Source organism: Pygocentrus nattereri, chromosome 14 (assembly GCF_015220715.1).
Source record: "Pygocentrus nattereri isolate fPygNat1 chromosome 14, fPygNat1.pri, whole genome shotgun sequence".
Lineage (NCBI taxonomy): Eukaryota > Metazoa > Chordata > Actinopteri > Characiformes > Serrasalmidae > Pygocentrus > Pygocentrus nattereri.
The window spans coordinates 10,596,713-10,718,608 of record NC_051224.1 but is presented as its reverse complement, the minus strand read 5'-3'; the positions used below and the strand labels follow the sequence as shown (position 1 = coordinate 10,718,608).

General features: G+C 39.2%; 2 protein-coding genes across 3 annotated transcripts; both read right to left on the bottom strand.

Annotated features, from left to right (window-relative positions):
- Positions 1–316: 316 nt before the first annotated feature.
- Positions 317–69,711, bottom strand: ppp1r9ba (protein phosphatase 1, regulatory subunit 9Ba). The gene is made up of 11 exons (XM_017685204.2): positions 69,555–69,711; positions 66,840–68,282; positions 25,445–25,577; positions 24,971–25,091; positions 20,748–20,852; positions 15,364–15,499; positions 10,260–10,403; positions 9,455–9,508; positions 9,093–9,322; positions 8,869–8,965; positions 317–5,899 (listed from the first exon to the last, which is right to left on the bottom strand). The coding sequence occupies exons 2-11, from the start codon at positions 68,223–68,225 to the stop codon at positions 5,846–5,848; spliced, it is 2,460 nt and encodes an 819-aa protein (XP_017540693.1). The 5' UTR covers positions 68,226–68,282; positions 69,555–69,711; the 3' UTR covers positions 317–5,845.
- A 13,094-nt stretch (positions 69,712–82,805) lies between these two features.
- On the bottom strand, positions 82,806–104,401 carry col1a1a (collagen, type I, alpha 1a). Of its 2 annotated transcripts, XM_017685185.2 has the most exons (51): positions 104,185–104,401; positions 102,305–102,496; positions 101,825–101,847; positions 101,501–101,536; positions 100,819–100,911; positions 100,268–100,336; positions 99,710–99,754; positions 99,466–99,519; positions 98,958–99,011; positions 98,511–98,564; positions 98,206–98,259; positions 98,052–98,105; positions 97,890–97,934; positions 97,705–97,758; positions 97,064–97,108; positions 96,925–96,978; positions 96,369–96,467; positions 96,211–96,255; positions 95,963–96,061; positions 95,748–95,801; positions 95,191–95,298; positions 94,734–94,787; positions 94,505–94,603; positions 94,033–94,086; positions 93,580–93,678; positions 93,204–93,257; positions 93,042–93,095; positions 91,957–92,010; positions 91,811–91,864; positions 91,657–91,701; positions 91,443–91,541; positions 90,972–91,079; positions 89,715–89,822; positions 89,568–89,621; positions 89,129–89,182; positions 88,748–88,855; positions 88,427–88,480; positions 88,237–88,290; positions 87,933–88,094; positions 87,733–87,840; positions 87,410–87,517; positions 87,185–87,238; positions 86,920–87,027; positions 86,725–86,778; positions 86,252–86,359; positions 85,924–85,977; positions 85,654–85,761; positions 85,279–85,558; positions 84,946–85,136; positions 84,599–84,841; positions 82,806–84,321 (listed from the first exon to the last, which is right to left on the bottom strand). In XM_017685185.2, the coding sequence occupies exons 1-51, from the start codon at positions 104,264–104,266 to the stop codon at positions 84,175–84,177; spliced, it is 4,344 nt and encodes a 1,447-aa protein (XP_017540674.2). In that variant the 5' UTR covers positions 104,267–104,401; the 3' UTR covers positions 82,806–84,174. The 2 variants fall into 2 exon arrangements, with proteins under 2 accessions (XP_017540674.2, XP_017540680.2); XM_017685191.2 differs by lacking the exon at positions 102,305–102,496.
- Between the last annotated feature and the right edge of the window lie 17,495 nt (positions 104,402–121,896).

Sequence of the window (121,896 nt, the reverse complement as noted above, 5' to 3'; positions counted from 1 at the left end):
GAAAAATAAAATATAAAATTATAACATATTTATAATATATTAAAAGTAACACTGCCTGTTCAAAAGTCACAGCACATTTTATATTTTATATTTATTTAAAATATATATCTTGACCTCAGCAAATAAACACACTGCAATAAAATTGCATAAAAATGTTATATTTCAGTTTGGTGAGAAACTTATTTTACACTAAAATCAACAAAGCATCTACTTTGACTAGGAGTGTTCAAACTTTTGCATACAACTGTGGTTTTTATGCAGTTATCATAACATGCTTAATATAAAGCTTGATACACAAAAAACAGCACATTTGCCCCACTGCTCAACACATTTCTGTATTTATTGTTAATGACAGTAACTTATGCAAGATAAACATGAGGCTCCTTTCAAATGAAACATTTTTCTTCCATTCATATGATTGCAACTCAAGATGGGTAAAAAAAAATGAATAGAGAAGGAATGGAGTCAAGTTTTAGTTCACGTAAAATGAGTGTAAAACTCTTATACCAGCATGAGCAAAACTGAGTTCCTCTCTGTACACAGAAACAAGCAAATCTCATCAAAGGCTACAGCGTCTGCGAAGCAAGGTGAATGGAATGTAAGATTAAAAAGTTTGATCAGTCAGTGTTTCACCGTTCTGATTATCACTCAACATGTTCCTCGTCCTGCCGTCCAGCTTGGAAACAAAACATCTTTCAGTCTGCCAGTGTTCCTCCTGCTCAGATTCAGGTCCTAACTAGTCCATCCACCGAAAGTTCTCAAATAGGATTGGACCCTATATGGATAATCATATTCATCGAAAGCCAAAAGCTGACCCAAATGAAGCACTCTTACTCTACGACACATATGACCGCAAGATACTGATGCACAATGAATGTTGCCCCTGTGCCAGAACCCAGAGCTGACAATCCTATCACTGCAAACCCACATAAAATGGAATATATTAGGATTTGCTATTAATGCATTACTGAATGTGAATTATATATGTTGTAAAATTATTTTTAAATATGGTACATTTTCATGGGAAGGGTATTAATGCAAGTCCAGTTTACAGTTCCTGATATTTATCCAGCTGATCCAGTCTCCTCTGCTGTGTTGTTTCCCTTGAGATGCGGTCAATTGCATGCACACTGAAGCAACCACAAAAAAGAGCTGTATATGTTCAATGTATTTGGTCCATTTTTTAATACTGCCGCCTTAAGGTCATTAAACCTGAGTGGAGTGATCAAAGGTCCAGACTCTGCCTATACTGGTACAGCCAGCTTAGAGACAGCAGAGTACAAACAGTCAACAAAATAGGAAATACAGCTGGAACAGGAACAAGATGACACTTGCTGAAAGTAATATTCTGAAAATATAACATCGCTGTCATATCAAAACCTCCATATATGTAAATATAAACACCATTTGAAAATACCAACTTCGCCTTGTGTGAACATTTCGTAATGAATGGACCAATAGAAATGGTCAAAAATTATGTAGAATAAGAAGTTAACCATTTTTTCCTCCTCTCTGACAGTTGTCCACTAAGCAATAGGAAGTTTTGTTATGACAGCGCTGATATATTCCATGTACATTTTGGAATATATTTGCAAGATATAATAATATATATCATTTTAATAGGGGTCCATCAAGCTCACTCTGTCTGTAAAACAAAACACACTGCCTTAATTGCTTAATTGAGTCCACCAATGCATTTATGTTTTCCAGTTATTGACGATGCTCTGCCTCCTGTCTATGTGCAAAAATATTCAGATGAGTAGGGAGAAAAAAACCTGAGGTAGTTCAGGGGTTGTTCGCACGTATCACATTCCTCAAGAGTAAGAGCGCTGTTTTAGGATGAGTTTTGCTGGCCATGCTGTGATGAATAAGATTACATAAGCATAGGTCAGCTGGGATGTTTCATACAGATGGACCCTGTGGACTATCACAGTGTTAGGAGTGACCAGAGTATCTGAGATGTGCTTAGGAATGTGCTGTATTATGGTTTTTGCTGCACACCATGTGAAACGGCACATATTGCAAACCAAAGTTGATCCCAGAAATAAACCAAAGTGAACGAGTTCTAGTTCCACACATAAAAAAAACTCTTTATATTCTACTGACATTAACAAAGCTCATCATATATTGTTGCCAGTGATATATTGTTGGATCACTAAAATATTTGTTAAAAGATTGGATAAAACCCCAGACTTCATCTTTAATACTGCACTGTAAGAGACATTTTTGCCATCACAAAACATACCAAGTGGAAGCAACGGATTGAATTATATCACATATCTTAGAAAGCCATCAAAACTATAGCCACGTATTAGATCTGCCCAAACTAATACTGTCCTTCCAGAATGGAAAGTTAATACTTAAACAAATTTAAACAGATTTCCAGAACAAAGATTTACAGACAGTAGACTCTCTTTCTTAGTGCATCCCGAGATGGTGCTCATCTCCATCAGACTCTGAATGGCCAATACGGGGTTTTGTGGGATGCTGTCCTTAGAGGATAATGCTGGTATTTTGAACTAAATGTATCCTTTTTGCTGTAATGGCTTGATGCTAGTTATTCCTCTGCTGGGTTTCGAAAATGAAATACAGCTACAGCAGTTTTGCCATTATACCATTTTCTATTACAGTAAAAAGCATGCATTTAGTTTTAAAAATAGTGGAAAGATCCTTCCACTTGAGACCAGTTTAACATTTTGCTTTTAATATGAGGAGCTGGTTCTAGATCATATATCTGCCTAAAAGGTGTATTTAATTCTTTACCCAAACTCCAGTTTTCCCAATTGTAAAACTTCAGAGAAGATAACTGTAAGGCCTTCCAGATCCACAGAAACAGTCATCAACAACACATAACTAAAGGCAAAAAGACAGCAGTGTGCATTTAGGACCCTCCCAACCCCAGAGTCTCCCCTTCTCTGTGTTTAAAGTTAGGATTTAAAAAGAAACTGCTCCTGGATCAATTTCATCCCAGAGAACTACAGCCACTGCCATTGTCAAATGGCATATTGAATGCAGTGGTGAAATGACATTACAGTGTCTGTAATTCTCTCAATAATGAGAGATGCTTGCTGTGCTTAAATGCACAGTATACAACCAGTATCTCATTTGCCTGTGGGAAAAGGACTGTGCAAGACTGAGTGAGAAGGAAAAAGGATAAAATCGAATAACAATAAGGCCTGTTATACACAGCCTGTGCTGAAGTGACTAAAGCACTATCCAAGCTGGATTTGTTTCACCAGAGGAGGCTCTGTAATGTAATTTGTAAGGGATTTTACTGGCTGATTTGCCAAATTACCACAGACAGAATGGACTGAAACATTGTAGCACAGATATAGCCATCAATGTTACATGCCTGGCGCCATGTCTGTTTTGTTTTTACTTTAGAGATGAACAATACCACTTGTCTTTTTTGATCCAATACAAGACAAACATTAACACCCTGATACCAATAAAATACTCTTAAGAATCATTAGTTGTTAGTAGAGATGGCTCACATTATGTTGATAGCTGTGCACTTCTTGCTGTGGGGTAGTAGAGTGTTTTAGTAATTTGGGAACGAAGGCCTGCTTTTAGATACTCAACCTAAGTGAAAAAAATTAATTAAAAATAACTCAGAAGTTAAAAAAACAGATTGGTAAATCAGGTTTCTAACAGTATTTGTATCAGAAAACAGAAAGTAACATAATGCCATTTCTAGTTTTAAGTCTTCTTGTGCTCACAGGAAGGGGAATTAATTTTGTGATTTATACAGTGAAAACCAATAAAACTTAAAAAATGCCTTTGCTTTTGAGTTAAATAAACTGCCACATAAACTGTGTTTAGTGCAGTGAAATAAATAAATAGGGAAAAGTAGTTTCTATCCTACAAAATTATTTGCTACAATAATTTTTTGCATCAAAGACATTCAATTTTATAAAAAGACAGATATGCAGTTTATTGCTGAAAACAGTATAAATATTTTCAGGTGAGAATTGTCTTTTTAAAGAGAATATCAGGATCAGGAGTATCACATTCATTTAGCGATTCAGAACAGGTCTGCTATTACTGAGGGATCTCCGGATTCAGCCGATTACTGAAGGGCATTTCAGAATTATTACCGTCAGACTATAGAAACTGCAGGTTCATACTGGATTAAAATCACGCATCTTGTCGGTATTCACTCGACTTATAGTACTTCCCAAGGTAAATCTAATCCAGCTTCAATAGGGTTTTACTCATGAAGGATTTCTCATGTTTGCAGTAAGCTGTTGCTTGGCTGTACTGACTGCTTCAAAGGTTCATATGAGCTTTGCTGGAACCAAACCTGAGGACTCATACTTTAGTTTCCCATGTTACCATAAGCACCACATTCAGCGTGAGAAACATAACTCAGCTTTCAACTCAAAGCAAATTTGCGGACACAGTAAAGGGCCAGCACAAGTGATGTTTTTTTGACAGGAGAAAAAAATCCTCAAATCATGTTACACTGCTCCAGTAATACTGTCTAAAGGAAAGCAAAGTGTGAAACGTAAGCATATCTTGGAAGTTACTTTTTAAATGTCAAGCTTGCGCAGGTCTCACACCCTGTTTGCCAGTTTTGCTAACAAAAAAATCAAGCGTAAAAGAAATACACAACTCTGCCTCTTTGCCCTGCTAGTCTAAAGCACTATTTGATGTGGATTTGTTTTACTAGAGGAGGTTCTGTAAAGGTTTTGACTGGCCAATTTATACAGAAAAATGTATTTGTGTAGTTTCCACAAATGATCACAGTCTGGATTGAAAGGTCATAGACTGGAAGTACACATCAGCATTACACAATTAGGGCAAAGCTCATTAACAATAGCAACACGGAGCAAAGCTGTGTCTATTAGCAGGTTTTGTTGTTCCATTTGCTTGAGGTGGATTGGAACATGTCTACTACAGTACTTACAATACTATATACTCTAAAAAAAATAAAGGTTCCAACAAAGGTTCTTGCAAAATGCTTTAAAAGAACCACTTTTGGTTCCCTAAAACACTTTCAATGGCTGTTACATCACAGAACCATTTTTGTAAAGGGGATTTTTGGAGTGTGAAGAACCTTTTTGAAGTTGAAACCCTTTACATTATGTGAAGCTCCTTTAAGCATTTGAATCCACAAATCTCATCAGCATTCACTTCAATTACAGTACCTCCCCAGGTAATACCAATCCAGCTTGAACTGAGCTTTATATTGGACTACTTTTGTTTATGTTCGGTTTTTACTGTTACCCATCCCTCTTCCCACTGGCTCATTGCTTAAGCATTTTTAAATACATTGAAGAATATATACAAACACCATCAGCTCTTCCATCACTGCTGTACAACCAACTGTGGCTCCATTCCAGTGGGCAAAGAAGAGCGGCCATTTTGCTGTTGCGGTTTGAACACCAAAAAAAAAAAAGAAAGAAAAACTCAAAAGTCTGCCGCGCACTTTCATCCTCGCCTTTTCTGTTCGCGTTGGCACTGTGCCCAGCCAGCCCACGGGTCACTTGAACAGAACTATGCAGAGTTGCTGAGAGGAAGCAGCGTAATGCTTTTTTTATTGAGGGCCGTTTAAAAAGAGAGAAAATCAAATACTGTATGAAACTAAAAACGTACTGGGGCCTACATTATGTGGGCTGTCATGAGGACTAGAGGTGGGCAGCCTGTGCCAGGCTTACTGGCGAGGCATTATGGAATTCTTTTTCACCCCTCCCTCTCCCCAGGAACATCCCTTTAACGTTTCTTGCAGTCTTTTGGTCGTCCGTTGTTGCATGCCTTTGAGAGAAAAACGTAGGAGCGAGGGATGGCTGGGGTTGAAGGCATTTCTCCCACTCTCCCCCTCTCTCTTGTTCCTGGGGGAGGTTTAGGAGGGCTCCGAGCTCTTCAGTGCACCCACCTTCGTCTCCAGATCTGTGATCTAAGGGGGAAATACAACATCAGTAACTTGTTTAACCTTTTATAGCTCAATAATATGTGATGCTCTGGAGATAAAAATGTCCAATTTACTTTTTCTGTGGTTTGATCCTGTGTACAAAGAGTTTTTAATAAAAAAAATATTCTGACTTGCTTGTTAACTAAAGCTAGACATGTACAACAAATTTGGGAGCATCTAATACTTAACATGCTTTTACTGAATGTATTATCTTTTTGTTATCAGGGTGAGAACTAGGCAGAGAAGGGCATGACACATAAACTTCAGCTATAAATAACACTTAACATCTTTTGATAATGTAAACAACAAACAAACTTGAAACTGGACCTGACTTGTCTGTGCTTTTATGTATCAAAAACAAACTGTGGATGCATATAATTCTGTTCTGCAGCAAGAGGTGTAGAGGACCTCACCATGAACTGGCAAACTAACAGAAAATTGTAAAGTACGTAGGACTGGGCGACAAGGTGCTGTAAACAGTTATGGTCAATGACTGAAGTAACCTGATGACAATTCTTAAAAATCACACATTTTACAAATAATATAAAAACTCATGTATGATATAAATAATAATATATACACAATTTTTTATTTAAAGTTAAAAAACTAGGTTATTATTGAACCTTAAAAAGTTGTTAGGCAGCAGTAATTTCATACTGTACATTTTTACTTTTACTTTTTGCTATTGTTTTTAGAGTTGTTCTTATATTTTCTTTTTTTATTCTCGTACGATTATATTTGGTGAATGGAGGAACAGCAAAGTAAGAATTTCATTCTGCTGTATTGTTCTGCTGTGCATATGACCCATATGAATTGGTCAAGGGGGGTTATTTTTTTTCTGTCTGCTGTTTAATTGGCTGTTGCTTAAATTACAGTTATGTCATTAACCATCTCATGCCATGCAATTTGTGAACATGTTTTAGTCTTAAAAATCAAAAATGCTTTAAAAACATGGAATGTGCCCTATCACTACAGACAGATCAGAAGGCTAAAAACGGAATCTCCGCCTCTCACACCACCAGTTTATCTGCACTGTCAATCGCTTCAGATGGTGGAACTGGTCAGAAAAGGGGAAATCAGGGGCAAAATTGGGCAAAAAACTGTGTGGTTTATGCTCAACTGGCTCAGAGTTATAGTTGGTAGGTTTACGTGTTGTGGTAATGTAGGTTCAGGCTTCGAGTGAGTGTTAGGTGTAGGATTAGGGGAAAAGCTACATAAATAGACATTTGGTTGAATGTTAGGGATTTGGTGAGCATCTACAAAGTATCTAAGACTGATCATCAATATGAAGCATTATCAAAAATCACTAAATAAACACAACCCCATTGCTGTACAGAATGTAAATAAAAACAGAATGCAATGATATGCAAATCACGTAAACCATACTTTTTAAGGAAAATAAAACAAAGAAAGCTTATCAAATGAAATTTAATTGATTTTTGAAATATATATGTGTTGAATTTAATTCCAAAAACATGTTAGAAAAAAGGTTGGGATGGGGGCCTGTTTACCACTGTGTTCACCTCTTCTTTAAATAACATTCTGTAAGCGTTTGGGAACTGAGGAGACCAATTGGTATAGTTTCAAAAGTGGAATGTTTTCCCCAATCTTGCTTGATACAGGTCTTCAGCTGCACAACAGTTCAGGGTGTCCTTTGTGGTATTCTTCATTTCATAATGTGCCAAATGTTTTCAGTGGGTGACAGGTCTGGACTGTAGGCAGGTCAGTTTAGCACCTGGACTCTTAATATGGAGCAATAATGTTGTAATACATGCAGAATGAGGTTTGACGTTGTCTTGCTGAAATAATCAACACCATTCCTGAAAAAGACGCTATCTGGATGGCAGCATATATTGCCAAAATATGTATATATCATTCATCATTAATGGTGCCTTCACAGATATGCATGTCACCTATACGAATTGCACTAATGCACCCCTATGCCATCATGAATACTGGCTTTTCAACTATGCACTGAAAACAAGCTGAGTGGTCTTTAGCCCTGAGGACACGGTGTCTATGATTTCCATAAATAATTTCAAATTTTGATTTGTTGGACCACAGGAAACTTTTTCACTTCGCCTCAGCCCATTTCAAATGAGCTCAGGTCCAGAGGCATTTCTGGATCCTTTGTATAGATGGTTTCTTCTTTGCGTTTTAACTTGCATTTGTGGATGCAGTGACAAACTGTTGTTTTCACAGACAGTGTTTTTCAGAAGTGTTCCTGAGCCCATGCAGCGATTTCCACTACAGAATCATGTCTGTTTTTAATGCAGCCTAAGGGCCCAAAGATTATGGCACAATACTGGTTTTTGGCCTTGTCCCTGGCATAGATACTTCTCCAGATTCCCTGAATCTTTTAATGATACTATGCACCATAGATGATGAAAAGCAAAAGTTCTTTGCAATTTTATGTTGATTAACGTGATCATGTAGTCTTTCACAGAGTGGTGAACCCCTCCTCATCTTTACTTCTGAAAGACTCAGCCTCTCTGGGATGCTTTTTTATACCCAGTCATGTTACTGACCTGTTGCCAATCAACCACCAGGTTTTTTAGCATTACACAACTTTACCAGCCTTCTGTTGCCCCCATCCCAACTTTTTTGGAATGTGTTGTTGGCATCAAATTCACAAGGGTACATAATTTTCAATCAAATTTCTCAGTTTCAACATTTGATATGGTGTCTTTATATATAAATATAGGGTATAAATGATTTGCACATCATTGCATTTTGTTTTCATTTACATTTTGCAGAGAATCAACTTTTTTGGAAATGGAGTTGTAAAATAAACAGACAAACACAGAATGGCTAATTTAAACTCAATTTACTTCTGGCAACCAAATTCATATTACTCATATTGTAAAGCAATACTTGTTCAGAGGAAACTAATTCAGCACGGTCACAAAGGAAATTATGTTTTGTTGGTATACTGTTTTCAATTCTTACTATACCTTCTCCTGCAGGCTGTCTGTCTCCTCTTTACGACCGGCCTCAGACTCCTCCTGCGCACGCCGTTGCGCTGTCTCCTTCTTCAGGTACTCAATCTCTCTGTGCTCACACACACACACACACAGACAGACCAATGTCAACTGGTATCATTTCAAAACTACAAATGTCATGGTCAACAATATGTTACTTGGAGCAGCCAAAGTCTCTACAATCCCTGCACACTCACTTCTGCTGGTACTCTTTGATGAGGCGTTTGGCTTTGCTGTATTTGCGCTCTAGTGTCTGGTACTGGGCCTGCGTCTCCTTTAGGTGCTCATCCACCGCCTGACACAGACTCTGCGCCTCCATCCAGTAGCCTTCCAGCTTTTCCATGCGCTCCTTCGTCTCCCGCACCGTCTGTTCCAGCTGGGCCTTTTCCATCCGCCAACGCAGCTTCTCCTGCTCTGCGTGAGCCAGCTAGTGTGTGTGTGTGAGAGAGAGAGGGGGTGGAGAAAAAGAGAGTAAGACAGGGGAGTACACAGTTCTTAAAGACCTTTTATCACCTGTAAACTTTGTGAACTTTAAAACTGAGCTCCCTGATGTCCTTACCTTCCGCTTCAGCTGCTTGATCTCAGCCTGGGTTACAGCATGCTTTATCTGGAGCTGGAGAGAGAACAATGGAGACAAAAAATATAGTGAATGTGAAAGACTATAAAATATATGCCATTTAACAGTGAACTTATTCTACATACTAAGTATAATACCATTCAACAGTTTCACTTGTCATGTTAATTATTTTTGTTATCTTAAGTATAGTAATAATTTATACCAGTGTTCACCATCCTCCTGAAGATCTACTTTTCTGTAGGTTTCACCTCCAACCCAAATCTAACACAACTCACTCATCTAAACAAGAGTTTTGATGGATCAGGCATGGCTGCCGAAACCCCAAGGACAAACAGGAATTTCATTTGATTTGGTTTTGAATTTGATTATTTTCATCAAAAAGAAATAATAATCTCTGATCTCCCTTAACTGCACAGACTGCTGATCTATAGGCACATGCAGATCACGTCAAACACTGCAGTAGAACCAGTCAAGGTCTCCATTTCAGGTGAAGGGTGAGACTTCCACTCATACAAGACAAGGCTCCTATCTCTTTAACTAAGGAGAATGAAATTTTTTATACACACCCTATTTATTTCGTACAGCATATTATGACTACATAATCTAATAACTGTGGAAAATAATTAGTCTTCTTAAATAATTGCAATCATCTCAAATAATTCTGATCATCTCAAATTATTACGACAATCTCAATTGTGATTAAGCACCTAAACTGTTCTTTTTAACATCAACTTCCGAAGTAAACTAATGGCAGCGTGAACCCAGTGTGAATGTCCACATTGCTGACCTCTTTGAACTTGTGGGTGAGTTTCTCTGGGTCCATCTCCACGGGTGAGAGCATGTCCTCGTTTTCGGCCAAGTCAAATACCTCAATAGCATTAGGGAACATGGGGCTCATCTCTTCATCCTCATCTGTAGCATACTCGCCCGTCTGAAACAAAAGAGGAGAGAAAAAAAAGAGAGTGTGAGATGGATGGTGCCAGTGCTCTGTGTAATTGTGAAATCTGTGACTTCCTGGTTTGGCTGGGTAATTCTCTAACTCACTTACACTAACACATTTCACAGCAACTTCTCTCTCTTATTCTCAACATTAAAGATGACAAATAACCCATGGCAATCAGCAGTGAGTGGGAACAGGGCTGTGTTCCAGAGAACTGTGCTAATTTATGCAATACTGTCACCAGTCCAACAGTAATTTCATAATGCATTGTTCTTTTGCCAAAAAGGATTGAACAATAATTTCAAGCCTTTGTAGATCTACAACTAGCAGAAGGGTGACAATCCAAAGAAAAAAAAACAAAAGGGATCTTATCTGTAGTTTATTCCAGACAACAGTAAGATCAGATGGAAAGACAAAAGAGAGGTTTGCTCAAGTCCACTGTTTCTCAGATATTTCCCCTGATCAAAAGACCACATTTTGCTGAGGTAATAACACTCAAGTTTATCTGCAAATTAACTAAAGGCAGGAGCTCAACTATTTCTAATCCAAGACTACCAGCCGTCTCAATTTTGATGATGTGAGTAATTATTATAATTTCTATCTGGACCAGAAACATCTCATGTCTCCCTTACATGTAATACAGTTTCTCCTAAAACTTTTAGGGAAGAGGAAAAGATCTAAGTGTCTTTGGAAGATGCATGGATGGGAGGATTGTAATTCACAAAGACCGCTGAACTCTTTCAACAGGAACAGGTACTAAAGTGACATCTCATTTAAAATCTGTGGGAAAGACATTAGTGTGTGTGTGTGTGTGTGTGTATATATATATATATATATATATATATATATATATATATATATATATATATATATATATATATGTGGATGGGAATTTTGGAAGAAAGCACACAATATGTACTTTTACTGAATGTCTTACTGAAATGCTTTCTGCATGCAATTTCCCTCTGGGATCAATAAAGGATTCTGATTCTGATTCAATGACAATGACCTGGTCCTCATATACCCAGGTATATGTGTGTGTATATATATGTGTGTGTGTGTGTGTATATATATATATATATATATATGTCAAGGCAGGTTGTGATCAGACTGTGTCAGCAAGGGCAGTTAGTCCACAATTACAAAGACAAGGATATTACAGTATGGTTTCGGTGTACGTTGGAGAGTTCAGTGGTGGCAAAATCATATGCACTGGGGTACAGAGATAAGGGGAAAAAATAGTATTGTTATATGAGTCATCCTTCACCATATTCTCCACAAGTGCATGAGTGAATGTGTGATGTACACCAAGAAAAAGATACACGTCTGAATGCTTGACCCCTACAGTGAGGGGGCCCAGTGGCTCTGTTATGCCGTGGGAGGGCATTTTGCTGTTGCATTTTGTTGCCAAAATGAAAAAAAAGCAAATCAAAATTATTCTGACTAATCAGCTTTATCCCATAATGAAATATTACTATCCTAACTCGAGCGGTCTCGGACAAACTGAAAATGCCCTATCCACAAGGCACAAGAGGTTACTGAATGTTTCGCTGGCTATGAAAATGGGAGATTTTGGACAATGCCATCCATCAACATCATCAAAAGACCAAGCTAAGAAATAGTTTTAGGGAGAATGGTGATTAATACCTCCAGAGACTTGTGGAATCTATATGAAGACGAGTTTAAGTTGTTCTGCTGACTCGTGGTGGCCCCAAAGCTGTCAACAATTATCTGAATTTTGTCAGTTGCATTTCTTAAATGTCCTTCCACACAGCATTATAATCATTTGGGCAGAAAACATTTTTTGAAGCTGAATTCTAGGCTGCAATAGCGAACTGCTGCCTGCACTAGACATTATAATGAAAAAATAGGCCTTTCAGAGCAAGATATATAGGATATTATACAGCTGCCTCCATCTGCATGTCTCTCCAAAAAGACTGTTGGTCGTTTTGCACATCAGTCAAACAGTCTCTTCCTGACATGGTAGGCAGTTCTCGTCCCTGTTGTGCAGTGAAAAGCATCAAACTTTCTGTCAGCAGAAATCAGGCTTGAGACTAAGTCAATGGATGTGTGCAGTAGAAACAATCACTTGTGACATTGTGACATTTCCAAAACTGGCCACAAGATGGCAGAGTCTCTGCAGAGGCTAAATTAACATCTATGAGAGCTGGACAAGCTATGTTAATAAATGGTCTACAAGTGGTCATCCACCATTTTGATCGGACTCCGCACCTGCAGTGTCTATAATATGGACTGGCTGACCAACTCTACTAGGCCTAAGGGGAAAATTGTAAATTCAATTTTTCTCACCTGTTTCAAACCTCTAAAACATAACTGATTATATCCTTTAAAGGCCTTCTAAGACATTGTCATGTCTGTGCTGTGATCCTCAGGGGTTACTAACACAGTGCACGGTCACTACACATATCTCTACATTTTAGAGGGAGTGGACCTGCAGTGTTATTGTTGACCTCAGTTACTATAGTCCCACCTGCAGTGATTCCTGAGGCGTTAAACAATAGACTTCCGCTTTAAGTAATGACAGGAGCTGGTGGACTCCTGCAGAAGCACAATGGCTTTCCTCTCTGAGTCACGGCACTGCGTCACACGCGAGAGGAGAAACACATCCCTCCAGGCCTGCTCCCTGCTTCTGTGTGCTGCTATGACAGCAGCAAAATGCCAAGCAAAAGCTAAACTCCACTAAATGGCTAAGATTAATCAGACGTAACATGTTTGTTCCTTAGCAGAGAGTTACCTGGACAGTATGTATTGTGAACAGCTGCTACCAAAGCCAACACCACAGCATTCAAATGATAATTTTAAGGTGCTGGAAATGCATATGTACCATGGTCTTGAGTCAAAATAATGCATTGTGCACCTAGTATACTAGCAGACAGTAGATATCATATAAGAAGGCAGTATACCTTAGTGTACTATGTAATGTAGAGTAAGATAGTTCACACTAAGTATAGTATTGGAGCTAATCCTAATCCTCAAACTGTATTGAGATATTTAAAATGCATAAGGCTGTGGTATTTGGCCAAATTTATACAATGTATTTTATATCACACAACATAATCTAGGCTTGATGTTGTGGTCTTAGTCATTATAAATGTTTGCCAGTACTATAATCTGGCCATTCAGGACAAATGCCCAGAATCAGTCTACTTACTGTTTGCAATTCCAACATGAAAGCATATGGGTTCAAAGACTGTTCATCAGATTGCTGGTATAATATAATAGTATGCTGCTATGTAAATTGGGCTGCCTATTAGTGTCACTGCAAGATATGCTGTAATTATGGTTTACACACAATTTGCATTTAATCTACTCCAGTTTTACACCTACACTTACTCTTTCTTGATCTAACATTGTCTTGTGCTATTAATATTTATTTTACTGTACTTACTGTTAGGTTTAGAGCTTAGATTTGCAATGATGTGTAGTGTGTGCATTGTAATTCAGTGATTTTTATTAGACTGTCTTGTTTATTAGCACTATACACTCTTCTACTTTACTTCTACTGTGACCAAGACACAGACTTCATACTGTATAGTGCTAAAAACAAATAGGCTCTGTGCTAAACTTTTCAGTAAAAAGTTCTTCTTGATTTTGATCTTGACGCAGAGCATGTCTTTCTGAAGAGCCTGTGCTTGTTTTCACACCCACGTCCCTTCCAACCTGGTCACATCTGATCCTCCACCACTGAATTATTTACCACTTTCCCTTCACACCCAAAAGCTGTCAGGCCTTGAGGAAGAGGAGGAGAGGGCTTGGATGGACAGCGTACCAAGGCAGATGAAGGTGTGAATACTGCATGCACAGGACCAACAATTCACACCTGTCATTTGGCAAAAACTAGGGCAAACTCACCCGCAGGAAAACCATAAACTTAACAAATTGCTAAAAAAATATTTATATATAGTGGCCAACTTCTTGCGGCTTAGTCCCTGATTACATTACTGACATGCAAATTGCTAATTAGTTTAAAGTGATAGTTCGGTGAAAAAAAAATCCCCAAATGTAGTTGATCAGCCAAGACATGTTTGCTCTCCAAGGTTTGTTAGTTTTATATATGAGCTACAAGACTAATTTTGCCTTACAGCTCCATTTAATGGAAGCTCATATCTATTAACATAGGTAAATCTATCTACATTTAGATCTATTCTATATCCATAGATCTGCAGAAAACATGTATTTAACTGAGAATTGCACAAATGCATCAAAAACTTGACACACACACACACACACACACACACACACACACACACACACACACACACACACACACACACACACACACACAATACAATTAATCCCAAATACAATTTTAAACTCATTAATCCATTAAACCTTACTCCACATCTCAGATGTCCAGTTTTGGTCTTCTAGTTTTTTCTCTTTGTTTTCTTTGACATATTTTCTTTTCACATTAATGGCTTCTTAAAAGCTATGCATCCTTTCAGACCCATAGCACTGAGATGTCTTCTCAAAGTAGAAGGATGGACAGAAATTACTGTTTCTTTTTTAAATTTAAAGCAAGAGTGGAACTTGATTTTCTCCTCTCTCTCAAAGGTGAAAGTGCTGTTTATTTGATTGTGAGAGTTTTGGTGGTGTACCAGGTCTTGCCCTATTGTCCGGAGTCCCATTTCCTTTGTATCTCCATTTTTGGAAACCACTTTTTTCACATATTTTTTGCAGATGATCTTGTGAAAAATAACTTTTATTGAAAAGGCTTTATGTGAATTGAATTGTATATTCAATCTTTAACAGTGGCTGTGTCATGTCCTTGTGCTGGCAGCCATGTGTTCTCCATGTGTTCAGGATGTGTTTGTTACTCTGCTGAACAAGGTCTCAGCCTCTTGCTAATGTTCTTGTTTAGTGTGTGTGAAAGGGTTCTTGACAGTGTCTGTGAGGTGTTTGTGTAAGCATGCTGAGTTTATGAGCTGACCTCTTCGTCCTCCTCCATGTACTGATTATAGCGCTGCTCCATCATTTCCCTCTGCCAGCGCTCCTGCTCCAGCGTCTGCTGGATCAGCTGCGCAACCTCGCTCTGCTCCCCTGGTTTCTCCCGGCCAATAATAAACCTGCAACACAGACACACACACACACACACAAAACCAAGTGCCAGTCAGCTCAGCAAAATGGACACAATAAAATGGAGAACAGTCTACAATATGACTTCATTCAGCTACGGTAATTTCTTCAGTGTACATTAACACCTTCTGTTGCTAACTAAACATACTGGATATAACTGTTGTCATAACAAGTCCTTGTGTCCCTGAAATGGTACAAATGTTTTTAACATTAATATATGTAATGTAAGTTCCAAGTGATTTGAACCCATTTTTATCCTTGACCTGACTGTACAATATGCTAAGAAGTTAGTTCATACTTTTTTCACAAATTATATATATAGCCCAAATGTGTACATCAAAACTAAACTATCGGAAAAAAAAAAACAAATTACCTAATTATCTTAACCATTTAATTACACAGAATTTTAAAAAAGGTGTGGAATTTCCTTTTAAGTTCAACACTGACTATGAAGGTCTGGTTCATGACATTTAATCCTCTTAATGGCTTAAATCTGGAATATCATACTGATCTGATGAAGTGTTATGGCCTGTCCAGACTACATCTCTGAGCTTACACAGGCTTACTGCAAACTCCTAGAATCATTAACAGTTCAGTTAGCGGAAGATCATTATCTTACATAGCTCCTATTGCAGAGCATATTTGGAATACAAGGTCAATAGATGTGTTTAAATCTAGATAAAAAACGTATTTGATTAGCCTAGCATAGACCTAGAAGTATTGTGGCTCATTTTCACTTGTTGTTTGTAATTGTGATTTTTATTTAGAGCGTAGGGGTTTCATCTTTATAACATTTTGTAAAGATAACTATATTCCTGTGTAAATATTTATTTGTAGCTAAAATGAAACATATCATTATTATTATTTTATTAGAAACAATGTCTATTTTATTAGTAACAATTGGTCTATTCATCATGAAGTGTGCACACAATGTGAAGGGCAGTTGGCATTCTCAAATGGTGTTAAAAAAGGAGTTACACTGTTTTTATATGGCAGCAACAATATGTACTTTATAACTCTGCACAAACTCCAACTCTTAACTCTCCATAATACCCATTGCACATCTTTGATATTTGTACATTATTTTATGTACTTTTATGCGCATTTTATTTATACGTTTTACGAATTTGCATTGAAATGTATGTTCTTATTTGCAAGAAGAGAACTTACGTATACATCTTGTGCTTGGTGAATAAAAATATTGTGATTCTAAGATTGTGTCTCCCTGTCTCTCATGTTGCTAAGCAACGCTCTAGTCAGTGGGGTAGGGGTCTGCTCAGGCAAGCAGTATGCCAAAAGGACAGTGGAGGGAGGAAAGCGCAGGAGGAGTCTGACCAGTCTCATTCAAGAAAAAAACATATATATATATATATATATATATATATATATATATATATTTTTTTTTTTTTTACAGTTTCAGAATACCATTTAAATTTATACAGAGTATATGTAAACATCAATAGAGAACTGTGAGGAAAAAAATAAAGAGGGCAAGTGAATGTCTATAAAGGAGGGTTACAGGTAATAAAATGATCAGTAGCTACAGAAAGCATTTGGTTGCAAATAAGTTTAAATAATGGAGACTCCACCAGTTACAAGCTGGCTTCTTTTGTTGAACGTCGGAGCTGATTTAACTCACACTGAAGAGTTGATTGATATTTTGTTTTTTTAAAATAAATGGGTGGATCTTATGATGTTGCAGCTGAAAATCGTATCAATGAAAAACCTCATTGATATCCTTGGACCATTATGACTCTGCCTGCTCATTATCCTAAAACATGCTGCTTGTTCTGTTTGTTTTCATATAATGCATCTTTTCTGACTGGTTGAAAGATTAGCCTGGATCTGCCTATTGTATGGTTTCTGCCTCTTGACATTATAGACTAAAATATAAATCTAAATTATTAGATTTTTAAAATAACAAAATAATGCAATTTTCATTAATTAGTTCATTAGAAAGTACACAGAGGTTTTATTAAAGCATGTGGCGCAACCTTCTAATCATTGGCTTGTAATCAGGAGATTGTGAGCTGATCCCTGGTGATGCAATGGCCGTCAATAAAGTCCAAGATAGCACATTTGGCCTCACTCTCTCTGGGTGGGTAGGATGACCCTTACTCTCCCCTTTAATCAGTGCACAATGCTAGCCAGTTCAGGCATCTGTTAGCTGATGAAACAGAACTGGCGGTTAAGCGCTTTCCTCCAAGCATGTTCAGCTGTCCAACGGCATTGTGTAAGTGGCAGTTCGAAAAGATACTTCATATGACTCGGAGGAAACTTGTATTTGTTTGCCTTCACCCTCCTGGCACTGGTGGCATCATGTGATCAGGGGAGTCCTAACTAGTGAGTGGAGCTGGATATGACTAAATTGGGGGAAAAAAATTAAAATATAAAAAAATAAATAAATAAAATTCTTGTGATATATAAGTCTCAAGAGACCATACATTTCAGTGGTTTTCCCACGAAATGAAGTGGTGAAATCATTTTGAAAACACACGGCCTCAAGTTTCTTAATGCGTTTATAAAACTTGTAAAGCAAACAGCACAGAAAAATCCTTTCAGAAGCGCAGTCTGACTGACTTCTTCAGTGAGTCTTGGCCTGCTTCTTCGATGCGCACCAAGTTTGGAGTTTTCAAACAAACCACATAAAACAGAGCAATCGCACTAGGGTTTGTTCTAATTGAACCAAACACTTAAGCATAGCCTTCTGTGATTTGCATTTAAATTCAGCTCATATTTTTCACATTAATTAAATATAAATGTCATTAATTGTATTACATGTTTTATTTTAATTAGTTTTGTTCCATGATGTCAACTAGCTTAATGGGCTAGCACTGTGTTCTGATCACTGTTGCTTTTGCATGCATCAGTGAATAAATGACAAACAGGAGTGTTTTGTACATGTTTCTAGTTCAGGTCAAAAAGTGAGTGACAATGTAACTAATGAATATGCATGAGAAGATACAGTCCACTGAACACCATGTCTCTGACTCTGAAAACAGTCGAGAGTGATTGACATACCTCAAGCATGAATATTCTCTCTGAACACCAGCAGAATAGTGACGGGTATTTCTCAACTCATATTGCAAGCTAATCTACTTAAATATTATTTTGCGCAAAGAAATATGTATCACATTATATATTGTCTATCTATATTCTATCACTGCAAGCAATTAATAATGTAACAAGTACTTTTTGTACAAGGGCACAGTTTGAAAGATGCTCACTCTTACATTGCAACCCAGCTGCTCTGGAAGTGTTCATCTCAGCAAACTAGCTCAAGGACAGAGATTTGGGTTGAATAAAGGTCTGCTGGGGGGTGTAAGTTGAACGTTTCTATAGGAGTTAATTTAAGCCTGTCCCTCTGTGGTGGTTGTGCTGGTTTTAACAGTAGTGTTGTAGTGGAAGACATTTCTGGCTATTTCACATATTTAAATATTTACTTTATTCTGGTCCTAAAAGTAAAACTGCATGTTTCGCCCCTCTTCTGATTGCAACCATATGAAGCTGAACTACATCTTGTTTTAAGGTAGCTAACATGAACGCTTAATAGGCGCTCATGTTCATAGAAAGCAAACCACAGTCAACCCCTTCTTCAAATGAAAGAAGGAATGCATGATGCAGTACAAGGCTGGGATGTGGAAAAAAAAATCTGTTTAAACCATTTTCTTCTCTATAAAGATCACAAAATGAATCTATTCCACTTGTCTTTCAACAGTATATATTATTTGTGTATTGAGGGCTTGGCTTATCTGGTGGAACACCACAGCCTAGAATCTATGCACAGCCAAAAGCTGTCAAAACAAATATGAAATTTTTGGCATAAACCAATGCTGAAGACAGCTTCTAAAAGACCTGAGAGGTTTTCTGGTGATACGGTTTATCATTGTGCTGAAGAATAAAACTGTATGAGATTCTGTTGTCAGTGGAACTCTGGTGCTGTAAAATGACCATCATTTCATTTGAAAGATTCCTTTGACTTTTTAATTTTGCTGGCTCACATAATGAAGAAAAGCTCAGACACATCTGTGCAATAAGTAGGAGGTGAGCTATATAGCACAAATATAACATTACAATACTTCAAAACACAATATGAAATATTTCTGAATTGTGGGAAGTTGGAATAGTCAAAAAAGAAAAACAAAGACAGTAGTTTTCATTTGAAAAATTACTGTCAAAAACTTTGATTATATTTATTTTTATTCCACTTCTCACATTTTATGCAGCAATTAAAAAGTCAATTAAATAGTAAACAGCACTTAAGTATTTATAGTATTAAATAGCAACTCCATTGAATAGTATTCAATAGCATTATACAGTTTCCATTATGGTGATGTTGGCCTTTTTGATACTGATAACACAGATGACTGCAATATGTAAATGAGCCCTCTAACCAATAACAATGGGCCTCATTCACCAATATCTTCCTGTTTTTTCTTAAATGTGTTCCTGAGAAAGGTCCTTAAAAAAAGTCTACATCAGATTTGAGTGTGTTCTTAAACAGCAGAATTGTTCACATGTTTGTGCTCTTGAGCGTGTGCAGGTTCTGTTCTTACCTAAGAACAAATTGCAAATAAGAAAACATTGGTGAATATCAGCATCTTAATGAAAACTGCGTAAGTTGGTTTTAAGAAGATATTTCTTAAGATTGGTTGGCGAATGAGGCCCATTGTTTTTTTACTGTACCTAGACCAGTCACAGTTCCATGAAAGTTCTTCTGATGGTGTTGCAATAAATCAAGGTATTCATGTAATTTAACAAAAGTACATTATTTTGGTCAATATATTGCACGGTGCAACACAATTGTGACATATAGTAGCAATATAATCACAACACTAGTATTTTACGTATACTGTACAGCCCTATTACCAGCAACCTCTTATTTGCTCAGGGGCAACCATCTATTTGCTCTCAATTTCACAGTAAACTGTTCAGGAGTTTATAACTGCAGGGACGTCTGCTGGTCTGGCTTTTGAGACTCAGATTCACTTCCTTTAGCCAAATTATAAAGGCTCCCTGAGTGCACAAATCTGTGCCTGCTTTAAATACATGTACATTGAAAACTTCAAAGCAGAGCTACATTACTGCTTTTACCCTAAACATGCCAGTCCTAAATGAAGGCCTGTCCAGATAACACACTGCACCAGACCTTGAGCTTGAAATCAGATGTCACATGATGTGAGACTGACATAATGCAGTTTTCATGAGCAGCCTTACTAGCTGAAAGCATTTGCTTACTTGACTTTGCCAGTGGTGTTCCTCAGGACTGACGCAGCAAAATTCTGAGTAACGCCCACCAAGCTGGTGCCGTCTACCTCCACTATGAGGTCATTCACCTGGATCCTGGTTCAAGAAAGAAGGGGACAGCAAAAAGAAAGATGCTGATGAGATAAAATACTAAGCAGAATCTGTTACTGCATTTATGTTAAGCTGTTTTCATACCAATGAACCAATGAACTAATTTGTTCAGTCATTATCAATAACACACTCACTTTTACAACAAAGAATACATTTAACATAAAGAACATTAGATGCGTTAGATTCAGAACTGCTAACTTCAATTATCTTGTTCCATTAGTGCATTAATTCACCCTTAGGTGTTATATATTAAAAGAAACACAGAAGGTATGTGATATGGCTAAAGAATGACACAGTTGACCTGAAATACACTACAGCTACATTCAGGCAAAAGCCAGCTTAACTAAATGTCTCCTGTAATTCCTGACCATTAAACTGATGAATGGCCTCTGTCAGCCTCCTTGCTATCATAAAACGTCTCTGTTAAACAGCCTCGTCTGCAGGTTACTCCAAGCACAGCCGCTCTTGCTTGTTTATGACAGCTCAGACGGCCTGTCAGGACATTCACACAGCTGACTGACAGAAGGAGGACCTCTAAGGTGCAACTTCAACAACAGAACATGAGAGGAAGTGTGTTATCGCAATTAACATCATGGGTTTATCTGCTTGTGCCATAGATTTCTACTGGGTAATATACATAAAATACAGTATCATATTTTTCAAAAACATTAAGCTTCCATTAATAAAATTAATGAACTTGTGCTTCCAAAATACTCCATGCTTAGAGAAAACCTTACAAAGATGACAGCTTATTTTGATTAATCTGCTGGACTGCTTCTCTTAAAATGACATCAAAAGGAATGTAAGTATTGTAAATATTAATCAGACCAAAACCAGAAAGGAAATTTAATATTTATTAAGTTTGTGTACATTTTGAAATCCTCTTACAAAACCATATGAAGCAGCCAGCAAATGCTGGGTATACATTGCTAAGTAAAGTGCTATATAGAACAGGATTAGTTTTACATGGAGAGGCAGAGTAATGTAACCTGCTCACAAGTACAAAACATGTCCAAGCATTTCATTTTATTCTAACCATCTAACTGTCTTAGGTGCATGCAACATGGCTTTAGCATAGCCTTTAGTTTGGGAATGTGTAGGTGAAGAGCTCACCACCAACAACATCATGAAAAAAGACAAAAAATCTTGAAAGTGGTCTCTACTCTGTGTTGCAACAAAATCTTTAATTTACCAACAGGCAAGTGTTTGGGATTAATATAATTTGGGGTGTACATCTGTAAAATTTACATCTGTAAAATCTGTAAAATTTACATCTGTAAAATGACAACATGGCAGATTAGATTCAGTTGGGACTACAATCACAAAGAAACACCAGCAATAATGACAATCCACCTCGCCATGTGCAGTGGGGAAAAAAGTATTTAGTCAGTAACCAATTGTGCAAGTTCTCCTACTTAAAAAGATGAGAGAGGCCTGTAATTGACATCATAGGTAGACCTCAACTATGAAAGACAAAATGAGGAAAAAAAAGTCAGAAAATCACATTGTCTGATTTTTAAAGAATTTATTTGCAAATAATGGTGGAAAATAAGTATTTGGTCACCTACAAACTAGCAAGATTTCTGGCTGTCACAGACCTGTACTCATTACCTGTATTAATGGCACCTGTTTGACCTCGTTATCTGTATAAAAGACACCTGCCCACAACCCCAAACAGTCACACTCCAAATGCCACTATGGTGAAATCCAAAGAGCTGTTGAAGGACACCAGAAACAAGATTGTAGACCTGCACCAGGCTGGGAAGACTGAATCTGCAATAGGCAAGCAGCTTGGTGTGAAGAAATTTACTGTGGGAGCAATAATCAGAAAATGGAAGACCTATAAGACACTGCTAATCTCCCTCAATCAGGGGCTCCTTGCAAGATCTCAGCCCGTGGGGTCAAAATGATCACAAGAATCGTGAGCAGAAATCCGAGAACCACACAGGGGGACCTAGTGAATGACCTGCAGAGAGCTGGGACCAACGTTACAAAGGCTACTGTCAGTAACACACTACACCGCCAGGGACTCAGATCTTGCAGTGCCAGACGTGTATCCCCTGCTTAAGCCAGTACATATCCAGGCGTGTCTGAAGTTTGATAGAGAGCATTTGGATGTTCCGGAAGAGTATTGGGAGAATGTCATATGGTCAGATGAAACCAAATTAGAACTGTTTGGTACAAACACAACTCGTCGTGTTTGGAGGAGAGTGAATGCTGAGTTGCATCCAAAGAACACCATACCAACTGTGAAGCATGGGGGTGGCAACATCATGCTTTGGGGCTGTTTCTCTGCAAAGGGACCAGGACGACTGGTCCGTGTACATGAAAGAATGAATGGGGCCATGTATTGTGAGATTTTGAGTGCAAACCTCCTTCCATCAGCAAGGGCATTGAAGATGAAACGTGGCTGGGTCTTTCAGCATGACAATGATCCCAAGCACACTGCCAGGGCAACAAAGGAGTGGCTTCGTAAGAAGCATTTCAAGGTCCTGGAGTGGCCTAGCCAGTCTCCAGATCTCAACCCCATAGAAAACCTTTGGAGGGAGTTGAAAGTCCGTGTTGCCCACCGACAGCCCCAAAACATCACTGCTCTAGAGGAGATCTGCATGGAGGAATGGGCCAAAATACCAGCAACGGTGTGTGCCAACCTTGTAAAGACTTATAGAAAACGTTTGACCTCTGTCATTGCCAACAAAGGATATATAACGCAGTATTGAGGTGAACTTTTGTTATTGACAAAATACTTATTTTCCAGCATTATTTGCAAATAAATTCTTTAAAAATCAGACAATGTGACTTTCTGAATTTTTTTTCCCTCATTTTATCTCTCATAGTTGAGGTCTACCTATGATGTCAAATACAGGCCTCTCTCATCTTTTTAAGTGGGAGAACTTGCACAATTGGTGACTGATTACTTTTTTTTCCCCACTGTAAATCTAATCACATCTGAATAGCACTAAAATTTGTTTATCATTACTGCTATAACTAAAATTTAATATCATTGTGGTATCAATACTGATATCACCCAACAGATCTATGATGTCATTAGCAATAACAAACAGTCTTGACTTCCTATTGCTTTTAAATTGGCAGTTTTCCAAAGTAAAAAAAAGGTTAAACAAACAAATTAACATTGTTTTAAATGTATGGTTTTAATAAAAAAAGTTGTATAGTGCAAAATAATATGCTGTTGTATATCTGTGGTATAGTAAAAATGATGCAGCCTAAGTAAAACCTAGCATCTCATGATATCCCATTATTTAAATGAGAGCATGACCTTTACCTGACCTCTTATCCCATTGTGTGAACTCTGCTCTATAGGTCTCTCGGGGTCTATACTGCTACCAAATCTCAGATTTATGTCAAAAAAGTGATTATTTTGCTAGCTTTACAATGCTAGCAAAAACATCAAAATGTTTATGTAAATACTAAAGATAGAACTTTCCGATAAAGCTGAGTTAACCAAATATGTCTCTTTGCTCTGCAGGTTATGAAAAAATGTTTCACAGTGGTTTATTCTTTCGCTTGTTGAGGTGTTTTCTCATTGAGTGTTTGGAAATAAGTTCTCGGTGAAGTTTCAGTGCAGCTGTAAACAAACAGATCTTCTTAACCTCTGACTCAAATGTGTTCCGCAGCTGCTGTGGTGTTTAATACACTGGCATTGTACACAACAGCTGAATTTCTGCAGAAATACAAGTTATAGTTAAAATCTAATTTCTCACCCTAAATACAGCTGATAGGCCAAGAAAGACCAATGAACTGTCACCTACTTCCTTTGCATCATCTCTAGCCTCATGCAAAACTGCCAAGCAAACTTTTAAATCAGGAGCTTTACCCTCAGGCATGATGCTCTATTCAATGCATCACTGTTGATCCCTTGGTGACCTGAACATACTAAATCACTTGCAAAGTCTAATATAATAAAGCCATATGCTCTAATAGCCTTGAGAGATTGCACATGTATGTAGGGAATCCCATATTACATAAAAGCCTCACAGCTATTTCATCAAAAGCCTTTCCAGTCAATTTCATTCAAATTCCACTTGGCTTGAGCCAAATCCATTCAAATCCCATATAGTTCATTTCAATCCGTTTCTGACCTTCCGTCCCGGTGAGCAGCTCCTCCCTCCGTGACTGTTTTAACAAAGATTCCGAGTTTCTCCAGGCCCATGTCTGCTCCAGCGCCCATTCCGATGATACTGATCCCCAAACCATCGCCATCTGATAGGACAAGACCACTTATTAACCCTTTAATGCAGAGGCTAAATAGCAGCTACTACTACTTCTATTTTAAAAAGTGTGTGTATTAACAATTAGACAACCAGCACTGCATGAAAAGCCTTGGATGATCAGTAAAATTAGAGCCAAATACTTACAAAATACAAGAAGGTTTACAAGAGAGCTTTCGGGATTAATTTGATTAGGGACTGAAATGTTAGACTTATTAGTATTAGGCATTAATTATGTAATTGCAAAACAGCGTTTCTTTCTTCAACCAAAAAAGCTCATAAAACAGAAGCTAAAGGAAAGTGCTAAAGTTCTGTGGGGCTGTGCAGAATCCAGTTCTGTGTTACCTTTTTCCAGTTCCACAGGGAAAAGATCCAGTCTCTCCACTCTCTTTTCCAGCTCATATTCTGCTGATGCTGCCATAGGATCGACATCATCATTACGCCGGTCATAGTCCTCGTTAGAGTACGTGGTGAACACCTGAAAGAGTTCAAAGGACAAGTTCAAAGGTTAAGCATCTGGACAGAAAGTTTATTTTTCATTTACATTTACGGCATTTGGCTGACGCTCTTATCCAGAGCAACTTACAATTTTTGATCATTTTTACACAGGTAGGCCAAGGCGGTGTTAGGAGTCTTGCCCAAGGACTCTTATTGGTATAGTGTAGGGTGCTTGAACCCCAGTTTACAGTGTAGAAGGCAGAGGTGTTAACCTCTACACTATCCCAACCACTATCAATTTATCAATTAATTGTTAGTTTGGTTTTGATGCAAATTTTGGTTTCCATTATTTAGGAAACTATCTGGTGCATCACAAAGCTCAAATTCCACCACAATTTGAGTTGAGCTAAACATTTTGGTAGGATTTAGAATCATCAAAATTATGTAAAAATACACTGAGTGTAGAACTGTGACCAGAGGAACTGCTGACATGCAGACAATTAAACCAGTACCCCAACCTGCATTGCATTTGAAAATAGCTTTATTAGAAATTACTATTATAATTGTTTACAGTTGATTCTGCCACAATAAACACAGTTAAAGGTGGAACAAACACCCTCACTGCTCAAAATCAAAACATAATGAGCAGCTGTAAGGTAAGACTAGCTAAACTTTATCTTAGTTAGCGTATTTGCTAGCATCAATTTCATACGTCTAACGATAAATAACCTTACAGAACAATGTTAAGATCAGTTAGCTTTTCTTAGCTCATCTGCTAGCTTAATAAATGCACCTGAGGACTGTGCAGCGCTTGTGATTAAAATATTCTGTTTGAATATTAGTGTACGTGTATGCAGGCAATACATTATGTTCTTTTAGATTTACTAAAACTGTTACTGTTGCACTAACTACCTCCTGACTGTTATGTCCATTTTGTGGGTAATATTTCATCAGTTTGTCCATTCCGAACATACCTTTTGGTTAAATGATAAAATAAATACACATTTATGAGCAGTTGTCAGTGTGCTTTTGGATTATTAAACATTATATTTATTGCATAAAATACACCCTTGAGAAGACTACAAATCCCAAAATGGCCTCTGCCTTCCAACAAAGTAACTCTGTTCAAGATACTGACCAAGACACAGCACTAAAAGGACAGACAGCAGACAGAGCTGGCTTTGTGCTCCTCACAAACACTACTCACTCTCTGGAAGTGAATGGAGGAGAGGAGTCCTTAAATCGAACTAATCTGGATCTCCCCTCTCCATGGCAGCATACATTTAATCTTTGAAAGCACTGAACAGAGAGCACAGAGTGGTTTGTGTGTGTATGTGTGCTGTTGTCACTTAGCTGCGAGGACAAAAAGCCTTCACTGCCAGAGAGAATACAAGCTTTATTTTAATGTAGACAACAATAAAGTAGAAGACACTTCAGTCTGAAATGAGCCGACCCTTTAACACACTCACACATTGACTGAAGTGTAGATTCACTTGCTGACAAGTAGGGTCTAAAACCTCATTTGACCTCATACACATCCTTGCATAGGGCTGCACAGTATATTATTTGTTAATCATTATTGTGATACTGGCTTATGCAAAATTGATACCACAGAAGTCTGCAATACACAAATGAGTCCTCTAAACTCTGAGAACTGTGAACAGTATTGGGTTAGTTACGTAAAAATGTAGTTGATTTTTTTTTTTATTGGATTTGATTTAATATAACACAGTGCATATCAAAATCGCTATATGTATCAAGACAATTCTGCAATGTGGTGATATGTCCGTTTTGTGCAGCCCTGACCTGTAGTAGCAACACACATTCAGTGCATGAATGAGAGACAAAGAGGGCAAAAGTAGGAAATAATTAAAAATGGGTGCCCAGAGAGCTGAGTTCACCTACAGGTCAGAGAAATATTTCACACAGTTCACACACAAAGTCTTGATTTACCACACAGTAAGCCAGTTCAGTATAATGCAGGGTGAAGTCTGCAGAAATACACCACGCTAAGAGGGACTCGTGAGGAGAACCCTTAAATATGGGTTATTTCTAGAGAGCATCAGCGTTAGCAATGAGACAGAGTCATTAACAGTTTTTCTCCCATCACCAAATACATAATCAGTATCTCCACAGGTGAAAAGACGGTAATGTGCCATGACACTAAAGATTAATAAATATTAATTAATAAACATCTTTAAAGTTTTTTTTTATATTAAGCACTGAGCATACTGTATTAAAGCCTTTGGACCTGTACAATATAATATACAGATAACTGTCTTGTGTACACAGTAGGCACAGACCAGAACGAACACGTCATCCATCTCTGAGATCATTAATTGCTTACAGAGGATCTAGTGGGCAAATTCAAACAGTGAACTGTTCCATTCATCATAATTTATTACAGAAGCAGTGTTCACAGCACACTGTAATAGACACAGATCCAGCAAATAACTTCATACAGGGCCGGGGGACAGACTTGCAAGAGTACTCATAATGTAGTATAGCATACAGAAAACTCCACACTATTGGTTCTTTCTATTTCAATAATTGAAATGTTCACATATACTAAAGTGCATTACTCCCCAATTCACAAAGTACAGTAAACAAGTCAGCATAGGTGCAAAACTTGAAGACCTGATCTTTGTCTGTTACTGAAGGTCAATGTGCAGGTGGAATGAGCTATGGGCTTATAAATATTTCTATAAATAATTTTCTCTCTCTCGCTTTCTCTTCTTCCATTTTGACACTCTTGCCACTGCAGCATTAATATTTCATCAATTTCTGTTGGTCGAGGATTCCCCGTCATGGCTTATACTGATGTAAAAGAGTTAATCATTTCTTCAGTTGCTGTTCCACTTTCTTACTTTACTAGTTGATTTTTTTTTTTACTTCCTTTGCTCTTCACTCTCTTCCTCTTTGTTGATGTCCTCCTGAGGCCGTGCTCTCTGTCAGCTGTTCATGACATCCTTCCTCTAAATTAATCTCTTTTTCATTTCAAAATCTCTTCTACCTTTCCTTTATACCTCCTTTTATATCTTCTCATCTTCCTCTGCAGATTGTTTTTTGCAATTACTTAAGAAAATGCTTCTAGCCTACTTACTGCTAGTGGCTGCAAAACCTGTGTGGCAGCTTTATCTAACAATTACTTTTACCAAATATTTTAGGGCTTAACCTATTTATTAAGGTGACGATATTTTGAATTTTGAAAAAAGAGAGCACTGGGCACAGGAGGCCGGCATAGGTAGTCTAAAATGCAAATGCAAAAAAAAGCCAAATCCCACATATTTTAGATTACTTAGAATTCCTGGCTGGACATAGTAAAAGACAACATATGGCCACCATATGATGTATCAGTTGGCTAGTAATACTGGCCCAAATTGATGACCTGTAGATTTATTGGTATCTGTGAAAATATTTTGGACAAATAGTGACCTTTTTTTGGTCATGCCATCTCTGGGATACTTGCAATCTACAGGCGACAGGGCAAAACCTCAAACAGATGAGCCACCTAGCATGAGACACTTTGTTTCACTTTATGACAAAAATAGAGGCTGAATTGAATAATCTGAACACAAAACATGTTAAAATGAAAAACGTAAAAAGAAAAAAAAATCTTATGAAGAGAAGTAATTAAAAATAGAAAAACATACAGGAAATGTTTATTGGTAGCACCACCCCAGCACTACAATATTTATAGTATTTATTTAACAATTGAGACCTGTCAATCATATCAGTCAGCAAAGCACTATTTAACTAAAACTACAGGAGTATAATAGCGAAATCATATATAATGGATGATACTGGATTAAAATCTTTAGCCTTCAAACATCAGTATTTGTATTGGTCACAAACATACGGAGTCCTAATAGATATACTCTGCACAATAACAATAACAATTAATAATAGGGATAGATGATTGGAATCAGCCAAGATGGAAAATTTTTGCTCGAAAAACAAAACTGGCAATCTGCCAAATAATTATTTTTACTTTGGCCTATCTGTGTTGCTGTTTTCCGATTTAAATAATGTGAATTAATTTGAGCTGCATCTCAATGCTGCTGCTACACCTATACTGCAGCATGAGTGACTAATTGGGCTAAATAGTCAGTTGCCACTTACTTTCAAGGTTGTGTTTCTTTGATTCATGTTATTTAAATAGGCAATAAATGTATTATTAAAATTTTATTTTGTGAATATTATTATAATATATTATCATAATTAAAATCAATGAAGGTGAGTCACCACCTTCAGATCGATACAACCCCTTCCTTTAGGTCATCCTTCTCTTTTTCTCATTCATCTACAGAAAGCACATTCTTAGCGTGTATGTTTGGAGGAGAGCAGCAGCAGGCAAAGGCATCGCCCCTCACTGTGAACGCCATCTCCCTGATCACATGGTCCATCTCCATGGTAACCAGCAGCCATCTCTCTCTCTCTCTCTCTCTCTCTCTCTCTCTCTCTCTCTCTCTCTCTCTCTCTCTCACATCTCTCTCTCACATCTCTCTCTCTGTCTCTCTCTCCCTTCCTTACCCTTCTCACATCTTTTTTTTCCCGTTTTCATCTCTTCCTCCTGGCTGTAATAAAAGGGGGGGGGGGGGACTCGTCAAGTATCAGCGTCACACTCACTTTGATATTGAAGAATGCTTTGCACACGAAGGACAACCCACACACGCTGACATACACACACACACACACACACACACACACACACACACACACACACACACACACACACACACCCCATATATGAAAAGAACACTGATCATCAGCATCTCAAATCCTCCTCAAACACAGCCCCCTGCATTCTTCACGTTTCTGCAGATGCTCTTGTTGGCTCAAATGACAGATTAAATTGAACTGATATTCAGATTTTCCAAAAGCACTCACAAGGAATGTCTGTTTGGTCACTGCATTTACAATTTTGGCATTGCGCATACATTTTGAGCCAGTGTATACAAGCCAAGGTGTCTGGTGATATCTGCACATCTTCTGGGACTCACTCTCTCTCACCAGATGTGTTTGAGATGCACACACATGACCTCTCTGATCTGTCTTCAAGAGAACTAGCAGGGGAAGAGAAGAGAAGAGAAGAGAAGAGAAGAGAAGAGAAGACAGAATAATACCACTTTTTTCCAATACTTATACCAATGTTGAAAATTTAAGTATCAGCTGACACAGATCCAATATTTTATCTTTACAAAACACAAAGTTTTTAAAAGAGCTATTTTTAAATTCAAGCACTTCACTCAAATGGCTCACATCCTACATTTTTCTGGTACTTTATTTTTCCCAGAGGGGCACTTATGGCATTTTGTAGTTTCATGCACTTAAACTGCCATAACTCTTTTTTACATGACCATTTTCAACCTCTCTTTATCCTATTGAATTAAACATGGAAATATGATCTGTTCTAACTGATTGCTCTGTGTTGTGCTCAAAATAAATTCTAAATGGGCTGTTTTTGCTTAGCTTAGTTTCCACATTTACAACACATTACTGCATTACTTGTATTCAAGTAAATGGGTGTATTTTCAAAATTTAACAGTGTTCTTTATATTATATTAAACACCTTTATCAAAGATTGATATTTTCATGATATGAGTAAGCTATCATACTAACTACTTAAAGCACTTTACTACCCCACAGGAGGAAATACACAGCTAATAACATCACATTACACAGTGTGAATGTGAGCTATTTCAGGTTAGATTTGCTACAGGGTTGACTCAGATTTTCTTATTTTCTCCAATCCGGCATTATCTGCTGATATCAGCCCAATATTGATACCAGGTATCTCTAGATAAGGGGCGAGGAGAGAACAAATGTGTGTTTTCGTATTAGCCTTATGGTCCAAACCCTGCCCCACACAACATAGACACAATGCTATACCCACTATTACGTAATGATTCTATTTAAAACTGGTGCTAACATAAGCCTGACATGCAGTTAATGTATGCTAGAGACTCAAAGCAACCTTTTCCACCTAATCAATATCACATCCTCCCCTGCTAATTTTGCCTAGCTTTTCTCTCAGTCTGCAGTGCGTCTGTGTGTGTGTGTGTGTGTGTGGAATGCAGCTGGTCTGACTGCTGTTATTTATCCAGTTCTGCCTGGCTCAGCCATTCCTGAGCTTTCATACGCAAGCAGAGAGTAGCGTTGTGTTAGCATAAAAGCAAATGGTATCTCCTCACAAAAACGCATATAGCACAGACAAATATCCATACATACATAATAGAAAGAGCTAGTTTTATGCAAACTTTCTGTCTGTCTCTTTCGCTCTCTCTCCACACATACACACATCTGTCTCTCTCTCAAACACAAAACCACATACTTTATAATTACTTGCTGCTTCCAAACATATGGTAAGAGAATGCACCACACTCCTCATAGAGAGGGGAGAAGGAAAAGCGGTGATGAATGAACTGAAATTAAACTGCATCTAGACTGACACAGATTTGCTACTTAATGAATGCCACCAGCATTCTATCCTCCCTCAGTGTGTTTATTAACGACAGCTTACTGGCTAACCCAGCTGCTAAGTACAGTGTGCTAGGCATGGTGGAATAAACTGTACAGCTGTGCCAGTTGTTTTGCTAGGAAATATACAAGGGAATCACTACACAATATACATGAACTAACGTAGCTATGACACCTATTTTATTGATGTAGCTATAGCTATCACATCTGCTCATACAACAGCTATTGACCCCTGGTGAAAGATATATCTTAAAACTCTTTCAATTGAGACCTAGGGCTGAAACTAACAATTACTGATCAAATAATCTAACAACTATAGTTTGATTACTTTACTCTTCAATCCATGCCCAAACCGTGTTTTCCTGTTACACTGCATGGATTGATCAGCAATTTCTTCATGAATGATGTAATGGATAGTCACCCCCTACACTTCCTGCAGTGTATTACAATCTACCAGAATGACAAAGCATTATTAATAGTAATCGACTGTATCTGACGGAGCTTGACTTTTCACTGCTACTGCAGCTACAACCCTGCAGGTAGATAAAGATCAAGCAAAATAATAGTAGCACTCCTGGTTACATCCCATATAAATTAAAATAATGTGTGGCTATGACTTAGTAAGGTGTGAGGACAAGATCCTACTGTGTGGCCACAACTTAGTAAGTCAAGGGGACGAGATCTTACTGTACACCTTGATAAGGTGTGGGAATGACATAATTAAGCCTTGATACTATTTAATGTGCTAGTATGTGGTTTGGGACATGAAAATAATAATGCAGTGGGAAATCTTAGCTGTTTAGATTTAGCTTTTGTTCATTGTCATTAAAGCTAATGAAATCAAGTCAATACACTCAACTATTTTGGTTAATATGTTTTAAAATTGTGAATTAAAAAGTCTGTTAAAAATATGTTTTACTGCCTTTGCTGGGTGTGTTATGGCTTGTCTCATTACAAACCTCCATAGCAGTAGTTTGCTGATTTAAGGTGTCATGAATCCTATTAAGTACTAACAAATTTGAGTACATCATGCAATACCATCTAGAAAACATTTGATGAGCAACAATTACATTACTGTGAAGATCGTGAGAAGCAGAAAATGCAACCACCTGCTAAGACGTAACTTTGGTTGTAAACAACTTGAGGTGTTTACAAGAACCACAGAAAAATAGCCCTGTCAAGTTCTTTAAAAGCAAGTCTACCAAAAAGAGTGGAAGCTGTGGATACACTAAAATAAAAAAAAATTTAAAAAAAACTTTTATAGCATCTGAAAATGCCAGCTTCCCTTTACAATGCGTTAACATCTTATGATTAATGAACCAATGAGCATGGTCCAGACTACTTGGAAAACACCTTCTTACATTTACATTTTCCATTAACATCTTAATACATTCAAAGTTAAGAACATTTTCTTTTACCTGTAAAGCTAACATTTTGGAGATTTGAGGTTTTGTGGCATCATCGACAGTATATATATATATATATATATATATATATATATATATATATATATATATATAAAACTGGATTATGAAGACCACTGTAAATGGTGACAGCGCAGTAGCATCAAGACTCAAGAAATCACTTAGATGCGCACATGAACCTACATGAACTGCTTAACTCATCAGCTATTTCTAATATGCAGCGGAGGTGAAGAGTAGTGGTGTGTGGGTGTATACACGTTTGTGTGGTGACCCATATATCCATGCGTATAGACTCGCGTATAGTTCACTTGACTCGCATGCTCAGCACTGGGCGTTAAGTGTGTATTTTCCCTCGTTCAGTACTCTTCCTCTTTTGGATCAAGCAGCTAGGTTCTCGCCTTGCTCATGAAGAGAGAAAACCAGGCACTCCAGGCCCTATTTTGACACTCCTAGCCTGGTTGCTATGGTGATCGCCTTTACATGCAGACAGACTACAACACACACAGCTCACAGGAGAGCCCCTAGGCATTCTAGGAGGTTGCGACAACTATTCTTAGCACTGTGGGTTTTGTCCATTTATTGCAGTATATAACCACAAGCCTCCAGTAACTCCAAAACGGGGGGGTGTAGAGGGTGTTGGGGGGGGGGGGGGGGTGACATGCATGTGATTACACTGCAGGGTGGCCCACAGGATCACACAGACTTAGAAAGGAGAGAGAAAAACAGAGGCTCAGTGGAAACATGGTTTATTCTGCTTCATAGTTATTAATCTATTAGCTCCTGTGACCCTCTATCTGATCTCTCTGACTGAAATGCCTCAGGTCTGCACAAGTAAATCATCAACCCTGATACCTCTGCTTTTCTGTGAAGTTGATAATATCAAAAATCACATCACATGGAACTCTCTTGTTCGTGAGCAGCTATCACTGCTACCAACTCAACTGCCAAGAGAGCGCTAATTGAAATACCCCACAACCACTTCCCTTAAATGGTCTGAAACAACCCCAGTTACAAAGCATCAGCATACTTTTGAGTGTCCACTTCTGTTTAAGTGTTTGGAGTTACTGTTTTCAATAATATAAAAACATTTTGTGCAGATACATGAATGTTAAAATGGTTGCTCCTCTCAACAACTTCATAGGGTTTACCTAATTTGTAGAGAACTGTAAAAAAAAATGAAGGAATATTAGATGTGTTCAGACTGATGTTCAGACTGTTTATTACGTTCCTTATAACTTGAGTGTAAATGGTTGGAACTACGTTGTAGCTGAATAGTCATTTATATGTAAATGTGTTCTTTTTTGTGATGTCACAGAAAAGTATGTTTTGAAACAATGTTTGCATATTACATCAAACTGTCTTTTATTTCAAGAAAGCGAGGAAAACTTTCTTTTTCACAATATGGGTTCTTTAAATAAAACATCTTACCTGCACAAGCAAACAGTTTCTTTCCAAGTGCTGTTTCACTACTGATATCTCAAAATAATCCAGTTAGCAGAATAAATGCTATTTTACTGGGCACTATAGAACTCACATGAAAGTAAACTAATCCAGGAACTGGAATTCTTGTGATGGTTCATATCAGTAATATTTGACATAAAAGTAATATTTGTCTTGCTATTGGAGTATATCAAATATGGCTTGCAAAGGTACTAACAGAATTTCCTTACGTGGAACAAACAACAATAAACTCTGAAGTTGAACTACCTTCTGGTGACTAGCTAGCAATATTTCAATCTACATTGTATTCAAGTTATTTATGATAACACATGACCTCAAGTGTTCTATTTCACTTCAAGTCAAGAAACATAAAAAGACATTACACTGAATGTGTTTCCTATTGGCAATGCCTTCTGCAAAAGAGTAGAAGTTTTTAGCATTACAGATTGAGCCATAAAACTCTTATGTTTTATATCAGGCTCAGCTCAGGTTTTCCAGTACTTGAATGATTAACACTTTATTTTCAGTCAGTCTGCAAAACATATCACAGCCCATCATGTTTCCTGAATTGTATTCTGTTTATTTCTGGCTATTTCCAGTTTGTGTGGTCGTATTATCGTCACAACTGCCAAATTTGGAATGTAATCTATCCAACCAAACTGGCAGATCAAATATGACCATCTTACAGACATTATCTAATATATCTACTTTCTGTTCCTGCATGTGCTAAAGTAGAAACCTAGTGACAGATCTCTGCAGTATAAAGCAAGCTGTTGCCTACAAAACTGTGCAGATACACAGAGTTACGGGGAAAAAAATGGTGTTATCACAAATAAAAGCAACACTTTCCAACCAATCAGACTGTCATCGGAACTAACTGTTGTAAAATACAGAATAAAATAACATTTATTTATAGTTAACAACTGATCCCAACCTTTTAAGCAGTAATGACACCTTTTTATATCATTGAGCATGACAGCAAGAGTATGATTAATGACAGATTACTGATTCTAAACCTAGACATTCAAGCACTGTGCGAATGCAACAGCAAGTGGCTTCTGTCGTTATCAAAAGCATATAGCCTACAACCAAAGAAGAAACAGGAAGCCAACTACAACAACAGGAAGTTGTGGATTATGATCTGTGTTATGCTGAACTGGAGAAATGTTGCAAAACTACCATGTCTGCCTAATAAATAGAGACAGAGATTAGAAGGCAGTTACTGACACTGCCCACTACTGACAACTCTTACCATCAAATTATCCTTGAATCAAACTCCCTTCACTGTAGTGAGAAACAAAATGGTCTGTTGCTGAATCAGACTTTAAACAATACTATAAGGTTGTCACTGCTAATTATATTAGTATCAAAAATGCAACATAGGACGTGAAAGTAAACTAATCCAAAAATTGTTGTTCATGTAATGTTTCATATGAGCAATAATTGACATAAGGGTAATATTTCTCTTGCTATTGTTCACTCATCCACACCTACTCATCCACATATGCAATATTCAAACCTTATATGCATAATACTCAATTCTGAAAGTAATTTTTTTGTGTGTTGCACTTTGTGTTTGTGTTTTGTACTTTGCTATTGTTTAATTTGTATTTATTGTCTATTTATTGATATTTTTGATGCAATATATGCTGTATTATACTATTTATTTAAAAACAAATACTGCAGTTTAATAATGTTTTTTTTAATAATCATCAAACAATAAAAATGGACCTAACTAAATTATAAGAAACCATGTAGTCATTTAAAGATTCCTACCTGCTTTATTGACAAAAGTCATCTAGGAAACATTTGAAGATGTTTAAGTGTTAAAAAACAGTTTATCAGGGTCATTTTCTTACTGTACAAGAGAGACAAGTATGTAGGACAAGAATGTTAAATGGATGTAAAATGTCACCATGTAAATTACCAGTAGTGGACCCTAAACGAATATATTCTTCAGTTAGAACAATCACGTATTACTCTGAAAAGACGTCTTTTTTCTTTCTGCCGCAAGGGGCTAGGCTGCCAAGGGCCTCCCTGCCATGTCCCACTGCCTGTGCAGCACTGCACCGCTCCCCCATGCTGGACCTTGCGGGTGGTGGGCCCACATGGTCCCCCAACGCTGCGTCTTCAGGCTGAGCCCGGCCGGGTTACGTGGGCTGCCCAGCCACCAGGCGCTCGTCAGGAGACACTACTCCCAGCCCGGAAAAGGATAGCATGCCCACTCCAGGTAAGGGGAAAGGACTTGCCCCAGGTGGAGGAGTTTAAGTATCTCAGGGCCTTGTTCATGAGTGATGGGAAGAAGGATCGTGGGACCAGCCGCAGGCTGGGACAGGCGGCAGCAGTAATGCGGTCACTGTACCGGACTGTAGTGGTGAAGAGGGAGCTGAGCCATAAGGCAAAGCTCTCTGTTTACCGGTTGGTCTACATCCCGACCCTCACCTATGTTCATAAGCTGTGGGTAATGACCGAAAGAATGAGATCGTGAATACAAGCGGCGGAAATTAGCTTTCTTCGCAGGGTGGCGGGCTACACTCTATTTGATAGAGTGGTCGTCTCTATTTTCTGAGCCGCCTGAGGTCCTTCAACATCTGCCGGACTATGCTCAGGATCTTTTATGAGTCTGTGGTGGCGAGTGCTATCCTCTATGCTGTTGCATGCTGGGGAAGCAGGCTGAGGGTGGCAGATGCCAACAGACTCAACAAACTGATCCGCAAGGCCGGTGATGTTGTCGGTGTGGAGTTGGACTCGCTGACGGCAGTGTCGGAGAGGAGAACGCTGTCTAAGCTGCAGGCCATTATGGACAATGGCTCCCACCCACTCTACGAGATCGTGATGAGACACATGAGAACATTTAATGCAAGATTCATTCTACCGAAACGCACCACAGAGCGCCACAGCAAGTCATTCTTACCTGTGGCAATCAAACTCTATAATTCCTCCCTCAGTGTGTGATTCACAAAGCGTGGTTCATCTGTGCAATACTCAATACCACAATGTTCATATGTGTAATATTAATAATTGTGTGTGCAATAACTCAGAGGGACAATAATTTAAATAATTTGAACTGCTTTAAACTAAATGTTTCATATTTATTATCACAGTCACCGCCACTTTACTATATTCATAAGAACTTAAATCTTGTGTACATATTGCAAATTTCTCTTTATCTTTGTTTTAAATTATTAAAGTGTTTATTCTTTTACATAAATGGTTACAGCTGTAACAACTGCAATTTCCCTCTGGGATTAATAAAGGATTCTGATTCTGATTCTGAGTAGAGCCGCTCTCCTCCGCATTGAGAGGAGCCAGCTAAGGTGGTTCGGGCATCTGATTCGGATGCCCCCTGGATGCCTCCCGGTGGGGGTGTACCAGGCATGGCCTACCGGGATAAGGCCCCAGGGTCATCCAAGGACCCGCTAGAGGCATTACATCTCCAAGGGAGCGGCTTGGGGTCCCTGGGAATGAGCTGGAGGAAGTTGCAAGGGACAGGGTCATCTGGAATTCTCTATTCTCCCAACTGCTACCGCGACCCTATCTGAATTATGCGGTTAACGACGACGATGATGAAACAACGTCTTTAGCATTCCTTAGCATTTCCACTTTATGGACATTTATAGCCGCTATATAGTTTCACAGCTTAGCAAGCATGGTTGACCTCTAGGCTCTTCATCCTACCAGCATCAAAGAGACAAAGGGGACAATTATTCTCTGTGAAAGGAGGGCTTAAAAACTGGCAATATTTGTTACTTTCTATGGCCCTTGGCAATGGAAAAGAAATGTCATATAGATCCCACACACAAACCACTATGCTTCATTTCTGCTTTAAGTACTCAAAAGCACATGTCTAGAACATACATCTTTTTTCCACTTTTTCTATAACAGCTTAGTCTGCTCCTGGACATCTAAGAAAGTACAGTAAATGTGTATTTAGAGAAAAATCTGCAAAATCATTAAAAAGTAAAACTAGTTTTCAGATTGTCTTCTGTTTACAATGACAATCACTTGATTAATCACAGTTTTCAAGACCTCAGATTGATCAATGAATGTGATGTCTTTCTGTATGTGTAGATTAGGCTGTAAAAATAACCCCTCAGATGGCTTAGCCAGTTTGCATTGAAGTCCATGTAGTCGCTGAATAATAAGCCCTAGTATGTACTAAGCCTGGAAGTTTAAGGGTTTATTAGAAAAGGAATACAGGCTTCAAATATTCACTGATTATTCCAAATGAGGACTTGAATACTCAAAATAAACTAAAATATTCATGTTTCAGAATTAACCTTCACTTCAAGTACATTTCTTACTGCAGTCAGACTGCTGTTTGCACATTGCTGTTACTATAGGAAAGTGAGATTGTAGCCCTCTCGTTCAAATATAGGTTATCTGACTAATACTCAAGTTTTTTAAAATTATTTAGGCCAAGCTTAAACTAAATTAATCATAAATGATTAACTGGCAATTTGCATAATAATAATGGATGGTTTATATTCTACCGTTTTTTTCCAAAGTGGAAAGAATCTAGCATATTGGCACAGTTTGTCCGTTTTGTAAAAAGCAAAGGTTACTTTTTTATGGTGAAACATTATGACAAAATTCCAAAACACTGCATGAAGTGTGTGTAGTTTTAATATGAAAATATTGTGCTCAATATCGTGCATTTTTTGTGTCATTTTTCACATCTCATTCAGTGTGTAACCAGCTTAAGGAACAGGGCCTAATGGACACATTTATCTGTATTTTTTGCATTTTTCTTGTCTGTAATCTTTGAAAAGCTGTGTACACGACTTCTATTCAGTTAAGTCCCATGTTAATCAGTACTCCATTGCTAAAATAATCTATAGTAGCATCCCTAGTTTGGAGGCAAACAGTAAGCCACATTATCATATGTCTCACTCTGTTGAGTCCAGCAAAGTATGCACAGGCAGCTGTGTGCTATAGCTGATAAGCAGGCTGTAGAATGATGAAAGCATGCGGAAGTGTTGAGACTGCATATTGATAATGAATAAATAATCTAGATGGTCTGCAACATGCAGAGGTTCACACACTGTAGAGCAGAAGGGGCTTAAGAGAGTGGATTGTGCTGAGGAGTCGATCTGTTCTATCCCCCTTTTCATACATCTTCAGATATACATGCACATACACAGTCCAAGAATATTTAATGATCAATTATAGATAATGCAAATTTAAAGAAGGGGTACACAGTGGTGGGCAATGACTTGGTATGGCATGATTCACCAAGACACTTCACGTCCGAGCCAAAACAGTTAAGAGTTAACTGTACATTCATTATCATGACATCATTAATTATACACACACACACACACACACACACACACACACACACAATACATGTATGTATGTATATATCTTTTAAACATTATATTAAATATTAGATATTAATTATTATAATCAGTCTAAATTAGCCTAAAATATTATTAATTATTATTATTATGTTATACTCCTAAAGTGCATATCAAAGGCGCATAGTGAGTAGCGGCATACAGCAGATACTGTTTTTATTCTGGTTTTGTTAATATTCAGTAATAATACCGCATCCAGAATCATCCAGGGTTGTCAATTGCAGCAGAGTACGTTGCTTCCATCTAATGTTTCTGGAAGGTTGAGTCCAAGACAAGACCAAGACTGCTAGTTTATGGTCTCGAGAACAACACTACTGCTAGCTATTGCCTAGTGTTTTACAAATTGAGATTTTAATTTTACAATTATTGAGAGACTAACACAACTAGAATAGTCTTACTGTTAAAACCATACAGTAACCAATATCTGACTAGACATTAGTCCTTTGTGCTGTATTTGTCAATTACCACTAATTCCTGATAAAATTAATCAATATTCTTAAAATAAGAATATTGATGTAGTGTGAAAACATGGTTAAAATTCTAAAGCATACAGTGATTTCCCAGTCCATGCAGTCCATAAAAGGAAACAAGGCCTGTCACAAAAATCAACACATTGATTTACATATGTCTAAATGTTTAACCTACAGCGGCTTAGCCCCACCCATTCACATTATAGTGTTTCAGCTCAGAGTGCTTTCTGAATGAGGCACAATTCACATCAGAACATAGTCAGAACAATGCATATTTACATATATCAGTCTTAAAGGCACACTAGCAAAAAAAACAGCCTATTTATTTGTAAGAGATGAAGAGAACATGGAAAATGGCCATGTAAAAATTATTTACGACTGCTTTTGGTGTATAAAACCACACAAACGTAGCAAACTGACATTAGGGGAGAATCGAAAAAGCTACAGAAATGTAGGATATATGCCCTTTACACTACACACTGTTGCAGATGTTGGAAAAAAGTCACTTAGTTGTTGCAGCACTACTGTTGTTGGTTCATTATGTCTGTTTCATAACTTCTTAGCTAACTGCAGTAAAACACAGTAATGTGGTTTTTGGCCACCTGCCAGCTGATTCACCATCAATAGAAGGTGAAAAGAGAGATGCTGCCTGTAGCAGTGTATTACCGTTTAAAGTGTTAGTCCTCTCCAAGATCTAAGATAAATGATACAGCATGGTTGACCTAAGAGAGTGGTCATTGATTTACAGCCACCAACCAATCCAAGTCTCTGCAGACCGCATTCTAAAGAACTCAATAAAGTAACAGTTGAAACAAGCATCCATCTTATTTCAGGAAGAAGCTCTGGCTTGGTAGCTTTCAGTAGACATTATTTATCTACCAACTACAGCACCTCAGGAAGGACCATTCACACATCCATTTCTGACCATTTTCTTGATTAACTATTATTTGGAAGTGCAGACTATGAGATCAATTGTCTGTAGAGGAGTGAATGTGAAACTGTAAAGGAGGAACTTGGCCTGGAGCTCTGGGCAGCTTCTGCTTCACACTAGAAGGCTGAATACTCCCTTTGCTGAAGAGCAGACAGATGGGCGTAGGAGTCAAGGAGAAACCAGGAAGTACCCAGGATATGTTGTGGTATGAAAATGTCACAGAGATCAGAAAGGGAAGTTGGAAATACATGTAAAAAGTTCTAATAAACTGTAGTTATTTTATAAGAATAACTTATAAACTTATAAGTATAACGTATTTTCTCAAAATAACTTTTGAGAAAAAAGTCTCAAGCATCACTTCAAAATAGTCTAGCACATATAACCTTTACACCTTAGATGTCTAGAGTTATTAATGTAATTTTGCTTTTTTATGTAGTTATATTTGATCTAAATGAACACTTTATTAACACCAGCACTAACTATGACTTCTGAGGGTTAAATATTCAGGGTAAATGGAGAACTTGGTGAAAATAAAAGGATTCATACTGACACTGTAGGGGACTAGGATTAGTCATTCTGTTTAGAGAGACCACTGAAGAAGAATTTCTTCACATCCTGTGAGAGGGAGAGGTCAGATGCTGCAGTGCTTTCCTCCTGCCTTTCATCTAAGACTGAAAGATTGATCATTATTTTATTGAAATCGCAGGAGCTGCAATTTTTATCCTAGCTTACATTATTAACAATTTGTCTTAACAACCTTTATTTGGAGAAATTTAATCCATCTTGTGAATGGCTTGTAGATGAGTTAGACCAATCAGAGGCAAACAAACAAACACCCATGAGCTGTGGACAACAGAACCAAAACTAGGCGGCAGTCTGGCCAAAAAAAAAAAAAAAAAAACACCTTAATTTACAGAAAATAATCACAATTTAAATTGCAGTCACAAAATTGGTCCGGAAAATCAAAATGAGATATTTTACTCAAATCACTCAATCCTACCTCATTCTCCCTCTACTACATCTACTACATCTATTGCTCCTTTCATTACAGCCTCTTCTCCACTCCGTTTGACTCCATCCATCTCTCTTCGCCATCTTTTATTCATCCTTTCTATTCCCTTTTTGCCCTCCACTTCCTATCTCTGCTCCATCCATCTTTGCTTAATGTTGACCCACTGAGCACCCCTAGGGCTGCACAATATATTGTTCATCATCAAGGTACCAGCCTTCATAATATTGATATCGATATATATAAGGTCACAATATGCAAATGAGCTTTTAACAAATCACCTAATGCCTGATGTACCAAACTTTCTGCATCACTTTCAGATGCAAATCAGGTGTGTCATGTATGAATCCTACGCATGATCCTAAACAAGCCTTTTTGTCTCATGAGCTCATGAGTTTGTGTGTGTGCAGTAGGGAAGCTAAGTGGCGCAATTTCCCCCTAAGCAAGGAGAAGATTAAGTTCCTCAGATCAGCTACAGACATGTTCAAATTCAAGCTATTATTTAACTTTGTCTCCTCATTATCTGAACCATGAACTGCGGCTCAAATGAGTGTTTTGAGGAGTGTAACAATGAACTTGCACTTTAATTTCAATTTAAAAATCTCACTCCAGTCTCACTCCAACCACTTGAAAATCTCCCTCCAGTCATCTCACTAAAGTTGTCACTCCTGCCAACAGAACAACATTTTTCAAACTTTCAGGGTCAGATATACTTGTGTAAGAGGATGCTGCACAAAATATGCAGTGATGTGGCCACAATATGCACTTATAGTTCATGTTATTGTTTAATTTAATAACACCGCTCTCTCTTCTTAACTATACATTTTTTTATACTGCACCTCTTAAACCCTGTGCCTCATGGGCACACAGTTAAGGGGCAAGGCTTTGTACTTCTTCCATGAAAAGCTGCAGCCTTAGTGAAACAAACTTTAATTTCAGGCACATTGTGAGAGCATACTGCAGGTGCACTAAGGCACATATTGTGCTGCATCTGAGTTCATGCATCTGGCCCCAAATGTTTTGTTATGTGTTGTGGGCATCCTCAAGAATCACAGATGTTCTTTGGGTGTTTATATGAATCAAGGCAATCACACAATGCAACAAATGTGTTCACTGTGGTGGTCAAAATAATGCAGGCCAGTCTTTAACTATAATATCAAGGATTCACTGATTTGTCTTTACTACTTTTCCAGGCAAATAGCATTCTAAATATGCAGCAATATGACTATAATATAGCATTTTGGTTATACTGTGCAATCATATCACAAGGCGCTTCAACTGGATGCTCTGCTGAACAGCAGTACCGATCAGAAGAGACAACCACAGCACGTTTACACAAACAGACCATGCTAGCTGTCAGAGTGATGTAGCAGGTTCAGCAGGAGAAGGCCAGTGAAGTCTACATACTTACACACAAAATCATCCTGATAAGGCTCACACACATGTTGTTTCAGTGGAACAGGCTGGATGGTCTGATGGAGTGGTCTGACCTTGTCAGGCAAGCTAAGAAAATTAACTCAAAACCTTTGTTTCAGCCTGACTCTTCCTGAGTCCAGGAAGAGTCAGCTTTCTCATTTCTTCTCCCCTCAGTACCTTCAAGCAAGCCTGGCCTCAGTTCTGCACTAGCAAAACTAATCAAGTCAATGGACAACAGAAGCCCAAACACTATGATTTATTTAGACATGAAGCCAAGGTAGGGGGATTGGAGGCAATGAGCCGTAGCACCGTAATCTGTCTGGATGTGACGCTAATCCTTGAGAATTGCACCCCTGGCGTAATCACATTCAGGGACTGCGTCCATGTGCTACCCCTGATCTTTGACTGGATAGCAAGTGCATTTAATGTCTGTTTAGACAAGACATAATCAGGATATATGATGGCAGTTATGAAAGTTTAGCTTAGCCTGTCTTCTTTTGAGATCAGTGCAGTTGCCAAGACTGGAAATGGATGCTGAGCATATTGCACCAGAAGATTCTGTGTTTTGAAAATGTGTCTATCCTCCCATCTTGTGTCTATCTATGTGCATCTGTGTGTTACCTTGTATTTGTAAGTGCCGGAAGACATTTATTTTCTTCTTGGTCAAAGACCTGAGGGTTGGTACCCTAAAGGTACACCTTCAGTATCTTTAGTTAATGAACATACCTATGTACCACTGTAATTGCTATTTTTAACTTTATTTAAGATATAAACAGGCACACATACGCCCTGTTCCTCTTGGAAAGTGAATACCAGAAAATAATTTTTACATTTAAGGTACATATTTAGACCTTTAGGACTATATAATGTTTAGACTGTTTGTTCCTTGGGGGATAGTAATGGAGATTAACCCTTTGTGGTGCATTATAATATTCATAAAAGAAATCAGTCATTGCAACAGCACTGTGAATCATGATAATAACATAATAATTTGATTATAGAAATCATTACACACTTACAAATTATTTTCTTCCCACCTGTAGCTAGGTCTCCCCATCACACTATAATACCAAGCCTATAGTCTGAAGGCTGGCATGTGCTTCCTTCAAGACACATGAAGCTCCACCACATCTTCTCAAACCACCGCTAACACAACATCACAGGACAGCTCAATGTGCTTGGAGGAGAACATTAACTGCCAAGTTTGTTATGTCAGCTAACAGAGGCCTACATTGCTTGAGTGGGTGAAAGAGGAGGCCAATTATGTTCTTTTGGACTCATGGCAGTGGAAAACAATAGAGGTTTTCAACAACATGAACAAACTGTGGTTCTATACCAACTGAAAGTAAAACCACATGTTCAAACCATGAATCATTTAGGAACCTTTATTTTTGCAAGTGCAGTTATAGCCAGAGACATTATAAAGGAGGAGGAGACCACTCACAAGTTGAAAAATGAATGGAGTAGCTTGTAATGCTGAACATGGCACCTGTTTATAGAGAATGCCCTTCAATAAAAAAAAAACCCAATCAGCTTGCTGGCAAAGCCTGAAGCTGGAGAAGGCCTTGTTGTTTTCTTGTGCTCTATTTGAGCGGAACACTACAAACTATTTTTAAAAATATTGCTAGATTTTACCAGTGATTTAATTTTTTTTTAAGCATTAGAGTGTGTTTCAGGTTCCGGTCTCTCCACATTAAGAGATAGGAAACTGGTCTTGCATAAGCGGATATAACTGCCTGTGGGTGTTGGCAAGATGGCCACTGAGTGGACAGACTTTCCTTTAAGTACTACATTCAGGCACATACTTGAATGTTAGCATGTGGCACAGGTTATTCACATTCTTATTCTGACCTATCTTCAGTACAACTTTAGTCTCCCATTAAAGTGTTAAGAATGTAAAAAGCACTAAAATGTAAACAGAGACAAAAACAGTAAGCAATACCTCGGTACTGCAGCACAGCTATCACTATGTCTGCCTGATACACTAGGGGGAGAAAGCCTATTTCGCTCTGAGCTCCCTCACTCCCTCAAATGCACCCGCAACACGTAGGTTCCAACACGTAGCTCAAGGAAACTCATTTCAGCGTCAGTTATCAGAGCAAATAGAGAAACAGGGCTTGCCGTGCAGGGAGTCAAGTCATATTATCCACTCGTTTAAAGAAACATGACCATAACAATCAGTAGCATGAATTAATAATGGAGGAACAGAACGTCGTTTCCTGTGATCGGCTGAGTTAACACCCCCAGGCGACGACAGCCACTGCCTCCCTAGCCACAATATGCAGTTTTAATCGGTGTGTAAAACAATGGGGGGAAAGGAGTGAGGGTGATAAGCGGGGTGAGGACATATATAGTAAAGGCACACATATCCAAGAGGTAGAATATACATGGCTGCCAGCTTCAGTATATTAGCATATAGTTTTAAGTCACCTTGTTGTCTTTCATCAGCGTTCTCTCACTATAATACCCAGCATGCATTACGGACACAAGTCACGCAACCACTGGAAATACCTGCAGCGCTAAACCAACTGCTAGTCTGATCTATAGGCTAATAATTACATTCATGCTGCTGCTTCATGCTTCAATTTATATTCTGTATTGGGAGGATCGAGTCTGCACATCCAGAAGCATACCAAAAATGACAATGTCAAAAATATGCAAATGATATGCAAATCATGTAAATCATGTTTTTAAAGGAAAATATTACAAAGACAACATATCAAATGTTGAAACTGAGACATCATCTGGATGACAGCATAGGTTGCCAAAACATGTATATATCATTCAGCATTAATAGTGCCTTCACAGATATGAATCCCTATACCATCAAGAATACTGTGTATTAAGAACTGTGTGCTGATAAGCTGAGTGGTCTTTAGCACGGAGGACACAGTGTCCATGATTTCCAAAAAGAATTTCAAATATTGATTTGCAGTGCAAATTGCAGTGATTTCCACTACAAAATCTTTTCAATTTTAACATAGTGCTGCCTGAAGGCCCAAATATCAAAGCCAGCCAATGCTGACTTCCAGCCTTTTAAGCTAATCCTTTTAATGCTATGTACCATAGATGATGAAAGTCAAAAGTTCTTTGCTATTTTATGTTGAGAAATGTTACTCTTGAATTGTTGCACTATTTGCTCATGCAGTCTTTAGCCCTCCTCATCTTTACTTCTGAAAGACTCAGCCTCTCTGAGATGCTGTTTTTATGTCCAGTCATGTTACTGACCTGTCGCCAATCAACCACCAGGTGTTTTATCTGCATTACACAAGGTTTTTGTTTCTGTCATGTATGGAATGTGCAGGGAAATTGGAAATAAATGCGAGCAGACTTTAACAACCAAAACCAACTAGCAAAACACAGAATTACTAACTACAGGGCTAAACAAAGAACACCAGGAGCTAAACACAAGGCAGGTAAAGTACAACTACATCAACCAAAGTGACAAGTAGACCAGATCAACACTCACTGAAACAAAGGGGTAGATAAAGGTTAGATCAAATGGGGAACACCTGGGAGAGGGAGGAGACAGACTATAGACAGGTGAAGATACTAATGGGGAAGGCGGGGAAAGGGAAGAGTACAAGAACCAAAATAAAAACACAAGCACATGGCAGAAAGCACATGACTACAACATGGCAAGAAACAGACATAGGAACAAGGGGAAACTGTGACAATTTCCCCCATCACAACTTGCCAAAGTTGTAGGCATCAAATCCAAAATGGACTTATATTTAAAAAAGAAAACTGACATTTCTCAGTTTCAACATTTGCTATATTGTCTCTGTGATGTAAGCATATAACTGGGAAAGCCAAAAATAATTATGGTCAGCTTCGATAAATGTGATCAGCCCAAATAAATACGTTCAGATGATCATACAATACTGTGACAGGCCTGGTTATTATAATTTCATTCTTGATGCTATACAGCTTCCTCAGTTATTATGGAGTCATTTAAGCTCTGTTCATTACTCTGGACAAATATGACATTTCTTGATCTAATAGCTTTTTATCAGTTATGTAAAGCCTGTGAAGTCACACAGGGCTAGCATATTAATAGCGTTTTATACATGTACAGTACTGTGAAAAAATATTTGCCCACTTTCCAGTTTGTTCTATTTTGCATATTTGTCACACTTGAATGTTTCAGATCATCAAATTACTTTTAATATTAGACAAAGATAACCCGAATAAACACAAAATACTGTTTTTAATGATCATTTATTGAAGGAAAATGCTGTTCAGCCCTACCTGGCCCTGCGTGAAAATGTAATTTCCTTCTCAGCTACTAAATCAACCACTTAACCAGTTAAATTGACTACTGAGTTCAGTTTCACTAGCCACACCCAGGCATGATTACTGCCAGACCTGCTGAATCTAAACATCACTTAAAACCTGTCTGGCAATGTGAAGCAGACAAAAAAGTCTCAAAAACCAGCACATGATGCCATGTTCTCATGAGATTTAAATACAGATGCAAAACTCCAAGATCCAAGTCATTAAAATCTACCAGTTTAGAAAGGGTAACTAAGCCAAAAAATGGCATCAATGGGATAGCTGCAAGGCACAAACCACTGCTGACCAAAAAGAACACATGCTTGTCTTGCATTTACCAAAAAACATCTAGATGACCCCCAAATCTTTTGGGATAATATTACATGGCCCTGTTACAGAAACATTGCATTCCACTCTAAGAACATTATACCAACAATCAAATATGGTGGTGGTAGTGCAATGTTCTGGGGCTGTTTTAATTCTGCGGGATATGAACGACTTGTCATAATTGGAACCACAAATTTTGCTCTCTATTAAAAAATCCTGAAGGAGAATGTCCTTCTGTCAGTTTGTTACCTAAAGCTCAAATGCAGTTATGCAGCAGGACAATGATCCAAAGCACACAAGCAAGTCCACCACTGCATGGCTCAAAAGAAACAAAATTAAGGTTTTGGAGTGGCTAAGTCACACTCCTGACTTGAATCCCATTGAGATGCTGTAGCAAGACCTTAAATGGGCAGTTCATGCTCAAAAAAACCTCTTTATCTTATTTTAAATTTAGTTGGATGACGTGAAACATTTAAATGTGACAAATTAGCAAAAATACAAAAAAAACTTGAGTGAGGATCAAGTACTTTTTCACAGAACAGTATTTGCAACCAAACATTCCTAGGTCCTGTGAACAGTATATCCTTTCTCTCCCACCTCTTTGTGACTTTCATGTGTTCTGAGCAGGAAAAACAGTCGCCAATCCAACACATACAGGGATGACGATGAAGAGGGAAGTAAACAGAGGAGTAGGGGAAAGGAACATTTGAGAGAGAGGTGCTGTGGAGGACGGGAAGCTGAGAGAAAGAGGGCAACATGTCAGAGAGGGGAGATATATTTAGAGAGAAACAGAGAAGATTATAGTGAGCGTGGTCTGAAAGAGGAGGCGGAACGTGCGAGGCTGTTTGCGGAAGGGACTGAAAGAGGGAGAGCACGGAGGGAATGTGCAGGAGAGGAAAAGAGAGAGGAGGAGAGAACAGAGGCCGCAGTGTGCCGCAGGCCCGCCAGATGACTGCTAAAAAGGAGAGAGGGGGAGGGAAAGGAGGAGGGGAAGAACTGGACGAGTGTGCTGAACACTCCAGAGTGACCTCAGCAGCCCCCTCCACAACTCTCACACTAGGGCAGAAGGGCCTCTATAAGGGCCTGAAAAACAACCCTTGTTGCATCGCTTGCACTTCCTTTAAAAGCCTGAGCCAGCCTGATAGTACCAAATGGATGAACATGCACCAATAAAAGGTTTAAGCTTTAGCATCTCACAAACAGGCACTGCACAAAAAGCAGTCCAACCAGGCTGCACAAAAAAACAACATCCAGAGATAGCTGCTTTTATCAAATTTAATTAAGGTCCTCCTCTACAAAGAAGCATCGTGTTCACCCGCTCCTTAGTGTTGGAACACAAAGAGCTCTCTAAGGACTGCTGGGCCAGGGTGACATTCCTCGATCGAAACAACAGCATCAGCAACAGTTCAAGATAACATGCCATTTTGTACCAAAGCAAGTATAGTGCAACATCATTATCAGTTCAATATCAATGTCAGTGCAATATCAACAAAACTATTGTCACTGTCATGTCAAAACCTTTTTTGAGGAGACATCATCTGCCTAATAGAAACAGTTCAAAGATACATAGAATTAATGCTAGAGATGTGCACGTGAACTTGCAATCACTAATTGCGTGCTTGTTACATTTTACCATGGGAAGACAGATTAAATATATTGGCTAACATCTCAGTGAAACAGCAACTGTATTGCTAACTAGAATAGCTACTGTAGTTGATGTTAGCTAGTTCTAGAAACAATGAAAATATATGTCTGACAAATAACATGTCAGCACATTGTCCGCTGATAAGACATTTTATGTAGAAGACAAGCCCTCTTCAGCATCCAGTGTGACACTTGTTCTAATGAGCTCTGTTAGCTCATTGTACAATCTGAAGAGCTTTGGTTACTCTGCAGTTTTTGCAAAACAATTTGCTTGCTCATATACTTTTATACAACAACAGTGCTGTCACCTAAAAAGGTAAGCCTACAGCCTGGTGTTACGTTCCTTGTTTCCTTCCCTGCGTTTAATCGGAAATCCATTCATGATCAGTTAAGGATATTCAAATATCAAAATTAGTCAGAATGCATGTACCTAATTAGGTCTGGGTATTGAAATTCAATGGGCAAATCAAATTTTATGGCTCTGAGTATGAAAAGTATATATTTCAGATGCATTGTTCAGGAATTGGTATCAAAGTCAAGATATCAGTATTGGTAACCATTTCAAATGATATCCAGGCCCACTAGGCATAAAATCTTTTTACATTCATTTACATTACAATTATGAACAGCGTAACATGTGGCTCTGCTGTTTATTACGCAACCTGATTCAACAGACACAGGTCAAGAGGCGATTTGGTATGTTTACAACAGCTCTATCAATGCTTTTTTTTATTATTTTGGCTAGAGTGTTTCTTTAACTCTGGCCCAGTACCCAGCTTGTGTCTGTTCACTTTTTTCTGGCAAAATTCATTGCACAGTACAGTTCTATTAAGCAAGCCATTATGTGTGAAATGAAAGTAAGCAGAATTCATTGTTGTGAAAGATGAGTTGCGAGTGACACGGCATAACTTCCTGCTTCATCCCCTGTTTGTGTGTGTGTTGGTGTGTGAGCAAACATGTGTCTCTGGGCATGAACTCCTGTCATAGTCTCTGTCATGGGTCTACATCTAAGAGGAACAGCAGTGGCAGTTACTACACTATGAGAGAGTAAAGCAGTGGAGAACCCTCAGGGTCTTCTGAAAGTAGTGTATTAATACTCTTCTTTCATTGTTAAGTTTTGGTTGAAAACAAAATAGTCAAGTTCTTGAATTGCCAACAAAAACTCCTTGCTAAGGAGCTAAGAAACTAGCTTTCTCATTGGATCACACTTCATCAGCTGAACTGATGGCGCAATGTGTCAGATTGACCATTAACCTAATAGGGAATAGACAGACAAAACAACCAGTAATGTTTTGGTTTCTAGTGAGTGGAACCAATTTTATAAGAAAGAATCTAGGCCTTTCGGAGGTTCTACATACGCAACTGTCTACGTTGTTAAAAATGGAAAGCAGTGGCAGCAGCTCTATGCTACTGAACAATTACTGCAAACTGCTACATTTAAGGTAAAATATATAAGGCCTAGCACTAATAATCACAGTTTGCCACTGGAGTGAAATATGGACCTACTGACAGGGGAAATTAAGGGGCAAAAACTATATGATACACAACAGAGATGGCACTGATCTGATACCCAGTATTAGTATTGGACTAATAACAGCAGCAAATGCTGGATTAGTTATCTAATTAAAAAGAACAAATCCAGTCCAATTGTGTATCTCTGAATTTACTTGCTTACTTTAATTGCTTGTCGCACACAGCTATTCAAAACAGCACATGTCCAGGAGTTGCATGTCATCTATGTGAATGTACTTCACATGTCTTATGTGACGTGTTTCAATTAAATAGCTTATTTTAAAGCTTAGTAGCTCATGAAGAAAAAAACAGAAGATCAGTATCAATATCAGCTGATACTTAGGACCTCAGTATTGGTATAAGAAAGGAAAAACAATGTGCTATTGTGCCATCTCTAGCAGGAAACAATTGTCTAAGGTTTGCTTGTGTTAGACAGTAGATACCAAATGACAAATGTGAAACAATTCCTGACACTCATTACAAATGATGTTGAATGTACAGGGACAGCCGCTGATGACAATGTAATGCAAAAATCCTGCACTGTCCTTTGACTTGACTGACGTATGTGTGTCACAGGTCTCTTTACATGCTTATATAACAGTGAGGCAAGCTGAGGACTGACAAGCAGAAAGAACAAGACAGTCACATTTACACATTTGTTTCACATAGTCTGTCCTCTGTTGTTAGCCTTGGGGCAGAATAAACACAATATGATAACTGTTTCATGTACTGCACAAAAAAAGTAAAAAAAAAAAAGAGGTTTGAAGCAACTAATGTGTTTAACTTACAATGGGAGGGCTCAAGGTCGAGTAAACAGAATCTATTTATCCAAGTCTTTTCTCACTGCAGTGACAAAAAAAATTGGTTTAGTTCAATGTTATTTTTATAGTTGCTTTTACAACAGATTTAGTCACAAAGCATTTTTGTCCAGGCCTCAATGTTCCCAGCCAGAGTCAACAGAAAAAAAAAACAGACGCACCACACATGCTCAGTCAAGAAATACAAAGGAAACTAAGCATGTGGTAAGCTAAGTGTACATGGTACATACAAGCAACATGCCTGTATCCCTTTACATCTATGCAGTGGTATTTATTTACATATTTCCAGACTATTTCCATCCACATTGTTACCATTTGTCACTTTCAATGTCAGATTACTGAATTATGTCTTTCTCCCCCTGTTCCTATCTGAGTACTTTCAATGATGAGTATCAGTTGACATGGATTTGGTCTTTCCGTCTTTACTGATAACACAGCCACACGATTTAGGTACTATAGGCTATGCTGCCAATTAATGCTACAATTTTAGTATGTGTATAATGTGACTTTCTGGACTGACATGTTTTGATTGTTTGCATATTTTTTGAAAAAGACCATTTTATAATGTACCTAAAATTGGCTCATGATCAAATATGATTGAGCTACCTTTAATATGAAGATCGGTTACTTCAGTATTCGGCAGTGAAATGTTAACTTCATGTCTGATATGTGTACTGGTATATGTTATGGACTTACACCTTTGTTTTTTGTGGACTATGTGAAGCATGGCCATTAACAGAACATTTTCACAATAGTTTTGTTTTTAACTGTTTGCAACTTGCGATTGCAAAGTTTGGAGGGAGTGCATTTTTTACATGCTTCTGGTGGCATGGCTCTTGCAGTAATTGGCAGAAACCAGACTTGCCGCTTGTTCACAATTTACATGCTAGTGTTTTCATGAAATGGCTAACTCAATCACAGTAGTAACAGTAGCACTGTAATATTACACATTTTCAAATTCCAAATAAAATAGTTTACACTGCAGACACATCTTCTTGTCATCTCCTCAAATTGTTCCACACTTTTGTTCCTCATGTGCGCCTGTTTATGTCACTTCTGAAACAGTGGCGTAAGTACAGTGCAACAATCAAAAAAAGAAATATCTGAAGTGATCAGGTTTAGCATTACTTGATCTATAATAATATGGCTGGAATGGCTCTGATCTGCATTCTTTATAATGGATCAGGACATCCCTAATCGTTTGGACTTCAGAGATACCAGAAGGCATTTGGTGTGTTTTATGCTGTTCACAACTTATCTTGTTTTCTTCTTTGTTCTTTCTTTAGTTTAATCTGCTTTATGACCATTTCTGTCTAAAGCACTTACGTGCAACTTCAGTTTTTTTAATGTGCTACAGAAATAAATGCTATTTATTTGCTTAATTTCAAATGAAGAGGAACCTCAAAAATCCCTATGATTAAGAACCAGATTGCTGCTGTCAGAAGAGAACCTCATATCTCCATTCTTATCATTTTTCCATTTTTGCCATAATGTGAAAATGCCTGCTGTGTGCAAAATTCATCAATAATGGACTAAAAGAAATGGTGCAAAATGACTTGGAAAAAAGTCGGGTTCCATTGACTTACATTAACAGTAAAGTATGTTTTTTCCTTCTCCTGTAATCATTTTGGAGATACAAGGTTTTCTTCCACCAACAGTGAGGTTCATCTTCACCAAAGCACAGTACAAAATATATAGCATCCCTAGGGTTCACATGTTGATTAGCACGAGTACCTGCTAATGATATGGAAACATCGAGTAAAGGGCACATACAAAATACAGGCACTGTCAGAGGGGAAGAAAGTGTGGAATTACAGGCAAATGTTTGCATTTAATTAATTTTACTGTTTTTGAACTCTATATAAATACATGCTACATTTCTCTGTAATGCTAATCCAGGTGGATTTTTACATTCTATAGAGGTTTATGTATCTGCATTTACGTACACAAGAAATAACGGATACTGGCTATATAGTTTCTAACAGATACAGGTTGAAATACAAAATGAAAGCATTTTAGACCAGCACTGTAGTACACTGTAAGCCTATGCTTCACAGGAGAATAACAATGAGATACAGAGAGATCCCAGTGCCCATTTTTGTGAGTTAAGAGGGATTTGTTGCTAGAATCAGAAGATCTAGTGAAAGCAGTGGCTTCCTGAGAATGTATAATGCAGTAAATACATGGAACTGTGTGGCATGTCTATAGCACTTCCTGTAAAAGTCTAACTTACATACTACCCACAATGCCCTTACTAAAGTCAGTGAGAAAGAGAGAGCGAAAACATGTAGGCTATTTATAGAGAGACTTTACGAGAAGAGGAAAAAAGAGAGAAAGGCCCACTAGTTTGGTGGTTACTGTGTCTTCCTGCCTACAGTTACAGTCTATTTCTTGTGTGACCTCCTTTTAAGTCTCCACACCCCATCACTCCCAAGAGTGAGTGCAAGAAAAATGGCTGAAAATGGACACCAAAGGAACACTGTAAAGGTAACTAAGGCAAAGACATACCTTCCACAAGTTACAATAAATTTGAGACTCTTTACTCAGTAGTCTCTGTCTAAATGAAACTAGAAATCTGTCAAGTAAATTAAAAATGTAGCTTCAGATAAAGTGTAACTTTAAAAAATTGGCAGAAAAAAATCTGATTCAAAGCTAATTTACATATCTCAACAGAATTCTCAGCACAACAAAGATTCAAATCTCAGGTGAATAAACAACAGCTGTTCATTGATTAATTTTTCACATAAAGCAGCTCTAATTTACAATTAAAAAAGGAACAAAAAGATGCTAAATAAACATCAAAATGTATTCTTTCAAGAGTATTGTCTTCTAGTCATACATTTCACTGTTGTTCAACATGCTCTTTTAGAGTGAATCGGTTGTAGTAATCCTATTATCCTTATTACTCTTTAACTCAGACTGGCTGCGGTAGTAAACGTCTCCAGTACAACATAAGGCGTAGGATTATTTTTACCCTGTGCAACTGAATGAGAGCCTGGAGCAGAAGAGATTCTTCTAGGATTCATTTAGTGGATTATAAGTATATCTCTCTAACAAGGGGCTCTATATCTGTAAAGCTTGGTATTTAGTCCAGTGGTAAAATCCCTCTACATCAAAATTTGCTTTCCTGCAAAGTTTAATTACAATTAACCTGTACATGCTCTGCCCACATGCATTCTTTTGCATTGCTTTCTGCATTACAGAATATTAACAAGATTCAACCAAATGGGAAACAGTAGATAGTTTGTTAAGGATGCCTACAGTGTGAGATTTCACAGATACACAAAGTAAATATAATTGAAAACAAATAGAGAACTCTACTTTAAAGAAATTCAGGAATTTTGACAAAAATCCATTTGTGGGCCATAATGTCTTTAGATTGAACCAAACCTTTTGACGAAGTTCAGTAAAGCTTACCTAAATTTGCTACAAAAAAATTTACAATTGAGGCAGGAGTATGAAATGGTGAATTCTAAGCGTTCAAGCTTTTCAGAAGAACGTGGACTAGTGATCACTCATTAAGTCTTGTCAATATAAAATGTAAACAACTGTAATAAACCCCATTATTGGATGTATTCCACAATGAGAGGCGCTATTCCTTTACTCTTGTAACACAAATGGCAACACAACCATGATAGCACAATGCTTTCCACATTGGCTGACCCAGATTGACTGGCACTGTAGACCCTTTAAGCATACTGGATTAATTCTGAGTGCTGAAAATGCCAGCACAATGAAAGGAAGAAAAAAGGAAGAAAAACACAGAGCTCTGATCAATGGTTACTCCTTTTCTAAAAAAGCAAGAAATCTCTCAAAGGGTTTTGGTATATGTCCGAGTGAACAATCAGTTTCACGGTGACGTGGAAATGGAGTTAGCTTTAGCTAAAAGGGATATTAACGAGGATGCCTTTGTATTTTTAATTTTTTTTGTATTTTGAATTCATTCAACTGACTCATTGAAAGAGCTCAAACACCTTTGTGTACGGTTACTAGTTCCAAGCAGGATATACTTACATGTTTACGTTTGAATTCCTGCCTTTGAACACACCCTTTGTAGATGAATGACTGACATCCCTATAGGAGCGCTGATTCCACAGCAGTTACTACATGAGTCCAGGCAATATTTTATTGTCTACAATTACAGACAAACAATGACTAAACCTAAGTCTACTTGTTTTTTGTGTGTGCCAGTCATATTCTGTGCTGCTGTAGTCAGACATTGATTAAGAGGCTGGGCAAAGCTATTTATCAAAATGAGGCTATACATCAATCAATAGCCTTACTCTAAGGCAGCCAGAAGGCCTATAGAACTAAAACTGTCCACCTCCATAAGTCAGCTAACGACCTCAGCCTTCTGCAGCCAGCATTTATGCCTCTATGAAGCTCTCAGTACAGCAGTGATCAGTCTAAAGCCTTTAGCAAGACCCAGCACTCTCATAAGCGAGGTCATGATTAACTAAGGCTTGCATAGGTATCTCCACCAAAATCACTGCTGATAACTGCTGAGCCATTGCTGACAAAGTGCTGTGGAAGTGACATATTTGGTCACATGAATTAAGGAGACCAGCTGAAAACATGCTGAAGTCATCTTGTTGATGTGGACAGATGTAGATAGAGTTCCCTTGAAAAGTTCAGTAGACTTGTCTTTTCCATTAAAATACCAGCTAAAAAAAAGAATGATCTTCACTGTTGTGAAATGAGACCACAGCAAGCCACCACTGGGAGACACAGCTGAGACTGGAGCCAGATTATCCAGTGCTCACAAAACGCTGAGATCATTCAGACCTCCTCATTTGTTCCACTGGAAATGCACATGTTCTTTCCTCACATTTCGCAATAGTGGGCACTGGAATTTCACTAGCAGGCAACCTCCTATGCACTGTAAATATTCATCCAAAGATTAAAACAATGTTCATTCTGTTTGCAGAACACCAATAAAGTGGAGTTTCTCAATTAAAGCAAGAACAATAATGAACTGGGTTTGGTACAGGTAGTCACAGCATGATGAAAAAGAAAACCATATTTTTTTCATTGTATTACTGAGATTGTTGTATGTAGCTCACTGCCCCACTGTATCTCATGTCACTGATGTCAATAATTAATTTTTTAAGAACCTGAGTATTAAGAAAATGCTGTTAAAATATAAGTAAATGAAGTTTAAAGTGAATCACTATAATACAGGCTTAATCTCAATGAAATGTACACAAGGATTTAAGAGATGGTAAAGATGATTTCCATGATTAAAGTATTTTTCTGCACTCATAGTATTGTGTAACATGTGCAGTACTGCACAAAAGGCAGTATTTACACTTTGATTTATTTCATTTATTTATAGCTTTTAAGCACAAGTTATTCATTCTTCAGCATCAGTGTTTTGGGAGACTGGCTTTCAGCTTTTTAAAGAAATCTGCACGTATATTTTCACACACCTCCAAAGTCTTATAAATTGTGTTTTCTGCTTTTCACAATCCAAATAATCACACATTCAGTGATGTTGATGTCTGTTTTTTGGCCATTTTCTTTTCTCAGTTAATAGTTTCTTGACAGATACACATCCTTTCAGAGCCACGGTGTTGTTTTCTCACAACTGAAGGACAGACAAAACATCTGTGGATTTTTTTCAGATGTGAAGCAAGAAAAATATATTTCCTACAAAAAATATTTACATGGTAGTTTGATGCACGGAACGCAAAGGTTATTTATTCAATGTTAAGACACCAAAAATTATTAGTCTTTTTTGACCAAGATGAACTGCAGTGAAGTGACAACGACCAAAATATCCTGCTGAGTGGCTTAAGCTACTCATTTAAAGTGGATTTCCACTAATTTTTCAAAATGACCACATAATTCAATCTTTAAACAAAGTTATCAGAGTGGTCTGATGTGAAATGCTCCATTCTAGAGAAAGTTTCTGACTCAGATTTTTTTTTTTACAAAAGGTTACTAGATACCAAGGACTGTGATGTCTACAACACAAATATAGCCATTTTATTTACTATCCAAAACCACCAGTGAACCTACACGTGTCTTAAATATTTTTATATGTATTGTATGTTTATGACAGTAAAATAGTGGTAAACCTGAAAAAACAAGTAGACCTTGGGACTATTGGGCCTTAGCACGCACTACATGTATCACTCTGCTAAGAACAAATTTTAAAAATTGCATGGAATTATATAGACATTTTGAAAAAATGATTGGAATCCCCCTTTAACCTTTCAAAGTTGTAGTTATTGACTTTTAAGTGAACACCAAAATTTAAGAGTGAAATGTGTACTTTTCCCTCCATTGTACAGGCAGGAAACCCAGATGATAATCTGATTATCACCCAGAATTGCACCCACAACCACTCCCAATCAGTACATTCTAATATGCTGCTGGAGTGAATCTGGACTGTTCTAATCCCTGAGACACCCGACACCACCTGCGTTCTACAACCCACAGGCTTTCTGGATTAAGGGAACGCTCTATTTTTAACTGGAGGTATGCGCTTAATCTGTTTAGGTGATGCAGTACTAAAACAGGCACTTAGAACACAGGAGCAAGAGAAGGGTCTTCTCTACGGCACATTGCAAAGATTAAGAGGATATTTATGCAGACTGTATTTCAACAATGACACCATATTTTTTCTTGGGCTTAAGAAATACTCCAATATGTCCTTATATAGTGTACCATCAAAATTGATTCACTAGAGGAGATTGTACACCGTCATGCATTTCTGAACAAGCTGCACATATGCAATCCACACTGTTAAGTAATGTCATTTCAACACTCAAGATTTCCCAACATTTAACAGTCATTTTACAAAGTAAAATACTATATTCAGCATTTTATTGTGAAATCAGAATAGGCAGTGCTCTGTCAGAGGGCATCAAATTAATAGAGAACTATAACCAACTCAGTATGGTAAAATATGTTAACAACCGCAACAACTGAGGGTTAAAAAAGTTTAATACAGCAGATACATTAAAGAAGAATTCCACCAATATTTCTGCATAATTCAATGACTAAGATGTGAACACAATTACAACAAAATATTTGATGTGAAATGCTCTGTCTTAGAGAAACTTACAAAGTCACAATTGTTCGCAGTGGTGGTGATAGGAACCAGATGTCCAAAGAGTCTTGTTTTATGATAGCTTTGACAGCAAGTTGTGGCCTAAAATCCATTCATGGCAGAGTGTTGTTAGTCAAAACAGTTTTCTTCTCTATTTTACTATTATCAACACGACACACAAAAACTAGGTTCACTGATCGTTTACATGAGGTCATTTAGTCATTACAGCTCCTGGTTCCTATTACCACCACTGCAAAGAAATCAGTCAGTAAGTTTCTCTACTGTGAACCACTCAGAATGACTGTTTATATCTGAGAAACTACTACTGAAAAATCAGAATTCTGATTCAGAAATTCAGAGCTCAGATGTGGCTTAAGTGGCGCAAGTACTCATTATGACAACTATAGAACAAAGTTTTCATCACAATACTTTTATAGGACATCTGACAACTTTGACTGATTAACTGTTAACAGTTAATATGTTGCAGTCAATCTGTTAATGTAATGCAACTACAAGGCAGTAATTTATTAACATAGAATATCTGAAGTCATTTTTTTCAAATAATGTTACACTGTAATATCTGTATTGATATTAGCATGAGCTGCTTTCATGTGTGACAGTAGGAACTCACATAAAGGCCTTTAGAACTGAATGTTATGTGCAGACTGCAGTTAAGGACAATTCTGAAATTTCATTCCTCAAATTATACCTTGTTATATTATTAGAGTTCTTTTTCATGCATACAGGATTTTGTCCTTTCCCAGCAAAGAGTCTCCAGTAATATAATGATTAATCACTTCACCCTGTCCAGTCTAGGCTGTCCCTGCACTGATCCAGGACCAGTCCCATCTATGTAAGCCCTAAGCGTCAGTACTGGACAGAGAAAATGCCATACTGGTCTGTGACTAGCATAAAAAGACAAGCTCTGCCAACTGGGCTAAGCCGGCCACCTCCTTCCCTGCGACTGCTGGTGCTCTTCCTGTGTTTGAGAGGATAAGAGGGGCCGCCCAAGGCTGTCTGGAATCAGGAAGCACTTAATAACAAGGTCAGCCATAAAGCTGGGCATGCACACGCATGTAGACCCCACACAGATGCGCCCCAAGAGAAAAACAGCACGTAAACATGTAAACAAGTACACCACATACAAAACTTATAAGTTATATTGTCTTCTTTTCTGTTTCCCTGCCCTAGTCATTTAGCCTCTGGCAGTAGGCTGCTGCAATGTTATCTGCGAGGCTGCAATGCTGCTGCTAGTTTACAGATGGCAGATAAGAGCAGGCTAGTCAGATGAGACAGAGAAAGAAATGAGCAAGAAAGGCAAGGGGAGGAGAAACAAGCAGGGAATTAAACAAATGACAGAGGACTAAATGAAAGGGAGAACAAATGGATGGTTGGGGTTGGGAGAAGCAACCCTTTCTACATGCTGCTGTTTTCTTACAGTGCTCAAGATTGGGATGTAGCTAGAGAAAGCTGCTCCTAGAACAGTGGGTGAAGAGAGATCATCTACTCTATAATTGAAAGTGACACACAAGTCATGAAGAAAATTGTAGGTGCATGCATAGTGAGCATCTTGGTGCCTAGTGAAAAGCCTGTGTGTGATTCTTTTTGCCAAAAGATATGTTTAGATGCTTTGTTCAATATTCTAAGAATTCTGTGATGAAGTTATTAAATGGTAAATACTGTATATACAATAATTGTCACATAATCTGCTTTGAGAATTGATGAATTCTAGATTTTCATTTTATTATAACTTAATTCCAAAACTATAAAGCTGTCTTCCTCAATTTAGAATTGTCTACTAATTCATTCATCATTCATTCATTTATCATTATACAGTTGTCTGCAATCATAAGGTTTTTATGTTAATGAAGACATTCATTCCAAACCTGTTAATGGCAGTGTAGGTAAAACACCATTAGCACAATAACACAGTCCAATCTTCATCCATGACAGATAACTGATTGGTATTGTCAGAAATCTGCTTATCAGCATCAGACAGATATTTAGATTTGACTGATATTTCAAATCCATATACACTATATGGCCAAAAGTATGTATGTATATACCTGACTATTGCACCTATATGAGCTTGTTGGATATCCTATTCCAAAATTGGAATAATATGGAGTTGTGCCCCCCCCCCCCCCCCTCTTTTGGAAGCTATAAAAGCTTCCAGAATTCTGGGAAGGTGTTCCACAAGATCTTGGAGTATGTTTTTGGGAATCTGTACACATTCAGCTTGCAGCTTTGCTTTCAGAGGCAGGTTGGAACTCTGTAGGGAGTGAGGCTGAGCTGTTGTTGCTCGTACAAGCTTCCATTTCACATTAATAGCACTTACAGGTGACTGATGCAGTTCTAGCAGGTCAGAAACTTCATTAACTGACTTGTGGCAAAGGCGGTATCGTATAATACTTCAACTTTAAAAGACACTTAGCTATTTAGTACAGTTCATTCTATTACTAGTGTTTGGGCATTGCATGGCTATGTGTTTGAATTTATATGCTTGCTAGCAATGGGTATGGCAGAGACAACTGAGCTCAATCATAAGGAGAGGAGACCACATACTTTTGGCCTCATAGTGTATGTTGGCCTACTGTAATAAAATGCATTTTTATTAGTTTTATTTTACTATGGAAATAGCTGCTATATTTTTCTGTAATGTTAATCCAAGTAGATTTAGTCCCAGCTAATTCATTTTAGAAACTGGCATCAGCCCACAATTCCTATATCATTGCATCCCAACTGGTTACCGTAATTTGTGCCTCCCATCTAATGGACACAGTGCTTATTTCACTATATCAGTGTAAACAAGCACTGCAAGACTTAAGACACGTGTACAGAAGCCAAAGCCCTTTGGACGATTTCCTCAACATCAGTAAGATTACAGGATGTGCGTCAAGATTCAGCATGCATGCTTTCTGCCTCTACAGGGAGCTGGCTGCCACCATACTGGGAGCTTGGCATTGCACAGCACTAGGCACAAGACCCAGCTGCATTCAATTCAGTGTCAGAATGGTAGATCTGATGTATCCATGGTAATAGCCTAGTGCCTAACACTGGATGAATAGAAAAGACCACAGCATTAGCATCCCTATGACCAGAAAATCCATGGAGATGTAACTGAAACACAAAAAACATCTCCCTTTTGCACAGAGCATAATATTTAAGATGTGAATTATTTAAAGTGTATGTAACACTTTTTTTAATGAAAGACATCCTGAACTATTAAACTGCAAGAGCCTGTATGCATCTTAACATTTCACATACACATATTAGTCTCAGGAAGCTACTGAATATTTTAGAGTAGTTACTGAGAAATAACTACACTTGGGCTATGATCATCTGATTTAATTCAAAGCATGATACTAGGTTTCAATTCAAAATTTGAATGATCATTAGGGCCCAATATCAAAATTTATTAACTGTATGATATTGAATGAATTACTTCAACGCTACCAACACACCAGATATTCCTCATACTACAAAAAATGCTTGTTTAAGAATTTACACTGCTGTCTGTCTATGTTAGAGGACATCTGGAAGGAAATCATTCACCTGAGGGGAAAACAGTGCTGGAGATGAAGATGCTCAGTTTGTGGATTTGAAGCCAGTTTTCTGTTGCTGTTAATACAGAACACAGGACTTGTGTGCAATGTCACTTTTACAGAATACAACTAGATTCTCATGTCCTATTTTCTCTTCCTCGGCCTCTCCGATCTGACTCTTACACGTACCAGAAGAGCCTCTGTGGGTGACTGAATGAATCAAGGCATTAACGTCATCCAAACATAAACATCTTCGTTGGCTTTTACTGGCTATTATAATGCATTGCAGTCATTAATCATGTGACACAATCACAATATGCAGCAATATAAGTGCAATAGGGTATTTTGTCCATGTATGGAACCCCTACTATAAAATACCAAATCCATCTATCCATGAAGTGTTTAAGGCTCCATTAAACACAAGATCAAAAGTATAGTCACAGTATAGTTATTCTGTTCATGAAACACATCTGAGAAATTATGGATATTACTCTGCCCTTCTGTATATGTCAGCCTTTTCCACTGGACCCCAAAAGATCATACAGTATAACAAACACAACAGTCTTTAATTTGTGATAACCGTGTTACTTACTACGTTACATTTCTCATACTCCTCTCTTATGAGCTTCAGCACATCTTATTAGCCTTTTGCAGGCAGCACTAACCATTTTGGCTAAAATGTCTCGCAGTGTCTGCCAATGTATCATGCGCCTATGACCAAAAAAGTTACAGTTAGGCGATTAGCTGTGCCAATGATCAGCTAATAGGGAGGTACTTGCGGCAAACCTTTACACTGGTTGAGCCGTTACGCTGCTGCACCAGTGGACCACAAGAGATCCCTGCATTGTGACAGTAAAGTCATGGCATGCCACGACATATTTCATAAGTGATTGCACTAATGCCAGACACCGCTGGGCTGCTCAACAGAATCTGTGGCCAGAGAGCCACGAGACACTAACTGGACGTCTAGGGCCCAATCAAAGCTTCTCCAACAAAGACAAAAAAAGAGTATGCGAACATTTGATACTGATATTAGTATTTCACTGATAACACTTTTAAGAAGCTATATTTCCAATAAATAATATCTGCCAAATTGATATGGACAAATATTAAGCAGACACCAATAGTTTTACAAGGGATGCAAGTAGGTACCAGCAGATAACGGCTTTAGAAACATCATTTACCTTACCATCAGACAGATGTTTTGACTTGGCTGATGTATCAAATTAATATTTGATGTCATATTTATTGTGCTTAGAAAAGAACATTTACACAACACTGGGCTACTGCAGTTCCTGTGAAATCTTATAGAAATTTATGTTTTCTTTTTCTGTAGTCCTAATCTCAGTAGAATGGCTTCCAATTACTATATTTTATAAATATATATGTTTTGGCATCAGTATTGTCAGATAAGTACATAAAAAATATTGTGTATTGGTGCATCCTTAAGCTTTACTAGCTGGTATGACTGAATTCCCATAAAGAAAAATGTACAGTATTGTGCAAATATCAGATACCCTTCATTTATTTCATTTCTAGTCATAATAGCTATTATATTCACCCTTCATTTTTCATATTTTTCAGATATTTCTGAAGAGTTTGGATTTAAAATAATCGATTTGCATAATGACTGGGAAATAAGAAAGACAAGTGAAAAGTGACCAAAAGTCAGGTGACTTGTTTTTACAACTTGTTTTCCTGACATTAATAACATGTATTTAATGGCCATTTTGACTGGAAATGAATTAAAGGATAGTCTCTGACTTATATAAAATCTTTGTTGTGATGTTGTTTATGCTCAGGTTTACCAGTTCAGCCTACACTTTTATAACATAGTTTTGCAACTGGTGCCAACTCTATAACGAATAGCATAAGATCAAACCATTACAGTCTTGAGAAATGAGTGACTCTCAATACATAAGAGCTATTTGGTTATTACAGAGCGAGTGTAGATATTTGTCTTTATCATGGGATTTTAATTTTCAGTTTCTGAAAATCCACAAAAGCTTAATAGCAGTTGATCGGCTGATTAGGTGGACCCTACAATACAGTGTTCCTTTTATAGAAATACAGATATGACTGGGTTAGGTTTGGTGCTTTCATATCCTTTGTCAGTGAATCTGCGGCAAACAACTGATAGAGGAAAAAAACAGCAATGTCACAAGAGTCTTCTTGGGGGTTCAAATGCCAGCGTGACTGTCATTGCAAAAGGCACAGGGTGCAACCATGTGATTCTCATACGAAGTAGCTTCGCAAACATCTAACCAGCTGCAGCATGCTAACAGGAAGAGACTCCATGCTGCAGTTAAGGCACTCACAAACCTGCAGAACGCAGCTGTCAGCAGCTGAGGAGGTCTAGACGTATGCACGTCACTCGCACAAAGTGCTTAGCAAGGCTGGAGAAGAACCTACACATTGTCAGTCACAAACAGCCTGGCTGCCATATCAAGTCTATGTCCTGAATTGTTCCCTATGTGACATGTAGGATTGTTTCTACATAAAGATTAGCCTAAAGGAACAGTTCCATGAAAATTGACATTTACACAATCTACCCCTTATACCAAATGTAGTCAACTGGCCAAGATTACTGTCTGAAGTTTTCCTCTTTAGTTGTGCACTGCAGCTACAGAGGTAATGTATCTAACAAGACATGGAAAAGAGATTTTGGGTGAGATAGACTTCTATTACACTAGCATCATAGCAAAACTGAAGAATCAAAATTTAAACACAAAACATGTCTTTGATATAGGGTTGAACAAAACGAATCTAATTGTGATTTTTTTAAACAATATTGTGCCTGGGATTTAAATTGTGATTATTTTCTAGAAATTGAGGTGCAGGCCTGTGTTTTGGCCTATAAGAACAGAATTTCCACTTTGATGACTGAGAGCCAAACCTAGTGTGCTAGACTGCCAGTTTGTTATGGTTGTGATGTCACAGAACATGGGTGTTTGATTGTTTCTGATTGGGCTAACTAATCGGCAGGCAGTCCATAAACTGTGTTATTGGAATAAATTACCCCATTTAAAATGGTTAAGACAATGTTGTTTATCACACTGGCCATAATTAAAACTGCAGCCTCTGTGATTTGAAAATTGCACACTTTCACATTGCCATTTCGAAATAAAAATGATTAATCTTTCAGCCCAATCAACTACATTTGATGTAAGTGGATGTAAGTCTGACTAAAGAATAGCATTAATCACTGAAAATGTCTAGTGAAAAACACAGCCAATGATCATAAATAAAACTTTCCTACTTAAAAACCATCGGCCACAGATGGCACTGATAGCAGAACTATGTTATTATGATAAAGGCATGATATGTACAGTAACATGAGCTATAAAAATGGATAAACTCATCCACTGATAAACGAGAAAGGCTTGATTCTGACGAAGACACAGGTTATTGTTAAGTGCACTGCGTTTATTACCTTTCATGATTAACAAATTCCCCACAGCCAAAATTGGTAGTTTGATTATTATACCATTAGAGGTACAATACTATGATTAACTATCAAATGATGCAGTTCATTAAATGATGCTTGGGTAATTTGGTCTTTCCCCTGGCTGTGGGTTCATTTCAAGCGCTCACCTGTATTGGCCCGGTGCTGAAACAGATCTTCCTGCTGGCTGGAGGGTCATCCTCAACTGCCAGTCCTGGGATTTCAGTGCAGCTGGACTCTGGTTCATACGCTTCGTCATCATCAGCCTCCTCATCCTCATCCAGCTGACTTCCACCAGAGTCCTCACCTATACCGCTATAGGCACTGATGTCCACCAGGTCTGCTTCGGAGTAATCCTCCCTATGAGACTCTTCTTCAGCCCCCTCCTCATCTCGAAAGCAGGCGTCTCCTGATGCTGGCCTGCCCTCATCCCTCTGCTCTGTCTTGTTGGAATCCCCATTCTCCAGGGAAGCATGGACATGGACTTCCGCTTGAACCAGTCTACTGCCTGCTTCCTGGGTACTGGCACCATCATGTTCCCCAAGATCCTTTAGCGCACTGGCATCTGCAGAGTTCTGGACCTCACTTGACTGGACCATCTCAGACTCAGGGATTGATCCATCCATTGATGGTTTGCTCGATGTGTCTGTTTGGGAACTGATCCTTCTGGGACTTCCAGGGACATCCTCCTGATCCTTGGGTAGGACTCCTTTCTCCTGACTTCCTGCTTGAGGAAACGATCGCACCTTTTTGGGGATGCTTTTGGAGTTAACAGCCCCTGTTTTCCCTGGGGTAGGGCTAACACCACGAGATGAGAGCGGTGAGGTCGAGGTCGGCCGATGCAGATTGTTGCGCAGTTCTGCTTTCTCAAAGACAGCACTCAGTTGGCTAACAGTGGGTGACACTGCCTCAACAGGACCACCCTCCGCATCTAGTCTGTCTAGGGCCTCCGTGCTGCCATTGAAACGCACGACTACGTCGAGACGGCTGTCCTGGAAGCCTGAGGCACGCTCCTTTTTCAGCAGGATGCGATTGGTGGCAGCCTGCTTCTCCTGCAGATGGCGCTGTTCAAAGATCTTACGTGTCTCTTGCAGCTTGGAGAAGCCTGAGGAGGGTCCACGTGCACCACTTCCATCGGTCTTGCTATCGAAGCGACTAACACGTTCAGAAACAGTGCCACCGAGTTTGAGTAGGGTGCTGTGATCCACATTCTCGTTCAGGCTGCTGGCTCTCGGCAGGGAGAGCCGCACCGTTTGGTCTTTCAATTTGGACGGATCCTCTTCATCCCCAGGAGAGCCCATCTGCATGAACATATTCTTGATGCGGTGGACGTTGGAGCCATACCTGCGGCCCCGGCCAGGAGCCCGCAGCTTCCCCTCTTTATCATCCCCATTGGGGGCACCAGGGTCTTTGACCGGCTTGAGTGCCTGAATTCCTGCTTCATAGGCGTTCCTGTGCGGGGAGGCACTCCGCGCTCCGAGCGGGTTGCCGCTGGTGCTACTGCTGGCTGCAGACGGGGGTTCAGTCTTCATCATGGTTGATCAAGCGGTGGTGAAGAGGAGCTGAAACGACATAGCCCCCTGCCTCTTCACCTTTGTCAGTTGTAGCAAACAGGAAACGCAGGCAAAACAGGGGCCGTTGCCAACCACAGCATCAAGAAACAAGAGCAAGAGTGAGTAAGACACCCTAATGCAGAGGAGGCCTTCACAAACATGAAAGCACATACATTTCTGAACAGCTTCTTATATATCATGACTGGCAAGTAAAGTGAGGGCAAGTAGGTGCTGAATAAAAGATGAATAAAAGGTTATCCACACCTTTAAAGAAAGCACATGGCTTCAATTTGCTTTTAAGAACAACATTTTTTATTCACTACCCTGACAACATACAGCTCTATATTTTATTTACTAGCTGTTTTAAGAAGCCTATGGCCAGTTAAACACAGACAGAAACTTCAGTCATAGACCTAGTCGAGTTATATTCTCAAATCTTTTTTTAAGATTTGTAATTACAACGTAATTACAAAGTGGACAATGTAATGTAAAGAATTAAAATAGAACTCAAATTTTCAGTTTCAAAATATTAATAATTATGAATCTTTTAACTGTATTATCATTACTGGTATTATCCCATATCACAAATAATAATATCCTTATTTTATAATACTATTACTATTACCGTTACTTTTAAAAGTAGCATTTAAATAGCATTATTTCTTTGACGATCATTTATAGGACTCGTATGTTTACGCTAACGTTAGTCGTTAAAAATCTGTAAAAATTAAAAATAAATAAATAAAATCTTCTGATGCACTGCAAAGCATCACCACTGTAATGTGCAGACCGTTTAAAGCATTTTATTTAGCAAACTGAAAAGCTTTCCTAGAACGAGATTCTGTTATAAAATAGTAATAATACGCACCCTCGTACAGCCTGGCATGGTGTGGTGGGCTTTGTTATGAACCCAGACTGCGACTGATGCCACTTAATTGTCTAGGGAAGCTAAGCTTTAGCCTACCACTCCGACTCACAACACTACTGACTGTTCGGTTTTTTTCTGTTTTGCCTGAAACAGGAGGCTGTGTGTGCAGAGAGCAGCTTTCCCAGCGACGGCACTAAACTCTAATAATCTCGGTCTATGAATGTCAGCCATCGCTCGTCACCGCTCGACAGTAGGACCCTGCGGAAGAGCGAGGCCCTGCTGCCCGCTGCCTCCTGCCTGCTGCTCGGTTAGCCTACGTCGCTTCCTGCATCTTCTCCTCTCCAGAATAACTGTTCTCGCTTTTTGATTCAAACGCAGAAAGCAAAAGACACCCTAACGCCATAAAAACAACACCTCGTTCTGGCGTCATTGCGGGGCATTACCTCGTCTCTTGTGCTCATCGAAGGCTGCGGCGCGTTAGTCGGAGCTCGCTCCGTCCGCTGGAGAGCCCATTGTGTCCGCGAGCCGTTTTTTTTCTTTCTCTTTTTTTCAGCACGAGCGTGCAGAAGTGACGCGCCCGCCCAGCCTCAGCCTCGCGCGCAGCACAGCGACCCACAGCTCTGCCTTTACTCACACAGCACCATTCATTTCACAGCGCTCGAGGAACAGTGCTTCATCTGCGAACATAGATAGATAGATAGATAGATAGATAGATAGATAGATAGATAGATAGATAGATAGATATTTTCATTGTATTACCGCGAGTGAGCTTTACACATACTCAAGTAATGTTGTTTTAAGATTAATATCACCTTCATTAGAGAAATAAAAGTATTTATGACAAATTAGCTCATACGTCAGCTGCGTTTCGAATCACTTTATGGCCAAAACTGCTACAAATGGACATACAGTTTAGAATGGTCACGGTTTTATAACTATCCCCTTTACTGAAGAACCCTTAAAGAAACTGTTTTTATGGGTCAATAGATAGATAGACAGACAGACAGATGGACAGACAGAGCATGACAGGCCTATAATTCGACCTGCTACAATAAGCCTGCGGGCTTCAATTCACTTATTGGCTGCTGCAGAATCGTGTTCAGACACTGGGTGTGTACGAGCGCCCTCGCGAGGCAGACTAAAGACACATAACCTTAATGCGTTCTCTAGTCTAATATTCCAAGAACTCCACACAGCTGGACTGTGTGGAGTTCTTGGACTGAGCCTACATGAGCCTACATGCTGTCACACACGTTAAACTCCAAGAATGCACTCGGATAGGACTTATTTATTACACAGTATTTTTTTTTTTAGCATCCTTAAAAAAATGTTTAACAGGTCGCTATCTAGGCCACGACATTCAGGAGAACAGGCACATGCAACTTGTCGAATACTACCTTAATTTACGCTAGAAGTAAATGAATTATTAACAATATATTATATACACTGCGACTCCACGACTCCACGTGTTTGCACACTTTTAAAACTAAACATTTCTTAGGCTATAAAAGACCACTTTGTTTTGCGTTTCTTTCAAATCTGCAGCATTGTCTTGTTTTAGGCAATGGGCTTAACATGATATTTGGGCGACAACAGGATTAATCAAACAAAATGTATCAAATACCCACAAAGGCTGACACTATTCGACTGCACTGAGACACACTGACCCATTTTGCTGAGATCTGCAGCTGCTTTGAAAAGTGTGACATGAGAAGGGCGGCGACTAGCGGCAGTTCACTGAAACTGCAGCTCTGTCTGCCCGCCCGCACGACAAAGGCCTGCAGGGTCTTTCACCACTTGCAGGGTCTTTCAGGACCGCAACGCTGAACCCCAGGGAGCCGATTATTCAGGGCTATTCATTTTCTTTTATGGTAAAACAACCTTGAAGACTTCAGGATTGATCTGCTGCTGGACTACGAGCGCGTCTTTCAGCTCGTTTTATTCCAATTTGATAGGCCACCTTAGCAGAATTATACAAGGTTAAAAGGATTTTTCGTAACTTGACGGTACACACAGCAAACACAAGTGGATGTGTGGTAATCTCTTTTGGTGCTATATAGAAGCTTTTTCGAAAAGGTTCTAAATATAATCATGCAACACATTCTCCATTAATCTGCAAATGGTTCTTGGAGCATTCATGGTTCTATGTAGGACTATTGTACTTAAGTACGGACCCCTGCTAATGACATCCCATATAAATAATGCGTGGCCACGACGTATCAATGCGTGGGAACGAGATCATAATATGTGGCCATGACTAATTGAGGCATGGGAATTAAATCATGCCTTACTAAGTTGTGGCCACGCATTATTTTAATGTATATAGCATGTCATCAGTGGGGCTCTGTACTAAAGAACACTTGAAGAACCATCATTTTAAGAGTCTGAAAAAGAATTCCAACCACACCACACTAACAGAACTGTAAAGCACACAGGTGGAAACATCACAGTCCGGGGCTGTTTTTCTTACAGTGATCTAAGTGAGCATTGATGATGAACTCAGAACTGCACATTTTAGAAGCAAATCCAATGAGAAATTCCTCAAATGATAAGGACCTCAACATTTTTTAAAGAATCATTTGCCGAAACGTTTCCTAACATAATGAATTTGATACATTTTTAAGTATGCTGCAAATGTCCAAATACTTTTTGGTGCCGCTGCATGATAGGTGGATATTTATGTTGCACATTAAGCCTAACACATGGCGTGTGTTTCCGAAGTGTGGCATATGCAAAAGTCAGAGACCACCCTTTCATTTATTTCATCCATTGTTCATATAGCCACTGAATAGGAAATATACAAAATCTCTGCATAATTCAAGCATTGAGATGTAAACAAATGTCATTCAGAGTGGTTTGTACAGAAACTTACCAACTCAGATTTGTTTACAGTGGTGGGGATAGGAGCCAGGGGCTACAAAGTCAACAATGCCAATATAACAATTTTATTAACTTTTCAGGACCACCAGTGAACCTACATGTTCTCTAAGATTTATACGTAATGTTGTTAATGGTAAAATAGAGGTAAATCTGAAAAACATATTTTTTTGGGACTAAGACCTCGCATTCGACTCAATCTGCACAGGTGAACGACATGATTTTATCATATATGTCATACTGTGCAACTGTCTGGGGTCAAGTCTCATAATCAGCCATTAAAGCTGTAATGTCACAATACAAAGAGGCTTTCAAAATAATGGATCAGAAATCAATGAGATGGCATCACTTAGAAATTCAAGAAAAACACAATTTGCTGATTTTTGATAATTTTGTACATTTTTCTTTCTTAAAGCTTATTTTTAAGTGCATAAATCATCTCGCCCGAGAAATACTTTGCCAGTTTATTATTAAGCAGGAAAACATTAGAGTGACAACCAGGGTAGCACTAAGTGGCAAGTGTGCTAGTGCACAGAACAACTTTTGGTCAGTCATCTTTTACAGTTAAAGGCTTACGGCTATGGAATGGTTTTAATGTAAAAGTGAAACATTGGCTTAACATTGGCATAAACAGTAATCAACCTGTGAACATTTTACAAGTTTTAGTTGATATACAGACAAAAAGATGCATTCATCAAACATTTAATCATACAATTAGGCATGCATGTTTTCTTGTATATTTTATGTATTTATTCCATATGTTGTACTATTAAATGTTTTCTCCAGTACTTTCATTATTATCATTTTGTAGAACTAACCAGGGACCCTATTTACATTACATGTGTTGCATTCTATGTAACAATGTTCATCTGTACTGTCCCTGTCAAAAATAAATAAATAAATACCTTGTCTTACAGCAGTGCACAGGTCTTCCTGTCATGAATGGATTTTTAAAATATGTTTTAGGCCAAAGCCTTTTCTCAAAACTATCAGAAAACAACACTTCAGGCATCAGGCAGCGCATTCATCACCACTTCATGTAATGATTTTTCTGTGTGGAAGCTTTTAGAGGCATTAACCATCTGGTTGTTTTCACCACCACTGTGAACAATTCCCACTGAGTTGTTTTTCAGCAAAGAGCATTTTACATCACGCCACTCTGAGTGAAGTAGAAGGTATTTGTTTTTTTAATGTAATTTAAAAGCAGAAAATATATTTAACAGAAAATTACACAAAAACATCAACAATGAAATGATATTTTTAGAGTAGTAAAATAGTAGTAGTGTGTTCACTGTTTACAGCTCCCATTCCTTTTATGAGACTTGCAGTTTTTCAAAGCAATCTACAGGGATATTTTTCCACAGCTCCAAAGCTCTGTCTTAAAAGTTGGTTCCCTTTTTTGCTTCTAACCATGTTTCCATGTTTTCTTTTTTTGTCTCTGTCCTTTTCTCAGTAAGGGCTTCTTGACAGCTACACATCCTTTCAGAACAGATGTTGAGTTGTCTTCTCACAGTGGAAGGATGGACGAACAATTGATTTTTTAAAGATATGAATCAAGGGTGAAGCTTGATTTTCTCCTCTCTCAAAGATGACAGCTTTAAATAATGTTTTTCTGATAGTGACAGTTTTGGTGGTCTACCAGGTCTTTTGCAGTAACGCCTTATCTAAGTTATAATAATAGTAATAATAATAATAATAATAATAATCTTAAAGAGCACTTTTCATTCCAATGGCAGCTCAAAATGTCACAGGCAGGTGACAGTGTTTTACAGTAGTAAGCAGGTTGAAAAGAAATACCAAAGAAACAGTTTTAACTGAGCACTGAGTTAGAGAGATGTTTTCAAATGTTTCTTAAATGTGTGAACTGAGCTTGACCGTGTAATAAAAGGTGGAAGATTCTAGATAATTTAGAGCTCTAAAAACCAATAACAGAATTTTAAAATTGATCCTGAATAACACAAGTATCCAGTGCAGTTCCCTCAAAACAGGGTTGATATGCTCTCTCTTTTTTTGCTTTTTGTAACAGGGAGCGAGGAGGCGGACGCACATGCTGAGATAATCAAGATTTATTATGGGCAAATCCAGGGTCATAGTCGTAACAGTCCAGGGTCATAGAGCCAACACAGATTGAACAGGGGGCAGACATGACAGACAAACAATAAGCAGGTTCAAACAACACACAGTAACCAGAAGAACCAACAAAAACCACCAAACACAGTGTTTAAATACACAGAGAGGGGGCTAAACCAAAACTAACGCACATGGGCTGTAAAAGGGAGCAAAAATTGCAGCAGCACGGCTCATCTTCAATATGCCCAAGTTCAGCCACGTCACCCCACTGCTGCGTTCCCTTCACTGGCTCCCTGTAGCTGCACGCATCAGATTTAAAACCCTAATGCTTGCCTACAAAGCCAAAAATGGACCAGCCCCTTCCTACTTGATGGCAATGGTGAAATCTCGAACTGTACCACGAGCCCTTCGAGCTACAGATCGGCTTGACCCGCCATCCTTCAGGGCGCATGGAAGACAAGCGTCGAGAATGTTCTCTGTACTGGCACCCAAGTCACGAAACGAGGGGGTTGAACCAAAACAAACGCACATGGAAGACCAAAATAAAAAGCACATGGGAGGAGCCAATAGTGACATGGGCTAAACCAAAACAGAACACATGGACCAGACTGGGAGGGGCCAATCATGACACTTTTGTTAGGATCCATGTGGCTGCATTTTCAACAAATTATAGAGGAAGTATTGTTTTCTTAGGAAGCACAGTATCCAACTCGACTTATATCAACTGCATTAACAAGTTTCTCTGCATTGGTCTAAAAGAAAATACTGAACATCAGCAATATTTCTCTGCATAATAAAAGGTAATGACTGTGCTTACATGCAGGTTAAACTAGAGCTCAGAATTACACTCAGGTTTCATACTTCATGTTTGGTATACAAAGCTTAAGAACTTAGCCTCCCATAAATCTTAAAATTTAGTACCAAGAATCAGTCTTTCCGTTTTTTTAGGTTATAAGATTTTTGGCATCCACTGAGCAATATCTGACACAGCTGATAAGATTGTTAACATAGTCTTGATTATCAGAGGGAATGGAAATGTATAATTGTGCGTCATCAGTCCAGCTATGAAAATGTAAATAATGTTTCCTAATGATGTCATCAAGAGGTAACACATACAAAGAGAAGAGCAAGGACCCTAAAACTGGACCCTGTTTGACTCCACTATATACATTAAATCTCTTTGATGAATGATTTCCTGGTAAAACCTGTCTATGCATTAACTATGATTTAAACCATCTTAAAACTGTATATGAGAGGCAAAGTTGGCATTGAAGACTTGTGATCAAGTCTTGTAATCAACAGAATCAAAAGCCGCACTAAGATACAATCAGACCAGAATAGAAAGCTTTTGTGCATCAGCGCTGAGCCTGAAGGCATTTACAACGTGAGCTAATGCTGTCTCAGTACAATGGCTAGAACAAAAACCTGACTGAAAATGTTTCCAAGACTTAAGAAAGGAAACTTTTTGGAAACTTTTCTTTCCCCTTCATTACGTACTTTTATCTATTGCTTATGTTATATCTGTTATTAAATAGAAATATTTCCATGCTTCCAACTTTCCATGCACATGAGGGAGAAATCTGTATGGCAGCTGAGGTGAGTTTGGGTAGTTGTTTGTGTAAATGTTAATTTTGCTTTGAAGGGGAACATAATGTGACTGAGAGCTTTAGGAGTAGCTGTTTATAGGAGAGCTGTAACTGGTTGGTGTTAAGATTGGAGGGATGGAAGACTTAAAGTAGCAGTAGGGTGCACAAAAGTAAAGGATACACCAATTTCATAGTGACAGATTTGATATTGCACCTAGTGTCAGACACTTCTGTGTATTTTTTTAGTGTATTTTTTAAGTTAAAATATTGTCACAGTTGGGAGAAAACCTTTTTTTATCTCTAATTTTGTTGCTTTCATCAGCTGTTATTTACACTGGGCCAAAATGTCATGATAAAATAGAACTGCTTCAAATTACTTAGGATAAATGTTTTCTACGATAAATCCCATTAAAAGTTTAACACTTGTTTCTTCTCCTGTAGAGCTGAAGAGTCTGTTTACTTATTTTTTTTCTGGGTCTGAAAATTGAATAACTTGTAGTTAATGGCCTTTTTGAAAAAGGGAAAATTAAAGAGTGGTCTCTGACTTTTGCACAGCACTGTAGGCTACTGATAAATGTTTGTTGCAATTTTTTAATAAATAATTTTTACTGAAATAAAATATCTCTACATAAATTTTCTATTTTTGTATGTTTATGTATGTATAATGGCTTACTAGCTGACACACCTATCAAAGCCTGAGGGTAGAGAAGGTTTGTGAAGGTGCACAGCTCTTCTAAAGCTGCAATAAAGATAATGTGGTGAGCAGTATTAAATGTTGACTTTGCACTATATATTCCTGGAAGGTGTACAGATGCAGGTGGGTCCTGCTTCCTCTGAGACTGCAGAAACAGCTGAACACTGAACACCGCATGCCCCTTCTTTGCACAGATGTACAGTTGCCATGGCAACACCTCCCCCACATTGCCACCATGTTGACCCAGATTCTGTGCATCTGTTGTTCCTCTATGTGCTGAACCTGCACTGATACATCTTCAGATGTGTTACTATGAGAGGGGCTCTCAGCATTTCAGGGTATCTGTTTCACACTCCCTCACTAAAGTGCTTTTAGGCCATATAACTGATAACAGATATGACTAAATGCAACATATATATGTAAATGGATTTTATAGATATATCCACAAACTGCCTGTTGCCTACTTTAACTAACTTTGCTGAGATATCGCAAAAAAAAAAGTTATACTGTTTATTTATGACTTTGTAAATAGTGGAATATGAAATGTACAAGAAGAGTTTTTGTTTTTTTGGTCCTATGTCCCACATGCAAGTTATTAAATACTGAGGCGAGGTAAATCTACAGGGTAAGTGAAGATTCTGGTAGCTAGTTGAACCCTGCAATCTGATTGGCTACTGGACTCCTGCAAAGTGATTTGCTAGTTAAATACTGTCCTCTGATTGGATTGTGAAACCCTGAAATCTGATCTGCCAGGCTAACCCACAAGCTGGTCATTTAAATCCTGCTCTCTGATTGGCAAGATGAACCCTGCAGTCTGACTGACTGGGTGAATCCTGCAATATGATTCCAGCACTCTAATTAGACAGTTTAGAACCCTTCATTTTGCTGCCTTCTGATTAGCAAGTTGAACATTGCAATCTGATTAGCTGAATCCTGCAATTTGATCAGCCAGTTGAATCCTACAGTGTGATTGGCTACTTGGTTCCTACAATCTGACTTGACAGTTGAACCCTGCCAGCTAGATGCTTAGAGAAACCATGAAATCTCTTTGCTAGGTGCATTCTTCCTTCTTCTTCTTCTTTTGGCTGCTCCCATTAGGGGTCGCCACAGCGGTTCATCTGCCTCCATCTTGCCCTATGCATTGCCTCCTCTACTTTCACGCCAACCATCTCCATGTCCACCTTCACTACATCCATAAACCTTCTCTGGGGTCTACCTCTTCTCCTTGTACCCGGCAGCTCCATCTCCAACATTCTTTGCCCAATATATCCACTATTCTTCCACAACACATGTCCAAACCATCTCTACCTGGCCTCTCTGGCTTTATCTCAAAACTGCTCCACCTTCACTGTCCCTCTGATCTGCTCATTTCTAATCTTGTCCATCCTTGTCACTCCCAACGAAAATCTCAGCATCTTCATCTCCGCCACCTCCAGCTCAGCCTCCTGTCTTTTAGACAGAGCCACAGTCTCCAAACCATACATCATAGCAGGTCTCCACCCACTCCATCCTGCCTGCACCCTCTTCCTCACCTCTTTTTTGCACTGTCCATTGCTCTGGATGGTTGACCCAAGATATTTGAAGTCATCCACCTTTACAACCTCTACTCCTTGCATCTTCACCTTTCCACCTGCCTCCCTCTCATTCACACACATGTATTCCGTCTTATCTCTGACCTTCATTCCTCTCCTCTCCAGTGCAAACCTCCACGTCTCCAGATTCTCTTCCACCTGCTCTCTACTCTCACCACAGATTACAATGTCATCTGCAAACATCATGGTCCATGGAGCCTCCTGCCTGACCTCATCTGTCAACCTGTCCATCACCATTGCAAACAAGAAGGGGCTCAAAGCTGATCCTTGATGTAACCCTACCTTCACCTTGAAACCATTTGTCACTCCAACTGCACACCTCACCACTGTCTCACTATCCTCATACATGTCCTTCACCACCCTAACATACTTTTCAGCTACACCTGACTTCCTCATACAGTACCACAGTTCCTGTCTTGGCACCCTATCATGTGCCTTCTCTAGATCCACAAAGACACAATGTAGCTCCTTCTGACCTTCTCTGTACTTCTCTACCAACACTCTCAATGCAAAAATTGCATCTGTGGTACTCTTTCTGGGCATGAAACCAAACTGCTGCTCACTGATCTGAACCTCTTGCCTTAGCCTTGCTTCAACAACTCTTTCCCATACCTTCATGGTGTGGCTCATCAACTTTATACCTCTGTAGTTACTGCAGCTCTGCACATCACCCTTGCTCTTAAAAATGGGGACCAGTACACTGCTTCTCCACTCATCAGGCATCCTGTCACTCTCCAGGATTTTGTTAAACAACCTGGTTAAAAAGTCCACTGCCTTCTCTCCTAAACATATCCATACCTCCACAGGCATGTCATCTGGACCAACTGCCTTTCCATTCTTCATCCTTTTTAAAGCTGCCCTCACTTCCACTTTACTAATTCTCTGCACTTCCTGATCCACTATCTCTCCCCCCGTTGTCCTCCTCTCTCTCTCGTTTTCCTGATTCATTAGTTCTTCAAAGTACTCCTTCCATCTACTCATCCCTCTCTGTTCACTCACTAGTACATTTCCCTCTCTATCCTTTATCAGCCTAACCTGCTGTACATCCTTTCCAGCTCTATCTCTCTGTTTAGCCAAACAATACAAGTCCTTTACTCCTTCTTTACTGTCCAGCCTCTCATACAGCTCATCATAGGCCTAAGCCTTTGCCTTTGCCACCATTCTTTTTGCTATGCGACTAGCCTCACAGTACTCCTGCCTACTTCCTGCTAGGTGCATTCTTCCTACTGATCGGCAACATGAATCATGTCATCTGATTAGCTACTTGATTCCTGCAATCTGACAGGTCATTTTCATTTTTACAGTTATTATTAGTTAGTTATTGTTAGCAAATCAGTTGAGGAGCAGCAAAAATGAGAATTTGAACCATTTCTACTTCATGCTTTAGTTTCTAACCCTTTTTGACCACTAGGTGTCGATATATGTCTGTCATATAACAATTTACTTGCTGGCTGACAGTGATGCAGCCTATGAGAGCCTAATGCAGATCATGCAGTGGGGTTAGAGAGCTGGTTATAGTAACACGAGATCATGATTTGGGTATTGCACTGACCTGTAAACTTTTCCAGAGAGAAAAAAAGCAACTCAGGTTCATGATTTCACTTACAATAGTATAGACCTTCCCATGGCCATGGCCTCTGTTGGAAGACTGCATTATATTAAGCACATAAACCAAACCAAATAGAGCCAAAACACCAGAATATTTGAGCAACAACCACCATTAATGGAGACCACACACATCTCTTATCTTCAGTTTAAGAAATGAGTAACAATCCCTCTTTACACCAGTCTCTCACAAAATTGGGCAAATTTTCTGATTTAGCGCCCCACAGAGGCATACAAGTGCTACATCTTTAGTTAGTGACTAAAGACAGGAGCTCGCTGATTGTGGGTGAAGCAGGCTAAATAAAGACCATTCCCTGAATTTGTATCCAGGCGTCTATTTTCCCTAATAAACAGTATAATTCCATGATACGTTTATTTTTAGGGATGCTCAGGACATTCAGGGATCCAAGAGGTCAATCGGGGGTCCCCGATCTCACAGGAACCCCTGTATTTCGCACCTTGAATTCAAATTACATAACTGCATGTCATACTGATACTGATAGCTTATTCTTGGCTACTTTAATTTCACCACACTCCTTGAACTTCTTTTTAATTCCCATTTTATTGCTTCTCATGTTCTTGTACTGACATTTGGCAAAGTGGCTGAAAGTTTCCCTACAAACTTTACTTTCTATTTTCATCTGCACCTTCACTAGGAGGTAAACTGATACAAGCAGTGTATAGGAAGCACTACTTGCAGGTAAATCCTAGTGTTTTTGCAACATGTATGCATAATTTAAGTGTTGAGGTAAACAAAGTCATTCAGACTAGTTTGATGTGAAATGGTTCATTCTAGAGAAGCTGATGACACTTGATTTTTTTTACAGTGTTGGTGATGAGAACTAAAGGTTGCAATATCTACAGTGCAAATAAAGCCATTTTATTTGCAATCTATAACTACCAGTGAACCTACATGTGTCTTCTGAGTATTTATATGCAATGTTGATGGTGGTAAAATAGTGGCAAATAAGAAAATAAGTTTTCTTTGGGTTCCATTTTGCTGTGCAACGTCCTGTATGTACTTCTCCGCCATGAATGTATTTTAAAAATATGTTTTAAGCTAAAACCATTATCACACAACAATGGAAAAACAATGTCTTAGACATCAGGCAGAGTATTTGTAACTATTTAATGTAAAAACTTTCTTTGAAGTGGCTTTTAGAGGTATTATACACTTTCGTACATGCTATGGTTACAGTAATGCTGCCTTATGCTTGCTCTACAGTAGTTTTGAGATAAGATTTTGAGCTAAAACATAACATTTTAATTCATTCATGGCAGAGAGCGACCCTACATGGTTATAAGTATGCTGACTTCATGCCATCACAGCTATATGAGCTTGTTGGACATACCATTCCAAAGCCTTTGGCATTAATATGGAATTTGTAGCCAGAACATCCTCCACTCCCCTGGGAATGTTTTTGCAGTGTCCATTTAGTCAAAAGAGCACTTGTGAGGCATGGAAGAGAAGGCCTGGCTCATAATCAGCATTCCATCCTTCCATCCATTTTCTAAGCCGCTTCTCCGTCAGGGTGAAGCCAATTGGCCTGACCGCATGTCTTTGGACGGAAACCGGAGAACCCAGAGGAAACCCACGCAGACACGGGGAGAACATGCAAACTCCACACAGAGAGGACCCTGGTCGCCCGGCCAGGGAATCGAACCCAGGCCCTCCTTGCTGTGAGCCGACAGCGCTACCCACCGCGCTGCCCATAATCAGCATTCCAATTTTCCTAAAGGTGTTCAGTGGGGTTGAGGTCAGGGCTCTGTGCAGGCCACTGGAGTTCCTCTACACTGAAATCGTGAAACCATCTCTTAGACCTTGCTTTGTTTATAGGTGCACCGTAATGCTGGAACAGGAAAGGGCCTTTTCCAAAATGTTGTCACAAAGTTGGAAGCATTCGATTATTTTAAATCTCTTTGCATGCTGTAACATTAACATTACCCTTCACTGGAACTAAGGGATCTAGCTCAAACCCCAAAAAACAACCCAAGAACATTATCCCTCCTCCCCCAAACTTTACTGTTGGCACTGTGCATTCTGGAGTTCCCTTGGTATCTGCGGTCTACCTCTTTGTGGCTCAGCTGTCGTTACTCATAGACACCTCCAATTCACAACAACAATACTTACAGCTGACTGGGCAGATCTAGTACGACCCATTCTGCTACCAGTGTTTGTCTAAGGAGACTGCATGGCTATTTGATTGATTTTATACACCTGTTAGCAATGGGTGTGGCTGAAACACCTAAACTCAACAATTAGGAGGGGTGTTCACATATTTTAGCCATATATTGTATATGCATATGCAGGGCATAGCTGGTTCCTAAAGAAAACTTGTGGGGTTTTTTTTTCTTTCCAGATTTACAGCTATTTTAGCATCAATATTGCACGTTCAAATCCAGAAGACGTTTCTCTACAACGAAGCATTTGACATCAACACACTCTGAATTACCCTTTAAACCGACTCTAGGAGCTAGATTCTGTTAATAAAGTCCTGAGTAGAGACCTAGAATGAGAGCCCACAGCCCACATACGTTTCTCTTCACCGCAATGAAAAGCAGAACACTGGTCTAAGTTTGCAGCGAAGCTCCCTAACACCCAGTGTTACTGAATGAATGAAAGTAAGGGAATGGGTCGCGTTTCAGTTTCAGGTAGCCCCCACTAGGGAAGCCTTCACATACCTAGCCACACAATGGCTTCCTTGTGTCAAGCAAAACCAGTACCAACTTCACTCCGCTCCACCAGCAGGGTCATATCATTCGAGAGGGCGCAGAGAGAGACACATCATCCCTTCTAGAACCAAAAGTTTTAAAGGCACTGGACAAATGGTGGATTTTTGCCTGGTCGGAGTTTCCTGACTGGATTTAAGCGTGGTCTTCATGTGCTAATATGAATTCGATAGGAGTCCCTCTTCATAGTTGTTTTACGCAGCGGTTTAATCCGAGAATGAGGATTTAGCTCAGTGTGTTCCATCGACGGACTGGATTAGCAGGTAGCTAGCCTGGGTTTTGGATTATTTGCGACCGGATTTGAAGCAGCAGCAGCAGCAGAAGGAGCAGCAGCCCGGAGCTGATGCAGGTATGCTAATTCGCCTTGGTTTAGCAGGGTTCACAGTAGCAGAGCCTGAGCTCAACTCAGTTTTAAATTGACCTTAAAACCATTCTTAAACTTAGCTGCTGTACGAGTACTGCTCAGTGAAGGAAGGCCAAACTCGAATTTAGAGTATTTTTTGGACCAACAAAAAAGTACAATTATAAGACAGCCATTTCTGATACTTTCTTTAATCTTCCTTTCAGTCACAACAACTGTAACAGGTGCAAGCTGTGCTTCATTCAAGTCCATTGGGCAATCAGGGATGAGTCAAGATCACTTCTGACAAACATAAGGTCGACCACTTAACATGCTTTATTTCAGCATTCAAAATAATTAAAAACATCTCAAATTATTATACATATACAAAATAGGTACAGATCCTCTTGTTTTAACCCCCCCTATTTGTGTGTCTGCTTCTCTCACTAGTTTTTGGGATTCTCTATTTCTCTTGCTATTCTTTTTTCTTTTTTTTTTTATTTTGAAAACCCTTTCGAAACAAAACAAAACAAAAACAAAAACAACAGATCCGAATACAAAAGGGGAAGAAAAGGGGGGACTGCAAGTAACCACTGGACAACATGAGGGGAACTTGGTAAACAAACCAAAAGACAACAACCAAAAAGTGTCAAAAGGTGTTAGGGGAAAAAAAACAGACTCCACCTGCTTATTTCTACCCTTCGAAAGGACTATGTGCATCAGCGCTGTATTGCTGTTCCCTAATCGAAACCCTGCTGCATAGACTGCAGCAGAACACTTTAGCAAGAGAGGCATTTGTTACAACTGGACAGCAAGACAATATGATTGTTAGCACCAAAGGCCCTGTGAGCAAGAGTGACAAACAATACATTACTTTTTTTTAAAAAAAGCACAACTCTAACACACCCCACTAACAGGACCTCATGAAATAGCACCTTTTGCAGTTGTTACTTGCTGGTTTAACCATACTTCTGCCATGTAAAATCCTAACCTGGTGTTGGTCAACACTGGGTAATGTAGGTTTCTTTTCTGAGGTAGCCATAAGATATCACAATGAAGTCGAAGCCCTGTCTCTTATTAGTTCTGTTCTTTCTGTGACGCTCGAAAGGAACAATGACTTGTTCTGATGGGTAGAACACAAAGACACTTAAATATCATTTTACAGATTTATTTAACACCTGAACATGGTACAAAGCATTTGGTTTTCTTTTCATTGTCCTTCCGCAGTGGTAAAAAAGTCACCTGTATCTTTGATGTTTTTTCCGTTCTGTTTTAATCTCCAGGGGGATTTTACACTTTACAGGTATATATTATTTTCTTGTTGCCAGTGAAACAAATGTGTCTTCTAAAGTGTCCTCGGTGTGGGTGGTGGTAAAATAGTGGTCCCAAAAAAAGCTTGATAACACACAACCACTGTCTTCTGAAGCGTAGGTCTAAGCAAGCGGACCATTCGGACAGCCAAATCGAAGTCTAGGGCTTTTTTTAATGCATAGAAAGGATTTTAGAGAGATGACTGCTAGAAAAAACACACACACAACACACAAACAATTTCAAGTCCAGATTTCTTTTTTACAAGAAGCAGACTGGGCCAACTTCAATGCCAAATTCCTGATTGGGTGCACCAACGTCCATAGGAGCGATGTCAATAATAGGCAGACGAGATGTTTTCGTTGTTTTGTAGTCAATGACTGTCTTGCCCCATGCACCAGTGTGCGACTGCAGGAAAAAAACAAAAAAACAAAACCAGTATCAGTAACTGAAAATGCAACAAAAAAAATCTAATCTTGTTTTTTGAAAGAAAATAACAGGTCTAATTCTAAACTGGATATTAGAATTTCTAATTTCTCTTGTCTACTTGAATTGTATGCCAATCCAGTGGACTAATTGCTGTCTGTGTTAAAATTATCTGTTGTTGTGAATATAATTTTATATTATGAAACAATTTAAATGACCTTTTGCTATAAGTTCCAGTAAGAGAGGTTTTATGACTCACCGTGCAGCCATCCTCAGTGACGCTGTATGTGAAGCGGCTGTTGCCCTCTGCTCTGATCTCAATCTCGTTGGAGCCTTGGAGCAGCAGAGCCTTCTTAAGATTTCCTGTGGCCTGGTCCATGTAGGCAATGCTGTTCTTGCAGTGGTATGTAATGTTCTGGGAGGCCTCAGTTGACATGAGACGCAGGAAGGTGAGTTGGATGTTGACATCCTCGGCCTTGGACTCCTCACCACCATATTCGAACTGAAAAGGGAAGTGGAGAGACATAATAAGAGTGAGAAAACGCATTCAGCATGTGACTAATGGATAATACTTTCTGTCAGTAAAGACAAGAAGAGGGCCCTCACCTGGAAGCCATCGGTCATGGCCTCTCCGAACCAGACATGCTTCTTCTCCTTGATGTTCTTGCTTGTGTACCAGTTCTTCTTGGGAATTTCAGCCTGTGCTGGGTATACGCAGGTCTCACCAGTCTCCATGTTACAGTAGACCTTGATGGCGTCCTGGTTGCAGCCCTGGTCAGGGTCAATCCAGTACTCGCCTGTTTTGTGTATAAGTTAAAATACCTGATAAAATACCTGAGTAACTGCAGGGTTAATTTTTTTTATAAACTGACTTAATCTGGTAGGTTCCAAAGTGGCAAATTTTTGTCATACCATGCAAAAGTCTCTTTTTTTACGTACCGCTCTTCCAGTCAGGATGGCACATCTTCAGGTCACGGCAAGTGCGGGCAGGGTTCTTCTTGGTGCCATCAGGGCTGCGGATGCTCTCAATCTGCTGGCTCAGAGACTTGAGGGTGGTATCAACCTCCAGGTCACGGTCGCGCATCACATTGGCATCATCAGCACGGAAGTGACGGAAGGGATCAGGGGCCTTCTCCTGGGGCTGGGCAATGAAGCCAATGTCAAATCCACCACCAGAGGGTCCGGGAGGTCCAGGGGGTCCGGGAGGTCCAGGAGGTCCCTAAACCAAAGGGTGATGGAAGTAGAGGTGTGAAGTATGTGTGTAATATATGCTTTCAACACTATGGAATTGAGAGAAAAGAAAGGGTATCTCACAGCAGGTCCAATTTCACCAGTGCGACCACGGGGTCCAGGGGGTCCAATGGGTCCAGGAAGTCCGCTAATTCCATCCTTACCAGGGGAACCAGCAGATCCGGCAGGTCCCTGTTATTATACAAATTGGGGTGAAAAAGTATATCAACATAGTCACATATCCCAATTCAGTATTTCAAAGTAGTTGATGACGAGAGAGAATCAGTACAATTTCTTGGAATTGCGGTAAATACACTCTTTACTGTAAATAAGTTTAAAAAAGAAAATACTCACTCTAGGTCCAGCGGGGCCAGAAGCTCCAGCAGGTCCAGACTCTCCGGAAGGTCCCTATAATGGAGCATAATCAAATCATATGAAACATTTTCATTTGAAGCTCATCCACAGCCAACCCATGTGTACTGTCCTAAATTATGTGTGACTTTGTAATCTACTGGATGGCATAATCATGTAGCAAGGACCACAGGAATGTCTTTGCATTTATGGATTAATGATCACATTGTGTTAAAATAAACATAACACATGTTTTATATACTGCTGTAGAGATGGCTGCATATGAGACATGTGATGCATTTATCCATCAAGCAAATGGGAAGTCACTTACAGGAGGTCCAGGGGGTCCCTGCATTCCAGTGAATCCTCTGTGTCCCTTCATGCCTCTCTCTCCAGCCTCTCCGGTCTCACCCTTGTCTCCACGGGCTCCAGCAGGTCCCTGTTTAGAGGGATATATGGTCAGTCTAAAAGCTAACTTATATTTCTAAGGGATGACATTGATTGGCCAAGGTGTTCATGTGTTCATTTTTTGCCTGGTTCCACCAATACAGAGATTTACGACAACTGTTTCTTGACAAAGTAAATAAGGTTTAATCTACAAGTGTATGTGTCATTGTTCAAATAACCTTGTGGTGGCTCTTGTTGATTGTTGTCAATAATAATTTGGCAACAATGCACCCTATACATTTTTTTTTCCCATGCACAATCTGTGTTCGCAAAAGTCTTAGATCCTCCATGGCTTGATTTTGTTATGGGCATTAATAGGTGTGTGGTAACAATGGAACGAATACAGTATGAACTTACAGCAGGGCCACGGGGACCAGCTGGGCCAGAAGCACCGGCAGGACCAGCGGGACCCTGAAAGAGTGGAGAGATGGACATTGCTGTGAAAAGTCATTGAGACACTGATTTTCCATCATATATTGATTGAAGAGGGTATTTTTTTAAGAATAGTTGCAGTGGAACTAGATTTGCTTCAACTGTGAAATGACCACTCACAGCCTCTCCACGGTCACCAGTCTTTCCAGCAGGGCCAATGGGTCCAGGAGCACCAGGGGGTCCAGGAGCACCAGGAGCACCAGAAGCACCAGTCTCACCACGGTCACCCTATAGAAGGCAAACAGAGAACTTTGTCAACTGAGGTCAAGGACAATGACAGAGAAAGCACAGTTTTTGGGGCATCATTTGAGGCCAAACTTGAAAGAGGCTGGTGGCTGAGTGATTAATGTACAATAATAATGACAACAGGATGAGTTCACCTCACCTTGGGGCCAACAGCACCATCACGGCCAGCAGCACCCTCATTACCAGGAGTACCCTAGGAGACAAAATGTTTAATAGTTTACTTTGTCCTGTGTTTTCGGATGATATCAAACCTCAAGATAGGCTACTAAGAGAATTTGCTATAATGCTAAATAATAATATAAAGTTATTTATGTCCTTGTAAGAGGTGTGCAACAAGTATGAGTGTACAGGTAAATGTACTCACCTCACGACCAGGCTCACCAGGAGGTCCAGCCAGTCCAGGGGGTCCCATGGGGCCAGGAGGTCCACGCTCGCCACTGGGGCCACCAGGTCCCTGCTTGCCAGGCTCTCCCTAGCAGAGGACAGCATTTGATGAGGTTAATGAATTGAGCAATTCCCTAGCATATTCAATATATCAAGAAGCACGAGAACCAATGTTTGCTAAAGTTTAGCATCTTAAAAGGATATCTACGGTCTAAATTTGTCATGCCTGTATAGAATTCTGTTCCACTGACTGGAGATACTAAGGCTGTGATTAGAGAGTTTTCAGTCACTCAGAACACTCACAGATGAGCCAGGGAGACCGGGGAAACCACGCTCGCCTCTCTGTCCAGGAAGACCAACAATACCACGCTGTCCAGCAATACCTTGAGGTCCGGGGATACCAGAAGGTCCCTGCAAAGGACAGCAAATGATGAAGATGACTTGTCATTTGACAATTCCTGTGTTTGAGGAGATCCTATTTACAGATAGTATGAAAGACTTACGGGGGCACCCTCAGCACCAGGAGTTCCCTTCTCACCAGAGGGGCCAGGAGGACCAGCGGCACCAATCTCACCAGGGCGACCAGGAGATCCAGTCTCGCCACGGTTACCCTTGGGGCCTTCCTTTCCAGAGGGTCCGGGAGGTCCAGGGGGACCAGAGTTACCCTGTGAGGGACAGAGCAGAGGTGGAACAGCATTTAAGTGTTCATCCAGTAATAATCAAAGGTTCTTTTAGTGTTATGTAAACTGTCCAAATAACCGTAGTTGGTTACAGAGTTTTTATTGTGAGCTGCACTGAAGAACTTACAGCAGGGCCAGGAGGTCCAACTCTGCCAGCAGCACCAGGGAAACCAGTAGCACCCTTAACAGAAGCGGTAGAGAGATTGATTGGTCAAAACAGGATATTAATCTTGAAACAACAGAATGTGATTACTTTTCTGTAGATTTAAAGGTCTAGTACCATTCAAGAAATCTAAAAATGTATGTGTGATACTCACAGGAGGTCCAGCAGCACCACGGGCACCCTTGGGTCCAGTAGCACCAACAGGGCCCTGTAGTGGAGCATTGTTGCATCGTAAATTTGTTGTGGATATTCAGCTTCAGGTTTGTAGTTGCAACAGTTTTGTCAAATAATAGCTTAGTGACAAAAATATTTAGGGGAAAATGTATCCATAATGCTAATATTTTCTGATACATTTATAAGCATGTAATGACAACAAGTCATGAAGTGAATGTATTGCTTTCATCGTATTGCTACGAACAGCTAGATGTTCAATGCATTTATGCTTTATGCAAGACCGGTTTGGATGTGTCTTTACCTGAGGTCCAGGGGCACCAGTAGCTCCAGCAGCTCCAGGGGCACCAGCATCACCCTTAGCACCAGTATCGCCAGGCTCTCCCTTAGCACCAGGCTGGCCATCAGCACCCTATGTAAGGAACAGAGACATGGTCAGCCAGTCTTTTGACAAACTCACTTGTTGTATATTATGAACTATTAACGGTTGCTTCAGGTAGGCCAAAGACAATAAATGACATTTATTTGAAAAATTGGTGCAATTGGTACATTTGTTGGTATAATTTTCTACATATATTTGAATTACCTGTCAGGTTTGGTTTCATTGAAATGTCTGAAACCTTACATTATATAATGAGGATAGTGTGTAAATTTAGGTTGATTGTAAAGTTATGTAGGCACTCACAGGTGGTCCAGCAAATCCGGCAGGTCCAGGGGCACCAGTCTCACCACGCTCACCCTGGGAGTGGAGATTAAAGTCACTTAAGGGAACTAAGGTGATTAATTCACATTCATATTATCTAACACGTGAATAAATTTACTAAAAATATTACAATCTCTAGCTTTGTTACATCAAAGGTTAATTCTGTATTATTGTATAGTAAGGCATATCAACTAGCACTTGTAGGGATATAACTGCAAAAGGGTATTTTTGTCTATATTGTGCAGCTCTGTAAAAGGTATGTTTTGCAGATGATACATGATCATTATTTTTATCATCAAAATAATTTCATGTTTAATTAAGCTAGTATTCAAAGAGACGTGCTTATTGAGAAGAAACAGTGGCGGGGTTTGATGCAAAATGTGTGTGCTAAATGTTATCCAGGAAAGAGACAAGTACTCACAGGGGGTCCACGAGCACCAGTAGGTCCAACAGGTCCACCAGCACCAGGCTCTCCCTTGGTAAAAATAGAGCCAATACAGTTAGCCCCAAAAAGGTCAACTGATTCTGTGATCAATGATTTCAGATATAAAGTTTAAGAGAGACTAACCTTGTCACCCTGAGCACCAGCTGGTCCAGGAGGTCCAATGGGTCCAGTCATACCACGGATGCCATCCTTACCAGCGGCACCGTCAGCACCCTTTGCGCCTTGGTCACCCTGAGAAGACAGACAATGTGACATTAGTTTTCTTATTGCAAAATAAGGATTAAAGAATCAAGTTTATCTCTGCTACATGCTACACTGATATGCCAGATTCCAGTCAAGAGGATGTCTGTAGAGGATGATACGTCACAGCTTAGGTTTTGTAGCGTTGTGCTGATGAAAAACATTGGATAAATAAATGAAAAATAGACTTAATCAGACTCTAGAAATTTGAATATTTTTCACTAATATTCAATTCAATAAACATTTGTTCAGACAACGATCAGTGTTTTTACCTTTTTACAATAGTGGCATTTGGTATTGAGCGTTGTGATACTAAATTTGGCATTGGTATTAAAATCAAATTAGTTTTTGTAATTTAATTGTGCAATTGGCAAGATGTGATTTAGAGCCATTAGTCAATAAAAAATACATTGCATGTCAGTGTAGTGCACTGAGAGGTGGCATGCTTGATAAGTTTCCCTATACCATGTTGATTAAAATATTATATAATACGCAGGTATTACAGTACACCTTCAAATGAGAGGCAACATTTTTCAGAGACATGCCTTACTATCAGCCTAACAAATTTGCAAATCAGTTCTGCATTTCATTACTAACAGTGTCAGTTCTGATTGAATCTTCAATGTTGTTAACTTCTAAAAAAGAGTTAGACCTCCAAAATATTTATGGGCAAACTTGGTGGCCATCTTGCTCTTTTTTGAGGAAGCATTTCATTCCTGCCTTTAAAAATATGTCCAAGTACTGCAGTGCTCTTGGCCACATGAAAATCTGCTTGATTTTACCTACACACCATTCCTTCCAATTTCATACATGATATAAGGATCTTTTAAGGATTTCTGTTAGGGTTTTCAATTGCATATCATTGTAATCACCAAATTATTTTGAGGTAATCATCATGTCCTGTGCATATGAGTCATATGAGGGTCATGCCTACTGACATTACAATCAAGTGGACCAATTAATCTAATTATACAGAATATAAAATAATCTCAATAGTCAGGATGTCTAAAATCAATAGCACAAGATCTCCCACCAGCAACCAGTGATTGGGGAAATTGACTTGATCAAATTATTGCTTGTTAATGAAGTTATTTAATCGTTTGATGTGTGCTATGAAAACACAGTTGTGGTGGCACTCACTCTGTCACCCTTGAGACCTGGCAGACCAGCAGCACCACGCTCACCAGGCATACCCTGAAGACCAGGAGGACCCTGAGCACCAGGGGCACCTGCAGCACCAGTCTCACCCTGTATGTGTAGAAAGAGAAGTAATGAAAAATGAAAAGATTATTATTATTATTGTGCTTTGGCAACAGTCATACCAGAAATAAGTGACTAACAATGCAAGATCGATACAGATCGTATTTGTTTTATTTTAATAACTAATACCTGAAAAGAAAACAGTGTCCCTTTGCATGCTGTCTTGGAATAGCTTAGGTTACCAAATCCTATCCTAGTAGTGTGATATAGCATTATCCTAGCAAGCATAGCATCAATTTAGAGGGACTTTCCTTACATCAGTCCAGCCTAATGCTATGATAAATATTGTAGATTGGCAACTAAACCTAACACACATTTGTGTGACACCCAAGTATGACAGGTGACACTCACCTTGGCACCATCATTACCAGCAGCACCAGGAGAACCACGAGGGCCAGCGGGACCAGCAGCTCCAGGGGCTCCACGCTCACCAGGGAATCCTCTGTCACCCTGCACAGAAAAGAGAGATAAAAAGAGGCCATTAGTTTTGGAACTAGTGAAGGTCTGTGCATTTGTCAAGTAGAATCCTTACAACCTGCAAGGCTATGAATAAGTGAATACTTACTCTGGATCCGGCAACTCCAGGAGCTCCAGCTTCACCAGGCACACCCTGCAACAGAGATGATCATTACTGTATCAACAGCCATCCATTGAAGTACACTAACCTCAACTTCTGATCCTGGCTAGTGCATTGATGCTTATCAACTGGACTATCTTACCTGCTCACCAGACTTTCCAGGCTCACCAGTAGCACCCTGAGGTCCAGGCAGACCCTGTTACGGAGAGGAAATGCAAAGTTATGAGAGCACTGATCTTAGGGACCACCTAAAATGAGGTCTTTTTTTCGAGAGAATTATGAGCTCACCTGGAATCCAGGAGGACCAGCAGGTCCCTGCTCACCTCTCTCACCAGAAGGTCCCTGTAAACAAAAGAAGGAATATCATGGTTTCGTCATAGCCAGAAGGTGTACAAAGCAATCAAAGTTACATGTTAAATCAATTAACTGGAATAGTGGAAGTAATCCACACCAATTCAAGATAATAATAAAAGTGTATCACAATAGCAAAAGTAAGTGACAGTTGATATCTCCTTCTTTATGATTAGTTTGTTGATCAGTTTGTTGTTATTCAAATGTGAACATTGATGCATGGACAAAAATATGCTCTACATAAACCACGTAAACTCTGACTGTGTATTACGTTTGTGTATTGCAGTAAAATATTTTACAAGATGAGTGAGCTGCAACTGCTTTCGCTGAACACAAACTTATGAAGGCTTTAGTGTTTGGGAAATGTCAAGCCTCCAAGCTGAAATGGAGATCCTGATTGGGTCTGCTAATAGGTTTTAACACTCTATTCATATGTATTGGTCGAAGATCTATGTAGTTTAATTTCTTAATGATGTAAGGGATCTGAAGTTAGTCAGAAACTGGTGGGTCATGGCCCCAGTACTTTGAAAAGTAATGGGTCAAATGCCCTCTTCGCCCCATGGTTCCGGCGACCCTGCACCCTCCAGCTTACTTTGTAGGTGTACAGTTAGAGATTATAGCACTTCTTATGTCCTTTACCATGCACAATTTGTGTTAGTCATCCTGTAGCCCTTCATTAGTGATCAGTTTCTGACCACAGGATCAATGTTGGTTGGATACTTTTAAGTGATGGACTTTTCTAAACCCAGTAGTGACTCTTGTTCAAAATCCCAGCAACACAGCTGGTCAGCAGTGGTCCTGTGGTGCTTCTTTGCACTGATGAATGGAGTAGTGGAGGACTGATCAATTTTGATGGGCTACAGTCATTAACTTTGTGCCTGCCAAGTGCACCTACAAGGTAGATGTACCTGATAAAATGACCAGTGAATGTAGCTGCAAGGTAGATGTACCTACAAACTGGCAACTGGAAAATGACAAGGGATAAAATATTGGGAGTATTGTCAGATATTAAAAGTACTTACAGCGGGGCCAGGAGCACCAGGTGCACCAACATCACCATCTTTACCAGGAGCACCCTGCATACATAGAAAAGCACATTTTGAGAAAGAGAAAATAAACCCTTAAAGCTAATTGCAGAAGTGTTTTTTTCTACGTTGTAGAAAGAGGAAGATGTAGATACTTACAGGAACACCAATAGCACCCATCACACCTCTCTCACCGGGTTTGCCAGCCTCACCCTGCAGAGTTAAAGAGCTTGTTGTCAGCTTTTGTTTGGATGCATTTGTTTTCCCATTCATTAACAAAGGCCCTCTGTCCTCCTCATTAGATTCAAGAAAATCTTTGACACAGTTAACAGATATTAAATTATACAGATGTTACAGTAATCAGAGGCCACTTGCAAATTATTCATCATTTATAAAGCTTTAATAACTTGGTGCCATATTACTGATCATTTTGTACATTCCCAAAATTAGTCATTTAAAATTTTAATCCCAAAGTACATATCTCAGATTTGTTTTTCATTGGATCAGAGTAAAAAGATAAGGATAGCACACTCACAGCAGCACCCTTTGGTCCGGGGAATCCCATAACACCAGGCTGACCTCTGGCTCCACCAGGGCCTGGGGGTCCGGGGCGGCCATCTTGTCCAGGAGCTCCCTGCCATGAGTAGAGACATTCAGTGTGTTGCTCCTTTATGAGACTATGGTGACTAATGCATGTCTGTGAGGATCTGTATTTCTATGCATTCTAGCACTCTCTGTTGCCTGTAAACAACAGATCTGCTCTCATTATGTTATCCATTCAGCTGACGTCATGCTCAGACTAGTGCTATTATGCAGAGGTTGTTTTTCTGTTTAATATGTGTCAAATGTTGCTTTATATGGAAAATGAGGTATGACACTGAAGCTGGATTAAAAGCTGAGTAAATGAGGTACATTTGTAGTGTAATAATGGGACAGTACATTGTTAATGTCAAGTCATAACAGACTTGTGATGGTGATGGATACTTACAGCAGGGCCAGTCTTTCCATCAGGTCCAGGGCTACCAGGGCTACCAGTCATACCCTAAATGGAAAAGGGAAGAAGGCAGTGTATGATTAAATTCATATGTACTGTAATTAAAAAGCATGTGTAACCAAAATCTATAATTAGTAGAAAGGCCAAACCAAATCTGAGCTAGCCACAAAAGTCACTACATAAAAATGTTTTATATATGTATATATATAGTAAAGAGAAATAAGCAATGTTTAAGATAATGAAGATCTAGCTCCGTGACAGCTCACCTAATTTTGATGATAACAGATAACAGATTTGATAACTGCTATTAAATGGCTGAAAGTAACTTCCTTGCATAATTATTTTTCTGTCAGCCATCTTGAATGTGCCACCTGATGTTGCAATGGTGGCATTCTTTGGCATTTTCCACTCTATCTTTTCTTGTTCTGTTACATGAGGGGAAGAAAGGAAACAGAAGAACTCTTACCTTTGATCCAGGCATACCAGGCTCGCCGTTGCGGCCAGGCTCACCAGTGGCACCCTTAGCTCCAACAACTCCAGGGCCTCCACGCTCACCAGGGGCACCCTATTGTAAAGGAGAGAACAAAGAATTGATGAGGATTGGCTTAAGCATAGTGGGCTAAAGAGACAGTACTTTTAATAATGTTCTGCCTGTAATTAGCAATACTACAAAATGTAAAATATTATAGACTCACTCTGGGGCCAGCAGCTCCATCAGCACCAGGGAAACCACGAGCACCAGGAGCACCCTATAGAGAGAAGTAATGGTGTATCAAGTCTGGTGTTTCAGTGCTTAAGCTCAGTTGTGTACTGTGGGCTCTGTTAAACATTCGCAAGGCATCCTTCATTCTTTATCACTCCTACATGTTGATCTCCTAGGTTAGTACTAGCAATGTAAAATGTATTGATGCATTGTGATGCATCAATCTGAGTGTATATTTATGTTTATAATAGTATTTAATAAAGTATGCGCTAATGTTCAGCCTTTTTCCAAGCCAAAAAATTCAAAGAAAAACATTTCAAATTTCCTAAAGAATCAGATCAGTTATTTATAACTCTAAGCACTATAGGTGTGACATACAACACTGAATTACTCAGAAGAGCAGGTGGTGAATGTGAAGGTAATATTCAAACAGTCAGAGGGGTACATACACGCTCGCCAGCGGGTCCACGGACACCAGCAGCACCGGGCTCACCACGTGCTCCTCTCTTGCCCTCCTCACCAGGGGGTCCAGGGGGTCCCTGAACTCCAGGTGCACCCTAGGTAATCATAAAAAACAGAGACAGTCAGACAAAGTGCCAGTTGAATCACCTAACAGCGTAGATAGATGCTTTTCACAAAAGTAGTAGACGCTGTAGATCATTTCTGATTCAAGCAGATTTTGTAGACTATAAATGGTTCTATAACATTTGAGATGGCTGCATAACACCAAGAATTAAGCTATAATAAAATTAATATCCAGGATATTAATAGTTTTCAAAAAAGGTAAATAAATAATTATGGCATATTACTGATTATTCAATAACTTCTTGATGTTCTCAAAAAATTGCATATTTAATAAAACATGTCATGGTGTGTTCTGCTAATGTGACTGGTCTCTGGTTTACTGTATCATAATGTAAATATAACAACTGTGCAGTATTGATAGAGTAAATGTAAAGAAGTACCCATACTCATTCAACTTCTTTGCTAAATATGATGTACTTACAGACTCTCCCTTGACACCAGCCTCTCCCTTGGCTCCAGGGGCACCAGCCTCACCCTATCACACAGGAAACAGAACGTTTTAATATCCTTTGAAGGACATAATAGCTGTCCAGATAGACAAACCACTATCACAGTCTGTGCATAATTTTTTTTTCAGCTCATAAATTCTTGAAAAAATGGGCATTTACTGTTCTATTTAAATAAACATATACTTACAGTGTTACCCTTGGGACCAGGGGCACCAGGAGTTCCAGCAGCTCCAGGAGGACCACGAGGTCCAGGGAAGCCAGGAGCACCAGCAATTCCAGAAGCACCCTGTAGAGGGCAGCAGAGATTGAGTGCAACATCTTTGCTGTTTAAATTAATGATTAGACGTGATTAGATGTGAAGTCTAGTAATATACTGTCAAAAACCTGCACTGAACTGCAAAATTAAATGAAGACTTCTAAGAAATATCCACTTACAGGGGCACCCTTAAGGCCAGGAGCACCATCAGCACCATTGTTACCCTAGAACACAAGAAAAGTGGTGAATGGACTGAAATGGAATTGACGTAATACTCCAGCTTCCCTATGAAACATATATTTTATAAAAAGTTACAGACTCAAGAGAATCCACTCACAGCAGGTCCAGCAGGGCCAGCAGGTCCGGGGTTACCAGGCTCACCACGAGCTCCCTGGGGTCCCTCAGCTCCACGAGTTCCCTGAGCGCCAACCTCTCCCTGAAAGCAACAGAGAAAAAGTCTGAAGTTCCAGCCTATAAGTTTAAGTTGGTCTTCACTGAAGCAGAAATGACCATTGCATGACCAAGTGCTAAAGACATGGATCAAATCTATTGTGTGAACCTAAAGCAGGTGCTCCATAAAACAAAGGTACATATCTCTAACTGACCTCAAATGATCTTAACTAATACAAGCTTTACCCCATTAACTCAATACTCCTTCCAGAAGTTTTCTTTCAAAATAAACAAAAACCAGGACGGCTTTTGGTGGACTGCTGAGATTTATTGTAACCAATAAGAATGAATCAATGGGCCCAGTAGCTGAACTCAATTACAGTGCCATCTGGCAAGTTTATAATATATAGTTAAAAAGGTTTGCTCTATAAAGCATAGCATGATCTACAAGTTTCTGTGGTGTTTCTGTGTCAAAATTGCTTACAATAATGGGGAACGCTTACCTTAGCTCCAGGGCCACCAGGGAATCCAGGAGGACCAGCAGGACCAGTTGGGCCCTAAATGGAACAAAAACATGTTCAGCCTCATATTGATAATTTAATTTAGTGTACAATGTAGTATAATCTGAAAGTGGCTACTTACAGGAGGACCAGCGGCACCAGCAGCACCATCGTTACCACGAGCACCCTGTAGAAACAGATCAGAACCAAGGTTTAGAGCCATAGTGGTGAAACAACATTAACCAATATCAGATAATTAATCAATAAGCAAATATGTCAGCAGTATATTTGCAGCTGTTGACAGGCTGAAGCAGCATTTGATTGTTTCTGTTTTGGTATCAACAAAACAAACATCTATTATTGCGACAAGTCAAGAATTAGGGTGGTTTTCTCAAAGAGGTCTATCTGTCCGTCTTCTAACTCTACAAGTCCATCTGACATCTTGGCACTATTGAGTTCTCTTTCTTAGAGAAACTGATTCTAATTTAAGAATTCAGTACTGAAACAAATACATTTAGATTCTAAACTTTCTAAACTTAACTTTTCTAAACTAAACTTTCTCTGGAGTCAGCTCACCCTTAAAAATCCAGGGTTCCTAAATGGTTCTTGGCTTAAATATATGGTTTTATGGAAAAAGACTAGAAGTCTTAGAAGTGGTTCTTCTACGGTATCGCTCCAAACAACCCTTATTGTCCTTATTGAGAGAGTGATGCAAAAGAAAACCTTGTGTACCTATGAGTATATATGAGATGGGGTAAATTCAAGTGGTGTACAGTTACTTACAGCAGCACCAGGGGGACCAGCACGGCCTCTCTCACCAGGAAGACCACGAGGACCCTGGAAAAAGGAATCAGATATGGAGAGGAGGTCAGGTGGAGAATCTTCTTCTGTCTTCTTGCATTTATAGTCAATGCTTTATGGCATCTAAGATTTTAAGGACAATGTTTAGGGATACTGGTGACACTCACCATAGCTCCAGGAGTTCCATTCTCTCCAGCTGCACCAGGCTCTCCCTATGAGACAAAATCAGGAAATTATAAAGCACTGTATGATGCCAAATGCAATTTTATAATGCATTTTATAATGCAAGTATGAGCAAATTTGAGCAAATTCATTAAAGAGGCACCAACCTTGGGACCAGCAGGACCACCGTCTCCCTTAGCACCATCTAGACCGCTGAAGCCCTAAGAAAGAGAAGATGAAATGAGAGATTTAGGATGACTTGACTGATGCTGACATCCACCAGGCTGTAGATGTGGCTTCTCCATTGGCATGATCACTCACTCTGTGTCCCTTGATGCCAGGAAGTCCAGGGGTTCCGGGGAATCCACGAGCACCCTGTATAAAAGAGAAAGAGAAAGCAAAAGATGAGGAAAAGGATTTATTTTTGAAAGATATGTACTTAAAAATAAACGTTGCTAAGTGGTTCTTGGCCTAGACTTTATTAAAAAATATCTACTGTAATGTTCTTTAGGGAACCAAAAGTGGTTCTCCTACAGCATCATTCTAAAGAGGCTGTTTGGAACTGTTGTCATTTCACTGTGTAATACTAAGGGCTGGTAGAAGGTTATAAATGCATGCACTCTCACCTGAGGACCGGGAGGTCCACGCTCACCGGGGCGACCAGGCTTGCCAGACTCACCCTACAGAAAGAGAGATAAAGAAAGAAAGCATTAGAGAAAGAAAACAGAAAAACAGAAGAAACTCATAATCTTCAGTAGAGGAATGGAGCCATGTATAATTTACACTACCATAAAGAAAAATATATTTTATACTAACAACTCAGACTGGCTGTGATAGTGTGAAAGGTGCAAATAATAATAACTTAACTGCTACCTATATTTTATGTTCGCCCACATTTTGAAAGTTAACAAGCATGTGAGCAAAGTAGAAGTGGTCAGAAACTTGAACTGTAAAAGCTGAAAAGAGCAGGTGGTCTAGGATGCTTACATTTCATGAAGATCTTTGTGAAATTAATTATTTTTGTGGTGTTTTAACGGAAATACAAAGTTCAAGTTCAAGACTGCGCTACTCACATCTTCTCCGTTCTTTCCTGGAGGACCAGCTGCACCACGGGGACCCATAGGACCCTACAAAAACCAAGCAGGAGACCACAGGTTAGACGTTCGAAAACATGCTGAACCCATTGCTATGATGCTCTAGAAGAGTAAAATTTCACCAAAATGATGTTAAAAGTGATAAAAATGTATATCAATATTATTAGTTCAAAATCACCATAGCTTTAACATTATATGTCATGCATTGCTTTAGTGCAGAGACATTCAGTCCAGCACTCAGAAATCTGCTGACCTTTTGACCTTTAGTTACCCTTGTTAACCCCAGTTAAATTGTGCATGCAAAATATTAAGCAGAAATAATTAAAAGAAATTGGTGGGAGTAATTAAAATAGATAATTTTTTAAGCACCTTTATGAGCCCAACAGTGCTTTAACAGTTTTTCCAGGCTCTGGAGACATTAACCTCTGCACTGCAATCACAGCATTTGTTTATGTTTTGTGCATATTGGTGATGGGTTCAGACTTACAGGAGCACCAGCCTCACCGGGCTCACCAGGGGGGCCAGTGAAACCTTGGGGTCCCTACAGGAGAGAAACAAAAACACAAACTGTAAAGTCTACAAAGGGTAACTGTCTACTCAGTAGTGTAGAAGTGTCTTTGTGCAGTGCATTACTGCTCAGCACAAACATCTTGCATTTAAGAAGAGCTACAATTTAAATTGTGCTTTTTAACCAACAAGTCAGACAAATAACAAAGGTGGAGAATACATACGGGAATGCCAGCCGGTCCAGGGGGACCACGGGGGCCCATTGGTCCCTGTAAGACAAAGTAGAGAAAAAGCAATGAGTTCTCTATCTATGCTTCATCAGACAATGGGTTGTCAAGTTACTCTTAATTGTATCATATCATGTTGCAACCCTGTAGTACTTGAAATAATACTGAATTCAGTGAGTTGGCATCAAAACTACAATCAGGTAATCTTTTATAGTCTAAACCTATATGTATGGTAGATTAGGGACAAGTAGTTGTAGCCTGCAGAAGAGGCTAAAGGGCCTATAATATGTTGGAACATAAAATTTAATAGGTCTAGACTAGTGGTGTCTAGATGGAGGGAGGGGTCTAGACCACAGCAGAAGGCCACAACATTGCAATGTTCTAGATTCTTGCTTTAACACACCTGATTCAGTTCACCAGATAATGTCTGATAGAGTGTTCTTCTAAGCTAATTGTGGATTTATATGCAGAAGAAGAGCAGAAGAAGTACAAGTGAAGTCCACATTTATTAAGGAGAAGCAATGTATGAAACTGGCAGCAATTGTGTGTCCTTACCATGGGGCCAGGGATGGGCATGCCACCAGACTTCTCATCAAAACCTCCAGACATCTGAGGAGAAAAGTTCTGTGGAGAGAGTAAAATGCAGAGTTATTTTTGTATTAGAGAGATGAATAGGGATCCTCCGAACTGTGTGAAACATCAGAAATGTGTGATATGACCTATTCTACCATGATTACTAATGAATCAAGAAAGTAAGTCTCAAGGACCACATGGATACAGAAGTTTTGTATTCTAGAATTTGTCCTAGAGGTTCTTGGTGCCAGGTATAGCCTATCTGTGGTTTATTAAGGAATCTCAGGATGCTGTCCACTCCAAAGGTGCTGAAATGCATTTGCACTCTAACCTGAGATTCTTTGGAAGAGCTCCCTTGTTATATATAGTATAAATGCTACCCTATGGCTCTCTTGGAGCCACATCACTGAGTCCAGATCAGTGAGTTAGCAGTAAGGCCTTGTGGTATGCACTGGCCCTAAGGGCTAGAGAAACTGCTTCTCAGTCTGTGTTGTGTGTTTGATTTTTTTCTTTCTCCAGAGTAAGTTACTTACTCCGCCAAGGCCAGGGGGTCCAGGGGGGCCTGGGGGCCCAGGAAGTCCAGGCTGTCCGGGAATGCCATCGTTGCCGGGAGGACCAGCAGGACCCTGTTTGAGGAAGAAAAAAAAAAGTGAGTGTGTGAGAAAAGGGAAGCTGGCCTGTTAAACCTACAAAGGCAGATCTAATGATGTTTATGTGTAAATTAAGGAAACCTCTTAACCTTACATGGCCATGAAGACATTAATCTGTAGGATCCACATTAGTAACAATTCCTTCAGAATAGCTAAACATGCAGGTGGTCTAAGGTCTTTCAACAGTATTCCTTCAGTTCTATAATCCATACATAACAAAACTCTTACAGTTTTAGATCATTTACCAAAACAATATGTGAATTAAATATGTTCAGTACAAATCATGTTGTTTTATTATACATTATTGATCAAGCTGTGTTACAGTTAATATAATATTACAGAGGTAGGCCAATGCTGTTGGTGGTATTGTCAGTTAAAATGCAGCTAGATGGCTAAATTTAAGGCCTCTTGGCATCAGTAGCCTAAACACATGAACTACCCTAGAGTTTCACAGTAAAAATACGATAGCAACAAAATACTCTTTCTTGGCCCTCAGAGCAGGAAACCATGCAACTTTATGGAATGAGAGTCATGGAAAGATGCAATCATGGAAAGATAAACCTACCCTGTCACCCTTCTCACCAGGCATACCCTTGGGCCCCTATAAAACAGTAAAGTAAAGAAAGAAAGAGCTACATTAGAATGTGGTTCAACCCATTCTCAACATTTAATTAATTAAATGTTATTAAAATATTGCTTATTATTTTAAATTAATGGTTAAGGCAACCTGATTTCACAATAATCTGACCTGTATATGAAGATAATGGCAATGGAAAAACACTAATTAACTCACTAGTTAAGTAATTATAAGCAAAAAAATAAACGTGTTGGTAAATAAACAGAAAATGATCAATATGGTGGTATAAATGAGAAAACAATAAACAATTACCTCAACTCTGGGTTCTTGGTATTCTACAAAATGAAGAAAATGTAAAAATTAAAATCATAGAAAAATATAATAGATGAATAAAAGTAAATGAAACATTTCCAAATGATATAAGACTGCCAAGCCTATGATATTTGCTGATTCAACAGAGGACAGCAGGTGACCCTGTAACCTGGATCTGGCCTCCTGGTTTACTAAGTGGGCCAAAGGCCAAGAGGTCAAGCCTACAGGTAGAACTGCGCGAGCTCTGATTTGACATTGGTAACGTTTAATCCAGAGAAAGACGGAAACTTCAGAAGAGCGATGATCAAATCTGAAATCCACGAGGGGGAGTCGCTGTTAATCTCCCATCTATTTTATTTCCCTTCAAAACCCACAATGATGAGGCCAAGCATTAAAGCGCGCGCGGTCCCTGAGCTTCCCCGAACGCAAACGCTTCCCACGGTACCGGAGTGGGCGGGGCTTTAGAGACGGGCGGCGTACCGTCGTCGGGGCAGATGGGACAGCACTCATCAGGGGGAATGATCGGGTTGGCGCAGTCACTGGTGTCCTCGCAGATCACCTCATCGCACATGACCGTGCCGCTGTCGCACACACAGATCTGGCAGGGCTCCGGTTTCCACACGTCCCTGTCATTGTAGACCTGGCCGTCCAACGTGCAGCTGCTGCCTGTGCCTGAGGACACAGATCAACACAGAGAATAATACAGCACGATGACGTCACGGGACGCTATTTTAATTTGCTGTCATACGAACTTATCTATATTTTAGATTTATTCTTTTTTCATAATACAGATAAAAGATATGACGCTCACATAAGTAGTTAACAAAATATTTATTTATTTAAATAATAATGTCTATAGAGGTGAATTTATTGTTTTGTGTTAGCACTAGTGTTATTATTTGTATTGCTATTGGTATTATTATTATTAATGGTGTTAGGCCTGACATTGAGAACATAATAATAATAATAATACTAATAATAATAATAATGATTTAATAATTTTTTTTTTCCTTATTTATCCAAAAGCGTAGGCCATGACAAGCAAAAAGAAAAAGAGCCCAATTATCGAACTTTCGTCATATTGCATTATAATTATGTTATTACATTACACTATTATTAGTATATCGTGTGCTGTCGTCTTTGTAGCAGTCCGCGTTTGCTCGATATAAAAGTTTAAGGTCAAAAACAGAAAGCAGCGGAAATCCATGGCCTCCAGCTGCTGTAACGACGCTTGCGTAACTCTAGGTGGCGCTGTACGATGTGTTTCTCCTCAAGCGAGGATTAAGGCTCAGAAAAAATCTCTACGTCTTTCGGGGTTCACTGTCTATCACGAAATAACAGAAAACTGTCGGCTTGGCAACGACATACGGTTTCCCTTAGTGGAAAGTCTGCAAAGTCCACATGTGTTTTACATTATCATAAAAGCTCCAGAGGCGGGGTGGGGGCTTTGGAGCGGCTGCCAACACGGGCCGTCCCCACTATGAGCACGTGGGGGCGCTCTTGGACCGCGATGCTGCTGTTCAAAGGGGTAGGCAAGTCACAACTGTCTAACTTGACTAATGTGAACTCAGTTTCTTTAAGCTTTTGGGTCGTTTTTCAGTCATTTTTCCCTTTAAGTAAACAAAATGACGGTCAGGTCTGATGATCTGAATATAACTCCACATTCAGAAGGCTACCGTGAGATGCTCCATACTCTGGTCCAAAGATGAGATCATCCATTTTTCCATGAGAAAACCTCAAAAACCTCTCACTTTACACCACGAGTGTAACATTTTCTTAGCTTAAACTGGAAGAACGAACCTCAGACTGGTCGTTTCAGCTAACTCAGCTGTTTTATGACCTTCTCTTTGCCACGCAAGGAACAATAATGTCTAAATCAACACTGAAAAGGCGTTTGAAAAGCAAACCCTTCAGCTGGGTGTGCTCTGCCACTTTCATCTTTTCCACTTTTCAGACTTCTGCCTCTCTGTTTGTCCATAACTTTGCAGCTGTTTAAGCATAGCCCCAGGGCATCACTAGCGCATGGGGGAGGAGGAGATGGTGGAGAGGGGAGGGTGGACGCGTCTCCAAACCTGTGCCAACTTGTCTCCATGCATGCATGCAAGCCAAGGCTCAGTGGATCTCGTGCAGCTCCAGCTGGAGCTGCTTCTATTCTCACGTTCAAATGAACGGAGGAAATTTGGGGGGAAAAGTCCACAGAGAGAAAACGACCAAGCACACTGAACAGCCCTGCTGGCCTGGATAAAACAGCTCCCACTGGTGCTTCTCTGCCCTTTGCAGCCTGATCACTGCCACTCACTCTTTCCTCATCAACCGAGAAAAAGAGCTAAACTATCAAGAGAAGCCGAAGAGATACTTACGGTCATCCTCGCCTTGCCCCCTTGCCAAAAGCACTGTTGCGCTGAGCAACAGCGCCAGCCGAATATCCACAAAGCTGAACATGTCTAAATATTAGACATGTAGACTCTTTGAGGCGAGGGAAGTTCTTTTTTAGACTCCAATCATACACAGTAGGGTCCGGTCTTCACTGACTCCAGTCCAGACCCCAGCAGAAACTCCCTACTGCCTAAACGAACTTTTTCCCCACGCTTTTATACTCCAAAGGTTTGGGGAGGTGCCGGGCACACCAGAGAGCTCAGGCATGTTCCCATTTAATACAAGAAAAAAAGGTCCCTCCTTCCCTCCTTCAGCAGACGGAGGGGCTGTCTCAGGAACTTTTTTCTGCTTCACCCCAGCATCTAAAGAAACTTGATCTTTTAAAGAAAAGGTGAGGGTTAAGCAAGCCAAAAACGCTCCTTCGGTTCATCTGGACAGCGTGCCATGGCTTTAGCTGGGCTCCGCCAGGCAGGCCTGCATCTCTCATCTTATGGGTTTAACACTCCTGCTGTACTGCAGAGACTAATAGAAGGGCACGTTTTGAGGCGTCAATCCTCCATTTGGGTTACTGACCTTAATTTGCTGGGTAATTCAAAGTGTTTCGCATCCGTGGATTCATTCATATGTGATATAGCTTGAAATTGTTTTGGGTTTATTCGCGCTGGATGATGGGTACATTGCTCTCACCACCGTGAAGGCTGCTTTCATGAGTACTACATTTAAAGGTTTTCCCTGCTGTAATTCTGAAACGACATTTGATGCAAGCTGCTACGAATCACTGTAAGAGCCAGTTTTCCAGACTAAGATAGACTAAATATGGTTTGTAATGGTAAAATTCCACTGGCATTACAATAGGATTTGGCTTAATCCATGTCCGAGAAATTGGCCTTACGTGAGCTTGTGAGCTTTTATTTATTTATTTATTTATTGTATCTGTTTATTTATTTCGGGTGAGAATAGGTCCTTTTGGGCATTTCATGTTCATCCAAAATGAAAGAGATGCTGGCAAACTCCAACTCCAGTACACGTTTAACATTTGAAGCAGATGCATGTCTCGTTGCACGTTTTGCAGTGTTCTGCTTCCGTTTCATCCACTTTTCATTGCACATTATTTCTTCAACGAGCGTTTCCCGCAGACGTCTGTCTGTAATTAGGCATTTCTGAACTGCGCTCATTTCAGTGGCGAGGCTGTGACGAGGCTACGTGGCTGAAATGCAGGCCTGTTATGAGAACTGCTGCTTCCAAACTATGAAAAACGACAGAGATGCGGCGAAATTAGACACACACACAAAAAAAAAAACACCACGAAAGACATTAAGTCAGAGAAACACATTTTATTAAAAAACTAACAAAATGCATAGTTAACCCATAGAAGAAGATGCTGACCACACTGTAGTCACAGCGGAGTGCAACGTGCTGACGGACGCGCATGCGCAGTGCCATTATTAAAAAAAAGTTCCCTGGCTTCAGCAGCGCTGTATCTCTCCGTCTCTTCCGCAGACACGTCGCATCTGACTGACTAGCCAATCACAGCTCGCAGCTCTCCCCCTCGTTTTTCAGCTCCGTGTATTTTCCCCATCCAAGAATCCAAGAGAGTCTCTTTTTTTCCTTTAAAACAACGCAGATGAAAGGAGCGTGAGGGAAACGCCACCTCATCGCCCTCAGGTGCCTTTAGGGTCAGTGCTGAGGAAAGCTCCTGTTCTCTCTGAAACAGCACCTTCTGAAGAAAAAGGCTGTGCAGATGTTAAGAGAAGGTTTAAGATAATGTCGGATGTGTCACTGATGCATATAGTTAGGGTGTTGTTTCCAGCTGCTTAGACTGAGTAGTAAATCTAAAGGATAGCATCCTGCTAACTGCTTCCATAGCGCACTGTAAGCACGCTATCCTGGCGAGAGAAAATCGTCTTAAAGTTGTCAATATATCTATTATTACTCATTTTTGGACTGTTATAAGTATATGTTTTTAGATTTTTGGGGCTCGTTTTAGGTTTCATTTAGTAAAGCTGTCTTTTTCTGTTAGAACAGATTTTGAATTGAGCACCACTGTGTGCTAATAGAATGAGAAATACAATGACTTGAAACGACTAAAATATTTAGAAATAAGTTGAATGCTGGTAGTATTATTACAAGCATCTCAAAATGATAAATATTAGATGTATTGGCTCGATTTAAGATGTTTTAACTTGCCAAGATATTGTTTTTTTGCAGTGTATTAAAGGTGTGCGATAAGGGAACCCTTATTGTGAAGACATGTAACCCTAAATATGGCCTACATGTCAAGTACTATTAATATCTGTTGTGTGAACCAAGCAAAATACTTTATTTATTATTAAAAGATAGACAGAATCCTTCTACTAGTAGAAGCCATCTTTGTTGTGGCATCAAGGGGTTGCCCTCTCTGTTGTCCGCTGAGCGAGGAACAGCAAGGTTGAATATCTAACCTAACTCAAATATATCACTCAGCCTTTCCAGCTTTAAGTAGAGAGTGAAACTACACAAACAGTAAACCTAGGAGTCCAGTGCAACCATATGACATCATCTCAATTTGACGATGATGGTCTACTAATAGAGGGATTTTGTGTATTTGTCATGCTTTTTATAATAAATAAATAAATAGGTTCCTTTTAAGATTAAGATTAAGTTTATTACTATAGTAGGCTATGAAAAGTGCTCACTTACTTATGGTACTGTTTCCCATTGGAGTTATTTCAAAAGAATGATTCACTGAAAAATGTAATTCACACCATTTCTTTCTTATACCGAATGTAGTCAGTCGTCCATGTTTGATGGCTGAAGTTTGTTTCTTTGCAAAGCTAATACGAGAAAGATTTTGGATAATGTGTACTTCCATTTCTTTTAAGCTAGTCTGTGCAAAACTAAATAAGCAAAGATGTCCAGGGTAAAATTGTTTTTGTTGGATTCTTCAAAATGCCGTTCATTTAAAATGAACCAAGCGAACAAAATTGAAATTGCCAAATGGAATGAAAAGTATGCACTATATAATTGCCTCATATAATACATTAAAATATGCCTTATATAAGTGGCACAGAAGACTAATTCCTTCTTTGCCACCACATTTGTATTGTAACGCCAGAAGCCATATTCAGAAATATTCAGCATACACAAGTACATATGTATGTGGTCACATTTAAGTAAAAGTCAACATGTAATTTGTGGTTGTGTAGTGTTGGGTCTGTACATTGAGTTCTAGATTAAAATTTCTTTTTATAGTAGATTTCCTAGAAGCTAAAGACTAAAATGAAAAGAATGAAAATAGCTTCAAAGTCCAAGTGTTAATGGGTTTGTGAGGCCCAAACTCAACATTTGAAAACCTAAAAATTCTTCTTTTTTTTTTTTCTTTTGGGTGGCATGTTGGGTTGGACTTGTTAAAGCTCATGCCTGGATTATTTAAGCATGCAGTATCACCATTTCTAAAATGGTGTCTTGTAAATATTCTTGAGGAGACTTAATTTGAACTTACTCATTGATAAACAACTGGTTTATGAGGTCAACTGATGGATGCTACTCATGGTTGTGAGGCTGTCATTCTCTTCTTTGGTGTTAATGAATGCCATACATTTTCGCTGTAACTAAAGGAACTGAGAATTTCAAGGTGACAGTAGGAACTTGCAAATGAATGAAAATGGAAGTGAGCAAAGCCAAGTGTTAGTGTTTAGGCAAGAAGAGCAAAGCCTTCAGGGAGCTCTCACTTTGACCAAAGCCAGCATGGGCTGCAGGAGGGTGGGCCAAGCAAAACACATCCCAGAGAGCTTGGAAGGCTTCATCCTGGAAAAGATACCGGGAGATAGAGAGATAGAACCCTTGAGAGGACTGAAAAGATTGTGCTCATAAAGCCTTATTTCACCATGGTGGGTTTATTACAGAGACAGTATGAGGCAGTAAATACATTAAAACACATTGATTAATAATATAGTATTATTTAAGCAGATGTTGTTAGTTTTTCAGGAGATATTTTAATCGAGATTACTTATAAGATTATTCACTTGCATAAGGAAGGACGAAGTCAAAGAAAAATAAGTGAAAAAAGCAAGAGTTTCCAAACTAGAGTCCAAAAATAACCAAAAGATACAGAGAAAAATGTATCTCTTAACATGCATGAGCTTTAGAAAAAAAGCTAAAACTGTCACCATCAGATAAAAAGTATGTAAAGAGGCAATCTTTGAGAGATCTTGCTTCATATCTGAAAAATCCTCCAGGGTTTCTGTCCAACCCTCCGCTGTGAGAAGACAGCTCAACACGTTGAATCTGAAAGGATGTGTAGCTGTCAAGTAGATGTTACTGAGGAAAAGAAGAAAATATGCAAATCAAATGAAACTACTGATGTTCTCAGAACAATGAACTGGTAACCCCAATGTCCAGATGTTAATATCATTGAATCTGTATTTAGTTGTTGATGTTTCTGTGAAATTGTCCCATAATTTAAATTGCTGCAAAACAACATAAACCATTTCACTCATATAGATTCACAGCTTTTAACTGAGGTTTTTTGTGTAATATCTACTAGTTTAATCTCTTTGTAACCAACCAAATTACCATCAAACTTTGGGTGTATGGAAAAATATCATGCAGATTTCTTAAAAAAAAAAAAGCAGTGGAATTTGTGATGAAGGCAAAGCAATAAAAAACTAAACACAGAATGTGTTTTCTGTATGTTTTGTGTTATTTTCCCCCCTCATGCTGAAGGACGTACTTCATCAACAAACAGTGTTAACATGTTGGTCAGAGGAGTCTGCACACAGTGTTTGCTGAATATTTGAACTCTTGAATGTTTCCTGCTTTATAATGTCTAGTATTTCAAGAATGACCATTCACAAACAGTGCAGTGCTAGATTGTCTCTTTAAGTCAGATGGGTATGCTAGCGTACCATAAAATGTGCTCTCCAACCATCATGTCATTAACAAGATCAGTCTCGCACAGTTGGAGCTTCTGGAGTTTGATGAGCAGGTGTCTGTTTTGGCCAAACAGGTGTTCTTACCCTCCCCACACTTTCAAGACCCAGAAGGCCAGCATGACAAAAATACCAGCTTCACACCATTCAGCAACTTCTGCAGCTGTTGCTCTTTGGAAAAGTGGTCACTGTCTTGGTGGTTTACAGTCCTGCTTCAGAAAAAGATTGGAATATGATGAAGGGTCTTTGGAAACCTGGAAATCTGAGAGTTATGTGGCAGGTATTGATAGTTAATAGACCCTCTGACTGGATTACGGGTTGATTATAAGTTAAACTAGGATAGTGGAGATCCATAACTTGAAGAGTGTACTTTACTCTTTGGTTCACTTAAATGTTTTCATCAGATTCAAATTCAACTCCTGAACTTGGAACTAAGTACAAAAACCCACAGTGGGGAATGTTTTGGTCAAAACTCAAAAAACTCAATTAAAGGACGAAGAACTAGCCTCCAAAATAGCATGTTGTTTGGCAGTCATGAGAACAACAGTGTTACATGTCGAGAAGAGCGTTTGGATGATTTTAACAACGGTACTTTCATTGCACTAAGTTTTCTGGCATATGTGAATGTTTATGTTTGGCGAGGTACATGAAGCAATTACTATATTGAGGAGGAAATCAAACACGGTCATGCATCGTTAACCTTGTGCTGGCATGTAAACCCGACTATAGATAGCAAAGAATTATAATCTGTTTTGTTAATTTAAGATGCTGAAAATATATGAAGCAAAACAATCCAAAACATTCATAATGCCTCCCTGTTTGGCAGGGCAGCAGTATAGACACCCCTTCATTTGAATTGCTGCAAAATAACTTTTTGTCCCACCCAGTCAGATTAACAGCTTTTAACTGAAGAAACCTACAGTCGAGTGACATCATGACGATTTAAAGTCACTTTTGAAACATGCCAGTTTAATTTGTGTGCTTAATCATGCATGAGGTCATATGCATGTGATCTGATAAACAGATCTTATCCAGAATTAGTCTTTCACATAGTGAAAATGACTGTACACACAAAATTGCCCCAAGGTGTGTGTGTATGTGTCTGTGTGTCTGCCCTGCAATGGACTGGCGACCTGTTCAGGGTGTTTCCTGCCTTTCTTGAATAGGCTTCAGCTCCAGCCCATGACCCAGAAGGATAAGTGGCTTAGAAAGTGTGTGTGTGTGTGTGTGTGTGTGTGTGTGTGTGTGTGTGTGTGTGTGTGTGTGTGTGTGTGTGTGTGTGTGGGTGTGTGTGCGCGCATCTGTGTGTGATTGTACATACAAAAGAAGCTAAATTTAAAACATATTTATGCTCAGATCAAGAGTAACTTAAAATTTAATTATGTTATAAATGTAGATGAATGTAGTGTTAGGAGTCGTACCCAAGTACTCTTTGTGGTATAGTGTTGTGTGCATGTCTGGGTAGGGAACTGAATCCAGTTTGCCACTGTATGTTGAGGGCAGCAATATTAGCCACTCCACTATACTAGACTTTCACGCTTACTGAGGGTAGTCTCACAAGACGTGACATGATCTCATAATGAGAACGTCAGGGGACAACTATGAGAAATTTGGGCTGAGGGGATGTTGGGAATATTGATTTATTACAATGGGAACAAACTAAGTGTGAAATAATTGTTTTGCATGCTTATTGATTGTACGCTGGATGATAAAAGAGCACAGAAGAGTTTGGGGGTGGGTTTTAGAGGGCGCATACTCTAGTTTGTAGAGGATTTCACCGCAATCCACCACTAAAAGTTTAACAAATTGTCCACAGATATGTGTTCATGTTACGAGATTACATCTTACCTCACAAAATTAACTGAGGATTTGATATAATTACATTTATTAAGGTTGTATGTCAGTTCCGCAAAAAAGAAAAAAAAAATTAATCTCCTGTCATGTCTTATATGGCTTAGTTATGCAACCCTGCTTTGAAATGTTAGTATTGATATCTGTGGTTCTAGTGTTATTTGCCACAAGAACCACCATCACTACAAAGTCTCATACTGCTGATAAATACGTGACGTCATGAGTGATATTTATTCATAGCTTAGTTACACATTAGACAAATATTAAGCAGAGAGATGGTCACTTTGTCTCTTGAGGCCTCAGAGGTAGAGTAGTCTGTGACAGCTGGATTTACTGCAGGGCAGATTTAAATGTTGGCTCAGTTCAGACAGCATGGAAAAATGCTCCACTCCAGAGCTCAGGTCTGCCAGCAGCTCAAATGCTAACTGTCCTGGAATGGAAATACAGCTGGGGAATCTGAAGAATGAAACCAGGAGAAGAATTTCACTTTGATCCTGCTTTATTCAATCTCTTTTCTGGTGCATTTTTGCCATTTGTTTACAGCACTATTTGTGTACCTAGAGAGTTATCACTGGAAAGTGCATTTGGTTCATACGGGCATTCAAATGCTTAGCAATGCATTGACATATCCTTATGTGCAATAAATTCGGTCACTGACACTGATTTTAAGGAGCTAAAATCTATGATAACCAACAAAACTGACTGATATCATTTTATTTCATTTTCATTATTTTCATTTTCTTTTCATTTATCTTTTTCCAGTCAAATTGTTCCAAATATTCTTTTTTTCATATAAACATGACACACACACTGTCACAGGGGGTGCTGGAGCCTATCCCAGTGGTCATTGGGCAGAAGGCAGGAAACACCCTAGACAGGTCACCAGTCCATCACAGGGCAGGCAGACAGTCCTATACATTCACTTTTAGGGGCAATATAGCACATACAATTGACTGACTTCATGCCTCTGCACTGTAGGAAGAAACCAACATAGACATGAGGAGAACATGCAAACTCCACACAGAAAGCACCCTGCTTGCCCAGCCCTGGAATCAAACCCAGGCCCTTCTTGCTGTGAGGCAACAGCGCTGCCCACTACACCTGACCAAATAAATGTTTTTTCACATCTCCAAAGTTCAGTCTTAGAAGTTGTGTTTTGTGTTTCTAACAATCCATCCATCCATTTTCTAAGCCACTTCTCCGTCAGGGTCACGGGGGGTGCTGGAGCCTATCCCAGCAGTCTTCGGGCGAAAGGCAGGATACACCCTGGACAGGTCGCCAGTCCATCGCAGGGCAGACAGACAGACACAGACACAGACAGTCACTCACACCTAGGGGCAATTTAGCATGTCCAATTGGCCTGACTGCATGTCTTTGGACTGTGGGAGGAAACTGGAGAACCCGGAGGAAACCCACGCAGACACGGGGAGAACATGCAAACTCCACACAGAGAGGACCCTGGTCACCCGGCCGGGGAATCAAACCCAGGCCCTCCTTACTGTGAGGCAACAGCACTACCCACCACACCACCGTGCCGCCTTCTAACAATCCAAATAATCCCAAAAACATTCAGTGATGTTGAGGTCTGAGCTCTGGGGTAACCAGTCCATCTTTGTTCATCTTGTTTACCTTGTGGGTGTTATTCTTTTGGCTATTTCATTTTCTCAGTAACAGCTTCTTGACAGCTACACATCCTTTCAGACCCATGGTGTTATCTTCTCACAGTTGAAGGATGAACATAAACACTTATTAAAGAGCTGATGCAAAAGTAGAGCTTGATGTTCTCCTCAAAGATGAAAGCTTTCAATACTGGTGGTGACAGTTAAGGTGGTCTACCAGGTCTTTCACGGTGGTTTGGAGGACCATTTTCTCAATATCTTTTAATCCTTTTTTGAACTCCAGACTTAGAAACTCCTGTTGTTTTTTTCATTTGTTTTCTTTGGACTTTCTCAGTCCTTTATGCAACTAGACTATCTTTTATCCAAACTTTTATCCAAAATAAATATCTAATTAAAATTGTTAACTTTCAATAAATGAAAGATGGTCTCTGACTTTTGTACAGTACTGTACATATTAGAAATGAGTTCCCTCATTAGAAATGAATTCCCTCACACAATAGGTATCGGATCATTGCAATTTAAAACTTTTGCAATTTAAGAATCTTAATATAGGCTGATTTTGTCAGCTGAACAACATATTGAGTGGGCTCTGTAATAAATGGTAGATTATATAATAAGATATTTCTTTAAGGCAGTCTGGTGCTAAAATGTAAACAAAACTTAAGGACACTTACACCTTCTAGTCCTAACACACATAGTCCTCTCACCTCAGCCATTCCTTATGACCTTATAGAGCAGGCAGTGTGTAGGAGCAGAACTGTAGTAGAACGGCTTCACATGGAAATAGAAACTGCCATTTTAAAGAACCTCCTCATCTGACCTTGGTCTTTGTAATCTATAGTTCTGTGGTCAGCGTCTCACAGGGTCCAGACTGGTGATTATGGGTGGAGTGCTGCTGGACTGCGCAGCAGCCTGGAGGTTGACTGGAGACAAGCTTTAGCTCTACTCCACCAAGAGGAAGCCTCTTCTTCTCTTTTTCTCTTCTTCGCTTTCCTTCTCTCTCTTTCTCTCTCTCTCTCACTCACTTTCTCTACTATGTCATGAAAAACAATAGCTGATTGAGATTGCAGGCAGCAGCAGTTGAAGCTTGGAATGAAGAGTGGAAGTCTGTGAGGGAGGATCAGGATTAACTTTAAAAACAGATAGGCTTCTAATGTGGTTAAATAGCAGCTGTAAATCTGTAGGTTTGGATGTGAGTTGTCCAATAACCTAAAAGAACAGATTACAGGCAGACTAGGACGAAATGGTTTGGTCAGCCTGAAAAGAGTTTTATGGCTTTAATTATGTTTATATGGCATGTAAACATATTTTATTATAATTCATTAAGGGATCTCCTCTGGTCAAGCTGCAGTAGAATAGATACAAATAGGACACACATTCTACAAAAAGCATTTTATTTTTATTTGAAACAAAATAAAAAACCAAAACGGATAAATTTTTCAATATATTGCCAAACCATAGTGACCACAATAAAAATTCTGCTATCTACAAAACACTTTTAGAAAAAAACACAAACTGATTTTTAATCAATTCAATTTTTATATTTCAAACATTTATTAAAATACTTGTAAAAATATGTTTAATATTTTACACATTTTCATTTTGAAAATTAAATACATTTAAAAACATTTTTTCTGTCATTTTTTATCATATGTTCTGTTGTATTACTTATTTATGCATTGATCTATTTAACCCTTTATTGTGGTTTATTTTGTTTTTTTTTTTTTTTTTTTTTTTTTGTTCGTTTCCTTTTATGCTTCCATTAAACAACACCTGAGTATTTCAGTGAGTTATGACGGCTTTATGACGGCTGTTTTTTCATCACCCTTCATAAGAGGGAACTAATGAGTACACTGTAGCCATCTTCACAAAGCTCCTGACCCAGAAGGTGCCTTGTGTTAAAGCTCCCTGCTTTTATGAACGGAAGGCCATCGTTTGAAGTCTTGTCAGAAGCCACATGTTTGCTGAGAGCGCTGAGTGGCTGTTAGCGGGTGGGAGACGGGGGGCCAACAACACACTCAAGACTAATAATCATACATTGCACAAACACACACACACACACACACACACATACACACAAACACACACACACACACACAAACACACACATACACACACACACCACATAGTTGACGCACATCTGCAGAACAGGAACCGAGGCACCAGTAAATTGGACATTTTGTATGTGTGTGTTAGAGGCCAGGTTTAATAAAGCACTCTTCACTTGAGGGAAGCTTTTATTGTCCATCTCTGCTCTTCTTCTGCTATGATCACAGAAGAGTCCTCCAGTGGTGTGGTAACTTCTTGCACTGTTGGGCTGTATAAAAAGAGGAAAGTTGTGTTTATGGCTCTGTTTCCTGATGTGCCGTAAATCATCAGCTTCATTTAGACATATCAGCACCTGCCTGCCATGAGCTCTCAGCTGTTCACTTTAAGTGAATGAGAAGAATAGTTAAAAAATAGATATAGGTTAGATATTTTCTTCACATACTCCATTTTTGAGCAGTAGCATACATGAACCATTATTGATTTCCTGAAGAGCCAGTTTAATGATTGTGATATAATTGGTCCATATCCATACTGTCATTTTATCCTTTTATTGTCCATTATTGGGGAAAAAGGGGAAAAAGGCTCAAAGCTATTGTAAATGAGATTTGTGAGTGAGAAGAACTTTTTAAAGTTCAAAGAAACACCATGACATAGGGCTTATACCAATTAAAGGGTAATTATGTTAAGCATTAGTTTTTTAATCCCATAACCGGGGAAATTCCACCTCCGCATTTAACCCATCCGTGAAGTGAAACACCACATATACACTAGTGAATACACACGGCACCAAGGGAGCAATTGGGAGTTAGCTGTCTTGCTCAAGGACACCTCATGTCATGGACTGTCCTGTACTGTCAGCACTGGGGATCGAACCGGCAACCTTCTGGTCACAGGGCCGGGTCCCTAACCTCCAGCCCACGACTGGCATGTTTCTTTTTTTCTGAATTCATACAAACACTTTCATTTTATAGTAAATTAGTTTAGGTTAGTTTATGTTTATGAACAGAAACCTACAGATCAATATATTAAAGGAAAACATATTTGTGATCCTGAGTTTAAAGCAAGTTTTTATTCAACTTGTAACTAATTTACAAAGTAATCTTAAACTGAAACTTTGCTTTACGTTTGTAAAGGTGATTTCAGAGCCACTCGGTTCTACCTGATGAAAACTGTTTACCTTCAGTGTTTTGTGCTTACGATCATTTTAATAGACGTCAGCGTCACTAATTAATGATATTCTATTAAAAGACTGGTTTACCAAGAGAGACGCTGGAGGATTTTCACCTGAAATGAGTTCATGAAGCGAGTCTTGTTATAAAAATGATAACAGGACATTAGAGCCAGAATTAATCTTTTAGTACTTTTACTTTTGATTCTTAAGTACATTTGAAGGCAAATAATTTTGTACTTTTAAGCAAGTTGAGGTCTAGAGTAAGGACTTGTACTTTTATCCATCCATCCATCCATTTTCTAAGCCGCTTCTCCGTCAGGGTAGTGGGGGGATGCTGGAGCCTATCCCAGCAGTCTTCGGGCGGAAGGCAGGATACACCCTGGACAGGTCACCAGTCCATCGCAGGACTTGTACTTTTACTGGAGTAATATTTTACCTTGGGTATCTAATCAAGGTAAGATAGTCTAATCATGTTTACTGACACTTTATATTGTTTGTAAACTGATACAATGGGAATGGGAAAAGTCTTGAAAAGAATTTCAGGACTTTACAAGACAGCATGATGGCAGATGGCCCTCAGTATTCATCAGCCTCCTTTGACACATGACACAAACCACTGTGATTGGATGCCCAGATTAATTTCTCAATATTTCCTCTCATTTTAATCTAACCAATTTCTATGGTTAGATGCCACCCCACACCTTTCTCCTCTACTTGTAGCAGCTTGTGTGCAGATGTTTCAGGATGCTTGCCCAAGGCATTCCTAGATGAAAGTGTAAGTTTAGCATGGACACCATTCAGCCACCTCATTAGGAGCGAGTCTGCTGCTCTTTTAAGTTACAGTATATGATGTCAGAATGAGGCTTCCTGATAGTACCATGAAATAATTTCCCTGTATGTAAAACAAACAACACAAACAATACAGGAAAATAAATAGTTTTACACCTTCAGTAAACCTCCCGATATGTCAACAGTCTTCAATGGAGATTTTTAAATGCATACATAATTCAGAATCTGCGTGGATGATTTCCTTGCAAATGTTTTGGAAATAGAACTACTTGAAAAGCTGCAGTTTTACTCTCGCAGAGCTCTCTGACTGCAGCCACATTTATCTTCACGACGGGACAAGTGCTATTTCCTTGAAGATCGAATCCAAAGAGGAGAAAACTGAGCATCAATCATTGCACCTCAGCCATTATTCGCCAAACAGTAGCACTGAACCTAATGTCCTTTTTGAACGTTTCATTTTAACATCTATTAGCTAAACAGCAGAAACAAACCTCATTTTGAAAGTAGTTTTAAAAACGGCACTAAGTATTGCAAGGTGTTTCATTTTAGCGCTGCATAATTTCTGTTATTCTGAAAGTCTTGGTAGTTCTTGGCCAGTCTTTTGTCTAACACCATATATGACTTATTTATTATCATGCTGTCTTTTAAATATGGACCTATAGTACTTTCATAAAGTTACACATTGACCATTACTATCCAAACAGCAGAACTTAACCTTTCAGGCCTTTCATGTAAAAAGTAGTTTTAAGATAAAACACCAACAGTGCAATAATTGCAAGGTGCTTTATGTGTGTACTGCATAGTCTGTGTTATTCTGCAAATTCTTTGGTGTTCCTCAAGGCTCTGTTTATGGACCAATCGTGTTTGTATCTTTTTTGTAACTCTTGTGTGCGTGTAGTGTAACATATGTACAAACGTGTGTGTGTGTGTGTGTGTGTGCTTAGACAGTTTGCTCCAAGCTGTGAGGCACACTTCACAAGCTCCTGTTAGAAGTTAAGGGGTGGAGAGGATCTGCTAGTTGGCGCCTGTTTTTACCCAGGCACTTCTGTTGCCCAGCAGGTGAGCAGACTAACACATACAACAGTTTACAATGTCAGGCCTCACTTCAGACCTACTGTATGCTCCCTAACCTGCAAAACCACATTCAGCACCATCTCACAAGTGCAGTGTTAGGCACTATTTGATTAAAGAAACCTGCTTGTATGAAAGGCTCTAAAGGAGCTGTGGTGTAGTTGGAGTAGATTCAAATCATCACTTTTCTGGTGTGATCAGGGGTCAGAAAGTACATTCACGCAGTTTTCCAGGTGCTGATGTGGCTGCTTTTTCCAGTATTGTAGTTCTCAACTGTGCAGTCAATAGACGGTAGGACTTCTCTCTGTCTAAACGTACTTTCTGGTAATAATGGCTGACATATTTACGAATCATTACGTCTTAAATATGTTTTATTTAAAAACCAGCTTACTTGGTACATTGAGTTAACTGCCAGTAGTAAGACAGTAACAATTTATGTGCAAAGTGGGTATTTTATATGAACATATAAATGTTTTGAATCATCAATATTGGCTTTATATGCCTCAGTCAAAAGCATCAGGTTGCCTGAACTCAAGGATGACTTTATTCTACCAAATACTATGCCTTGGAGCGAATGAAACCTTAATAAACGTTTGAATAACAGTTTAACCTTTCCCTGAAGAGGATTGTCCCTAATACACTGATTAAAATGACACATTCAGTTTACTCGATTCACATGTCTACATTTCCACATGTATAAGACAAAGACCATGCATCTCCAAAATGGTGACTTTAGAGTAGAAGGAAATTTTACAAAATGTAATTTTTGAGCTTTTCTATTGCTCCTTTCATCATGAAATATTAATGTAATGTAAATGTCATTATCAAATTCTATAAAAAGTTTTAAAAAGGACAAAAATTGGAATTATTCACATTTGGCAATTAAGAAACTGACAATATTACTACAATAATTGCAAAGTTCAACCTCTTGAAAACCCCTTATTACATACTAAGGCTTATTATTTAGTAACTACAGGGACTTCAGTGCTAACTGCCTGAGCTATTCTTAGGTTACAGAAGTGTTTAATAAAACTCTGGTGTGCCCAGGCCATATAAGGGATAATATAAAACACTGTATTAAAGAAAAATTAACTAAAAATTGCTGAATTCATGAGGCCTTCTGTGAAGGCCTAGATGATCCTGAGAGATCCCCTCTGCTTTTGTCAATAAAACTCCCTGTCAGAGTTCAGGAAGAATCAGATTTCTTAGATTACACAGTATGTGTCACAGAGAACTGTCATTTCATTCATGCTTAGTCCTAACCTGTGTGTGGAAGACCAGGTAAACACCTCATTGATGACCCTAATGCCGGACTTGCTAACATATACATGTTTCCCTGCAGAGTGCTCCAATTTGCAGGTTTAAACTCGCACAGTCTCATTGGACATGCTTAGACCAGAAATACAACTGCACTGGAGTGAGTGTGTGTGTGTGTGTTTGTGTATGTGAAAGAGAGAGAGTAGATGATACATTTATTTTTAAACCGTAAAGGCATGTGTTGAGTAACAGATGAGACTTCACAACTTATACTTACGTAAAGAGGTAGTATACCACCGAGGCGTTCAGTGAGTGCCGTCTAAATGCAGCTTTTACTGTCTAGAATAATATCATTACAGCACTCTGATTCCACCCAGACATTTTAGTATTAGCCTTCATTGTCTCAGCCATTTCATTGGTGAGTTCAAACACAAGGACAACTGTGTAGACACAAAAGGAGACCTTGACAAAATGGAGAACAGCAGGGGATCGGGATGAATAAACGGTTCGGCACAGGTCCTGTGATACCGACTACCGAGTTTTTGATTTTGTACATAAGTGTTTGTAAGCATTCAACTGTTGGCCTGCAAAGAGATTATTTTAACAAAGTACTTGCTGCCTTTTTCTCAAAAGGTATCCTATAAATATTTGAAAAAAAAACATGGATTGAAACACCAGAAGAGGATAGATTTTTTTCAGTTACTTATTGTAGTTATTGTAATTATATTTCTTTCAGGTAAATTTTGTGTCATCAGTGCATTCACCATGACATTTTCACATGATGCAAGGAGCAGCTTGCAATTTTAAATGAAGATCAAAATATGGAAAAAAGAGAAGATTTTGAGCCAACAGTGATGATCCACACAAACACACACATATACAGTGTCCTCCGCAAATATTGGGATCCCTGGTAATCAAGCAAAATAAGCAGTAAAATATTCATAATTATTTTTCCTTTTGATTTAATTCAGAATATTAGCAAAATCTAACCTTTATTTAAGATATAATGATTGAAAGGAACAACTTAATCATATAATGAAGAAATCTTTTTCCTGAATCTATGTGTGCCAAAATGGTCGGCACCACTAGAAATTCTTCAGAGTAAAATGTAACTGATGTATATTCCCATATTTTAAGTTCACATGTGCGATTAGAAAGACTTAATGCCAACCATTACTTCCTGATTTACTGGGGAATATATATGAGATGAAACACAGGCCAAATTTCCTCAGTCATCCACCACAGAAAGACCAGAGAATGATGTGCAATAAAAGAATGCTGAGCTGCACAAATAAGGAATTGGCTACAAAACATGGCAGTTGAAAATGCCTATTTACTCTATCTACTCACTAAAATGCATATTTACTCTATCTACTTACTAAAATGCCTATTTACTCTATCTACTTACTAAAATGTCTATTTACTCTACCTATTTACTTACTAATCTGCCAAGAAGAGGACGCACAGTGAGGAAGCTGACTTGAGTGGAAATAGAACCACCAAGGATCACAGATGGAGAATTGCAGAAATTAGCTCTTTGGGTCAGAACGTCTGCCAAATTACAATTAAACCATGTTTTGTTTGGGGGTAGCCAGAAAAAGGCCCCTGCTGTCAAGGACCAACAAATTCAAGGGACCACAGATTACCAAATAATACTGGAACTTTTCTACAGTCAGATGAGACCAACATAGAGGTTTTTGGCAACAAACACCAGAGGTGAGTTTGGTGTAAACACAAAGATAGATATGCAGAAAAGTACGTCATAGCCCCACTGTGAGATATGGTGGTGGGTCTGTAATTCTGTGGGGCTGTTTTTCTTCCAAAGGCCCTGGAAAATGTATTAGGATACATGGTATCACAAACTCCATCAAGTATCAGCAGTAATAAAATCACAATCAGATCTCAGTCAGGAAGCTTAAACTGGGCCATAGTTTGGATCTTCCAGCAGAACAGTGATCCAAAGCATGCCTCAAAATCAACACAAAAAAGGGTTCATTGACTGCAGAATTAAGTTTTTGCCATGGCCATCCCAGTCCCATGGCCTAAAATCCATAGAAAATTGAAACCTAATGGAGCTGGAGAAATTCTTTGTGGAGGAATGGTTTTAGATTGTTTGTGATGTGTTTTTCACTCTCATTAAGCATTGCAGGAGAAAACTCAGATCTATTATTTATCATAATTTGTCATTGTGTGAAGACAAACACTACTGAACAGTCGCTGCATCACACACCACCAGACAAAGGAAACTCATTTCCTCATTCATTTCCATATTTCTGTTTTATTTAAGTGCAGTTTCGCTGGACTACCTCCTAAGTGAATTGAACCAAAAAAACTCAAGCAGTGGGACCTGATGGCATTGAACCCAGGGTGCTGAAACTGTGCAGAGCAGCTGTGCGGCATTCTTCAGCACATCTTCAACCTGAGCTGCAAAAAGAAAAGGCAACTAACAGGACTGAATGATTATTGACTGGTTGCACTGACATCCCACTTAATGAAGACACTTGAAAGGCTAATGCTAGCTCATCTGAGACCTCTGGTCAAAACAGCTCTTGACCCTCTGCAGTTTGCATACCAGGATGGCATTGGAGTGGATGATGCAGTTATCTACCTGCTGTACAGAACGTACCTTCACCTGGAAACATCAGGCAGCATTGTGAGGATCATGTTGTTCGATTTCTCCAGTGCATTCAACACCATACAGCCTGTGCTGTTAGGGGAGAAACTATGGCTGATGCAGGCGGATGAATCCATCATCTTATGGACAATGGACAATCAGACTGGTGACCTCAGTATGTGCGACTGCATGGCTGTGTCTCAGACAAGGCTGTGTGCAGTGTTGGGGCACCCCAGGGAACTGTATTAGCTCCATTCCTGTTCAACCTGTAGACCTCTGACTTTTTAGGGGCAACACAGAGTCTTGTCATCTGCAGAAATTCTCAGATGACACGGCCATTGTGGGGTGCAGAAGGAATGGACAGG

Bases quoted from the DNA above. Each gene is read 5' to 3' on its own strand.
- col1a1a (XM_017685185.2), bottom strand. From the start codon at position 104,266: ATGTTCAGCTTTGTGGATATTCGGCTGGCGCTGTTGCTCAGCGCAACA. The intron at 97,759-97,889 runs GTGAGTGTCACC...TCCTTTTTCCAG, and splicing joins ATGGAACTCCTGGAGCTATG to GGTCCTCGTGGTCTTCCTGG. The intron at 94,604-94,733 runs GTGAGTCTATAA...CCTTTACAATAG, and splicing joins ATGGAGCTGCTGGCCCCAGA to GGTGCCCCTGGTGAGCGTGG.
- ppp1r9ba (XM_017685204.2), bottom strand. From the start codon at position 68,225: ATGATGAAGACTGAACCCCCGTCTGCAGCCAGCAGTAGCACCAGCGGC. The intron at 15,500-20,747 runs GTAAGCAAATGC...TCTGTGTTGCAG, and splicing joins AACACCACTGGCAAAGTCAA to GTTTATTATTGGCCGGGAGA. The intron at 5,900-8,868 runs GTATAGTAAGAA...TTTCCCCCTTAG, and splicing joins CAGACAGCCTGCAGGAGAAG to ATCACAGATCTGGAGACGAA.